The 124,740-nt window shown below is 52.6% G+C and overlaps 3 protein-coding genes across 3 annotated transcripts; 1 reads left to right on the forward strand and 2 right to left on the reverse strand.

Moving 5' to 3' along the window:
- Positions 1-14,735: 14,735 nt before the first annotated feature.
- LOC100723623 (annexin A8) lies at positions 14,736-26,671 on the reverse strand. Its single transcript, XM_003466070.5, has 12 exons — positions 26,551-26,671; positions 23,809-23,899; positions 22,721-22,815; positions 21,907-22,020; positions 21,321-21,411; positions 20,591-20,670; positions 20,170-20,229; positions 19,690-19,783; positions 19,412-19,507; positions 17,673-17,731; positions 16,581-16,703; positions 14,736-14,940 (listed from the first exon to the last, which is right to left on the reverse strand). The coding sequence occupies exons 1-12, from the start codon at positions 26,569-26,571 to the stop codon at positions 14,881-14,883; spliced, it is 984 nt and encodes a 327-aa protein (XP_003466118.1). The 5' UTR covers positions 26,572-26,671; the 3' UTR covers positions 14,736-14,880.
- Positions 26,672-33,669: 6,998 nt separating this feature from the next.
- On the reverse strand, positions 33,670-61,686 carry Antxrl (ANTXR like). Its single transcript, XM_063233517.1, has 18 exons — positions 61,262-61,686; positions 58,688-58,759; positions 58,086-58,157; positions 54,868-54,949; positions 54,738-54,771; positions 53,318-53,397; positions 53,176-53,244; positions 52,834-52,914; positions 52,689-52,749; positions 48,610-48,708; positions 46,587-46,656; positions 45,995-46,085; positions 44,749-44,856; positions 43,839-43,874; positions 43,515-43,553; positions 42,489-42,608; positions 42,231-42,311; positions 33,670-34,104 (listed from the first exon to the last, which is right to left on the reverse strand). The coding sequence occupies exons 1-18, from the start codon at positions 61,483-61,485 to the stop codon at positions 33,670-33,672; spliced, it is 1,854 nt and encodes a 617-aa protein (XP_063089587.1). The 5' UTR covers positions 61,486-61,686.
- A 14,779-nt stretch (positions 61,687-76,465) lies between these two features.
- Positions 76,466-114,997, forward strand: LOC134472307 (anthrax toxin receptor-like). Its single transcript, XM_063233629.1, has 17 exons — positions 76,466-76,881; positions 84,574-84,642; positions 85,826-85,897; positions 93,715-93,796; positions 93,894-93,927; positions 94,840-94,919; positions 94,999-95,067; positions 95,385-95,465; positions 95,552-95,609; positions 101,026-101,121; positions 109,749-109,818; positions 110,358-110,439; positions 111,495-111,797; positions 111,947-111,988; positions 112,909-113,052; positions 114,059-114,136; positions 114,669-114,997. Exons 1-17 carry the CDS (start codon positions 76,649-76,651, stop codon positions 114,891-114,893), a joined length of 1,818 nt encoding a protein of 605 aa, XP_063089699.1. The 5' UTR covers positions 76,466-76,648; the 3' UTR covers positions 114,894-114,997.
- The last annotated feature ends 9,743 nt before the right edge of the window (positions 114,998-124,740 follow it).

Raw genomic sequence — 124,740 nt, forward strand, 5'->3', positions numbered from 1 at the left:
GGCTTTATCAGCTTCATTCAGGCAAAAATGTAAATGTGCTATTAGGAAAGGCCACATGGCTTGGCATTAGGACGTGAGACCTGAAGCTTCTGGATGGTTCTGGGATTCATATTCACCTCCAAAATTCTAGGACTACTGAGACATCTCTGAGGGACCACACTTGTCCCAGAGATCAGTTTCCTCATCAGATGATCTGCTTAGGTAAGGTGTCTTTCCACTGGTGCGTCAACACCAACAGAAGAGAGGAGCCTTTGAAAGCTGGATCTGGAGAATTCAGAGGTCTCAAGAGGGCTGAAAGGAAACGGTTCACACAGCAGCGTCTGCCACGGATGCAGGCCGCACGAGAGGCGGCATGCATGCTCCGTGGTTCGTTATCTTCTAACCTCTCGTGTTTCTAACCCTTGAGAGGAGACTGGTCAAATATGATGAGCCCAGGTCGCAGGGTGTCCTCTGTATCAGGGTCGATGGGCCAGCAAGTGGCCCCAGGGTGGTGCATGGTTCCCTGGCTGATGTCATACTGTTTGGGTGCATAGACTTTACACAGAGCTGACCTCTCTGCCCGACTTCTGATTAGGGAAACCTGAATTATGGGACATAAAAACAGGTTCAAAACTTTAAAATTTCCTGAAATAAAAGAAGACTTTATAGCATGAAAGGCAAATTGATATTAAGGGGCCAGTACTGATAGTGATCCTAATCAAATGAATGTTTAACTTTAAGAAAATTACGCTTAGGGGTATCCACTGGAAAACTGATCCTTGAAACTCCAAGTCAAAACATCAGTCATCATCGTCATCCTTCAAGACGGTCTCAGAGAAATCTAAACCAAGAGGAGCACCTGAAGAGAGTGAAGAGGCAGAAAACCTTGCTCTTGAACAGCAAGAAAAATCCTGGCAAAAGTCAAAAACAACTTTTCAGAGCTCTGGAAATTAACTGAAGACTCTCCATCCAAGTAGCATTTATTCACGGGAAAGAGCTGGCTCTCAGTAAGAATATTAAGTGTGGTTTTCTTTTAACTTGCCTAATTCCCATCCTTTCCTCCCAAACTCCATGGTGTACTTGAAAACAAAGCTCTCACAATGATGGTAGCCGTGAGAGCCAACAGCCTGGCAGCCCCTGGAGGGGAAAAGTGGGTTGGAGGCCCCGTCCATCCCATGCCCAGGGAACGGTCACTGTTTGATCTGTTTGACAGCTTCCTGGCAAACTATCCTCAAGGATTATTTATTTGGTATGTTTCAGACTTTAGTTTTCAGAACTTTACCCTGAGGACAGTTGTCCTCAGTCAGCATGGGTCTGGGGGTGTACGCAGTCGTAGGATGCTTGCTGTACCCCCAGCATCACGAAACAAAATAAACAAGCACGCACACACATGCACGCACAACCAATCAGCAGAAATTACTGAACACTGCAGCTGCCTGAAAACACAGTCCTCACCGAGGCTAACAAAAAGCCAACCAAAACATTTCAAAGGTGAAACCGGGGGATGAGCTTGTCATGAGGGCTTTGGAAAAGTTCTAGTATGTTCCTGGGACTCTAGAAGGCTGCATACATGGGCAAGGTATTTGCTCGAGCAAGGAAAATGAAAACATGGCACCAACACACCAACAGTTTCTCAGAAAGGTAGGGAAACTTGGTGGTGCAAAATATCTGTGTAATTATTAGTGGATTGCTAGACTGGGGGAAGGTTTCTGTGGCTGCCTGTGGCAAAGAACTAGATACATAATCTTTAGTTAATCGAATAGACAGATGTGAGTAACAAGTTCAGGAAAGCCACTAAGCTAACAATGGAACACAGCAGCAGCGGTGTCAGCCACGGCAGTGTCAGCCGTAATAACAACACACCCTAGAGGAGAAACATATCTCATTGTCAGGGATGCCACACTGTTTTATATAAACTGTCAATTGCTCAACAAAAAGCATCTGAGAAGAGAGAGAAATGGCCCATTTACAGGAAAAAGACCATTCAAGAAGGATTATCTCGAGGAAACCCAGGCATCTAACTTACTGTCAAAGATTTCGTGTTAGCACTTCTGCCCATGCTCAGAGAACTAAAGGGAAACATGCCTTAAAGAAATAAAAGTTTGGCAGTGATGTCGTGCTAAATAGATGAGATCAATAATAAGATAGAAAGTGTAAAAAAGAGAAACAAATCCTCACTAGAAGGGCTCAAAGCAGGCGTTGTTGGAGAGGGAAGATTCCGTTGAGTTGCACAGGGATCCATGGAACTCAGCAACAGAAAGAAAAAAAATGAAGAAAAATTAACAGAGCTCCAGGGACCCTTGGAACACCATCTAGCTTGCTAATGCATGCACACTTGAGAATTCTAGAAGGAGAAAACAGGAGTGGGTAAAAGAATATTTGAAGAAATAATTATCATAAAATCTCAAAATTTGCTGTAAGCTGTTACACATCTGGGAAGCTCAGTGACCACTAGGTAGGATAGAAGCACCAACACAGCCCCATATCTACCTAGATATCTGAGTCAAAACTGTCAAAAGCCAAAGGCAAAGTGACAATCTTAAAAGCAGCACAGCCAGGCCTGGTGTTTTATGTCTATGACTCTAACACTCAGGCTGAGGCAGGAGGATCACCGTGATTTCAAGGCCAGACCTGGTGGACTACACAGTGAGTTCAAAAGTAGCCTAGACTGTGTAGCAAGATCCTGTCTCAAACAAAGCAAAGCAAAGCAAGACAAAATAAGAATCAAACAAGAAAGAGAAAAATAACTCATCATATTGAAGCATGCTTTGATACGATTAACAGCTGACTTCTTATAAAAAGTCATGGATTACAGAATGCAATAGGTGAATATCTTCAAAATACAGGAAGAAAGAGACTGTCAGTCAAGTGTTCTGTACCTAGCAAAACTATCCTTGTAAAACACAGGAAAAATTCCCAGGCAAACAACAACAACAAAAACAACAAAAAATGTATGAGAGACTTCATCTTTAGAAGCCCTTCACTACAAGAAATAGTGTGAAGTACCCTTTAGGCTAAAATGAAAAAAATTTTTAAAAATTGTAACTCACATTCATATAAAGAAATCACAAGCAAACAAAAGTAATTCTATAGGTAAATGTAAAGACAGCATATTGCTGGAATTCTTTTCTTATCCTATCTGATTTTGAAAGATAACTACATAAATGAATAATTATGGAACTGTGGTGATGGGATTGTGGTGCACACAGCTGCAATTTTTTGATAATATTGGTACAAAGGCAGGGGGAAAGGAGGTGAGCCATATTGGAACAAAATTTCTGTGTTGGTGGAATCGATTTAAATTGATATTATTTGGTTGTTTTAAGTTAAAATGTTTATTGTAACCCTCAAAACAAGAGGAAGTAACAAAATACATAATAAAAGAATAATAGAATTAAAAGGTTATGTTGGAAGATATTTAATTCAAAAGAAGCCAGGGATGAAGTAACGGAAGAACAAAAAAGGTAATATATATAGAATAATAAAATGGGAGATGTGGATATTAAAATATTCATAATTATGTTAAACACAAATAGAGAAACATCACGACCAAAAGGCAGAGGTTACTTAGTCACAGAGCACTTGCGTGGCAGGCCCAAGACTCTGGGTTCAGTCCCAGCACCAAATAAATAAATAAAATAAAAAAGCAGAGGCAATCAGAATTGACACGAAGGGTGTCATTCAACTATATTGCATCTGCAAAAGAGGGACTCTAAATTCAGCTCAGATGCAAATAAGTTGAAAGTCAAATGATAGAAAATGATAAATCATGAAATTAGCAACTGAAAAAGCACTCAACAGGACAAAATATCAACAAAGTGGACTTAGAGACAAATATTGCTACAAGCAAAATAGACATTTTATAATTAAAAATTCAGTCTATCAGGAAGCCAAGATGACTAAAAGCATATGCACATCTGACAACAAAACTTCACAATAAAGGAAGAAAAATGGTCAGAAATGAGAGAAATAGCTCAACAATCATAATTGGAGACATTTTTATCCTACTCTGGATAAGAATTAGGCAGAAGATCAACGAGGATTTGGAAATGACAATGAAGTGACTAGACCCAGCAGTCACACGTCAAATAATCAGCCCCAAATAGTAGAGTGACATTCTTCTCATGTACATGTGGACCATTCTCAGTAACTGACCTTACTGTGTGTCATGGTTGATGTAGTGGCCCCCAGGCCTCATGCACTTATGCACTTGTGATTGGTTCATTGGCCAGCACTTGGATTGGGGGTGTGAGCGCTGCACTCGCCTAGGGGGGAGCCAGGATATGACGAAAGGGCAGGAAGAAGGTGTGTCTCTGTCTTGCTGGTTTCCGCCTTGCTGTTTGCAGCTGCCATAACTGCGGCCCCGCCATGCCACCCTGCCTTGGAGCCAACTGAGTCCGGACTGAAACCTCCAAGAAACTGTAAGAAAGAAACCTTTCCTTCCCTAACTTTGGGCGTCAGGTATTTTGTCTCAGCGCTGAGTAAAGGTTAGCTAAGACACCGTGAAAGGAACCTCTGCTCTAATTCCTAGAACCACGTTACTGTGGCTGACAAGACACTGCAGATGTGACTGAAGGTGTGAATCTTGAGATGGGGAGACTGCCCATCTTGAGATGCTGGGAGACTGTAGCACGCATGTTTGCATCACCGAAAGCTCTCAGAGGCTCTGCATCGCTCTCCTGCATTGTAGGGGTGGGTTCAACTGAAATGCACAAATGCCTTAAAAGTAGAGACCTTTTCCTGGCTGGGCTAGAGAAGTGAAACAGAAGTAGGAGACAATGACAGTGCCAAAAGCCCTGGATTCACCACTCCCGGCTTTGAGGATGAGGAAGGGGGCTGTGAACAGAGGATTGTTCTAGAAGCTGGCAACAGCCCAGCTGACAGCAAAGAAATGGGAACTCAGTTTGCAAGTACAAGGAACATAATTCTGCCAACACCCTGAATGAACCAAGGAGCTCTCCAGAGCTTCCACAGAGGAAGGCGGCTCCACGGGCACCTGTTTTCTGCCGTGGGATTTGTGTCAGACACCTGACTAACCAAGCTAATGACAGTAAATTTGTAGTGTTTAAGCAGTTAGTTGGTGGTAGTTTATTACGTTAGCAATGGAAAATTAAAACGTACCAAACAAGTCTCAGGTTGAAATTCTCCAGCTATGGCGGAATGAAGTTTGAGATCAGTAACAGAAATAAATCTAGAAAATCTACAAATATGTAGAAATCAAATCCACTCCTAAGTAGTCCATAAATGAAAGAAGAAATCACAGAAAACTTAACAGGTTCTCTGAGACGAGTGTGAATGAAATCACAACTATCAAAACTTGTGAGATGTGCCAAAGGAATATGTAGAGGAAATACGCAGCTGTAAATATCAAATCAGTAACCAAACCTTTTATCTTAAGAAACTAGAGAAAGGAGAATAAGCCAAACAATGCAAAAGAAGAACACAAAAAAGAAAGCTAAAATAAATGTAGAGTAGAAATGCACTAAAGAAAGAGGAGCCCATGGGGCTGGGGATTTAGCTCAGCGGCATAAGCACCTGCCTTGCAAGCAGGTGGTCGTGAGTTCGATCCCCAGTACCGATAAAAAGGAAAAAAGAAAGAGCCCAAATAGTCACCTTGGCAAAAAGGTAAAAAGTTAAGAAACTTAGTCCTACTAAGCAAGAAAAGAAAAATAAGGAATACTCAAATTACTGACGTGTCAGCAATCAAAGAGGAGACATCACTACCAAATTTATATCAATAATGTGTTCTAAGGGAATACAATAAATAATTATATGACAGCAAGTTTTTAAATTGTGAACTGGAAAAGATTCCTAGAAAGACACAAATTACCAAGAGAACCTCAAGAACACATGTAAAATTTTAATGGAGCTATAATAAAGAGATCGAATTAGTAATTATGAAGTTGTTAAGAAATGTTCGGGACCAGATGGCTTCACTGGTTAATTCCACAGAGGAATTAGAGACCTTTTCCTGGCTGGGCAAGAGAAGTGAAATGGAAGCAGGAGGAGACAATTACAGGGCAAAAAGCCCTGGATTCACCACTCCCGGCTTTGAAGATGCTTCTAACGTTTGAAGCGTAATTGTCATAGTCTTCAAAATCTCTTCCAAGGACAGAAACACAGGAACAACTTCCATCTTGTTCTATGTTGATTATTGTGATACTAGAATCAAAGACCTCAGAAGAAAACAACATATGGATAGCTCTAATAAGTATTCATTCAAAAATCCTCAACAAAATACGAGCATACCTGCTATGGCTCGTGTCTGGATGTCCCCTCAAACCCTCACGTGGTGATGGACAGAGTGTTTTCCGAGGTGGCTGGACCCAGCGTGTGTGTGATTGTTTCATGGTGCATTGCGAGGGTTAAGGGTGCTGGAATTAGGATGGGTGATTACTAAGTCAGCCCACTGATTGGTCTGGCATCTACCCCCAGCCCTAGATAAGGTATAAAAGGAGGTAGACAACAGTCACTAAGGTCGCTTGGACTTATGCTTTGTTGTCTTTTGCCTGCCTGTGTGACCATGAACTGCTTCTTCTCTTGCCTCTCCTCTGTCTTGGAGCCAGACAACGGGGGACTGAACCTCCACCTACCGTGGGCCAAATAAATGCTTTCTCCTTTAACATTGGCGGTTGGATATTTTATCTCAGCAATGAGGAAAGTAAGACAAAACCAAATCCATGCGCACGTGAAAATGATTGCAAATAATGACCAAGTGTAATTTGCTTTAGAAATGTAAAAGGAGAGTTATGTAAGAAAATTAATCAAAGCCAGATGCCACACGTTAAATAGATCAGAGAACCAAAACCACACAATATTGATAGATGAAGAAAAGGCATTTCACAGAATCAACATCCTTTCATGATAACAACACTCATCAAACGAGAGATAGAGGAGGACTTTGAAAACCTGATGAGAGAGATCTACAAAAACCCACAGCTGACATCATATTTGAGGGTGAAGGACTCTGTTTTCTCCTAAGGTTTCTGTGACTTTCCATTTCTCATCAGGCCTTCTCTGCCTGGCGAAGTCTGGCAACCACGGGTCTGTTTTCCTTTTTAATAATTTTGTCACTTGAAGAATGGCCTAGCGGGAGAATCACGTCATATGACTGTTCATTTAGTGTCCTACAGACCCATCCAATTCCATTCTCATGTCAGTGGTCAGCTCCTTTTTATTCTGATCACCATCACGGATTATCAGTTTGCTTTACTCTTCTCTGACAGAGGGACGTGTTGACTGTCTTTCTGTTTTTGTCTTTTGTAAGAAAACAGAAAATCTTCCAGATGTAGGACCTGGTGGAGAGTTCCTAGACCTGACACTAAAAACATGATCCACGAAGGGGAAAAAAATGGACAAATTTTCATCAAAATAAAAAACTATCTCTGCAAAAGAGTCTACCACAAGGATGGAGGGCCCGCTCCGACAGGAGGAAATGTTTGTAAAGCCTGCGTCTGTCGACGGACACTACACACTCCAGATCCAGAGTTATGCAAATGAGTCTTAAAACTCAATGGCAAAAGGTAATCCAATTAGAACCCGGCAATAGATGACAAAACGTTTCATGGTGCAGACAACTAAGCACCGGAAGAGAGATTTCGCATCACTAGGCCCCGGGGAAATGCAAATTAAGATCACTAGGCCAATCACAAGTGCTTATTAGAGCCCTGGAAATAAAAAAGGCACTAGAAAACCAAATGCTGGCAAGGCTGTGGAGAAACAGGGTTTCCCCTACCTCGGGGGAATGCGAAACGGGAAGTAGATGACCCTTGTTTCAAGGGAGCAGAAAACCAGTAACAAACAACTAAGTGGACAGCCACTGTGTGAGCCAGCCACCACGTCCTGGGCAAAGCAGACTCCACATCCACACAGGAGCCTGCACGCGGACGCTTAGCGCGGCTTTAACTGCACTGTTTCTAATGGTGGATAATTTACATAGAAGAAAATGGACAAATCTTCCATGCTACATTAAATGTGGTTTTGCAAATTCATGTACTCCTATAACCTGTTCTTCGTTACACTATTTAGAGCCCCAGAAAGTTCCTTGGGCCCCAACCCCGAGGAATGAGGTGAAATCACACCCCAGACCTTCCTCGGCTTCTGTCTTGTCTTACTGAGTTCTCCTTTTAATGTGTGTTTGGGTCATGTCCTGTTTCTGTTTTTATAAAGAAAACATTAATTAACATTGCTGTATTAGTTGTTTTGTTAAATAAGAGTTTTTACTTCGCTTGGGTAAAGACCCAGGAATGGAATAATTAGATCATATAGCAGTGTCGATGTTTGCATTGGTAAGATGTTTATAAGTTAATTTTACTGCCTTACCAGGAGTATGTGGGATGGATCTATTTGAAGTTTATAAATTGCACACATATTTTTATGGACTTACTGGTCACTTGGAGTTATTCTTATAAAATATTTGCTCAGGTCCTTCATCTGTATTTTAAATTGGGATTCTTATTATTCAGCTGTAGACTTCTTAAATAACTTCTTCCTTGTGTTTCTCTTTGATTATTAATTTTCTTACAGATGAATTTTTAAATTGTGGTGAGGTCCAGTTTATCAGTTTCTCTGTCGCAGTGGCTATTTCCTGAGTTTTGTCTAAGAAGTCTTCCTAATTGAAGGTAGTCTGTGTCTTCCTGGCAGACGGTAGTCTGTGTCTGGCTTGTGTCCAGCTTGGTGGCCTGGGCAACGACCCAGGCGAGGGATTGCTAGTGACCCACAAGGGCAGGTATAGTGAAACTGGCCAGAGAAATGGCCATCCAGGCTGGGAGAACACTGTCACCCTAGACAGCACATGTGCAGGAGAACACGGGGCTCCCACTCAGGACAAAGGAGGGTAGGGTTGTCCCTCCATGGCCGCTCTGCCTTTCCTGGCTGACCAGTAGGGTCAGCTCTCCATCATCCTGCCTTCTTCTTGGTCAGAGTCAGCCACCAGAGGGCGCTGTGGGAGCAGGTTGCAGGCCGGCCAGGGGACTCCACGCTGAGCAGGTGGCTGCCCACCCGAGGGTGCCCTGCCTGGCTCTCTGGGTGAGGGGAGGCATTGTCAGCCATGTGCGGTCCCATGGGAGGTAGGGAGGGGTGGCTTCACTCAGACTTAGCGAGGGGCCCCCTCCGTGTGTTAGAAACCTGGGGTTGAGGCCATCAGGGAAACAAAGGCAGCCCAGGAAGTGGAGGTGACAATAACTCCTCCCCCCATCTGATTAGCCCAGGGGAGTCTGGGAGCATGGCTGGCTCTGGCACCTGGGATGGGCCAGCTAGCCCAGGTTGGGCCGATATCCCACCAGGTCAGGGGCAGAGATGCAGTGACTAAGTCCCGTTTCATTTAGATCCAGCTCATGACTCGGGCTGTGGAAAGGCTGGGAGCAGGAGCCCCATCAGTGAAGACAAGATGCCGTGGTGGGGAGGTGGCAGCTTACTCATGGCCAAATTGTTCGCTGTAGCAGCAAGGTATTCTGGGAGAGGCCACTGAGTCCTGGACAGGATGATGTGGGTCTGGGGAAGAGCTGACAGGTGCACTTAACCAAGGGTAGCCAGTCAAAATGGAGCCCAAAGACGCCCTTGCGAGAGGCTGTTGGGAGCCTGGCTCCACAGCAGGCAGGCCCTGAAAACCAAGATGGCGTGGAGGATGTCCTGAGGGCCAGGACTGGGCAGCAGGGGAAGCTAGCCATGGCCACTGGGGCATTGCATTGGGTCTACTTTGGCCCAGTCTCATGTGGGAGTTTGGACATCTCTGGCCTTAGGTGTGCAGAGAAATTACAGCTCAGGCCAGGACTCTTGGAGGAGTTAGATATGGAGGAGAGTACACAGACCAGCTTCAGAAAGGCTCCTGGGACCAGGCCAGCCACAGAGCCTCCTCCCTGGGAATTATCTCAGGTCCATGAAGCACAGGGCTGCATGGCCGGGGAAACGGTTGTGTGTTGTGCACAGTACAGAGTGGTCATGACCTTGGCGCTGGGCTTCGCTGGCCATGCTCATCACTGTCCACTCTGCGGCCAGGGATCTTCCTAAAACCCGCCTCCCTACCCGTCCCCTGGGGAGGGTTCCTGTGTCCCTGGGAGCCCTTTGAGTTTCTCAGCCTGAGGGCCCAGCCCCCTCACCTGGCCACCCGCACCTTCCTCTCTGGACTCCGCCTCCGCTGGCTCTCACCGGACACTTCTTCCGCAGCCCGGTGCAGACCGCATACCTTCTGTTGCCTGTGCTCCTCCCTGGCCCTGGAATGTTCCCCCTGGACCTATTTATGAGATAAGCCCTGAGTCATCTTGCAGCTGCTCAAACTCCCCCTCCCCAGGCTACCATGTGCAGCCAGCCTCAGCCAGGTAGCGGGCAGAGTGCTTGACCATGGTCACAGGGCCCACTGCCATCCCCAAACCTGTGCCCCCTACTGCCTGCCCAGAGGATCCTGACAGTGCCTGTGTGATCACCCAGCAGGCAGGTGCGCCTTCCCCACCCCAGGACACACAGTAAAAAGGCCAAGCCCCGCATTCCAGCCTTGCCCTGCCAACACTGTGAAACGGGCCTGTGCGTGAGTCCCTGGCCTGGGCCTCAGGCCCCGCTGGGCTCATGGCAGGGTGGCAGGCTCTCATCAGTGGGCTCCAACAGGAGTGCAGGGGCAGAGCCGGGAGCAGGGCCTGGGGCCTCAGAGCTCCTATAGGAGCTGACAGCAGCCACCACCCTCCCCTTAGGTCCCTCTCAGGATGGTTGTCACCAAGGCTGGATGGGGGTGCCTTCCCCAAGGAGCCCAGAGAGTCTGCTCAGAATCTGAGACCTAAGAAGACAGTGCAGGTTCACAGTTTTGCGGGATCTTCTGTCCCCAGATTCTGTCTCCTCGTTGATGTTGTTCAGTGAAAACTGTCCACTGAATGACCACCAAATGTTTAAAAGTGAATAAAACAAAAGGCTTGCCTTCCTGGGGTTCACAGCTTCTCTGGGGGAGACTTAGAAACAGACAGAATGTCAGCTGGGCCCTGATTCTATATAGCAAGTGTTGCTAGTTGCTGTCAAAATGTCCGAGAAGGGCCATTGGTAGCTCATAGAAATCCAGGCAGGGGAAAATCGTGCCTCTGCTCATGGACAGACTCAGGATTCAGCCTCTGAGACCCGCTCTGCCCTGGCTTGGCTGCTGGGCTAGTCGTGGAAGTAAAGGAGCCCAACCCCTGAGATCTGAGAGCAGAGCTCCTTATGTACGGTCTCCACCATCATGGCCACCACCTCGGCCACCACCACGGTTCCATTGCAGTCTGGGAAGTGGAATCTTGTACTTCTTCCCTGAGGGTCAGTGGGTAGAAGATGACTAAGGAAAGCCCTGGGCTTCTGGCTAATGTGGTCCAACAGAACTCGGGCTGAAGGCAGGCAGGGTGACCAGGCTTTGCTGGGGGACAGCAGGGACAAAGAACAGATCCTGTACCCAGGTAGGGGATTCTGGTTGAAGCAACCAAGCAGAGCTTTCTGGAAATGCGTTTGACAAGGCAGGCACAGATGGCCTCACAGGAGGCACAGGACCCTGGCAGCGTGCAGCCACCCCGAGACTCTGTTATGCCTCCTGTTGAGGTCACTCTGAGCAGACCCAAAATGCCTTTATGAACAAAAAAGCCCCAAACATGACTTAGAAACATATCGCAGGAATGTGACTTTCCATGAGAACACTGGAAAAGTTGTTCCAGCATGGGTGCCCAGGGCTGCTGAGGGTGTTTCCCGTGTCCTACTGGGTCCCCTTCCTGCCCCAGCCCCCACAAGTCACCTGAGAACACACTCAGCTGGGGTCACCTCTAAAGAGGCCCCGTAACCCCCCGTCAGGGTCCTGTTTCTGTCCATCCCTGTGCTCTCTCTGGGGCAGGAGTGTCCGTTCTGTCCCCTCAGGAGCGGTGACCAAGCCTTGCCTGTCCCCAGCCAGTCCCCATGCTGGACAGGATGCTGTCTCCTGGGCAGTCTTGTTGGTTGCAGCCATGCTCTGGGCTCCTATTTGGCCACATGAGGCCCCTTTGGGGTGAGCCGCAAGCGAATCCCGTGCCCCCAAACCAGCGGGCTCCAGATGGCAGGGCAGGGGAGCCCCTTCTGCCTTCCCAAAGCACTGGCAGAGGCAGCTCTGACTCAGCACTGAGGAAGTCCAGGGTAGAACATGAACTAAAAAAGAAAAGCAAACAGAGCCCTGCCCCGGGCCGCTACCAAGGAGCCATACTCCGGCGGGTGTGAAACTTGCGGTTCCCGGGCTGGGGAGGTCACGGGTGGGGCCCTCGGCAGGGCTCTGGAAGGGAGAGCTGGGCTGTCTTCCCCTCTGGTGTGGGCGCACAGGCCAGGCCCTGTGAGGACACACAGGGACAGGGCCTCCTGGGAGAGCCGCGGAGCCCCAGACTTCCCAGGGTCGCCAGGAGCAGGCAGAGGCCATCAGAGCCCCCAGCATCCGTGCAGTTTTTTCCATGGCTGCTTGAGCAGACTAAGAAATCCTGGCACAGACTGGCCGTCTTGCACATCCCCTGCCTCTGCTGATGATCCCCACCCAAAAGCTTGAGACCTGGCCCCTGAGACAGCAGCCATGAGGGTGCAGGGTCTCACTGCCCCGGCACCTCTGGTGCTCGGTTAAAACACAGAGCCCTCCAGTTCTTCAGATGGGGGAGAAATATAACTCCTGACATGTGAGACGCGAGATGTGCAGGTTTCTATCCTCTGAATCAAAGAATGAGTTCCAAGTGACAGAGGAGATTAAGAGTAGGAAAGGTTTGTTGAAAGGCAGCTCCTGAGATGGAAGGGGCCCCAAGTGGGTTGCCACCGTCAGGGGTTATTTATTTCCTTATTTACTGAGGCAGGGTCTCGCTCTGTAGCTCAGGCTGACTTTGAACATACTTCGTAGCCCAGGCTGGCCTTGAACTCTCAGTGATCCTCCTGCCTCAGCCTCCTGAGTGCTGGGATTACAGGTGTGCACCACCGTGACCGGCTGTTGGGTAATTTATACAGCAAAATCACAATGTGGAGCAAACTATAGCCAACGTACAGGATGACACATGTGTAGCTGCTCAGCTAATGTTGATCCAGTGAGGAAGCAGGTGCGTAGCGGGCCTGTGTGGCTTATCTAAAACAGGAATGCTTTGGGGAAAGGGATGCGCTGGTCCCCCAGCTGGGTGTCTGACGCCTCCCTGGACTTCATGGACTGGGTGGTACAATTATAATATAGTCCCGGGTTTCTGTTTGCCCCTTAGGGAAGTCTGTGAGTCTGGCCACCTCACGATTTTATCTTGAGACCGTACCTTCTTCAGATGCAATCTCAGCCATAGATTCCACATCTTTAATTTTCCTAGCTATTTTTTTTTTGTTTATTGGTACCAGGGATCAAACTCTTGACTGTGTGCTTGCAAGGCAGGTGCTTATGCCACCGAGCTAAATCCACAGCCCCTCCTGCCTGTTTCTAGCTAATTCAACTGCCTGTAATAGTTTGACCCTTCTCTCACTGATGGGTCCAACCCTGCGTTCCCTACCTTGATGCTTGGGTGGCTTGTGATGTCTTAGGTACAGGGAACAGGGAAGCAGTTGCCTTGTGACTCAAAGAGAGGGAGAGAGGGATGAGGAGAAGGGGAAGGGGAGAGAAAGGCACAGGAAGAATGAGAGAGAGAGGGGGAGAGAGAGATTGAGAGAGGGAAGGAGGGAGAGAGAGGTGTCAGGGTACCATGGAGCCAGGCAGGCCGAGCCAGGGCCCTTACCCATCTGTGTGAGCTCAGAGCCCACCCTGTGTGGCCCCCAACCTCTCATTCCAGGATGTGCTCTTTCCCCTCGGGGTCACCCTCTGAAGCTGTGCACTGGGTCCTGATCAGAGGCCGAGGCCACGGGCCCTGAGAAGGCTCCAGGAGGGGCAGGAGGACTAAACCAAGTCTCAGAGGAATCCACGGCTGGCTGTGTTGCTGCTGGGAAAGCGGATGTGCTGGGCCCTGGCTGGCAGATCCTAGTGGGCACAGTGGGCGTGAACTGTGTGAATCGGCTCTGGGGAAAGACTGGGCCGCCCGAGGAGGCTGTGGGTCCCCGTTGTTGGAGGCAGCCGGGTGCACCCCACGCACCCCAAGAACAAACCAACTACCTCTCGGGTGACGGATGCAGGCTATGTGCCACCGAGGGCAGTCACGGTGCAGTAGGGAGGAACAGGTGATTTTTAAAAGCCCCTTCCAAGCCAGAGGCATCAGCGTCTAGAGTATAAAACCAGAAGCCAGTAGAGACATAGGTGTCCACAGGAGTCGCCCAGGGCAGTGGTGGGAGGCCTCATGGCTCCCGAAACTCTGCTTCCAGCCAGTGAAACTGACCTTGCTGTGCTCCCTGCCTAAACATGCAGATGTTTATCTTTCTGAAAGCCCTCACAACAGCTGGGCAGATGGGGTCAGGTCTCTGCAGGCCTCCGGGCTTGGTGGCCTTGGGTCAGAATGAGTCACACTCGGGGTGTGGGACTGAACCTGAAAAAGCAGATAAAAGTGGTTTCTGAAGGACAGAGCAGTCCTTGGGTCAGGACCCTGGCTGGTGGCTGATAAGGACACACATAACTGGGACGCTAGTTCCCTGCTCCCGGGGGATCCCTGGTGGAGTGCACGGGGCAGGGCCAGGGATAACCAGTGCCTGGGAAATGCTGTGACCCGTCAGGCTCAGCACGGCTCTGGCTAGGAGGAAGAGGTGACCCAGGAGCAGGCTGGCGCACTGGTCCAGCAAGCGCTTTGCTGTTTGTCCTTGTGCGCACACCAGAAGTGACCTTGGGGAGAAGGCGGAAGGAGGAGCCGGAGCCACTGTCATCCTCTGGGTCAAGCGTGTTGGGGGAAAGCACGGGGAGACAGAAGACTGGAAGCCAGCTGAGGTCCCCCTGCCCCACCCATGGCCAAGGTCGTGCGGCGGGCCGGGGCCCTGCTTCTTGGCCTTGATTCTCATCCTTCAGGGACTTCATGCGTCGCTGCCCACCAGGTTCAGCAGGGCGGTCTTGTAGTCACCACTGGTGTCATCCTGAGGGAGGAGGCAGCAGAGGGTTAGAAGGCGGGGTCGGGCCTGGCTGGGCTCTCAGAGCAGCTGCTGTTATTATTACCGAAGGGTGTGCTCCCCGGGTAGGGTCTGTTCCTTTAAGGGGTCCGGGCTATGTCACCCCTCTTCCCTGTCCTTCATTTTGGGGGGTTCCCCTGTGTCACCTTCAGAGCCCCCCACCAACGGGGCTCGCCCACTCTCTCCGGCTAATTCTCCATGATGCACTGCTTATCCAGTGGCTGCTGATGCAGCTCCGGCCCGAGGCTGCAGATTTGGGTAGGGATGGGGCTGGGGTGATTTCTGCTTTGCTCTGGAGCAGTTTAGATCCCATGGAAGTGATCTCTTCCTTGACAATTTGGGAACATTTTCTGGTTGTTTTAAACTTCTCCTTTTTGGGGGAAACCACTTTTATCTGCTTTTTCAAATACATGCACTGTACATGGAGTTTCCGATCAATTCTGCATGAGAGTTTTTAGCATTGGCAGCTCGGTTGGAAATCAGTTTTGCTCTGATGACACTCTGGAAAACACACTCAGAAGAAAAGGAGATGGCCAACTGAATCACACCAGCAGCTGAATTTTCTTAAGTGACATGAGGCACAAATCCGAGAGGATGGGCTTCAGGCCTTGCTGGATAAACAGCCGGACTTCAGTTCCGCAGTCCCAGGCCTTCAGGGTCCCTCTCTGCCCCGGGTCTCAGTGTTAGACAGGCAGAAGGGGTTGCTTTTACTAATGGTGCTTTGATCTTCAGGCGTGTGGCCAGAGCCCTCTCTAACTGGAACCTGGGAAGTCACAGAGACCTCTCTGGTGCCGTGGGTCACCACGCATAGTTGACAGACTTCAGCTTGGACAGTCTGTGGTGACCCAGCAGGGGTCGGTCGGCCTGTGCCCAGCCCTCCTGTCTCTGGCCGGGACCTCTAACCCTCACCAAGAGCCATTCCAGCGCTTGCCACATCACTGCCTTCCTGGTACTCTGCCCTGAGACGGCTTGGAACAGAACTGTCTTTGTGAACATGTGGATTCTAGCCTCCGGGACTTATTTGTCTTGGTTTGACTTCTGCTAATGAAGTTGTCAAGGTCTCAATTTGCATTAATCACCAGATGAAACGCTTGTCTCCAGGGTATAGCGGTGCAACGATCATTAGCTGTCTGAAGACTCTGGAGCTTTCCCTAAGTGGGAGCTGTGAGGGAACTCACTGGCGCCCATCCAATTTATGTCCTTAAAATGGACCGCCAGGGCTACTTACGTCTAGAGGGGCCCCTGAGTCCTACCCAACCCCATTGATTGCTACCTAGTTATTCCCATTGGCACCTTCCATGTGGCTGCTTCTGCATGGCTTTGGCGCATTTACAAAGAGGCAGGCATAACCCGGACGCAGAGACAGCTGTCTGGGCAGACACAGGGCATCCAAAATGCTCTGGTCACCACGAGCTCCTCATGTGTCCATCCTTCTCCCTGGCTCACAGGCTCCTTGCTATGGGCTGCAGGCACCCCAGGGTAACCAGTGTGATATCCCAATCACCACTGGGAGAGGACAGGTATTTGCGACCTCGATCACAGCATCCAGGTCTCCCAGCAAAGCCTACACCCCCCGCCCCAGGTGTTGGGCTGGAACTCTGGCTCACCATGATCATGCTGCTGAGGGTCTTGCCGTACATCTTATTGAACTGATACTTGATGAGGTTTAAGTCGATCTCACACCTGGAGACGATGATCCTTATGAGTGTCCCATCGCAGGTGCCTGCTCCCTGGATGAGACAGAGGCAACAAGTGTCCATTCTCACCGCTCCTGCCCAACCCTGAGGGCTGGACAAGGCTGTGGAGTTGGGTTCTGGGGTTTGGGGAGAGAAGGAGAAGGAGAGGCAGAGTGGGCCAGGGAAGCGCCAGAGGGAAGCTGGCGCAGTGCAGGGCGGTGTGTTTGGTTTGCCCCACAGGGTCTGATACAGAAAGCTCGCTGGCTGAGGGAAAGGCTTCTGCATTGTCACCTCACTGGCCTCACAGTTCACAGGCGGAACCCCCTGCAGCCAGCCTCTTGCCTGCGAGAATCGAACTTCCTCGGTTATTTCTGGGCAGGAGTGGCCTTCTAGAAGGCTGGGATTTCTGGAGCTACCTTTCCTTCAAGCAGGATCAGTAACCATACATCAGAAAAGCTGGCCCTGGATGCGGGCGGGGAAGCTAATTCTTTCTCCTGTCTGGTTCCAGAAACCAGTACTGCCATCCACAGTGTGGAGTTGGGGTAGGCTTTTGGGCAATAGGCACATGGAGGTTGGCACCCTGGGCCCTTGAGGAGCACCGTGGTGCCCTTCCTCTGAGCTTGACCCAGGCAAGGTTGGCTCGGTTCCTGGCAGTTGCTGCCTAGAACCCCTGGGACCACATCTGCCGTGGCCTGGGAACTTTTCTACTGGCCTGGGTTCAAGTCACAGCTCCGCCTCATTGCAGCAGGGTGACCTCAAATTCACGCCTGCCTTTCAGCACCTGTGAGGGGCGGTGATGCAGGATCGTTGCCCAGGTTTGGGGAGCCAACCTCGAGCGTGCAGCTGCTCAGCTTCACCTTCAGGGAGGCGGCTCCCTTCCCTGGCCTCAGCTTCCCCTCCGAGCCATAGCAATTGGAATAAGGAAAAACAACCGCCAGGTGGAAGCTAGTGGCGCTTGGCCGGCCGTGCAGTCGGTGCCAGGTCAGGGATACAGCAAGGGAGGCAGGACCAAACTCCAGTCACCTTCATGGCGTAGTACAGCCTCTCCGCAAAGTAGCTGTGTAGGTTCTGGGTGCATTTCACTGGCAAACAAGAAAGCTCTGTTACTGTCTGGCGGTTGTAGGCAGCGTCTCCCACACTTCTATTTATTTACACCTTGCCCCACGTCCTAAGAGCTGGTATTGTGCAAGGCTTGGCTTATTTCTTTGTGCCCCACCTCCTTCCAAAATAGAGGCTTTGTATTAGGTAGGGCAAGGTAGAGCAGGCAGCCTGGGGCACCACGCATGGCTCTAAGGCCCAGAGAGAGCAGGCAAAAGGGGACATGTGAAATCAGAGTGTACTTGTGGGGCTCTTGGGGGTCCCTCTCAGGACAGCACAGGCCCCGGACAGCCCTGGGATCTCACCCCAGGGACCAGTCCTCTAACAACCCAGCCTCTCTGCTGCAGGGTGGCACACGGGATGGTGGTCATGGGCCTCAGGGTGCCCCTTCAGCAGGAGCCTTGCATTCTGAATTCCCAAGTTGCAAGCGAGGCTTCAGCCCGGTAACTAAAGGGCAATGGCTCCTGGTCCGAAGCCTGGGCCAAGTGGGTGCTTGGCCATATTCGATCTACCACGGGTGCTCTGCTGAGATCTGGCATCTCACAGAGAGGTGGCATTTCCACCAGGGCCGCAGGGCATGTGTCCAACTCCTGCCCGGGCAACTACGTTACCCTACCCTGACCATCTGTTATGGTGGGGGTGGGGTGGGAGTGAATGAGGCTTCAGGGAGAAGCGGACAGGAAGTGCCCAGTGCAGCGGGGCCAGCACACTTCCTGTTCCCTGCCGGAAGGTGCTATAGCAGGTTTATCTCTAAGACCTGGGGCTGGCTTCGGAGGCTGAGGCCAAGCCTCAACGCTTTAACAGAGACTGGGTTTTACTACAGCAGTCGAAGCTGGCCACGGAGTCTCAGATGTCTATGTCCACTCAAGAGTCAGGGACACGGGGTCAGCACATGTAGGCAGCCCAGGATGGAGGTGAGCTCCCTGCCCAGGAGCATTGTTTGGTCTCAGCCCCTTAGGTGAGTGTACGGGAGGCCCGCTGGCCTGGCTCGGGTCTGGGCTCCCTTTCCATTAGGATCTCAGCTCCGGACCAGGCCTTCTCCCTGGACCTGGCCTCCTGCTATGGGGAAGGGTCTCCGGGTTCCCAGTGCCAGACCACCGAGCTCTTGGTTGGGACTCTACTCACGCACATCAATTGTCCAGTTGGCAGCTAAGGCTGGGCCTGACTCCAGTGCAGAGAGGTGGCTTTTTCAGTGCCACCAGGACCCGATGCTCCTTGTGCGTGTATGCAGACACACACCCTTGTACTCACTCACACACACGCTGTCACGCATGCACACTCTCCCACAGTCCCACACAGACGCACGTATGTACTGTCACAGATGTATACACGGTGTCTCTCAAAATTCACACACCTACACACACCCAAACATACTCATGCCCTCACACATACTCGTGCATGCATTTACACTCTCACATACACACTCATGCACACACTAACATGCACCTCTGAACACGCTATCTCTCAAACACACACCACACACATGCATGCATACTTATTCACACACATTTACATTTGCACACACACAGTCCCTCCCTCACATGCTCACACCCACACACATACCCTTACACGGCACTGGGCATATGTGGGCAGCGCAGGGATTGCTGTGTCTGTGCAGGGGACACTGAGACGCTGGGCCCTGCACACACGCGTGTGCCCCTTACCCACAGTGAGCATGGCTTCCTCCAGCGAGCCGTGGGTCTCGCTCTTGATGCTCTCCTCGATGGTCTTGTTGGCGATTTTCTCGTACTCTTCAAACACTGAGGAGGAGGGCACACGCAGGGGACGTGTGGGTGCCAGGCTGCCCATCAGCTTGGCCCCTTACAGCCTCTTGGGGGCCAGGAGCTGCCTGGCTCTCTCCCCACATGACCTGAGGTTGGGCTCGCAGAGAGAGCCCCAGATCAGGGCAGCCCCTGCTCCCCAGCAATGCCACCCTCCGTACCTCTCATGAGGTGAGGGGCACTGCGCGTGCACAGGATGGTGATGAATTTCATCTCGTCGGTCCCGGTGATCTTCTCGCCCGCTGCATAGAGGTCCTGGCATTGGGACACCCCAGAAAGCCGGGAAAGGTGACTGAGGAGGTGAAGACCAAACCCCAGGCCAGCATTCTTTCCGGGTGTCTCTGTGACAGGGAGCTCAGTCTTTTGATCTCCTTTTACGTGAAAAACTCTGAGCCTCCTGTCCACACGGGAGCTACTTTGGGAAACCCACTCCCCACCTCCGGGCAGCACAGAGTGCTGCCGGCACAGGGCTCTGGCTGTGTCCACCTAACGCAAGTCCTGCTGGACAGCCTTAACCCCCACAAGTCCCTGTCCTTACTTCTCCCGGGTCTCCCCAGTGTTCCCCCCACTTCCCCAATGCTAGGGGACAGAGGTGCCATTGGTCTCTGAGTCCTGGTGGCCAGGGCAGGGTGCAGACTCACCTGTGCATCTTGCAGGGCCAGTCCTGGGTCCACGTAGCCGCTCACATCATCTCTGCTGCCCTGAGAACAGAAAAGGCCAGGTGGCTCTGGAAAGGTCTCGAGGGCTCAGAGGCAGCTTTGCACAGTGGTCCTCCCTGAGCCTTGGGGCTCTCATCTGTGCAGTGGAGCAGGTTCACTGCTTCCTGAGGGGATTCACTGAGTGAACAGGCAGGGAGCCCGGTGCTGGCCATATGAAGCCTCTGCGCCGTGACCAAGGGCCTCCTCCAATTCTGAGGGGCTCTGCCTCCTGTCTGAGCCAGGAGAGGGGCTGGGGCTCTGTAGTGAGGACCCTCATCAATGGCTGGGATGCACCCAGCCTCTGCCAGGGCTCTGTTCATGGGCCAGTTCTGGGGTGGGGCTGTTTGGGTCCTGGGCTGGGTACCTGCAGCAGGCACACGAGGATCCGCTCCAGGTAGCCGCTGGTGTCTGCTTGGATGTCTTCCTCTAGGCTGGACCCATAGTCTGCAGGGAGACAGGACCTGGGGTATGACAGATGCCCTGGGCCATCCCGGCCAGGTGCCATTTTCCTGCTAGCCCCGTGTCCCTCACTTACCCCATGGCAATTTCTAGGAAAGGCCAGTCTTTTGCATAGAGCATGGACACAGATCTTTGTGTCCAGGTGGCACAGTTCTGTCACCTGGGTGATCATTCACAGCAGCAGTGATCTGGGTGCCCAGACAAGCTCCAAGCACAGGGATGGGCTGGACCAGAGGCAAGTGTGCTACAGGTCCCCAGCCTAGAGGGCCGGCTGACCTCTGCTTTCTTTGTGACCTGCACACTATACAGAACAACTGGACAGCTGGCCACACCCACGACCATGCATCCTGACAGGTGGTTCTCTGGGTCCTCTGGGTGAGCTAGGAAAGAGCCACCCTGTCCGCTGGGAACATCCTCTTGGGGCCACAGCACTGTCCCTCAGCAGCCTGTGGGCTGGGTCCCTCAGGGACTGGGTCCACATCGTGTCCAGTCTCACTTTACAGCTTAGCGTGCAGGTGCCTGGCACCTTTGTACAGAAGGCCCCAGAGGCTGGCCTTGTGGGGGACACCTGGCTTTTGCTCCCTGCTCGCTCCCAAAGCTCCTGCCTTCTCCAGCCCCTCCTGCAGACCCCTTACCCTCCGTGTAGGCCTTCATTATTTCTTGCAGCTGCCATTTGGTCCGAGAGGCCAGGATCTCAATGATGACCCCTTCTTCAGTCCCTAAGCCCTGGGGACAGAGAGCAAAGTGGCTGCAGGCTCTGTTCTCCAGCTCTTCCCTCAGTATGCCTGAGCCCCAGGAAGCACCAGTCCTGAGGCTGTGACTGGGGAGCCCCACATTTGTCTGCAGGGATGGATAAGGAGGACAGGCTGTGCCTCGACTTCCCCTTCTCAGTTGGTGGTCTTGGACCCGTGTCTCCCTGGCCCAGCAGAGCATCCTCATGTGTAACTGGGAATAATAAGCCATGCCACCCACAGGAGGGATTAGCGGTCGCAGATGGAAACCCTGGCACCACCCATAAAGTAAGCTTCCCATCAACGCATGTGGTCCACGCTGCTGGGTATACCCTGTGCCCTCTAATCTGCAAAAGCGGTGCGGAGCAGAGGCGACCCAGAAGGCCGGGCGTGGGGCCGCAGGGCTGGAGAGGACAGGCCATCCCTGGGCCGCAAGCTCGCTGGCCCCAGCGGGCCCAGTCGGCCCCAGCACAGGCGGCTCGGGAGTTACCTTCATGGCATCGTGCAGCTCCTTGGCCTCGTACCTGTATGGCGGGTACATGAGGGCCACGATTAGTCTCTCGAACTTGCCACTCAGCTCTGACTTCAGTGACTCGGTGAGATCCTGGGGTGGGGAACAGGGAGAGGCGAGTGTGCACAGGGCCCTCCGGAGACCAGGCCACTGGGCGGCATTGGGCCCCGAGTCCCGGCTGGATTCCCACTGGGCGCTGCTTCCATGGTGGGCAGCTCAGGACTGAGCCTTGGGCCCTCAGAGAAGAGGAGGAAAGAGGAAGGAGAGGAAAGGGAGGACAGAAGGGGGGCGGGGGAGGACGGGGAGATGCCGTCTTGCATGTGTCTCTGTCTGAGGGAACACATCTCTGCAGGATGCCGGCCTTGGCCGACCTGGACCCTGGACTGAACAGCAGAAAGATCGAGGACCTCGTCCACCTGGGTTTCCATCCCGGCCCGGTTGCTGACAGGGGCTGGGACCTGGCCAGCTTGCTCAGCCTCTCCTGGCCTGTCCGCCTCCCCAGACACTGGTGTGGGTTAGTGCGTAGCCCTGAGTTTCGGGAGGGGTCTATGGACAGAGGTAGGCTGAGGTGGCTGGGTGAGCAGAGCCCAGGGGGCAGGGCACAGTGCCAGGCCTCGCAGAGACGGAGAAGGGAGAGGAGGTGGCCAGGGCTGGGGAGCCACAAACAGCTCTGCCGGATAAAACACAGCCACCAGCTAGACTTGAGCCTCGGGGTGGGGGGGACAGAGACTCCTCTAAGTGGTGCACACAGCGCCCCTGAGGGCCTGCTCTCAGGACCCAGCATGGCCCCTACCTTGCCGAACTGAGCCTTGAAGGACTTGGCGATCTGCTGCCGCTGAGCGTTGCTCCTCTTGGTGAGCACGTCGATGATGGCCTCCTCGTTGGTCCCTGCGAGACACATGGTGTGAGAGGCCCTCTACTTCCGGGGGGACCAGAGAGGACTGGGGACATGCCACCTGGACGGTTCCAAATGCCCCAGTGATTTTCAGGGTGTAAAGAAGACCCTTAGAAAATCTATCTCAGTTAGATCTGGGGGAACACACCTATAAGCCTAGCGCAGTGGGAGGCTGAGGAAGGAGGGTTTCAAGTGTGAGCTCAGCCTGGGCACTTAGCCATTCAGTGAGACACTGACTAAGATAGAAATACATAAGAAGGACTTGGAAGGCAGGCCTGTGTGAAGGCCCTGGGCTCAGTCCCTGAACTCAGGGACAGATTCTATCTCTTTGTTCCTCACTTAGATGATACTGGGGTGCAGCCCAGACCTAGCCTCAGAGGAGGGGCACCGGAGGACCAGGTGGTCTGGACCTCACCCCTGGGCCTTTTAAGCTTGGCCAGGTAAGCTCCCTTGTGTTGGTGGTGGCTGGAGAGGGTCATGACTGAGTCAGGAGACAGCCCTGGGCTTGTGGTCCAGCTCGGGTCTGCATGGCCCACTCCTGGTCCTGCTGGGCACAGGCCGGGCCAGGAAGGAAGCTGGCCCTGCTGCTGGCCAGCATGGGGCCAGGCTGAAGCTGCAGAACCTGTGTGGCCGGCTCCACCAGCTACAGACCCGGCCACATGCCCGAGACTCAGGTCCAGTGCATGCCCGTGGACAGACGAGGGCGCAGAGAAAATGTGTTTACACACAGCAGAGCGCTACCCTGCCACAAAGGGGGATCCGCTTGAGTCGTTTCTAGAAAAGGGGGCACTGTGAGACCACAATGCTCAGGTAAATAAGTCGCACACATGCAAATGTGATCCTTATGTGCTGTAAATGTACACTAATAAAAATAAAAATTAAAGGAAGAGATCCACGGTGGCACACAGGGCCGGTCTGCAAATGAGAAAGCTGTCGCCTGGTGCCTGCTTTCAGGGGCTGTGAGCAGAGCAGTGCCCCCCACTCACCGATTCCCTTCATGGCGGTGTAGAGGATCTCGGCGTCCGGGTCGGGGTTGAAGTGGGCGCTGCCCTTCACCGTGACGCCCTCCTGTTCAACCTGCAAGAGAGAGAGAGTTGACCTGCTCAGAGTGTGTGTGTGGGGGTGCAGCCTGCGGGGTGGGTGGGCTCCTTTTGGGGGCTGAGACCAGCTTGGCTAGCTTGGCCAGTACAAAGTCCTCCAGATCCTAGGTCTCCAGGCTGGAGTGGCCAGGGCCAGATCGCATGAGGTGAAACCCGCCAGGCTGCCCCCGGCTGTGCCCTCTGAGGTGTGTGGTTGGCCCCGCCATGGTTGGCTCCCTCTGCCCCATCTTGGGTCGCAGTAAAAAGGAAAAATCCTCCCAGAGCTGTAGCTGCCTGGCGAGCATGCGGATAGGCCGTTTGGTTTGTGGTCCAAGGATGGTTTGAAGCCAGCCTCCCTGTCCCACGAGTGGGGACTTCCAGGAACACAAGGGTCAGTGTCAGCTGGGCACCCCCACTTCTCAAGAGTCTGCAGGGGCACAGGTTTGTGGGGACAAAGAGCTGTGTACAGTGGACCTCACTGGGCAGCAACATGTGGCCAACATGTTGGGCGTGGACCTGCAAGTCTCCATCGAGGCCGTGCCTGGGGGCCCTGAGCCCTGTGCCGAGGCCTGTGGCCCCTCCGGTGTGTGTTTCTGGGAGGGGCAGGAGGAGTCCAAGGGAGACTCAGATTCTCCGGTGGAAAGTCCAGCTGTGCTGAGTCTGGTCTTCACGTACCTGTGTACCTGCTCCTTCCATCACTCGGTCACCCGGAAACTTCTAGGTTTATTCTTACATCCTTCCTTTCTTTTTCTTTTTTTTTTTGAGACAGGGTCTCATTATGTAGTTCAGACTGGTGTGGAACTCACAGCAATCCTCCTGCCTCAGCCTCCCAAGTGCTTCTCACCTTCCTTTCCCTTCTCCGACCTTTTGCCTTCTCTCTCTTTCATCCATCTGTCCATTCACACGTTCACCCATCTGCCTCCTTCCTTTCCTTTATTTTTCCCTCCTTCCTTTCTACACTTCCTTCTAAGAATCCACTCTTCCATCTAAGACCCTTTATTTTTCCCTCCTTCCTTTCTACACTTCCTTCTAAGAATCCACTCTTCCATCTAAGACCCACATAAAATCCTGAAACCACAGAGCAGATTCTCCTCCCTGGGATATCTGTGGGAATCTTTCCATTAAGCAAGAGTTTCTGTATCGTTGATGGAATTTCAAAGATCTGCTAACAGACCTTCCCCTCTCCTTTCTGAGCATCGTGTTCTATAGCAGAAACTGTTAGAAATAACCTCGGTGGAAATTCCTTCCAGACAGCCAGCGTGGTCCATATGCTGCCCCGCGGCGTGCAGCAAGTGTACACTGCGTCCTTCCCGATAAAGTCCCATGTGTGCTGCTCTTCCTAGGTGCCCACTGGAGTGCTGCCTGTGCCTGCGCTTGGGAAGTGACACAGCTCTCGGTGTGGACTTCACCCACATCCCGACTCACGCCGTGCCGTGCCCTGCCCTGCCCACCTCCCTGGCCTGCTGGTGACTCAGCCCTTCCCAGACTGGGGCTCTTGGAATGCTCGGGCGGAGTCAGTCTCACCCGCAGGCATGCAGGTTGTCTGGGAACTGGGTGCCTCTGGGCTCTGAGTGCCTAGCTCTGTGCCCTGCCCTTGGAGAGCAGGCGAGGGATCCAGGCACCCAGGAGGGGTGGGGGGAAGGCTCAGGCTGTACCTGCTCCTCTCCTGGCTGGCTGACCTCACCACGCCCAGATGCCTTAGCCTGGCTTCCCCAAACAAGCTTTTAGAAAAAGGGGGTGATTGTCTAGGAATAGGAATCTGGACTCCACTTGGCCTGGGGCCCCAGAGACTGCTTTTCCAGCGTGGTGGGTGAGGTCAGATAGGGCCTCTTCACTGGAGAGGTGACTCAGGCCTGTGTGCAGAGGGGCGCCACACCTTTGCCTCTCCGGGTCTGGGTCGCTCTGTTCCCCACAAGAGGCCACACCCCAAAGCTAGGCTGCTCCTGCCACTCTTTTGTGCCTCTGTTTCTGGCCCTGGTTTGTGCCCAGGGGACAAGTGATCCGCACTGATAGCCCGGCCAGCCGCACAGGGCACCCATGGTGTCCCCAGCACAGGGAGGCCCAGACCTGCAGAGTCAAGGTTTGCCCAGACCCCAGAGCTCACTGTGTGGCAGAACCATTGGAGGGCCCCCGGGCCGGGCCCCCCTGCTGACTTTCCCCCTCCACAGTCTGACTAATGGGCCACATTGCTCCCCGGTGGCTGCCCAACCTTCCTGTCCTGCAGCATGGGCACCTGTGGGTCCCCACCAGTCGCTGCTGGTCCAAATTTCTCCCCATCTCAGGCCTTCAGGGCTCCCCGAGGATGTGAGGGTTCAATCCTGACCCTTGGCCCATGTGCAAGGCCCCTTAGGAGCCCGCCTGCCTCTCAGGCCCATCTTGTGCCCCTCAGTGCCCTTGAGCCATGTTGGCTGCTCCACTCCACAGCCGTTCGGCCTCATCCAGAGTAGTCTGTCAGGGGCCTTGGAAATGCACAGAAATGCGCCCTCACCACGGCAGACGCCCTCTGACCCCCTCCCCCAGCTCCCCTGCATTGGGAGGCCGCTTCCCCATGTGATTCCATCCCTGAAGGCCTGGATGGCTTTTTCTGGGTCTCCCCCAGGGCTTGGCCTCCTGGGTGCCCACCCCGTCTCCCCGCTCACCCCCACTCACCCAAGCTTTCCACCAGGCCATTTCGGTCACCTCACGGCCACCCTTCCCAGGAAGACCCAGTGATACTGGTGGCCACTGCTCTGGGGACTGGGCGCGTCCTGCTCTGCCGCAGGCTGTCAGTCTGGCAGGAGTGGGTGTGGAGGTGTAAGCGGGCCAGGCCCCACCCCAGCTCCCCTCCCATTCCCTCCCCTCCCCTCTGGGCCCCGCTGGGCTCCTGGCCCCACCCAGGTCCTGCCCAGGCTCATCCAGTCAGTCCCGGGAGTCAGTCACACCCTCAGATTCCCTGCTGCGGGCTGCCATGAGCTGGCCAGCTGGGAACTGAGCAGGGTCTGAAAGCGCTTGGTAAATATGGGTGTAGTTTCCTGCGGGTTTTGCTGGACCTCATTTAAAAAAAAAAAGAGTAAACCCTGTGTCTTTTCCTGCTGCAGTTTTTATTTTTTATTTTAATTTCTATTAGTGGATGTTTGCAGTCCGTAACGGTCACATTCATCTGGGGAGCTGGCGCACCCCCATAGCGGGTCCTAACCCTTTCACTCCCCCCCTTCTCTCCCTCTCCCTCCATCTCTCAGTCTCCTTCCATTTTGCAAATTGTCTGCCTTTTATCTTGCTCTTTGGGCTTCTCAGTTTCTACACAGCCGATGGTGCAATGGGGGCCGAGCACAGGGGGACACAGGGTCTCAGTCCACAGGGGCGTCTCCCTGTCCCGGTGCCTCCCTGTTCCCTGTGTGCTTGTCCCCCTGAGTCTCTGTCACGGCCCGAGGGTGTGGACGTGAGTTCCGTGCGCTGGAGTAGGAGATGTGAGAGCCTTGGAGGAGCAGATCTCCACCTGTCCAGGCTCAGACTTGCGGCTCCCACTCTTGGGGAGCACTCTTTCTCTGAAAAGAATCCTTATCTTTATTTCTCTGGGCTTTGTCCCCCAGAGGCCCCATGTGGTTCCCATGGCCACCCCTTAACCCAGCTACCTCCCATTTACCCCACAGGGTAACCCCAGGCTCAAGGGCCACCCCACCCAAGAAGCCTCCCCAGGGCTCTCCTGGCCCCTGGAGCCCTCAGTGAAACCTTGCAGATGACGATAAGAATCATCCCAGAATGCCAAGCGCTCAGGTTTCCTGGCCCCGGGTCAAGGCTCTTTGCTCTACCCGGGGTTGTATGTTGCTCCTCCCGGAGATGTGGGCTAGAGTGTAAGGGAAGGGGCAGGGCCAGCAGCTGGGACAGGGCACTCAGCCATGGCAGTCTCCAGGGTCCTCTCAGCCGCTGGGAAGGTACCTGTGGCAGGAGACCTGGCTGGGAGACCCCAGTGCCAGGCAGTTTCCAAAAATCAGCCCAAGGTGGCCTGATTCTGGGCCTTGTGGGCTGCGGGATCCATCTGCAGGGAAAAAGGGGTGTGCTGTGAGATGCCACCAGAGGGGGTGACTGGCCACCTCGGGTCTGTGGATTGGTGGACATTTCGTGGGTGCCAGCCTCCCTGGGGCCATGGGGAGCCCCATGGCTGGAGCTGGGGTGCTGTTGCTGGCCTGTCCAGGAGCTCTGTTGCTCCCCATGTGTGGGCATCGAGGCACGCCCACAGGGCCAGGGTGTTTGGTACCAGTGACTCTGGGGAGTGTGTCCTCTCCAGGAGGTTCTGGGCCACATCTGGTTCTCAGGGTGGTGGACATGAGTCCCCTGCAGGAGTAGCCATGCCCCAGTGGGAAAGACAGCCCTGAGGCTGAACCAGGGTCCAAGGCCCAGGGTAGGGAAGACACCAGCCCTGGCCCGGCCCTTTGTGATCCACAGAACCCCAAACATGGTAAGGCCTTGGGAGCGGGCTGGCCGCATGTGGCCTCCTCCCAGCCAGGCCTCCTCTGCTATGACCCCCGTGGCTCTTTAGGGTGACTTGAGTTTGTTTTCAAGCCTCCCCGAACAAGACCACCTTGGGACCGGGGACCCCTGAGCTTGGTCTCCCACCCCAGTGTCATCTACCAAGTTCCACATCCCCTCACTCTCTGGCCTGGTATGTCTGCCTCACCTGCCCTGCATCCCCAGCCCCTGTACCCACATTCTGCCTTGTGCCTGTTCCCCCTTCCTGATGGCCTTTCCTCTCTCCTGAGTGGGCACTGGGGCACCCCACAACACTGCTCATGGCTCTCCAGTTCTGTCTAGAGTGACCCTCTTCCCCCAGGGTACCCAGGCGGCCATGGCTGCTGGATGTCACTTAGCCAGGCCAGGGGGGCCTGATGGAGCCTCTGGACCCTAGGAGTGGCCTCTGGCCTGGGGTCCCACGGAGCCTGGGGACAGTCTAAGCACCCTGGCTGGGTCCTCGAGGAAGAGTTCGTACTGTGTGCATCCCACCCCCAGTAAGTCCCGGGAGGACCTCAAGAGGCAGGGAGCATGGTGGAAACTGGCCCAGTGCCTGGAGTGCGGAGGACCCAGTATGCCTGAGCTCCCAAGAGTCGCAGATCCCACTTCAAGTGCTCCTCACACCTCATAGAGTTCCGGGCTGTGTGCAGACATTGACCAGGGTACTGGGTGCTGGCTTCCTGGCCCCAGCTGTGCAAGGAGCAGAGGCTAGCAGCCCAGCCTGGCAAGCTGAGGACAGGGGTGAAGTGGGGGAGCAGGCGTCTGACCTGATCTGGGAGCTTCGTGCAGGGAGGCAGCTCTCAGGGTCCCTGCGGAGTCCTCAGAGATCACCAGGGAGGCAGCAGGGGGCGGGGAGGGGTTTGCATGCACAGCTGTGGCCTGTGTCCAGCATGAGTCACGTACAGTGGGTGCCCTGGTCATTCCACTCCCATAGCCGGCAGGCAGAGGGGCGAGATGCGCCACAGCAGAGGAAGAGAAGGCTGCGGATGGGGGTGCCCGGAGGGGCTTGTGTGGGCAAAGCAGGTTTCCCATCAGCCCCAGCACGCCGAGGAGGGCCTGGGGTTTCCTCCTGGGGCTGGCCCACAGGGTGGGATGCTCAGGGTTCCACGGGACAGGCCTGGAGGACAGTCCCCAAGTTCCCTGGGGCTCTGGGGCCAGTGCTCAGCCCGAGGCCCGTTCTGCCAGTCTTGTGGTTGATGAGACCAGACCGGGGACCGGAAGTGGCAGGGAGGTGCAGGAGATGTCCAGCTTGATGGTCACTCAGAGTGACCTGGTACACCAGATCTGCATAAAGACGCAGGTCCCCACACAGCACTTGTGACCCCTGGGACAGACCCAGGACTCGAAGTGCCCCCTAAAGAGGGCTTGTTCCCAGCCCTTTTCCCTTCCCTTAACATCTGCTTGCAGTAAATTTTCAATTTAACGCCTTTTCCCAAGTTGGCTTTGGGCCTCTGTAACTTGGCCTTTTAGGTCACTCATCCTGTCCTGTGTTTTTAGCCCTCTTTGATCTGTTTTAAGCCCCTGCCACCCTCTTAAATAAAGGGCCCTGTTAGATCTCGTGTGAGCTCTGCTGCCTTCCTCTGGGCCTCCTTATTTCTTGTGTCTTGATGCTCCTTACTGAGATCCTAGGTTTCCCCTCCCAGGGCCTCTTTAGTTTGGGTTTCTGTCAAATCCCGGAGCTGGGGCCGGGCAGGCCTCTCACAGACAGTTTGCGCTTGGCTCTGCAGAACCCACCAGCGCCCATCAGTCACAGACGGGAAGAGGTGGCAGCTTCGGTCAGTTTTCTGCACCAGCCTAGTGCAGAGCTGGGCAGGGAGCCATGGGGCCTCTTGGGTGCTGGGCCCTGGGCGGGGCCTGGAGTTTCCGGCTCTGCTTGGTGAGTTGGCAGTTAGCTGCCTGCAGCCCCAGCTCAGGAGGCGCCGCTCCCAAATCTAACATTCCGAGGGCTGATCCTCCTCTCCTCTCCCCACCTGACATGAAGCATCAGAGCCCTTCTGGCACAAGGTCTGATCTCCTATAGTCAACGTTCTAGCAGTCAATTAATGACCTGGCTTCCCTCACATTTTCTCCCTTAAGATGCTTCTAAGAATTTTCGGGCACTCAGAAGACTTAGTTTCTTGCTTTTAGCTGAACTCTGTCTTGAAATGCCTTGGCACACAGACTTTGATTGAAGGCATTGGGCGTTAACCATGCCGAGTGGTATACTTTCCGCCCACTAGCTTTCACAGAAAAGCCAAGCAGGCTGCTGAACCGTGAGTCTGACGTCTACCTTGTGTGTGGGACACAAAGGAGAGGGGCCGGGACAGGTGCCCTGTTAAGAGGGATGGCCCAGTGCCCGGCTCTGTGGGTGGCATCGGAGGAAAAGCGGACACACGGGTGGAGGGAGGTTAAAACAAGGGTGAATGGACAGCAGGGTGGCTGGCATCAGCGCTGGTGAGTGTGTTGAGGGTGTTTAGGCAGGGGTGAGGAGCAGGACCTTGCCACGCCCAGATGCTTGGCGTTGGCCCTGCAGAGGGCTGGGCACTGCCCTGTGGGCTGCCCTGCTGTCCAGGAGAAGCTGTGTCTTCCGTGGGAGCCATGGGGTTGGAAATGTGCGGTGGGCTTGGGGATGTATGACAGGCCCCTCCCCGGCAACTCCTGACCGCCCGGGTTTTAAATAAACACCTCCAGGTTCAGCAAGGGGTGGGTAGCTCCAGTAGTTTGCAAGGTGATGTGACGGGTATGGGGACACGTGATGGAAACAAAACCAGCTAAATAACAAGACGGAAGTCTGTACTTTAAATCCAGTTTGAGTGGAGCCCTAGTAACAAATATAAGCTTGGAGCGCCACCTTCTGGGCCAATTTACCATCACACTGGCTCCCCCTCTTTATCGGCTCTTGGCTATCAGATGCCCGAGGCCCTGCTGGGCAGGAAGGACTTTCCTACCCCCGGGGCACCTCCCAGGCCATCTTCTCTGTGGGCCATCGCTGCATTCCTGTGATGCCCCATCTACCCACGGCGAGCTGGGAAACTGCTCCCTTGAGTTTGACTCCCGGGTCAGATTGGGCTCCCAAGGTGAACCTCTTCTGGCCTGGAGCCCCAGAGCCCCAGAGCCTCTGCGGATCACAAGGCTGGAGCCACCACCCAGGTGACCAGGATGCTGGCCCACACCACCCTGGCTCTTCACGGTTAGAGGAAATGACACTTCTCCACAGTCCTGTCACCAGCTGATGGGTGGCTGGGCTGCTGGGTCCTGAGCCGCCGTCCCATGCCGCAACCCCACTGTGTGGCAGCAGCTGCTCAGGAGTTCGGGAGTGGGGGAGCAGGCAGTGTGTCCACGACCTCACCCAGTGAGACGGGCCCTGCCGGAGGTGAATTAAATTAAATGAGGCCATGAGGGGGCTGTACCCCATCCAGGATGGCTGGGATCCTCAAAGAAGAGATGGGGACAGACACAGGCAGCGGGAGGACCGTGGGCAGAGGTAATGGGAAAGTGGCCACCTGCCCTCAGGCCTCCTGGGCACTCAGAGCCCCTGGACTGTGCCCACTTCATACCACGGATAGGATCTGAGGTGTCTCTAGGACCTGTGTGTGTAAGGCTGGGCCCCCAGCTTGGCACTGTTGGGGATTGGTGGGAACTTCTGTGGGGCAGACTCAGGAGAGGCTATAGGTGGTTGGGGACACGGCCTGGAATGGGATGGGGACCCTGAGCCCTCCTCCCCCTTCCCAGCCACCAGGAGTAGAGAGTTCGCTCCACCTCATTCTCCCCACCACGACGTGTGGCCTTACCTCAGACCCTAAAGCGACTGGACCACTCAGCCACAGACTGAAGCCACCAAGCCTCAAACCTCAAACACAAATCTTTTTTCTCTTTAGGTTGATGATTTCAGGTATTTTTTGTTACAGTAGCGGAAAGCAAACATACCTTGATTTTGGATTTCTAGCCTCCAGATCTGTAAGAAAACCTCATTGTCTGGGCTCAGTCTTCCCATCCTAAGGGGCACAGGCCAGTTGGAGGAGGAGGACAGCAGGCAGGAGGCAAGACCTGGGGAGAAACTGTGCAGGGGTGGGGCAGGCAGAGCTAAGGGCCTTTGCCTGCCCTCACAGCTCAGCTTCCAAGGGGACAGGAGAAGGCGAGGTGGTGCCAGAAAGGCACAGAATGAAGGAGGCGGGTGGCAGGGCCACTCACTGGACTTGGATAGTCAGGATTCTCAGCATGCAGAGGACAACTCTGGAGGAGCCTGCCCCGCCCACGGCCACACCCGCCAAGGTTTCACGAGGCCCCGAGCACAGCCACGGGCAGCCCCTTTGTAGGAGAGGGCTCTGTGGTTGGACGCTGGGTGGGCACTGCCTCGGTTCAGCTCTGAAGTCCGGCAGCAGCCTGTGTGCTGCCCTGGGGCTGCGGCTCAGAGGCAGACCACTGGTCTGGCATGTGGGAGGCCCTGGGTTTCAGGCCCGGCCTCTTTGATTTTTGGGGGTGTGCCCTGATGGGGACTTGAGACCCCAGTCCTTTCCTGAGAGGGGCTGCTTATTCTCTGAACCTCCTACCGCTGCTCTGGGGCCGAGTCTCTTAGGGAGCCAGACCAGACCAGCCTGTCCAGCCCCAGGTCACAGCCCCTCCTCCAATCCCCACGCTGTGACTCTGTTTCTGTGGAGTGCAGGGAGAGACAGATGTGCTGCCGGAGGGCAGAGGCCAGGAAGGGTGGGAGACACCCAGCTCCCATCCTGGCAGAAGGCGGGACCCAGGCATGGGACCCAGACCGTGGCAGCTCTGGATGGCGCAGGACAGAGAAGCTGGAGAAGGGGGAGAAAGAGCCACTCCCAGAATGAATGAAAGGTTGGAAAGGGACCCAGAGAAAACGACCCTCCATATGTGACACAAGTCTCTCCAGCCAGCCCAGTCAGTTTGCAAACGTGGGGACAGTGTGGTCATCGCTGCCCATCGTGTTAAACCCACACTGAGTCAAGTCCAAAGCCTGGCCTTTCTCTGCGTGTGCAAACTGCACAGAAATTTACCTGTCAAGCTGGAGGTAGCTGGGGGGCAGATGGGAGGTGCTCAGGATGGATTAGGGACAACTGGGCAGCCTGGCCCCTTGGTGGTGACAGTGTGGGTGGGAACAAGCCTCTTTCCTGCCTGGCACCACAGCACACCAGGGTGCGTGTCCTGGCAGAGGCAGCTGGGGTACATTTCAGATTGGAGCATCTCTAGGTGGGTACCACTTGTTGCTTGGCAATGAAACCCAGCGCCTTTTGAGGATGAACCAGGACAGAAAGCGTTACGTTCAATTCAGTATCAAAGATCTTAGTCATAGATTTTTTTGGATCTGGAAGGGGAGCGGTAGGATTTCGAGGGACTGAAGGATTCCGCAGATTTCCGGGTGAGGGGTGAGAGCAGCGGGAGGACCCTGGAGGTGCAGTCGGAACACTTGGCCGGGAGCTGGCACCGAGCGTAGATGTTGCGTGGGACATTCTCCTGGTTGGGCACCAGGTACATATTGGGGGTGTACGGGACCTCTGGGGCGGGGAAACAGTTCCCGCTGGGTTGCAGGTAGATCCTCGGGTTGTACGATGCCCGTGGGACAGGGTAGCCCTCCCTGTTGGGTTGGTGGCAGGTCCTGGAGCTATAGGCTGGCTGTGTGGGCTGGCAGCACTTCCTGTTGGATTGGAGGCAGATCTTCTGGCCACAGGAGCCCTGCGCGCAGGGGGCGCTTAACAGGGTGATGTCGGTGCACCTTCCCTGTAAGGAAGAGAAGAGGGGTACGGTCACCAAGGCACCCATGGGAGTCGGGCCCGAGGCTGTGGGTGCCAGCGGGGAGGTCAGGACCCATCGGGACGGGCGCTGTGGGCCTTCCTTGTTGAGACTGCATGTGACTCAAATCAAACCGCAATCCAAGTGGAGTCACTTGTGTCAAGCACGTATCAAAATGACAATTAAAGGAGAGAAAGCTGAATTTACGAAGGACAGGATCTCGCACGTGGTTGTCCCAGAAGCACAACTGCAAAAGTCTCTGCCAGACCACAGCCGTGAAGCTTTCACATCGGTGGGTGGTGGGTTTACAAATGCATGCTCTGCAGCACCCAGTAGACGCAGGTGTCCAAAGGCGCATCCCTTATCCCAAAAACCACTCATACAAAGATACCCATCCACCACCCGTGCTCCCAAAGCCGCCCTTTGTCACTGATCCCGGAATGCCCTTGTGACCAAGGAGTATTGCTTCAAAATAAGGACACAATCCCTGTCTTCCCTTATTAGCTTCCCTCTGCTTGGCTCTTTAAATCCACCCGTAGAGGGCCCCGCCGTGCACGCTCCCGTTACCAGGCTCTCCGTCTCCCCAGTAAACTGGTCATCACGGGGAATCCCTGCCGGTGACTTAGTTTGCTGTATTGGTGTTAGAAATGGAGCCACCTGTAGAGGACATCAGCGAATTGGGGGACCACCTCGGGCCCGCATTTCCCGCCTTTTTGCCCAATGCATCTTCTCCTAGCTGGAGCCCCTCTCACTTTGCTTGGGAGTCCCCACTGCGTTCATCGGGGATCTGCTTGGCGTGAGGCTTCCTTAGTGAAAGAACCTCACATCCCTCTGGGCCTGTCACTTTTCTGGGAGCCTTTTCTGGAGGGAGGCTAAGTGTCTTTCTGGTTTCCAAGGACTCATCTTCTGTCTGTGCGGATGGCAAGTGTTTTCTGGAAAATTCCTGGTTTTTCATGCCTGATGAAATATTTCATTTTAGCTGCACGCTTAGTTTAACATGGTTGTGAATTCTCCTGTTCTGCTTTCACTTTTTTTTTACATGTATCTATAAGTAGTTTGACTCTTTTATTCTGATTGTTTCTGAACGTTTTTCAAGAGCAAAAGTGAACACCTAAGTATTGCACATTGTGTAGCTGCTTAAAAGCCAACAAGGCATTCAATCTTGGAGGAAGTGGGGGACTCTGACTTCCAAAGGAAAGATTCTCCTTTGTAAGGATAAACGGGTCGAGACTAGGCAAGGTTGACATTAAAACACCTGACAGTCACAACAGTTTCTGTGCAACTGGGGAAAATTGGTCACAGGCTGTACAAAAGTCCTCAAACAGACAGCAAATGAATTTGGGCCAAGTACACTAATCCAAGCAAAGCGCTGGGCTCAAACCCTTAAAACTAACTACCAGGGCTTGAAGGATTTTCATTTGTTCTTGAAAGATTCACTCTCTGTACTGGAGCTGGCTTTGACACAGTCTTGTCCGGTGCACACTTTTACACTAACTGCCTGGGAGGCAACAGCGCTTGGCCGGGCAAACCCTGAAGATGGAGAGTCTCCTCCCCAGTCCAGATCTGTCTGCTGTCTCTGCACTCTCTCGCTCAGGCAGAAAGAGGACCATCTCAGTCCCCACCCCAGGAGAGGTGCCAGTTGCCATCGTACGGGGCACCTTGTGTCTCAGAGACTCCTACTGCGGGGCTTCACGCTGAGAAGTGCAGAAGGGAAATAGTATCTAGAGAGAAAGATCAGCTCTAGAATTCTCCTGTGGGCCCGGGACAGCCCCAGGAAGGTGGCGGCTCTCCTGATGTCCCCATCAGCTGAGCAGCCAGAATGTCTCCGGCCATCCTGACCCGGAAGAGGGCATCTGCTACCAGATGGGCCTGGACTGGATCGGGAGACAGGACCTGGGGACGCCTGGTCATGTGGCTTTGCTGGTGCACCTGACTGTCCCTTATCTCCGCATGGTGTGACCCTGCATTCTTAGTAACTTCATGCAATGTTGATACCTTGGGAAGTTTGGAAGTTTGACTAGGAGACTCAGCAGGGGGCCAGCCAGGGTGCTCAGTTTGTAAACATCCTCAGCCTGTGCCAGCGGAGTGCTACTCCCACCCCAGGGTGGTGGCCTGCTTCCAGTATAAGGGGGGAACAGTATAAGGGGGGAAAAGAGGCTTGTTCTTCCTTGCCCGTTTTTGCTCTTGTTCCGTCATCCTGCCTCGCAGCCAGCTGATGATGGACTGAAACCTCCACAAACTGTGAGCTAAATAAACCTTTTTCTCCTTCATTTCAGGTGTTGGGTTTATTGGCTCAGGGACAGAGACAAAGTAACCAACACTTCAGGGGATGCTTTTTATCCTTTTTTTTGAGAGACGGAAAACGTGGAGCTAGGCGAGGTCAAGCCACCCAGCGTGGCCAAGTCAGGTTCTGCTGTGGTTGCTCTGGAAACCGCCCCAGGGGCTCCTCTGCACCCACCACTACTGTCCCCAAAATAGATTCCTGGCCTTTCACATACATCAGATACAAAAAGCCTCCTTATATCAGAAAGGGCCTCGGATCTGCTCGCAGGGCTGCATCTTCCTGGGCGTGTTCATCCATCCATGCATCTATTCGCCCATTCGTTTGTCAGAGAGCTTTTGTCTATGAGCCCAGACATAAGACTGCTGTTTCAACAAAGCTTGTTCCCATCAACATTCCAAACTGCACGGCTGGTGGGTGTCTGTCTCCCTCCTCCACGTCCCTGTGACCAGGAGCGCTGTCGAGAACAACTTGACCCCTGGATTGACAAAGACCGTGTTTGACTCCTGTCTTTTGCTTCACGGAGTTCAAGCTGCCCCAGGGCATTTGCACCGGTGGCTTCTTCTGCTTGGAAGGAGCTCCTCTGACTTGCTCTCCACTCACTGATGCTTACCAATTTGTGTTCAGAGTAAATGTCAGTCTGCTCTGGCCAACCAGAAATTTGCCGGCATGCTGATGACTCTTAATTCTCTGGACATTCGTTTGTCACCTCCTGACATTCCCCAAAGAAAATGTAAACCCATCGTGACGGTGGGGCTTTCTTCTGGTTCAGTGTGTCCCCAGTGCCTGACGTGGAATAATCTTTGCTGAATTAATGGGGACAGTGGGGCCTGTGACTGTTTTCCTTTGTGAGATCCTTTGGGCTGTGATGCTTACCTAGATCTCTGTGCTGAAATAATCCACTGGTGTTTTATTTCCCTTGCTATCAGTAGTACTATTTATCTATGTGATGTCTGAAACTATTTGGGATTTATTCTATTACATCGCGAGGTGAAGCTTTAGTCCCCGGTAGCTTGTTAAATTTTGCAAAATCAAACTTTACACAACCATTAAGCACGCAGTAAACACACAGAAGTCCACCCGAGAGTGCCCGCGTGCCTGCTCTGGGCACCGGAGGGGACTCCTGTAACAGCACAGCCTGCTGGTTCCAGGCGGAGGCTGCTTGATTTGATTTGGGGGTGTGGTTTTATGAATTATTTGAGTTGTTTGAATTGTTTGAGCTTCAGGTCTTGACCTGGGATTAGGCAAAATTTCCTTCACTACTTTTTCTTTATGAAAATTCCTTAAGTTTATTATTTGGGGGTGAACTTTGGAATCATTTTGGTCAAATTCCTTAAAATGTTTGATTACAGTTTTCACTAAAGTAGTATGGATTTCTCTGGGAAAAAGTGACATTGTGGCTTTTATATTTTCAAACTTTCTCTTACCATGATGAGTAAAGCTTTGTGGTCTTTTCATTGTGGGTGGGTATATTTTTGTGGCAGAGGCATTTGGGTTTTTATCATTTCTGGGAACAGAATGGAAACTACCTTGCTTATTTCCAGATCTTTCTTTTTTTGGTACCGGGTAGCGAACTCAGGACTGCCCACTTGCAAAGCAGGCGCTTATGCTGCTGAGCTAAATCCCCAGCCCTAGATCTGTCTGCTTATTTACTCTAATGTGCACTCAGAGATCTAAGCCAGCAAACAGGGATTTCTGACATCTCTCAACCAATCCCTGGTGAGAGGACATTTCTCACAGTGATCAGCAGGAATTTGGCCACTTGCTTTTGCTGCCAGTGCTGGGAGCTCTGTTCCTGTCTCTATTTCCTGATTGTTGCATGGGGATGCGTTGGGGGCAGGGGCAGAGTTAGAGGGCCGCCTGCTGCCATGGAAACCTTTAGCTAGTACCCGAGACTTTCCTTGATGGCACTGGCTTGCAGGACAGTTAATTAGGGCTCCTGAGCAGTGGAGAGCCACAGTTTGGCTCTATCACAGGTGCTCCCTTCATGAGGAGAAGAATCCAGGAGGTCCTTGCTCCTCAATGCATCCTGCGGCCCATCTATCGCCAAGCTGCAACGGCTCTCAGAACGACTGTTTCCCGGTAAATAATAGACACAGTTCGAAGTTAGCAGGTTGCCTAGTAGTATGAAAGTCAAGATGGACTATGCACGATTGTTTTGCATGTAGCACATTTTGGGCAGAAAGGTGGACTTTCCGGATGTTTTCACAGATCTCATTCTGACAGCGTGATGCCGGGGACACTGCTTCCCCTGGGTCAGTTCACTGCACAGCGACAAGCCTGCCACTCCACGACCATCACTAACATCAGAGGCTGACTTTCCAGCGCTGCAAAGTGCAGCGTGGTGGTTGCCTTGCACAACGGAGGGGGAGCCTGGAGCCGGGCTGTGGGAAGTGTGCCCTGTGGTCCCCTGGCCTGTGGCTGTGGGCGGCTTACCCTGCTCTGCAGAGAACCTAGATTCCTTTCAACATTATTTGTTGGGTTGATGAAAAGCATCTATTTGTAGGAAGCACTCAGAACAGAGTTTATGTAAGAGGAAGCTGCGACCCCTGGTGGCTGCTGTGAGAATGGAATGTCCTCTCGATCCCAGACGGCCCCAGGAGGCCGCAGAGGGAGGAGGTCCTTGCAAAGGCTGTGCCTTTGCTGCAGGAATCATATTCAGGGAGAGAGAGTGAGCTTCACCTTGTTAGCCTGATTTCCCGCCTGGTCTAAGAGGCACTGGGCTGCGTTGGGGTAGGTGAGAGAACTCCGACCTTGATGTGATGGGGAGTTTGATTGAAGCTTAAGGAACTGGACTGAGAGCTGCTCCTTCTCTTCTGTGTCCAGAAAAGGCACAGTGAGAAACCTTCCTTTGGGGAGCTGCCAGCCATGGGGCAGAGAGACGCATGCATTTAACAAAAGTTGCAATCAAACAAAACGGCCTGCTTTGGCTGCAGAAGCAGAGAGGTTTGGGTTGTTGTGGCTTGGCATAACTGACGCCATCTTGAGCCTTGCATTTAACTGGTGCTCTGTCTTTAACTCAGGAAAATGGAAAATTACTCAGGGTATAAGAACCATGAGAAAAACAGAATGAGCTGTACCCACAGGAGAAAAATTAACCTGTTCAACAAAAGAAGCAGGATACAGGTGTCAACCAAAAATTAATGAAAGATTCAAGCTGAATTGTTTCCAACAGGATGTCTTTTGTGATTCTCTCTTTTAAAAACTCTATAACTTTCCAGATCGGGGTCTCTTGTTTGGACCCTGAACCAGGGACTCTGTAGATGAATGGTCCTGAGCTTGGTTAATTAAATTCCAAATTTATCAGTTTGATTGCTTGGATTCCTGTATTGTTGTTCACGAACCCCCCCTCAGGGTAAACTGAGCCTTTTTAGAATTTCCTAAGTTACAATGTGCTAAATCTTAAAAATGCTACAAATCATACTTTTGAGAACACTGCGACTTTTAGGACCCTGTTGAAGTCACCCAGGTTGTTCAGATTGGCCTTCCGTTGATTACGTTTAGTCTACTTCCCTTCCAGACCCACCGTGTCCCAAATCCTCAGGAAAACTCAAAGTCCGCAAGTTGGCTCAGTGAGAAAGCAGAGTAGAAACCTGACCCGAAGGTGGAGGACAGGGTGAGAGACGCTATGCTGGACTTGGGAGGGTTGCGGTAGCTCCCCCGTCTAGAGACAGCGCAGTCATTGACAGTCCAAAGCTGTGCAGACCTCCTTCCCAGAAGCCCCTATGGCTTCTCCCTCCCTAAAGTCTGTGCCAAAGCTCAGGCATGTAAGGGTTTACTCAACCCCTGCACTCTCACAAAATAAATCAGCTCGCCTCAGCCCCAGAGCCCTTGCCCATCAGAGCCTCTATCAGGCAGAACCTGCCCTTTGTCCTCAGAGAGCGCCACAGCCTGCTCTGTGGTGACTCCCTCTGTGCCCCATTCAACCCTTTTCCTATCTAATTGTCTCCTCTCTTTTAATATTCTGCGCTGCTCTAGATTGAGGACAAAGTCCCCACTCAATCAGTTTGCATTTCTGATCTCAGCGTCAGGGACCTGCTTGCACCCGTCGATAGTGTGAGGGGCAGCAGCTCCTCTAAGTCCAAGGCTGGGTCCATGTGAACAGGCTCATTAGCTCCAAAGCTCATCCTCACCCCCAGGCCAGTGGCCACCCCACTCCAGGAGGAGGAGGAGGAGGAGGAGGTTAGAGGGGTCCCTGCCAGTCCTATCAGGACCCTAATGCTGGGTGAGGCTCTGAGCAGAGATTGGGGAAAGAGGTGTGGACCGCACAGGTGACCTGCAGAGATGCAGCAGCAGCAAAGTCTGTCCTGGCAGGATGCTTGGCTGATGGTGCCACCCTGTGCCGGGGTGAGTTACTGGGTTGGCACTGTTTCCCAGACAGGCTTCCAGCGGACTGCACCAGACAGGAGCCTCACGTGCCCCGCTGGGTGTAAAGGCCGCTTCTGTTCTATAGCACCAGGCAAACCCTGGGAGGGGGACTCTGGCTGAGCTAGCTGAGCAGGCCGGGCTGGTGTTGGGGTGCTGTGCACTCCACAGGGGGCTCCTGGGAGCAGTTCTTTTTAAGGTCTTAGGGAACAGGAGATGCACCTTGGACTTGGGTGCGTGGCCCAAACCTTAGGAAACCCACAGTAAGGCCTCCAGGACTACGGCAGGGAGGGAGGTCAGAGGAGATGGTGACGCAGGAGGAAGAGGGCGGCCAGGGTCCCTCTCCAGGTTCAGGAGAGACCTGGGTTGATTGCACATAGCCCTGGGTGCTGGCCCTGACTACCTGGGGTAACTTCCTGTCCCCTTTTGAGCCTCTGCTCTGGTGACACAGGGCTCCTCTCCATGGGACTGCAATGTGAGCCTACGGAGATGGTAGTGTGGGCCTGGCAGAGCTGGGCCACTGTTAGAGCTCTCTATAGTCACTGGGCCCCTGGCCACAGGCCTCCGTGTCAACACTGTCTTCAGATCCGGGCCTCCCCTTCTGGGTTCCTTTCCAGGGTCCACTCCCTGCTCTCCTGCCTCCTCTGCCTGGGGGGAGGCATTTTCACGCCAGAGTCTCTGCACCAAGCAGCCCTGTGCCGATCCGGGGGCCTGGAGTGCCTAGCTGCTTCTCCTGAGCAGCACTGCGGTGTCCAGCCAGCACAGAGCCGCTAGATAGCCACATGCCTGACCACTGAGACGGAGTCGCCAGATTCAGGGAGCAAGACCACTGCAGCTTCACACGGGCCCTGGGCACTGAACACTCTCTCCCCCAAGCCCAGTCTATGCAGGAGGCCGGGCTGTGGACCCGAGACCACCCAGAAGCGGGGTTCCGAGACCTGGGCCTGAGCAGGCAGTGCTGAGGCTGACCCTGCAGGGACCTGGGCTGTGGGGAGGTGAGAGCCAGGCTCAAGTCCAAGACCCGAAGTCTCCCACCCGGACTGTGTCATGCAAGATCTCTGGGCTTCTGTCCCCTCCGTAAACACACTCAGCTACAATGCAGTTCATCGAGGATTACACAGGGGCAATCTTAGGCTTGCAGCTGGCCCGCAGGAGGACGTGGTGAGTACCAGCCCTCGGTGTTAGGAAATTCCAAGGAAGGAACCCTAAGGATGTGGCCTCTCCCATGGTTGCCAGACAATGACATATCTGGTAAATGGTTCCACACTGGTCCTCCAGTCCTCCTGTGCCAGGTCACCAACATAGCGCTGATGTGGGTGCCAAGACCAGACACCATCTGGGGAGCTATAGCACCCTGTCCATATCCTGGGGTCTCCCTCAGCATGGGCCTGGCTCAGCCCAGAGCCGCAGTCCCAGGAACAAAGCAGTGGCCATTCTGCCCAGGGGAGTTTTCCAGTGTGCCACTCACCGGGGCTCTGGGCTGGTTCCACGTCATCGGCATTTGTTGGCAGCCTGGGTAGACGCAGGTGCAGCAGGAATCCAGGTTGTCCTGCAACACAGATGTGGAACTCAGGAAGCACAGAGTATGGACATGGCCAGGCTTCCGGCTGTCCACTGACACCAAAGACACAGTACCACAGGGCCCCGTCCCCTCCCAGGCCAAGGGTCCTGAGCTGCTGTCTCTAGAGCCACAGCCCGGGTCATAGCCCCTTCCAGGCCTTCTTACCTCTGCAGTTCTGGCCCCGCACCCACAGCAAGAGACTATCACTGTGGGGCTTGTGTTCACAGGCGGCTGGGGAGGGGGTTGTGCGGGAGGGGGAGGAGGCCGCTTATCCTCTTCTTGATCCTAGAAGTGAAAAAGACCTGTCTGTGGGCTCTGGGGGCAGGGACCTGGGGCTCTGCCCTGGCACCTGCACTAGGGATCAGCTAAGGTTTTGGGGTGACACAAAGGGCACTGAGCAGCACCCGAGTGACGGGAGGGCCCCACATGAAAGGACAGTCAAACTCCCCTGGTCTCCAACTGCCCCAAGCCCACAGCAGGGCCTTAGTCTCCCGAGGCTGCCCTGGCTGGCAGAAGCCTGGCTGGGTCTGCAGGGATCAGGGCACTGGCCACTGACTGTCCCCTCCCCCTGGCAGATGCACCTCCTCAGGCCACAATGCAGACAGCACAGGTCCCAGGCAGCACCCTGCTTCCCACTACCCCCAGCTGGTCCCCTGGCCCAGGCACTCAGCACTTCTGGTCCAGCCCAGCTGAGCCCCAGGCTGCCTCCCACCCCATCCCTGTGCTCCCCTGGGGGTGCCCTCACAGCCCAGCCCCCAGACACCTCCATCCTCAGCCCTGCAGTCCTGAGGCTGCACCCAGCCAGCCCTGCCCTGCAGGAGGTGGGCATGAAGACGAATCCAAAGATGCTCAGCAGGCAGCCAGGGCGCACACGGGGCCAGTGTGCCCTTCCCAAAGCCCTGAGCCCTCAGATCCCAGAGGCACCTTTGGGATCACACAGCCAGGCAGGTCAGTAGGGACGGAGACTACCGGAACAGGCCCCAAGGTGCTGGGTCTGTGACAAAGACTAGGGCAGCAGGACATGGAGCCGGGGCTGCTGCCCGGGGACGTCACGGAGTCCCCTGCCCTGTCCTCCTGGCCCTCTGCCCCAGGTGGGGTGAGGGATCCTGGGCACGGGCTTTCTGGAGCCTCATGTGATAGTCAATATCCCCCATGGGCCTGGGACAACACTGGGGTGCAAAGTGGGCTCACCTTTTCCTTCCGGCATGTGTTTGGTGGCTCCTTCTCTGGCTGGAACATAGAGAGACATAGTAAGGGCTAAGAATGTGGGTGTCGCTGTGGTGTCACTGAGGGCTCCCAGATGGCCTGTGCCGATGACCTGGTCCCAGGGCCAGCAGGTGCTGGCGCTTGGAGGTGCTCTCTGGGGATGTCATGGAGTCTTCTACCCTCCTGACCCTCCGCCCCCTTCTTTGCTCAGGTGAATGTGGCACCCTAGTCACAGGCTTTCAGTGCCCCTCTGGAAGGACAGCGCAGTCCTGGGTGTGTGACTACGTCAGGGCCCAGACATCCACTTACTTCAGGCACAGGCTGAGGAGGTGACCGCTTTCGTTGCTGGAATGGAAGACAGACACAGCAGGGGGTGCTGGGGCGGGCTCTGCCTGGGCCCTGTAGCCCAGGGGACCCTGGTCTAGGGCACCAGCAGGACACGGCCTCGGGGTGTCCATTGGCTACCCTGTCCCTGTGCCACTGTGTCCAACAGCCCATCTGACCCAAACGGAGGTTTGGGTCAGATGGGCTGTTGGACACACTGGCACACAGTTGTCGCCAGCCAACCCTCCTGCACTGCAGGACACTCCTGTCCTCTGCCCTCACTGCTGTCCCTGCTGGCCACTTCCCTGGGCAGAGCTGGGCACCTGCTCTGTGGGTGGACGTCCCCTCTCCTCCAGCTCCATGCTCCTTCCTCCGCCCCTGCTGCCCAGTGCTTCGGCTCTCCCTCCCCGGGTACCAGTCTTGTTCTGCACTGCGGCTCCACTGTGCCCGGGCCCTGGCTATGTCCCTGCCTGTGCCTAAGCAAAGGTGGCTCCCATGGGAGGATGGCAGCTGCCCTTCCTCTCCCACCTGGCCCAGCATGGCTGTGCACTCCATGCTCAGTGACAAGAAGTGGTGTTGCTGCATGGAGATGCACAGGTCCCTGTGGCTTTGATGGCACAGCCACCCCAGGCCACGCCTCCCTGGTCAGCACCGCCCTGCATCGGGGCCATCAGCGCTTGTGGGGACCCTGTCCCCGACCCCATACAGACTCCTGGGTATGCGTCCTCCTGAGGACTGCAGATGTCCTGGTGAGCACTCTCGGGGAGTCCTCTCTCCTGGACGATGGGCTGGGGAGAGCCCCGCTTAGGAGAGCCGCTTGCGGGAGGCGGAAGGCAGCTCACGGCCATGTCCTGAGGGCTCCCGTGTGCAGGGCCGGGCAGCAGGGAGCCCTCACCCTCCGCTTCCACAGCCACCAGCAGCAGCAGCACAGCAGCAGCAGCAGCGGAATCAGCAGCAGCAGTGGCAGGTATTTCAGGTAGGACTTGATGCTGGTCGACAGTTTCTGTGGGAAAGGGTGAGGCCAATGGCACCAAGGCCCAGCCCCGGGCACGGCCGGGGACGTCTTCCCGAGGGCCCACCTTGTTTCCTGCTCTCCAAAGATCGTTCCTAGCCTGCCGGAAATGAGGGACACAGTACAGTGAGGCAGGGACCGGGGCTGGTCCCCAGGCTGCAGGCCACACCTCGCCCAGCTCAGGTCTCTGGGCTCCGCCAGGACAAGGACGCCCGGCGCCTGTCTCACTCCGGCTCTCAGACCTAGCACAGCGCGTCCTGAGGACTCAGAAAACTACAGGTGTGATGTGGGGAGGTGGGGCTGCTGGGAATCCTGGGGAGGACAAGAGACCCAGGTTCCCCCAGGCCTTTCTGTCCCCCTCCTGTGTCTGTGTCCTGGGCTCATCCCGCCCTCTCTGAGCCTCAGTGGGTCCCTTCACACAGGGTAGGGAGCCCCCTTCTGCCCGGGCACTTGGGGGCTCCGGCCCTATGCACATGGGTGAAGGGATGGGGCTGTCCCTTGGTTGTCAGAGTGAAGGGACACTGGCTGTCTGTCCAGCCTCCCTAGTCACACGCTGGGTCTAAGGGGGCTGCAGAGGGGACTGGGCTGAGAGCACGGGCAGCAGAGAGGGGACGGGGTGGCCGTGGGCTGGCAGAGCCCGGATGTGCTCCTGTGCCCTCTCCTGGCTGTGCTGTCCTCCCACAGCTGTCCCGGGTGGCCCTGAGGAGGCTGTGCAGGGACAGACTAGCCAGAGGGGCTGCTGGGAGCTGTGGAATGAAGAGGGTAGGGAGGGTGCAGATGATGGGGCGGGTGACAGGGCTGTCACCGTGTGGGCTTCAGGCAGGGTCCCGAGTGGCTTTGGATCCACATTCGCATCTGGGGCCCTGATTTAGTGACACACACTCCTACCCAGTTGGTGGAGCCCAATTTCTGTGCCTACAACACGTATGTGCCAGGGCTGGGTGCCCTGGACCCCTGGTAGAGCTCTAGACAGCAGCTTTTTCCGCCTCTGGTAGCCCGGGAGAACCCACTTGGGGCCCCAGGTCAGTGTGCTGTGTTGCTCTCTGTGCTGCTGGGACCCTCTGCCTCAACCTCCCCAGGTGGGTTTGTGTCCATCTCGGGGCTCTCCGCAGGCTGGGCACGGCCCTACCCTGGTGTTCATACAGTCGGTGCTGGAGATGTTGGATTTGCTCCCGATGAAGCTGGCGCCGCTGTTGAGGCTGAGTTCCACAGACAGCTCCCTGGATGGGGACAGAGACAGGGCGGATAGCGCCGCAGCCCAGGGCCCCCTCTCACCACCCCAGCTCCTGCAGCTCCCAGGGGGAGGGTGGGTGCGTTCTGAGGTCTCCTCCAGGCCACTGCAAGGTCAGCTCGCAGGGGTACGGCTCGGGCAGTGAGCGTCCTCGTGGCTCATGGTGCCATCCTGGCCACAGCTGAATGGCAGAGAGGTCTGCAGGGCGTCACTGTCCTCGCTTCTGTCACTCACTAGGTGATCCCAGCCAGCAAGGGGACCCAGAGGAAAGGCTCCCGGCCCATCCTCTCCCACGTCCACCCTCAGCAGTGCCTGGGCCTCTGTGTGTCCCTGGCACCTTGGGGGTCACCACGGGGGCAGGTGGGGAGGGCGCCCCAGCCCGGAGCAGGCAGACCTGTGCTGCCTGGATGGAGACACCCAGAGTCAGGACATGAGAGGGTGACAAACACAGGCCACACTGTCCCCAGGATCCAGAACCACGGGCACTCACTGTCCAGCTTGATCGATCCTCGGTCCAGGACACATTATGGTAGTGTCTTCCACACTGGTGGCTCTTTGATCTGAAAAGAATGGCACCCAGGTGTCTGTCCCTGTCCCCTCCGCCCACCCTGGGCCAGCAGAGCCCATGCAGGGCCCATGGCCAGCATCTGCTGTCCGCCTTGCTTTCCAAGACCCTGCTCAGCTCCTGCTCTGCTGGGCTCCGAACAGCACTGGTGCACGGCAGGGAGAGGCAGAGAGGCTCTGAGCTCTGGTCCCCAGTGCAGGGACCAAGGGACCCAGAGCGAAAGGCTGACCAGGAGCAGCACCAGAGGCAGGGGCAGAGGGAGGGCGGGGAGGCGGGAGGCTGGTGCTGAGCCGGGCCACCTGTGCCACCCGTGGGAGCTGGGGCTGCTCTTCGGGAGATGCTGAAATACTGGGGCACTGAGAAAGGTGCCAGGCCTGGAACCAGACTGCACAGGCACTGTGGGGAATGGGAACCCTAAGAGCAGGACTTGGGAGCCTAAGTCCCCACGGGAGTCCTGCTCTCCTTGCACTCGGGGGCCAGCTCGGTTAAGTCAGGGCTCCTGGAGCAGCAGGGTTTCAGCTGAGGCCCACCAGAGCAGCAGCAGCCAGGGGCCATGCGAGGGAGCAGGATCTGGGCTGTGTGAGTGGTCAGTGCCAAGGCCCTGGGGCAGGAACAGAGGGGCTTGTAGAGGAAGGAAGGGCGGGAACCAGGAGGCGGGTGGTGAGGGGAGGACTGGGTTTTCCTCCTGGTGCAGAGGATCTTTGAGGGCAGATACTGGACACCATGTGGACATCGGTGTCATGGGACTGGCTGGCAGCTGCCTGTGGGGTGAGCTGGGAGGATCCAGGCTGACTGGGGATTTGACCACAGGGACCAGTAGGGGGCGTCACTGAGCAGGGCAGCCTGTGGAGGGGATGTGGGCCTCAGGTGGCTTCCCTGTTTTCCTCTCTCCCTCCTTCCTTCCTTCCCTTTTCTTGTCTATCATAGACGGTGAAGTTAGGTAGAAATATTCCAGGCGGTCAGAGAGGGCCAGGCCTTCCAGGGACTCGGTACAAAAGACAAAAACACACCCAGCGGTTGCTGGGGGGGCATCTGTTACAGGCCTCGGATAAGGACAGGATGGCCAGGCCCACACGCCCCCCAGGGGAGACGGTAATTGTTACCCCCCGTCCAGTAAAGTCTAGATAGACTTCTGTCAGTCTGATGGGTGACCAAGACCTCCTGATCCATCCCTTCCTAAAAAGTCCTTGGTTCTTTCCACGTATGCTTGCTACATATGTAACCTGCTTCCCCACTGGCTCAATTTGACCTAAGCATTTATACTCACAATCCTATTGGCTGATCAGAGATTTAACCCATGTTGTACCCACCTCATGATTTGCAGTGTAAAACCTCCTTTGAAGAGTGGCCTCGTTGGAACCCCCTCTAGGACCCCTCCTTTCTCTCAGGAGCTGTCTCTCCCAGTAAACTTTTTCCTATTGCTAACTTTGGTGTTCCTTAAAATCCGTTCTTTGATTTTAGGGAGCACACTTGGCATATCTCGCACTCAGCTGTCGGGAGTTAGTGCTTTCTGTGCACCCTGCCTTCCTTCTCCCTCTCTCCCTCTCTTCCCTGCACCGGTGGAAACCTCCCCGTCCCACCTGAGCCTGAATCCTCCTCACACTGAGCCACGCCCCTGCTGCCCGAGACGCCCATTCTGTGTGGCCTGCGGCTTCCAGGTGCCCTGTGTGCCCTCTGCCAGCCTGAGCGGATGGCTCCCCAGCAGGCTCCCTTTGTACCCAGCATGCTCAGGGCCCAGGCGGCTGCTGCTGCCCGGCTCCTGCTCTCAGGGAAGAGTCTGGAGGACCGGGTGGGACGGATGCTTCGGCAGGAGCTGGAGTTTACCGATGCCCACTTTCCAGGTGGTGACCTACCGCCATTCCCTGGGAATTCTCAGGCTGGCTTTTTGGGCTGAAGGGAAGGAGCCCAAGGGAAGCGTGCGATCCACAGAGGACACGGTGCTACTTACCAAAGATGTTGGTGGGGCTGAACTTGAATCTGCAGATCACCTGGTCTGGGCCTTTCGCATTATGAAACCCTTGTCCAGTGAAGACCACCGTGTAGGGTTCTGCAAGGATGCATTCAGATGCAGAGTGCAGCCATCACCCCCAGGGGGACTCCCAGGGCCCCCGAAAGGCAGCAACTGAGTATCTGTGTGTCCCCGACCAGAGGCAGTGGGACCAGCCCTGCAATGTGTTAGCCCTCCCTCACTATCCCTGCCCACAGACTGAGACAGACACCGAAGTCCCGAGGGCCTCCTCAGCTGGGGCCTCCCGCCCTGAATTCCCAGGGTTGCCCTGGAGATCGCAGGAGCGGGGCCAGCATGAGGGCACAGGAGGCCTCTGTCCTACTGCCCAGTGGGCTCCTCACAGAGGTCCACTCCTCGCTCCACACCCCAGCCTCTTCCTGGCCCACAGGACCACAGCTCACTGTCCTGTGTAACCCCAAGCCTCCTGTTCCACCAGTGTGGTCCTGCCTGCCCTCCAGACCAGGCCACGGTGGATAAGAGGGCAGCGGGGTGGCCCCACAGCACCCGGGCTGGGTTCCTGTGGCCTTCTGGTTGCAATTCCCAGCTCCTTGGCCCAGCCTGGCTCCCTCCCTGGCCCCATGGGCCTGGAGTGGCCCCAGGTCAGCCGGCCCAGGACCCAGCCTACAGCAGCCTCTCCCTCAGACCCTGAACATGGGCTGGCTCTGCGTGCCACTGGAGGACCTGGTCCATTCTGTGTCATCTGGGGCCTGGGCTCCTGCCTGGGCCTCCTCCTGGGTCCCTGTCACTGTGTGTGAGGTGACTCTGCACAGGAAACCAGCAGCTAGCAGGATGCCTCTCTATGTCATGGGCACTGTGTGCAACCGTGGCCCCCACATGGCTGGCTTCCTACAGCCCAGTGGAGGGAGGCAGGGTCAGGCCCCTTCTCCCACAGGTGACACCTTGGCCACTGCAGCTTCGAGATCTGGCCTCCGTGTCCCTCATAGGAGGCACCATGGCTGCAGGTGTGGGCAGACAGAGCGTGCTCACTTCTGGGCTCTCCACCCATTGTCCTGGGGAGGAAGGGAAGATGCCAAACACCTGGGTGCCGTGTGGTGACCAGTGGATAGAAATAGCACTGTGGGGACATTGGGGGATGGAGGGGCAGAGACGGTGTAGCTTCAGGACGTGGGTAGGAGCTGAGGATGACACCTGGTCCTGACCCCTCCACCCTGGACCTCAGCTCTGCACCCCCGAGCCCTTTCAATGCTGGGCAGGGTGGGGGCCACAGTGCTGGGGTACAGGTGGTCAGGGACCCTGCCCTGGGATCTCTCCTGCTTTTGGTGTGAAGCAGCTCAGCTGCACAGACCACTCGGCCTGTGCACGTCTGGGCAGCCAGACAAGCCCAGGTGAGGACATCAGCTGTCACTGCTTCCTCCCAGCTGCAGAGCTGACGTGACAGGCGCCTCCAGACACCAGCTCCGCTGCTGACCTGCTATACTGCTGGGTGTCCTGTGCAGAACTGCCTCACATAGTGACAGGGACTCGGGGGAAGCCGAGGCAGGAGCCTGGGCCCAGGTGACACAGAGTGGACTGGGTCCTCAGGTGGCATGCAGAGGCGGCCCATGTGAGGGTCTGAGGGAGAGGCTGCTGCAGATTGGGCCCAGGGCCGGCTGACCTGGGGCCACTCCAGGGCCATGGGGACAGCAGGGACCCAGGCCTGGGCCAAGAGGCTGCTGTCAGGCCAAGGAGCTAGACCACACAGGAGCGTCCTCAGTGAACCAAGGCAGGGACCCGGCCTGGACTGGGGGCGTCCTTGCCACTCCTAGCCTCGGGACAGGCCCTGCCACTTCCCGGTGGGGGCGAGGTGCACCCTGGCTGTCTCTGGGGATGCTGGGTGAGGCATGGCAGTTTCCTTCTCTCTGGCCCAGTGCTGGATGCTGAATTCATACAACGCTTTTGTCTCATCCCATGAGGTGACGCCTTGCATTTGTCCCCGTTTGGGGACATGAAAACTTTATTTCATACCTCAGATCTGGCCATCCCTCCGGTCTGAACCCTGGCTGGGTGCCTGTGCTGTCCTGTTTAAACGCTGCTCGGGGACCTTCAGCGTTTTCGAAACAGACTTTTTCTATCTTTACAGTTAAACTTTGTGTTGTGGTTGGTTAGCGATAACCGCGTGTGTACACCCACGCTACTATGGCTTGTGTCTGGACGGCCTCCCAAAGCCTCACGCAGCCTAGGTGGGGCTTTTCAGAGGAGGCTGGATGGAGAGTGCCCAATGATTCATGGTACAATGCCTGGATTAAAGTGAGCTGTTAACTAAATCTGTGCAGTATTGGTTTGGCACCGTCCTAATCCTGGCAGCTGGGCACAATATAAGTGACAGAAAGAGGCTTGTCTGACCCTCTTGTTTGCTTTGCTGTCTTTATCCACCTTGAGCTGTTTCCCCACAGCGATGCCCCTCTGCTGTGGAGCCAGCCAGTGATGCCCTGAAGCCTCTGCAATTTATTAAGTAAATAAACCTTTCCTCCTCCAACTTTGGGTGGTGGGTATTTTGTCTCAGCAATAAGAAAAGCCACTAAAATACATCCTGGCACTCAAAGCACATGCTAGTGTACATTCCACACACACCCAGTGCACAGTCAGGCTAAGCATCCTCTTCCACACTGCATCAGATGCACACCACACTCTCAGGGACACTCACACTCATCTGTGCACACTCACACTGCACCACGAGCCCACCACACAGTGAATATCCACTCACACATGGCACCATGCACCTACTGTATTCCCAACACAGGTATCACAAACTATCACACATACCACAGATGCATGTATACCGTCCGATGCCCGAGAATATACACCACACACATCCCACACTCGCCCCGTACTTTCCTTCTATGCAGTCAACATTCCTGCATTCACACATTATTGTGGACAGACCTGGCCCACACACCAAACAGCACACACGTCACACACAGAACAAAAGACTGCACAGACATACATTTGTCCCAGCACGAATAGCTGCAAACCACACACACGCGGCACCATCACACTCCCTACAGAAACATCACACGTCATGAACACACGTGTCACCATCCCCCACATACATTCCACCCTGCTTCATACCACGCACACGTTCACCATCAGTCACGCAGCACAGCCTCTGCAAAACACCTCACATGGTTCATATACACCATGGTTCATGTATATGAACTATATACGTGGTTCATATACACACTCTGCAAACACAGCACCCCACACGCACATGCAGCAAACACCATGCATGCCACCAGCCAGGCATAAACACAGCACACACCATGTACCACACAGAAACTCAGACATGCCACACACCACCAAAGCATGTCACTCCATGCATACTCCTCCCCTCTCACAGTCCCCACGCAACACGTCACGAGCACGGCACAAACACACTGGACAGCCTCCGACCACAAGCCCTGTGGCCGCTCCTCCGCAAACCTCACACACTTCACACACACCACACACATGTCGTATACTCACACCCACACCACACACAGCACACACACGGCACATACACCACACATGCCACCACCAGCCACATTCCACACTCACCACCGTACTCATCTCCCTCAAGGCACACATCACAAGCGACACAACAGCCCACACCACAACACGCAAGCTACGGGTACACACACGGAACGCCGCAGACCCAGAATGCAGGCAGCCCACACACACCACCCTAGTACATATAGGAAGCAAAGGACACACACTTGATATGTGGTCCACACTCACGCTGCACACTAGATACCACACCTACACGCTATCCCCAGCTGCTCCCCTAGTGTACCATGGTGTGCACATCATAAACACGCACCTGGATGCACAATCAACACACACATTTCACACACACACTCCAGTACACACGCACGTTTCTACACACGCACACTGTGAATCCTTGCTTACGCAGCATCCATAGACAATGCATCACACACTGAGGGCAGGCCTTGTGTCGCCCAGGCACGCCACACAAATCACCCATGAGGAAGCGTGTGGTGCCGCAGCCACCCCATGGATGTCTCTGAAAGCCCGGCCCTTACCTCCCACACACAAGGAGGATGGTCTCACTGACGTCACCTCGAGACAGGACTTGGAGACCAGCTGTACAGAGGGGGGAGAAGGGGTCAGAAGCATGCAACTGGGCCCCAGCAGTGCCCCCGCCTGTCCCCAGGCAGCGCAACTCACTGCGTCCACAATGTTCTGCAGACCCTTGAAGCCACTGTCCACCCCAAACATGTGTCCTGCGGAGTCTGCAATTGCCGTCAACTGTAAGGGGAAGGATCAGCTTGACGCCCAGCCAGGGCATCGAGGAGGCCTCCAGCCCCAGGCAAGGACGCAGCATCTTGCTCTCAAGCTTTGGGGACAGTGGAGAGTGGGACACTCAGGGACAGATCCACTCCTGCGTCTGCCCAGGTTCGGGGACAGAGAAGCTCTCCACCTGGCCTGTGGGCCCCTTTACTCACACCCCTTGGTCATCCTTCTGTGGGGACAACCTGTATGCAGCCCCAAGCAGCTGGTCTGCAGTACCTGGTTTTTGTCGTAGTCCAGCACGCCCACGGTGAACACAGTGGCCCCCATGCTCCGAGACCTCTCAGCCTACGAGAAAGCGTGCTTAGGTAACTCACTACAACGTGCGGGGTAAAGCACTGGTAACCATGCCTGGGCTCACCTCCTCCCTTGTCTCCCTAAATGAATCTGCCATCAGCATCCCGTCGGTCAGTACGATAATCACGCTGGCTACCTTCCTGCCTATGGAAGAAGCGAGAGGTAGGAGACCAGGCAGGCCAGGCTCAGGAGTGACCAGCAGGAGACCACGGACTGCCACAGGCTGCCAGGTCCCAGCACAACCCACAGCAGGAAGGTTGGTGCTCTCCAACATTGGCCTCCTGGCACAGGTTCCAGACACCAGCAGCCACCACCCAGAGACCCTAGAGTGAGAAGGCGACCTCTCCAAGGGCCATGTTACAGATGAGGAGAGAGGGGTTCAGGGTCCTTCCTGCTAGTGACCCACACCTTTGCTGTCCCCCAGGCTGTGCATCCTCCACCCAGAGGACAGCGTGATCACGCGCCCACCAAACCCAGCTCGTCCCTGCATGTGGGGAGCAGCAGCCCCTCCTGCGGAGGCACCCCAGAAGGGGTGGTATCAATGCCTGCTGCGGGCACAGCCTATGAGGTCCTGGTTGGGATAGTGGCCCAACTGATCAGGTCTCCTGGGCAGGGTCCTGGGCAGGGAACCCCATTCTTCCCCAGTACCATCTCTACATGGCCCTACCACTCCATCCCAGAGCTGCCAGACCACAGAGTGGAGGAGCATCTGTCCTGGGCTGCACTGCCATGTGCATGGCTGGATACCAAGGCTCAGGAGCAAGTGGGCAAGGTGGGGACAGAGAAGGGGTGACAGACCCCAGGGACAATGAGGGCTTCTCAGTGTGTGTCCACAGGCCGGATGAGTCCTGGACTTTGTCCTTCTATACCTAGGGCCCAAATGCCGGTCCAAGAGCTCAGAGACACCACGTGTCCTTTGTGGATCCATGGGGCCGCCTGCCCCATGAGAACCACGCTGGGACATGTACTCTGTCCACTGCCCGGACCTGGGCTTGGACAACTGTGTTTTTATATTTTGGGTCCTTGATGTTCCTCAAAACCTTATGTGCCAAGGCATGATCCCGAGCTGCTAATGCTAATGGGAATTGGTGGAAAATTTCTGGGGTGCAACCTCGCTGGTGGAAGTAGGTTCTGGGGTGAGCCCTTGAAGGGTGAGTCTTGTGCCTGGCTCCTTCCTTTCCTTTCCTGCCCATTGTGAGATGAGCAGCTTTGCGCTGCACACACCAAACACCGTGATGCTCTGCCTCATCACAGCTCAGGAACAACGGTGCTAGCTGGCCATGGACCCAAGAAGCCTAGGAAACCGTGAGCCAGAATAAAGCTTTTCTACCCTAAGTTGATTTTCTTAGGTATTGTCACAGCAGTGAGGAGCTAACACAAAGAGCACCAGAAGTGGGACTGGGAGGAACCTGGAGTCTGTGCACAGATCTCCCCGAGCCCACCAGCTGTGTGCCCCGCTCTCTGAAGGGGTACAGGCTGCTCACCTCCATAGCGGGCTCTCATGATCTCCTCATTTGCCTGCAAGAGAATGGACACAGGTTGGGAGCAGCCCTGAGGAGATGTGGTCACACTACACTGTGACGTGGCTTTGCCCTGGGCTCCGGCCATCCCTACCTGTTTGAACCCTTCCTGCATGAATGTGTAGCCTCCAGGCACCACCCACTGGAGTCTGTTAAGACCTTCGTGAATTTTCACTCTGAAAACAGGAAGAAGGAAGTTGGCTGTCACAACACCCATAGCTGACCCATAGCTTTGTCCACCGATCACATGGATGGGCGGTTCTGTCCTCTGTGCTGAACTGGACCATTGCCTGGAGGTTTATGCCCTCTGTCCCCAGCCTGCTGAGCCCTCTGGCAGGTGGGGAGACTGACAGCAGATCCCATGGGAACGCCTGACTTTTTCTGGGCTCATCCTGTCTCAGGCACCACACCGAGAGCCTCCACGGGCCCTGGTGAGGGCGGGACCCAAGGCCATGCAGCTTGAGTCCGGAGCCCTAGAAAGACCTGCACGCGCCGTGCTGACCAAAAGTCGAGGATGCCCTGGCTGAGGCTCTCTCCTCCACAGGGAAGGCTGGATCCCCCAGGTCACCGGCTCAGCCTGCTCCATGCTGTCCTCACTGCACAGACCTTGACCTGTCCCCGCCGTGGCCACCAAGGGAAGGAGCCAGACTGCTTTCTGAGCAGCCAGAGCTGAGGACCTCAGGGCTCCTGACACAGAAAGCCCGAGGAGGGGACGTGGCCTCAGGCTGCTGAGGTGGCCAAGCCCTGTGCCCAGGCTGCTGGAACGGGGCTGTCAGAGGCTGTTAGAGAGACAGGGCCGATCGGGGCAGTCAGCGCTGGCTGTGGCTCTGGTGGCAGCACGGGCGCAGGGAGGGGGGCTGGGCTCAGGCTGATGGACTGTGACAAGCTGAGCCCACACAGCCAGGCCACCCAGAGTGGGGACCCTGAGGGCAGCTTCCTCCTGGGGTGGAGACCCCGCTGTGGGCCAAACTGAGAGGGTACTGGGTCTGTCCCTGCCAGGCCTTGCTAACGAGAGGAAGAGGCCCAGGCAGGTCCTGCCCGGCCCCACTGTCCTTCCGCCATTCTGCCAGTTTCCTCCCACAGTGCGCTTCTCTACCCACAGCGCCCACTCAGGGCTCTCCAAGCCCACAGCACAGCACCAGGCCTCTCCTGTGCCCATGGACTCAGCGCCTCCCTGTTTTTTCTGCCAGCTGGACCGAAGGGCAGGGGTGGCCCTGTCTCACACAGTTGGAGACCGCCATGGGGGTGGTATTGGGACAGGGCGCTGGGATGGCACAGTTAGTTCCTGGGCACAGTCAGCAGACCCCTTGCAGCAGGATGAGTTCCAATAAGATCTGTCATAAGTGTCTGATAAAACTGCCAAGTGCAAAGGGGCGTGAAGTGAGAAAGCATTGCCAAGAGGGAAAACCGCCAAGTAAGTCCCCTGGCTTCACCTGCTCTTAAGTCAATTTACAGTCATCAATTCTGGAGGTCACACAGCTGGCACCACGTTACCAGCTTCCTACAGTGAGCCTTGTTGCAGACGCACCTCTGACGCATGGGTCAGACACGTTCCTCGGCTACTTCACAGGGACAACGGAGGCCACTTGAGCTGAGCACTTGATTCTCCAGCGGGGCCTCGTGACGCTAGGCTGAGTGTCAGCATCTTGGGCTGTGCCTGTGGGGACCATGGGGCTCCTTTCTGTGTGTGTCTGGGTGGCTCACGGAGGTGTGATCTTGGGGACCGTAAGGTGGCTCCTGGCTCCTTCCTGCATGGTGCTAGTCCTGCCTCGCGTCACGGCCACTGTGAACCTAGCAGCTCTGCTCCACTATGCTGCTCTTGCTGGGGAGCCAGCCCACCATGGACTAAGTTTCCTTAAACCGGAAGCCAAGGTAACCTCTCCTCCTGGACGTCACGGTTGTCAGGTGCTGTGTCCAGCTGAGTGACACAAGGCTGGAGATGTGTGACAGGTGACCGCAGTGGGATCAAAGCCTTGGCAGGGTGCATCTTCATATTCTGTGTGCCCCTTTGCTGCCCTAGCCCTCGAGCCAGATTCTGCCCACCTCTAAACGTGGACATATCGATCGCTTAAGACCATGATTCGAGGTTAACTCACCCTGTGGCTCCTTGGAGCTGCTTCTTCCAGTCCACCCTTGGGCTGTCTCAGCAGCCCCCCCACGGAATGTCTTTCAGCCCTATCGTACTTCGCAAGATGATGACACCAGCTTTAAGCATAACTCTGCTTCTGGGATCTCCCATGAGCTCCCCAAGTGTGAGGCCAGGGTGGGATGATGGCCCCAGGTACATGAAGATTCAGCAGCCTCTAGGACCACGACAATAAGGTGATTCATGTGGCTCACAAGAAGCATTTTTGGAACTGAGCTCCCTACATTTTAGCAAATCCCAGCAAATCAACACCTGAGGCTCTCTTTCTTCTCGGAGCTCAGACTGGACCTTGCTCATTCAGTTGCTGGCTTCCTTTGGCTGAACCCGTTACGCTGACCATTTCCACCCCATGCCCTCTGCACCCTAAGAGCTTTGCCTGTGCACCTTGTGTTGCTGGTAATGCTGGCCCAGTCTCCTTGTATTGTCCTCAGGTCAAAAGACCCTGACGTCCAGTGTCCCTGTCCTCGGGCCCCAGGGCCTCCTGAGCCTGCCTCTACTTACATCAGGCTTGTTTTCCTTACTTCCCTTGATTTCTCCCCAGGACCCTGCACAGGGGCTCCCCCACAACTCCAGGCTCAGAACTCCCACCTCTCCTCTGTGCCCCCCCCCCCGAGGCACTGCACAGCCAGTCAGCAGCTCCCCAGCAGGCCTCTGGGTTTCTGGATCTCAGGGCACATTGGGTCATCTCCCCCTGATGCTGGTTTCCCAGGCCTCCCTGTTGGGGCCCACTGAGGGGGTAATGCTGCCCTGCACAAAGCCCCCAGTCCTTTCCTGGCCCCCAGCCCCTGATCTCCCTGTCCCTTGTCCCTGGGCAGAGAGTGACCTGTCACCGCAGGCCCCACACAGGCCAGGGTGCCTGGAGGAGCCTCATCTGCTTTTCCAGCCCCCTGGACCTCACAGGTCCCCCTGCCAGCTCAGGGAGAAACTGAGGTCTGGTGGACGCCGGACAGAGATAGGAACTTCTGGATGACAGGCTCTGTGGGTCCCAGTGCAACCAGGGTTCGAGGGGCCAGGCAACAGGCTGGAGGTCAGTGTGGGTCCCTCAGGGTCCGACCAGCCCACCTCGTGCACTGACGGCATCCCACTGAGCTGGCTGGGAAGCCTTCAGATCCCCGCAGCACCCTGTGACCAGATCCCAGCCCCCCTGGGGTCACAGCCCTGCCTACCTGTCTTCTGTGAGCGGCATGATAACTTCCGCATCTCGGGAGAAGACGATGAAGGATATGCGCAGGTTGGGGCTGGGAGGAAGGGGGGCAGTGAGAGACCCATCGACAGCCTGGGCTCCCTCCTACCCTCCGAGGTGCGGCAGCCTGCGGGGACGTGGGCCCAGGGAGAGTCCCAGGTGCCTCTGCCTCTGCACCCCGACACACACAGAAACACACACAGACTCGGTGCATGCACGTGAACACTCACCTACACACACTCACCCTCATGCAACCCACACACTCTCAGGTACTCACATTACACACACTCACACTCACACTGGTCATACACGCACATCACACACATCGGCCCTGAAGGACACAGGCTGTCCACACTCCTCCAGGGGGCCTCCCTCCCACCCGCTCGCTCCCTCTGCTGTGTCACAGCATCTGTCTGTCCCAGTCTGGGGTCTTGCGGGGCAGGCAGGGTCCTTGCAGGTGCCCAGGCTCCTGGGCAGAGCAGCTACACCACTGAGACCCAGGCAACTGTGAGCTCTGTCCCCTTTCCTGCTCCCACCCGAGGGACCGGCCGAGTCTAATGGAGCCCGCGGCTCGGAGAAGAGTACTTTTTAAATCTTGCCACCACATTTTCCACAAACAAATAAATGTTAATCCAGTTGTTGTCTATGCTGCCGGACCTGGAGACAAAGGAGACACAAGTCAGGGGACCAGAGCCTCTCCCAGCACAGCCTCTGGCTTTGCCGCCTCGCTGCAAGATCTCCACGAGCCACGCCCACCGCAACGCCTCTGATCACCTCCAATCACCCTGGAGGCAACTGTCCCGGGGTCCCCAGTGGACAGATGGTAGACAACCAGGCTGTCTGCTGGGACTCAAGGGCCTTCCCAGCACAGGAAGTGCAGGATGTTGGAAAGGTCCCTGATCTGCCCAGGTCCCCACTTCCCAGCTTCCTGTGGGTGAGAGGGGACCTTGGCACCGTGGCCATCAGAAGCCCTTTGAGAGCCTGTGGTTCTCCTGTGGGACTCCTGGGTTCTAGCTGCGCGATCTGCTCTTGGGGTGGGGGAGCCAGCACGGCTTTGTCACCAGCTGGCAGAACCAGCCCATGCAGGCCCATGGGGCCATTCCAGCAGGCATGTCCCTGGGAGTGGGCAGGCTGGCCGTTGCTGCCCTGGTGTCAGCACTGTGGACCACTGCAGCAGCTGCAGGCTCCTCCGGCCCCCACTCCCATGTTCTGTTCTGTTGTTTTCTTCTCTGTCCCCAGATGGAGAGTGAGCAGCAGGAGGAGGTCAAGGCCTTGTGACTTCCCAGCCAGTGGGGATCAGCCTTGGAAAAGGTCTCTGGGGCCCTACAGCTCTGCAAGGGAAGCATCACGGGGCAGGGGAGAGCCGTGCCTGGTGGGAAGGACAGGTGACGTTCAGGACTCCTTGGTGAGTGTGTCAGAGGCCCCTGCCAGGAGGCCACCCTTCTCCTCTCCAGAGATCATGGTGCCTATAAAGGGGACCCCTTGAAGGTCACAGGAATGTGTGGTGACTGCTGTCCCCCAGTTACTGTATAGCTGAGCAATGAGCCCCTTCAGAGAGGGATGGGGTGCGCTAGTCCCCAAGCTTGACCCTCCTGCCTGAGGTGGGAAGCAGGTGCAGAGGACACCTTCTTAGACCCCAGCTGCAGAATCCAGCAGGTGCAAATGGCAAGTGGCAGGTCCGGAGTAGAAAGGGAGGAACCCGGGAGACAAGCCTCCGTGCAGGAGCCCGGCCAGCCTGGGTGCAGGGCTGAGCTGCTCCCCTTCCTCCCTCAGAAGGTCCAGAGCCTGAGCTCAGGTGCCAGCCCCAGCCAAGGGTGCCAGAAAGACCTGGCCCGTCTCCCAGCCTGGAAGACGCCCTGCCTGCCCCTCTGTGGAGGTGGGAGCCGAGGAGTGGGGCTGGGGAGAGAAACGGGGAGCCCTCGGCTCAGGAGCACCTTTCCTTGGGTCTTTCCATCTCCTCTACGTCCTTCAACCTTAGGCGGAAGGGAAGGGGAGAATCCTTCCACTCTGCTCTTTTGCTGCGTAAGAGTTTTACTGAACTTCCCCAAATCACGAGGCATCCTCCACCCTCCGCGTCACCCTGGCGAGACGGGGGCACAGAACTTTCTCCTGCATTCAGAGGCCTATGGTGCTCAGCTCACAGCAAGTGCCCAGCTGACGTCAATCCACTCCCCCACTGGAGCCCACAGCCCTCACCATCTACCCCAGAGCTGGACTGGACCCTGTGGGCCTCACAGCAGGGCCCAGGGGAGGAAACAGGGACACACAACAGGGTGGCAGCAGAGAGGGGCCCTGGGATCGTGGCCACTCTCTGGCAGGACTGCACCAACGAGGCGCCAGCCCACCAGCCACTCTCCTCACCCTGGATGCCCACAGGGAGTCCCCACCCCTGCTGTGCTAAGGATCCATGGGTCACTGCCTGCCCAGGGCATCTCAAAGTGACTGGGCTGGAAGCAAGGAGACTTTTCCCTAGGAGACAGGGGGCTCCTGGTCGCTGATTTTGCTCAGGAACTGGGGCCAGGGCTCCTGTCCTCCACCCTCAGTGCCCACGGAGAAGGAGGGAATCAGGGCAGCCAACCTGACACTATGGAAAGAGCCCAGGCCAAGGAGCCCAGATGTTGTCACCCCCAGTGTCCTCCAAGCACCTTGGCCACCTAGGAGCCCACCATACACCAGGACATCACACAGAGACCCCTGGGCTGCTGTGCATTGGAGTGGATGCGATGCTGCAGGAGGAGGGCTGGGGACCAGTGAGGGCGTCCTCCTGCTGAAAGCTGCACCAGGCTCCCCGTGGGTCCCCCGAGCCAGCCAGCAGGAGGGGTTGAGATAGAACCTGGTCGCCTTCCCAAGACCAAGACCTCCCTGCCTCCCTCCCTGATAGCTGGTGGGTGCCCCAGGGACAGCCCAGCTTCCCCAGGGCCACGCAGAGCCCCCATCAGCCCTGAGGGTGCAGGGACTGTGCCAGGGCTGCAGGGTGACAGGAAAAACAAGGCCTAGAGCAAAGGGCACTGAGCAGGGTCCCCGCCGAGCGCCCCCCAGAGGCCACAGGTGGTCTCTCCCACAGAACCCTGGCGGCCTGCCTGTCCTCTTGCAGAGACCTAGTCTCCTGAGGCTTTGTCTGCCTGCAGTGCTTTTGGAGGTCAGATGGAAGGCACTCACTTGTCCAGAACGAAGTAGAGGTCAAAGGCGCCCCAGCAATCACTCGCCCTCTGACTGGCCTGCCAGCTTTGCTGGGCTTCTAGGTCTAGGGGATGGGAGGCGCTTCTGATGCCCTGGCCAATGAGTGAGCTGGGCTTTGGGGTGCTCCCTGTGCTGAGCAGGGGCAGGTGCAGGAGCAGCAGGAGCGGGAGGAAGAGCGCAGAGCACGGGCGGTGCCTCCCCATTTTCTTGGATGTCTCTGGGGCGTCTTTGCTGGTGGGACCGTGTGCCAGGGTCCAGGTGGGCTGAGTACCAGCCACCTCGGGCCTCCTGCTCAGCCACCTTGCCTGTGCCCAGGGACTGAGCCCCCTGGCGCCCTGTCACCAATGCCCAGTGTGCCCACACCAGTTCCCTCTCAGAGCAGGGGGACTGGGATACAGCAGCCCTGGGTATCCTGCCACTTACTGCCCCCAAAGCCCTTCCCCCACCCTGGGGCAGAGTACCCTGCAGCTGTGATGGGCAGGAAGGTTGACATGGTGACTTTGTGACCTGGGGCTCTGCCCAGGGACCCGCATGTTGACAGCATCAAGTGGAGGTCACAGGGTCTTCAGAGGGGCTGTGGGATGAGGCCTCCCTGTCTCTTCCCAGCCCACAAGAGGGGTCCTCAGGGGCCTCCTAAGGGACAAGGTGCTGGCTGGGATTAGGATGTCACAGTGGGTGGGGAGCCCCAGGGACTGGGAGGCTGGGAGGGAGATGTGGGGTGGCCATTGTGAATGCCCTGTAGCCAGGCAGGCAGAGGCACCAGGATTGGGGGAGCAGCCCCTTACCCAGCACTGTAACAGACCACCCAAGCTCCGTGACCTGAAATGATTCTTTATTGTGCCTCGGGCTCCACCGTCAAACGTCATGAAGGCTCGTGAGGTGGCTCAGGAAGGGGCGTTCCAGGAAGGCTGGCGGGGGTGTCATTTGAGGGGCTGGGCATGGAATTCTCTGGAGGATTCCTCACCCTGGCATGTGGCATCCTGGCTGGCGGACCCCAAAGCTGGGCTCCACCGAGACCATTCAGGTAGTCTCTGCACCTGACCTCTCCAGGTGACTGGGGCTTCCTCAGAGCATGGCGGCATCCGGGGAGGAGAGGTGACCGTTTTCCATGGCGGCTCAGAGCCTCTTGAGAGGAGGGTGTTTGCAGAAGTCCTTTATGACATCAGCTCAGAAGTCACACAGCGTCGCTTCCACTGTCCTGGGTCAGAGCTGCACGTCGGCCCAGGTTCCGAGGGAGGACACAGACGTGGTGGGCAGAGAGCCAGGCCCTCTGTGACCCACTGGGGGCCAGTGCGTGAGTGGAGGGCAGGGAAAGCAGGGTGGGGATGCGGGGCCTTCAGAGGACTGAGGAGCAGCAGACCGAAGGCCAGGGATCTTCACATGCTGCATCGGGTTTGTTTTCCTTGGCTTTATGTGTATGAAAGTGTTTTACGATGACAAACTTTCCCTAACAAGGCCCACATGCATCATAGTATGTGTAACCTGATCTTTCCCTGTAGCGCCCGCTGTGGGTTCGTGGCTTTTCCTTTGGGAGCTGTCTTGAATAGTTGTCCTTTAGGGTAGATGCAGCCCAGGGCCCTCCCACGACACAACGACCATCATTGTCACAGCTTTGCATTGTCTCCCATGATTGGACGTCTCCCGGTGCACACGGCCTTAATCTGCTTCTTCCTAGATCCTGGTAGGGCTGGCCGTGACACAGGCCATTCCTCTTCCCTCCTTGGGAGGAACTCTTTGGTTATGTGCCCTTCTCTGATAGACAGGCTCATCATCTGCTCCATACTGCTTCATTAGTCTTGTGCATTTTGGGTACTAAGTCTTTGGTCCCTTCTTGTGTGAGTCTTGTATCTTTGTTTCATTAGATTTTCTTTTTTTAAAATTTTATTTAAAGACAAAACAGAACAGAAAACAGGTAGAAATAGTACATACTTTCAAAGAAAAAAATAAACAGGAATAAATCACTAGTTGATGTTTACATATTGTCCTCTTACAAATAATTGTTCAAGATACAAACGTGGAACATATAAATGGGAATTCAACCAGGGAGACTGCAAATAATTCTGCTCAACTATCTAATAAAAACTTAGTACTATGGTTATGAATCCTATACACTTGAACATACATGCATTTATCCGTATCTTCATTTATGTTGAGATTAAACAAAACAAAGCAGACTGAAATCACTCTGAAAAGATTAATAATATTGCTAGATTTCACATCATGATACTCTGGAATCAGCATTGAGTACTGTAGTGCCTTTTTTTCCTTCAAAGTGTTTGTTCATTTCATCACGTGTCATCAGATCAGTTCTCATAAACTGTTTATAGGTTTTACGCAAGCATGAGTCTTAACATGTATTTCTATCCTTTCTGTATTAGAGGGAGAAACAGAACAAAGCAGGACAGAACTAAACATATTCTTAGAGACACATAAAACTAAAAGGACATATAAAACTGCTGTATAAGGAGTTCTACCATGGTCACTGTGCTGTTTCTTGTTATCATCATCAGAATTGGCTATATCTTCAAATAAAGTATAATCGAATATATCAGTTCATAGCAGTATTAATAGAAATACAACTTTGTAGATAGTGTAGAACTACAGAACAGGTAGTATTCAAACCAGAATGGGTATTGTAGTGAATCACTGTCATTTTCAGTATAGTTGTTTATATTCTCTGACTTGATACTATCAACTTTAACACTTTTGAATAAAATGTCAATAACAAACAGCAATCAAATCAGATTTAATTAAGATCAGTCATAATATAACAGTATAAGTTATACAGGGATCCAGAATAAGTTAATAGGAAGTTAAAGATGATTTCTGCGCTATGTCCTGATATTTTTGGGACAGCCGTCTGTGCCCTCAGATCTAGTGCTTGTATACAAACTGGGCGGATTAAGTTCTATCTAAGCAGAGTGGTGCGCGTAATACGGGTTTTAATTCCTGACACACTATTAGCAATATCTTCTGCTGTCTTTTTAAAGACTCTCCCTCCCCTTTCACTCCCCAGGGTGTACTGTGCATTTTTAAGTCTCCCTAACACTCACAGTTTTATATTGGGGGGCACCCTGCTATTTACCTAAGTGTTTCTGAACTTTCTCCCTCCTGTACTTGATCTCTAGTTGTATTTCTTTACCTACTAAAGCCTGTCTTTCCAACCTATCCATAAATACTGGTCCAGTTGCCCCTATTACTCTCTGGTTCCCTGTCACTTAGAGTTCTGTTTTCTCATATTTGATTTTTAGTCCATATACTCTTCTTCAGGTTAATTATATTTCCTATGAAGGGCATCTCGGTGGACCCCACCTCTTGATCCACTCTGCCTGCGATTCTCTCTTTTTCCCCTTAAATTAGTGTATCTAGGCCATCTATATTAGAAATTATACTCAACCTTCTCTGCCTCATTTCTGTTGTGCTTTTTCCGTCATTAGTTGTCTGTTTGTCCTCTTCATTTCACTTTTTGCTCCATTCATTGGGGCCTCTCTTGCCATTGTTCCTGAAATCCTGGTACTTTTCTCTCTCTCTTTAGAATGTCCTGCAGTATTCTCTGTAGAGTTAGATTGGTGGTTGTGATTTCCCCCAGTTCCTCTTTATCTTGGAAGCATTTTGTTTCTCCATTAATTTCTAGAGACAGTTTAGCAGGGTATATCAATCTGGGAGGAGGTTATTCTCTTTCAGGGCTTGGAATATAAACCCCATGCTCTTCTCAATTTGATGGTTTGTGCCGAGAAGTCTGCTGTAATTCTGATGGGTGTTCCCTTGTAAGTGATCTGTTTCTTGTCTCTGACAGCTTTTAATATTCTGTTGTTGTACTGGATTTCTGGGATCTTGATTATTATATGCCTGGGTGTGGCTCTGTTTTGGTTAAAGGTGGCTGGAGTTCTGTATGCCTCATACATCTGAATATCTTTTCCTTTTCCTATTTTTGGGAAGTTTTCCTTAATTATTTCTGTGAATAGCCTTTGTAGTTCCTTTGTTTGTACCTCTGCTTCCTCATTCACATTCTCTATTATTAAGTTATAGATCCTCTTGTTGTCTTCTAGCCTTTGTATTGTTACTGCTCGTTTCCTTGTTATTTTAAAGAAATTTTTCCTTTCATGATCCCACATTACAAACCTGTCTTCCAGTTTGGATAATATATCCTTAGTTTCTTTCAAGCAGTTTTTCCAGCTTTCAATGGAGTTTTTAATTTCCTGGTAATCTCTTTGAACCTGCTTCATGTATTCTATGTTTTCTCTATTTTCTCCATCAAACAATTCTCCCCTTTTTGTGTTCCTCCATTCTTCCATCTGTTTTTTCTTGGGAGGTGCTTAGCATTTCTTTTATTATTCTATTTATATCTTGCTTTACTTGATTAAATACTTCTACTTTGAACTCATCTATGAGGTCTCGAATTTATCGCTTTATGTCCACTGGTGCCGTGTCTGATATTGTATGTTTGCTGTCCTCAACCTCCTTTGCATTTACCTTTCCTGGATTAATGTTCTCAGGAATGGGGGCTAAGGACCCTTTCTTGTTGCTTCTTCTCATATTTTTTGTTCCTTCCATACAGATGTATATAGGAAGCCCCAGTTTCTTTCTTTGTCTGACCTGGTGCACCCACCCACTGCCATGTATTACAAAGGTACAGACCGGGGCAGCCTTTGCTGGGCCCTCCCCTCTGAGTTGGTCAACCTGCTGAGGGCTTCACTGCATTAGGGTGCACCGCCAGGCACAGGGACTTGGTTTGGGCTAGCCTACTGGGTCTCAGTCCGGGGCATGACCCAGGTCAAGTTCTCCCCACCAATCCCGCTTGAGAAGGGAGTAGCTGACTGAAGTCACTACAGCTCCTTGTTCTCGCCAGTCTGCCCAGTCCCCAAATGTCATCTGTTGAAGCCCCTTTTTCTGTGGAATGGTTTTATTCCTGGCACTCACTGCAGGTCGATGCAGGTTCCCCACCAGCTCAGCTCTCTGTTCAGTTTGCACCGAGCTTTTAGCTGTTCCAATAGTAGCACCAGGACTGTATGTTTAATTGGTTTCTCTCAGCTTAATCTGTTCCTGGGTCGGGAGGATCCATCTCACTCTGTTTGGGACTCCCCACACTGAATTAATTTTGGAATTTGACTATCTCAGGGAGCCTCTGTAGCCTGCTGTTATTTATCCACCCCCATTAGATTTTCTTAAAACACAAGTCTTTTAGTGCAGAATGTGGCTGGGATTAGTGTCCCCCAAAGGCCTGTGACCTAAAGAGTGGCACCATGGGGAGATGTGGACCTCTAGGGGTGGGGCCCGGTGGGAGGTCTCTATTTCACTGGGGGCAGGTCCTCAAAGATGCTTTGGGGACACCCATCTCTTCTACTTTTCCTACTGGCTCCTGGTGTCAGTTGCCCCTCCAGATACTAGCATGAACCTTCTTTCCAAAGGCCCAGAGAGATGGGGTCACCTGATCCTGAATGAGAACTTCCAGAACCAAGAGCCACAATAAAAATTTTGTCTTTGTCAGTTCATTGCCTTGAGTATTTTGTTGCAGTAACAACAAAGTGACTGATACACAGGTGAGTTGTCCTTTTCCGTCCTTACCCCATTCCACCCTGTGTTGGTAAGTGACATCCTGGACACCCTCCAATTTTCCGTGGTCACCAGAGTTGTCCTAATTTGGCATGGGCTGGCATTTTAGAACTGATAGAAGTGAGACCCAGCGGAGGTAGCAGGCAGGGGAAGGGGCCTGGCGAAGACCTGGGGTATTTTCTGTGCCCTGGAAAGAGGCAGCTCTGTTGCTACTGGGCTGAGTCCTGAAGGAGGATCTGCAGCTGCTGACTCCTTGGGTGATGCAGGCTGGAGGTGAAGCCTGGAGGCTTGGTGTAGCCTTGACACTAGTTGGGCAGTGATGTCAGGGCTCTGGGTGACAGAGCAGATGTACTATGGCCTCCAACAGCTGGGGACTAATGGATAAGATCCCCAGCTATACGGTGGGCTACAGCATCCAGCCAGGGCTGAGTCAGCTGTGGCTGGGTGCTGGGGTCTGCAGAGCTGAGTTCCTGGGGAGGCCCCAGCTTTGCTAACACAGAGGTGGGAGAGCTTGATCCTGGACGCGGAATTCCTTGGTCTTGGGCCCCCTCTCCACCCGGCTCAGCTCCCCCATCAGTCTCCAAAGCTTCAGAGCCCTAAGGGGAGGTGCAGAGACTTCACCTGGAGACAGACACAGCTCCAGAAGCCAAGGTCCGGCCACCTCTAGAGCTACAGGACCAAGGTCAGAGCCATCCATCCACCTGTGCCCGCCCTTCTCCCGAGGCTGATGGAGCACCCAGTGGGAGAGGTCTCTGCCTGACAGAGCCAAGGAGGGTGTGGGTAGTGGGAGCCACGTCACTTCTCCCGTCTCCCACACCCAATACCCCCGTCTCCCCTCTTTCTACTTATCATAAGAACTCTGCGGCTAGAACGAGCCCTGCGGCTAGAACGAGCCCTCTGAGGGGCTTTGGTTTCTTTCCCCAGACTCCAGCACTGAACCAGCACGGCCCTGCCCACCCGTGCCTCACGTGCGGGCAGCAGATGAGGATACTGTGTGTGGTACAGATTCGGAGACTCCAGGGAGATGCAGAGTGACAAGAATGTCCCTGTGCAGTTGGGCTCCGTGCTCGTGTCGTTGTCCTGCCAGTTTGAAGCCAGGACCACCTGCTCACTGAGCTGGACTTTCCTTCCTGGGATACCTCAGCTGTCCATGTAGAGCAGGGAAGCAGGAGCAGAAGATTCAGGACCTCCAGGACCACAGAGGCCTGATGGAGAGTCACATCCGGGTGTTAGAAGTCTCTGGTCCCTTGGGGCTCGGGACCTGAGCTGCTGGGGCTGTGGCCTGATTATCTTGTACCCTGAATGTGCTTTCAAAGTCTGTTTCTTGGGTCAGAGTGACCAACGCTTTAAGTCACCATAGGATCTCAGAGGATACAGGTGGGCAGACCAGGTGTTGTCACTGAGGCGCCTTTCCCAGGAGGCCAGGGGTCTCTTTGGAGCTCTAGAATCCCAGAGCCCTCGGCCTCCCTGACACAGCTGGGGGACTCCCTCTGGGCATGCCTGGACTCCACGGTGGCCTCCCCTGTGTCCAGGTGTCAGGTCTGAGTGCCTTTTTTCTTCTGCACTTGGCGACTCCCTTTGGGGTCTGCTTGTGAGCTTGCCCAGCTGGCCCATCCTGACTCTGCAGGACTGCTCCCATGACCCCAAGGTGCTCAGAACACAGCTTCCCTGGAGTCCTGGCCTGAGCTGCAGAAGAGGAACTGCCTTAGTCCCCCGTCTGCCCTGACCCTTGTTTTCTGACAGCATCCTGCTTTTCCGAGGATGCAGGCGGTAGTGGTCAGGGTCCCAGGGATACTAGGGAGGAGCCAGAGTGACACCACAGCAGAGCTGCCAGCCGGGCGAGAGCTGGGGCCTGGGCCTCCCCCTGCTGCCCTGCCCTTGTGTTCTCACGGACAGCACGGTGGGAGGTTGCAGTGGCCAGCGTGACCCAGATGTCCTTGACCTGCCCTCCTGAACTATGGCCTCCTCCAACAAGGTCCTGGCTTCAAAGTACCTCTGCTTTATTCCTCAGATTTAATCAGTTTCTTTGCTACATTTTTTTTACATGCTATGCTCTCAAGACCATCTTTTAACTTTTATTGAAAGTTGTTGGGAGTTGACGCATGTATTTAACTTATCTTAGTTAATTAAGTTTTCTCATACAAGAAAAAATGGGTATTTAACTTCCAGAGTTCACTGAATACAATGGTAGAAGTTCTGTACAGTTTTGCACAAATGACCTTACTTCATTCTTTCTGGCTGAGTAATATTCCACCGTGTGCATACACCATCTTTTCTTTACCTGTGCATCCCTCCAGAGCATCTAGGTGAGACAGAGGAGAAGCCCTTCTTCCTGTTTCCAGAGAAGGGGCCACGGTTCCCCCAACAGTTGTTACATTCCTCCCCTCACCTCCCTTCTCTCTTCTTGGTTCCCCAGAGAGGGACCAGACAGCTTGCCTCTGTGTCCCCTCTCCACCCCTGAAGCTGCTCTGTGGCCTCTCTGACACGATGAACAACTCAGCTGTCAGCCCAGTGCCCCCAACTCTCTGCCTCTGTAGCAGCAGCTGGAAACCACCCATGGGCGACAGGGACCAAGGAGGGACCTGAGCTGATCATGAACATCTGCAGCCTCTTGAATCCCCATCAGCTGCTGTTAACACAGGCAGCCCTGCTGAGGGTCCCCAGGGTTAGCCCAGCCATCTTCAGGAGCTGTGACACCTGTCAAGCAGCTCACCGTGACTGCTGCTCTGTCCTGGTCACCTGTCTGGAAGAGGTCTGCCCTGACCACGGTGACTCTGACGGAATCCACAGTAGAATGGAATTTGGACCAATCAGCAGGGCTGAATATGGACCAATCGTAAGCTCACATGTGGGTCACCCCAGGCCTGCTGCTGCTGCACAAGCAGCTCTCCCAGACCCCTCCACGTGGTCTCTGTGTGTGGTGTGGTGGCGTAGCCTAGACCTTGTGCTCATGCGTCCTCACTCTGGTGTTCTTGTGAATTTCGATTTATTTCTTGCACTACAAGGGTCCTATAAACCTGATCGGAATTCTCATTTGGAGCAGAGTGGCTAGTTGGACACAGAGCTGCAAACATTAAGCGGGTGTTACTCTTGTGGAGCTCAAGACGGGCAGCAGGGGTGGCATCTGTAGCTGGCAGAGATCGGTAGCTGGCAGAGCCGACTCGCATTGGCTGGTGGCAGCCGACGGTGGCCAAAACCTCTGGGGGTGATTGGGAACTCCTGCCAGAGACCAGCGATCGGCAGTGACATCTGACTATGCTCGCATTGTTGGCATCCATCGGCAGCATCCGTCAGTGGTAGAGACCAGAGACCAGCAGCGTCAACCAGTTAGTGTTAACCAGCAGTGGCCGGTGGCATCTGGGCACTGCCACCCAAACTATGCTTTGAACAAGACTCACCATTCATGTGCCCTATGAATTGGGCACATGAATGCTCTAATTAATTAATTAGCTAACTAATTAACTAGTGACATTTGGGGACCATGAAAGGAAATGTCCTTCCTGAGGGTCCCCAGCAAGAGGACAAATATAATAATCATTCCCGAGCTGCTCCGTGGAGGATAAGCAGCTGCTTCAGGTCTGGCCACAGCTGGTGAGGTCCTGCCCTGCCCATCGCCAGGCCTTGGGGCCTCCCCTCCGGAGAGACACGGGGCCCTGCCTTGTGCCTCCTTCTTCCCCTCTGAAGCTGGCTCCTCTCTTTGCCTCCTTTGCCTTGATCTCAGAGGTGTCCTCTCTCCTGCTTCAGGTTAAGGGCTCTCCACACTGCAGAAGGCTCTCCCTCCGGCGCCCAGTTACGCCCCTGCAATTTACCAGGCTCACAAATTCCCGACGTGGAATTGTGCCTTCTGGGGAGTTGACCTGCTCCTTCCACAGGAGACTTGAAAGTAGCCCAGATTTGGCTGAAAGGAATCAGAAACTGCCGTAGAGTGAAACAATCTGGCTTCGGGTGGACCCCAGACCACCCAGTGGGGCAGGTTGAAGCCATCAGCCCTGTGCAGGCATCAGGATGGGGGAGGTCAGGTTGAGACCGTGATCAGTGTTTGCCCTCACGGCTGTCACGCGCAGTAGGGCGGGTAGGGCTGCAATGGACCTGGCTTGATCACCCCAGTTAACTAAGGGTCAGAGAGTGCACCTCTGTACCCTCAAGGAAGTACTTGGTACATGTGCTGCAGGGTGCTGGGCTTGGCTGATTCAGGGGAGCACTGGTTCTTCTCCCAGTGGAAATGGTTCTCTGTTGACACGGGGTGAATTCACCAGGTTCCTGGTGTGGCACCCTTCCTGTGGGGGTCTCTGTGTTGCTAGTGTGTCTGGGCGGGTGGTTTGTGACTGTCACTCTGGGTCGTGCCCTTGTGTGGGAAAACACTGACCCTGAGTTTTATTTGCTGTGCTGACCGTTACAATCTGGCCTGCTGCTCTGTTTCTTGTCCCCTTCTCTGGTGTTGTTCCCTTTCTTAGAGGTCTTTTATTTATTTTTATTGGGGATCAAACTTGTGTCCTCACACTTACCAGGCAGACGCTTATGCCACTGAGCTAAATCCCCAGCCCTCTTAGAGGTCCTGAGTGCGTGTCATATGAAACAAAAAGCTTTCACGTTTGGTTAGTTCTCTAGCTTTTTGCCCCAGGCTGTGCACCAGGGGCAGTAGCCAGCTTAGCAAGATGAGAGCTTTTCGGCGCCCACCTCCTCTGTCCAGCAAGCGCTTGCACCTCATTATGAGAGCCAGAGAGCGTGCTCAAGGACTTGCTGCTGATATGCCTTTTAACTCAGCTGAGACAATTTGAGGAGGATTAAAGATGACTTTGTTGATGTTTTGCAACACAATTTGGCCACGGTGTACAACACCCGCTGAGTTTAAGAAGCAAGAGTTTAATTCCTTCACGGTTTCAGCCCATAACCAGCTGGTTCCAAGGCATCGTGACATCAGGGTGTGGCAAACAAAGCCGCTTAGTTCATGGTGGCTGGGATGCAGTGCAAGGGAACTGTGGGAGAGAGGGGTGAGCCAGGGAACCTGTGCCGTACCAGGGCCACACCTTTGTGACCCTCCTAGACACGCCTGGGAGCCCACTTTGCTAAACTACTAGCTTTCTTACTCTCCCTGAGTTGACAGACCGGAACAGTGGTCGCAGGGACGCTTGCTGGACTTGGTGTGACTGTGAGTTCTAAATGCACCGGGGCCTTGGATCCCGACACAGACACCCTAACAGACCACTCTTCTGTGGGCCGTTTCCACATGCTCTCCATGCCCAGTGTAGGGTCCTGCTGCGCCTACTGTGGGCGGGGCCACCGTCTTGGTCTCCAGGTGAGAGCTCCCTTGGAGATCGAGGCCCCTTGTCAGGCATGAGCTGCTCTAGAAGTAAAAGGGCATCCTTGGCTAAAGGGAGGGAGATGAATGCAGTACCAGGCTCATTTATTCAATACTCTTGATCTTCCCCGGAGAGCCTGGCACACCTAAATCCATCTACCCGTCTACCTGTGATGGTGGGGGATAGTAGGCTGTAACATCACTGTATGACTGAACAAGACAATCGACCTTCCAGATCCAGATGTAGAGGGGTTCACAGATGGGAGCAGGTGATCACAGAGAGCGTGGTGGACACTGAAGGGGCCAAAGCCCTCCCAGCACGTACCTCTACCCCAAAATGCAGTCTATTGCCCTAGGGAGATCCCTACAGCTGGAAAAGATGAGAGAAATCTATAATTTCTAAATATGGGTTTGTAGTGTAGCAGGTCCCTGCAGTCATTTGGAAAGAGGGAGGGTTGCTAACAGCATAAAACCTCCTACACCTCAAGGAGCTGGTCCCGCTCCTCCTGGACGCACCCCCTCAGGAGGTGGCTGCTCCCCACTGTAGGGGACAGCTCTTTAATCAGTCAGGGGAATAAGCTGGCAAATAAAGCATCCAAAAGGGGGGCCCAGTTGCTGGAGCCAGAAGGTTACTGGTCACAGTAATATTGATCACTCTAGAGCAGAGTGTCCCTCATTCTCCAGGGAAAAGAGGGTTCAGACTAAGGAGCAGCTCTGTGTGCCTATGAGTTGGCAGATGGTCAAAAGAGGCTGGGCTCTCCCTGAAGCTAAGGAGCCCACGGAAAGAGGCTGAGGGGGCCCGTGTGACCATCCTGAGCAAGACTCTTTGTGTTATCTGTACCTAATTGCTTCACACAGGAGGATCTTGGGAAGGTGATCAAGTGGGCAACTGTGGCCCGAGGACTGTGCCTTAGGAATAATCCTCAGCCCCATTCCCTGCCTGCCTCTCTAGCTTACCCTGCCTGACACGGAGGGACACACTGAATGGGAGACTCACTGACAGATTCCCTCAGAGGACACAAAGCTGGAGTGCAAACACCTCCTTGTGTTCAGTGACACTTTTCCAGAGTGAGTTGAGACTTTTCCTACTCTAAGAGAACAAGCAGCTGATATCTCCAAGTGGCTACTAAAAAAAATAGTCTTGAGGTTTGACTCCCAGATCACGCCATTGTAGCCAAGGTCACCCAAGGATTGGCAGATGGCTTAGGCAGTAGGCCTTCATTACAGAGCTCACAGCAGCCAGTCTTTACAAACAGGCGAGCCAATGAACTAGAAGGTTAGAGCAACCTTAGTTAAACTCTGCCTAGAAACCCAAGCATCATGGGTTAAGATTCTGTCATCTTCTGCAGACACCTAGGATGCATGGCACCTTTGAAATGGCGTGTGCCAGGCTGTTCCTCATTCACGATCACTGTACGTCATTAACTTAATTCTGGAGGACAGTGCAGGAGTGTTCTGATTCACCAGGGAGACCAGCTCTTTCTCAGTCCCTGGAGGGAAGCAACCTCTGCATGTCAGCTGTCTGAGCGGTGGAAGGTTCTTCTTCAGCTGATGGTTACTGCTGCCTTACTGGAGAGAGAGCCGAGCTGGGTGCACTTCTCCCAAATTCATCCTATTCTCCACTCCAGATCTGCAGGCCTCGGGAAGGTTCCTACAGCCCCGTGCACCACCAGGAGGTCTCAAGTTCCTATTCAAGCAAAGTAGCTCAGAAGGGCATGACAAGCAGTGACCTGGCTGTGGTGCCTGTTGGTGGTTTGTTCTCTGTTATTAAACGTGCCACCCTATTGTCCTTTACCAAGCTGAGCCCTCAGTGTACCCAGGGCAATGTCTCTTCCCTCTTGCTGGGGTCAGGAAGTAACTCAGCTTGCTCTTTCCTTGAGAGTTTCTGTGCATTTCACAGAAGGCCATGGGCTCCGGACCTGACTTGGAACAGGGTGCTGCCAACCCAGTGGGGAACCGTGTGGCCTAGCCTGCTCTGTGGGTACTGGCTTCTGGGGTGAGTGCCTGGCTGCAGCTGTTCTGTCTGCTTTGCCCAACATTGTTATGTTTCACAGAAAGCGGGGAGCGCCTGGGCTGGGAGCAGTTTGGCTCTTACCCTAAATTTCCCTTTCTGGTTTTCACCTGTTCACTGTCACCTTCCAGTTGTATTCCAGGAGCTAGGGGGACAAGTGGAAGAGAAGAATGTGGGTGTCCCACAATGCTCTCTGAGGATCTGTCCCCAGGGCCCTAAAGACCTTCTGCCGGGCCCCACCTCCTTGACCAGTGATGGCGAACCTTTTAGTTTTCAGTGATAACGAACAGCAAGCTGTGGCATGCATGTGTGGCACAGTGTGCCTCTACTGTCCTGGACAGTCCACCTGGAGCCCAAGCCTCTGAGTCAGAGGCCTTTGAGGGATACTTACTCAAATCAGCATTCTTCCCTAAAAGTAGGACCTGTATTTTCTGAAAAACCAGTACAATGGAGAAACAATGCTCAGACTGGACGAAGTATTTGCAGCAATTGAGAAAGGATTAGTATCCAAAATATGGAAGGTTAATGAGCTAATGCCAAACAAGGTAAAGGTCTTAGTCACTTTCTTTTGTGAGTATGAATACTGACACCTACAATGTAAAGGAGGCGTTTGTTCAGGCTCACACATACAGTCCACAGTAGGCTGGCTTCAAGGCAGAGGAGGCATGAGGATAGGGTTTGGCATAGAAGAAAGCTGCTCATGTCATGGCGGCTGGGGAGTAGAGAGAGAAGCAAAGAACTGGGGATACTTATCCTTCCTTGTCCCCCTTCAGTGACGCACCTCTTCCTGCCCAACCCACCTCCTGGTAGTAATTTAGCGATAGCATCCCTGTCATCAGTCACCTTCCCCAGACCCCATCTATGAGTGCATCAGGCCCCCGGGGGACATCCTTGATCTAAACCATAACAACAAGCATTCCAATCAGGGAAAGGCCACCCAGCACAGAAAACTAACTCTTCACAAGGGGAAGAAACAGGATGATCAGGGTCATGATTAGTTCCACCAGGACCTAGGAAGAGGCAAATTGAGGCCACCATCCAATGTCCAATCGCTAGGAGAAACAGTACTAGGCCATTAAAAATCATGCAGCACACGAAGTGTGAGACCCTAATGTGTTGTACTGGATTGTACCAACCCTAAAGGACCTTTATCCAAGACATTCTATCATGTTAAAGACCTTCACAAAAGAAAAACAATTCTACAAACCTAAGCTGGGTATCACCTGTAAATTTTAGGACATATATTGAGATTCTTTTTGGACTTATCAGGGAAAGGTTTTTCATCATAAAGCATTTTTATGCACATAAAACTAAGGAAAATAAAACTGATAAAGGTACATCTATGAATGTGCCTTTGTCCTCTTGAAGACACTGTCTGTGAGGAGTCCTCCCCATAGCCCCTGTTGCCGTGTCTCCAAGCACTGGCCTGCAGCAGGTCACAGAAGGCCGAGCCCAGGCCACTCCTCTGAGATTTAGGCCTTTGTCCTGTCTCAGAACTTGGGCAGGGCAGTGGCGGCTCTGACCAGCACAGTGGAGGTGACATGGTGTGACTTCTGAGCTGATGTCATAAAGAGCCCTTGTTTTTACCTTGTCTTTGCACAAGTCTTCCCTTGGGGCTCCGAAGTGGCCACCACCCCTGATACTGTCATACTCCGAGTCACCTGGAGGGGGTCAGGTGCAGGGCCTGCATGAACAGTCCCAGTGGAGCCCAGCTGTGGGGTCCTGCAGCCTGGGTGCCCCACATCAGGTGATGAAGCCTCCAGAGAACTGTGTGAAACCCTGCCATTCAAGTCCCATCCTGCTCCCCAGCCTTCCCAGGGTGCCCATTATGGGGCTTCTGCACTCTGCTTCCTGAGGGTCTGGCCATGGAGTTTGGGACACAATAAAATGGTCCTGGTTTCAGATCACTGAGGTTGGGTGGCCTGTAATGGGACAGGGATAAGAGTGTCACAGGGGATCTGGGCACAGGGCACAGGGCACAGGGCACAGTCTCCACCTTGTCCAGCTCTGCATTGCCTGGTTAGTACCAGGGTGGACACAGTGGCCCTCCTCACTGCCTCCAAGTCTCTGAAGGAGATGTCACCCACAGCGACATCCTGATCTCAGCCAGCACTGCTGCCCTTTGTTGGTTAGCAGGCTCCTGAGGGCTGGGGAGAGGGACAGGAAGGCCGCATATCATACCATGACACACAGATCCTATGACCTCCCACTTGATGCTGTCAACATGCGAGTCCCTGGGCAGAGCTGCAGGTCACAAAGTCACCATGCCAACTTTTCTGTCCATCATAACCCCAGAGTGTTGCTCAGAGGTGGGGAAAGGGCTGGTGGGCAGGTAGTGGCGGACTCAGAGCAGCCGTGTCCCCAGGTCCTGTGCTGAGCTCAGGGACTTGGGAGATTGCAGGGGGCACGGGTGAGAGCATTAAAGCAGAGGCAGCCGAGCAGCAGGCCTCTGGGCTCCGGACAGGGTCAGTAGTGCCAGAGGGCACATGGGACAGCCAGGAGAATGGAGCAGTGCTGTCGCCGTCCGCCGGGCTCTTTGCTCTTCCTGCTGCTCCTTGCACTGCTCTCGAGAGCTGGGAGCTCCTTCAACCCCAGCATCAACTGGAAGTCTTTGCACTCGGCTTTCCTGAATTCTGAGTACTCCCAGAAATCCGATGTCGAGTTGTGGAACAAGGTGGATGAGCAGGTGCTACAGTACTGCGATGGTGTCTTTGATCTCTACTACATTATGGATGCGTGAGTGGCCTTCTTGCCTTGGCCCTGTGTGGCTTAGGGTGCGAGCCTCTGGCAGCAGGAAAGCAGGCCGGGGTGCTGAGAGAGCCCAGAACTCAGGCTCAGTGTGCCCTGCATCCCCAAAGGGCAAAGCCCAGCAAGGCCCCGCCTCCTCACCCAGCAGGAGCTGTCCATGGTCCATCCACCGGGGAGCTGAGACCCTGACGCTCTGTCCCATCCCCAAAGCCCTGAACACACGAGACTTTGCGGGGATATTCAGTCATAGTCCACAGACACCCGCAGTCGGGTCTTGAACGTTCTCAGAGGCCCGTGTGGTAGAGACTTGATCCCCTGTGTGATGCATTTGGCAGGCAGGACGTGGTGACTCCTTAACGCGCTCATGCGGTGTGAAATTTGTGTATCTCGCAGCTGGGTGATTTGCATCACCTGTGGTACACGTGTGATTGTCCCATCTGGTCACTTCTCTCATCCGGTGGGAGCGTCCCATGTCACCCGAGGGGAAGTCATACATGTACCACCACAAGACAAGGGGGTGTAGATGTGTTTGAATGTGTAATTTTTACATGTGTGTTAACTTTCCAGTTTTCTGTGTACTGTTGATTTCTAGTTTCCTTCCAAATTAGAAAAGGTGTTTAGTATGGTTTAAATACATGCGGTTTGTTTGGGTCCTTGCATGTGATCTTTCCTTGAGAATGTTGCATATAAACTTGAGAAAAATGGGTTTCCTGCCCGTGTCTGATGGACCGTGCTTTGCGTGCCCATCAGGCGCAGCTGGAATATATTGATATTTAAGTCTTTTATTTCCTGTTTCCTCACATTCTGTCTGCTTCCCTCTAGGACTGAAGGTTGGATACGAAGTTTCCAGCTGCTGATGTCACTGAGGCTATCTTCTTCATCAATTCTGTGATACATTTTTCTGAGTTTTGGTGCTTTTCTATACTGGTTTATCACGTCGGTGGCCCGACCTCTTCATCTGTATTTCATGTTCTTCTTCGTCCCTCCTGTCTGTTCTTAACTAAATTACATTAGTTTAATATTATTTAATCACCCAGATTCTCTCCACTTTCTATCCGAATGGAGTATCTGTCTTTCCCATTTGTGCCTTTAGGAATGAAGTCTCTCATAACCAGTACACACTTGGGTAACCTTTTGCTTTTTTAAAATTTTATTTATTTCCTATTGGTACGTGTTTGCAGTGCATGGCGATTACATTTATTGTGGAGAGTGGTTCACGTACATAACTTAAGTCTTTATTCAACTGCTAACTCTTCCATCCCTCCCCAATCCTTGCAAATCTTGATCCCCTCCCCACTTGCAAACAATTTCCTTTATTCTTATTTTCTATCTTTTGTTTTGCTCTTTATGTCTTGAATCTCTCACATCAGAGAAACACCGTGCTGTGTTAAGCTTGTGTGTCTGATGGGTGTCACTTAATATTATAGTCCTAAGGTAAATCCACTAACCTCGGAATGCCTCAAAGTTATCCTTCTTGATGGCAGAGTAGTGCTCCATTGTATATAAATACCACATTTTCTTTAGTCACTCATCTGTTGGTGGTCATATAAGCCGTTTCCAAAGTTTAGCTTGTACGGATTCTGCTGCTGTAAGTGTGAACATGCATACATCACTGTAATATGGTGACTTTAACTCTTTGGGAAAGAAAGGAATAGCTGGGACAAATGGACTTTCTAGTTTCATCGTTTCAGTGTTCTTGAAAAATCTCTATATTGATTCCCCTTTTGGGGGTAGTCAATGATCTGTTTCTTCTTTTATAAAACTTTGTAACTTAGTGGTACATTTTAGATGCAGGCAATGCTGACTTTCACCACAGCGAGTCTGTACCTTGCTTTTTCTTTCTTCTGACTCCTCTCCCCTCCCTTCAACTCTTCTCTCCCTCCTTATTTGCAAAAGTTTGTTTACATTTTTCTTCTATTCTTTTGCTTCTTGTGTTTTCTTTCCTTCCTCCCTCTCCGGGCTGGTTTCGTCTCCACCAACAATGTAGAAGGCCTCCTTTTCCTCACAGCCTCACCAACATTTGTCACTATTTGATTTCCCTTTTATTTTAAAGAGAGTAAAACCAAACAAAATGAAACAGGACAGAGCCAGTCAAAACAAGACAGCGAACACAATGCAGGACTTCAAACCAAGATAATAGGAAATCAACAATGGCGACCGTGAGGTCTCTCGTTATCTTCAAAGTAGGCGCCTAAACTATCAGACATAATGAAACCAAACAAAGCAAAACAGAATACAGTCCATCAAAACAAAGCACTGAAAGTGGTACAGGGCTTCACAACAAGATAACCGGAAATCAGCACTGGCTAGCTCCTTCCCTTTGGGGACTTTCCTCCCCTTGTAATTTTCCTGTCGCGGATCCCAGGAAGCCCTCAGTGTTCTACTGTAGGAGACACAGTGGAACGCATCCATACGAGTCTGATCCACTTCACCCATGAGCAGGATCCCCAGTGGCATCCATTTACCAACAAGAACCTCAAAATTACCCTTCTGTGTAGCTGAGTAGCTTCCCATGTATAGAAGGACTGTCTCTCTCTTGTCTATTCTGCGGTTGATGGACAAGCTACCTTTGCTTTTTTGCAGGTTCCCTGTCACATGGAGCATTGTCTTCGCTCCTTTGACTTTGAGTCTATGAATTTCCTTTTGAGTTAATGTTTCTCGCATACGGCATATGGGTGGGCCTTGTTCCTTGGCCCACTCTGCCTCTTTATTGGTGAACTGAGGCCAGCTGCATGAACGGTGTGGCTACGCACTGCCGGTCTCTGCTCTCTCTTTGCCTGTCCTCCTCCCCTCCTCCACTCAGTGGCCTGCCCTGTGCTGCCCTCTCCCTCTGTCGCTGCTTCTGGAATCACTGCCATCTGTACCTCTCTAGAACGTCCTTCGGTATTTTTGTAGGGATTGGTGGATTGGTGGTCATGAACTCCCCCAGTTCCTCTTTGTCATGGAAGCACCTTGTTTCTCCATTAATTGTGAGAGAGTTTTGCAGGATTCATCAATCTGGGCTGGAAGTTGTTTTCTTTCAGGATTTGAAATACTTCACTCCGAGTGCTTCTTGACTTGATGGTTTGTGTGGAGAAGTCTGTCATGATTCTTATGGGTTTTCCTTTATAGGTGATCTGTTTGATTTCTCTAGCAGCTTTTAATATTCTGTTCTTGTTCTGAATTTCTGAGATCTTGATTACTGCATGTCTGTGTGTAGATTTTGTTGTTATGGCTATTTGGAGTTCTGTATGCCTCACTTACCTGACTGTCAGGTCCTGTTTCCATCCTTGGGGAGCTTTCTGCTATGACTTCTGTAAAGAGCCTTTCTATGGCATTTGTGTTGACCTCTGCTTTTTTGCTGACACTTATCAACCTTAAATTATTTTTCTTTGTGTTGCCTTGCAGCCATTGAATTGTTATTTCTTGGCTTCTTGTTATTTTTAAGCGATCCTTCCTTTTGTGATCACTAGCTGCAATCCTGTCTTCAGGATCTGAAAGTCTGTCTTCAGTTTCTTTGAGGTGGGTTGCCAGGTCTCGGTGGAGCTGTTAATTGCTTGCTTAGCTCTCTGAGTCCGTTTCATGCATCTCGGTTCTTCCCTGTGTTGCTCATCAAGGCTCCCCTCATTTTCCTATGCTCCTCTATTTTTTAATCCATGTCTTCTTCAGATAGATATATTATTTCTGATCTGATTTCTTTCACAGCCTCATGAAGTCATTCCTTTATCTCAATTGCTATCGTCTCAGAAATTTCCATTTTGTGTGATCTCCATTCTGCTCCATGTCTGCGTCACCTGGGCTACTTCTGGGTGGGTTGGAGACCAATGACTGTGTCTTGTTCCTTTATCATGACACGCCCCTGGTTTTCACTGGATTAGCCAGCTGAGGGGTCCAAGGTGTCCCCTGCATTGGCTACGCATTCACGGTGGAGGGTCAGGCACCCGGGCTTCTCCTAGGTTCCCTGGGAGGTGGTGGGCACGGGGTGGGCCTCTCCAGACACACACGGTTTCTCCAAAGAGTGCTTAGCTGATTCTCCTGACCCACGCTGGCTACAGGCACCTGATAGTGGCCGTGGGCTCGTGAGGGTTAGCCGGCTGCTGCTTCTCCTGGCCTGTGCTGGCTACCTGAGGGAGGGTCTCAATGGTGACTTATTTGATTTCCTGATGGCCATTCTTTCTAGAGTAAGATAAAGTCTAAGCTGTTTTGTTTTTCTCAAATGGCCAGCAGTGTCAGACCCTCCCAATCTATGTTTTGGAATGTGATAGTTTAGTCAATTTACTTTCAAAGTTATTACTGATAAAGAACCCCTTAACTTTGTTTTTTTTTTGCACTGACTTCTCACTGAAGAAGGAACTCCTTAACTATGACATTTTATGTTTTTCCACTGTAGATTTTCTAGCTTTTTTCCTCTGCCTTTTCTCCATTTATGTCTTCAATTTTATTTGATTTATTTTTCTGTAACGATGTATTTTGCTTCTTTTTCTCATTTTCCTGTTTATAGATTGATTTATATGCATTTATTTTATGATTATAGGTATCATCCAAAAACTGTAACAATCTAATGTGAATTGCAGCTAACTTACCTTCAACTGCATATAACAAACTACTTCTGAACCGCTCTCTCTCCCCGTCTCTGTTGTCAGTGCCACAAATTATATATTCACATCACTGTGTCCCAAAATGTAGGCATACGTTTATTTTGTACACTGATGTCTCAAATGCTGTAGGAAACTTACAAAGGGAAGTATAAACTGAGACTGCAACACTGTCTTTAGACTTGCTCACCTGTTTACTTTTTAGCAGAAATCACTCTGTGTTCGTGTGGCTTTGTGTTACTGTCTGGTGTCTTCCCTTTCAACCTGAGCAGTTGGGCTGGACTTAGCTTTTCCTGCAGGCAAGGTCAGTGGCAGTGAACATCTTAGACTTTTTTTACTTGCAAATGTCTGAGTTTCTCCCTCATTATGGAAAGACACTGGGGCAGTATGTTGCTTTGTAGTTAACAAATATTTTTTTCTCTAAGCTCCTTGCATGAAATCATGTAAAATTGTTCCCCATTGTTTGTGGGATACCTGTTCCCGGATTCCTATGGAGAGTAAAGAATGCAGACGCTTAAAATCTTATATTATTTTACATGTGTTTTTTGCATATAAATTATGCACATTCATCGTTACCCTTTACATATCTTAAATTTTTTTTTTATCTTTTCATGTATAACACCTAAAACTGTCGCCAGCCAGTTAAGGGTTCATTTGCTCGAGTGAGAGAGGAATCATGAATCAGCAAAGTGCACCTCTGCTAGTGGCCCTGGGCTTTGAGTGCTTCTGGCGCTCATCCCTGAGTGTCACCGCTGCTGGCTCTGGCTCCACTGCTGACACCATGCAATGTGGATACCGCTGATCAGCACTCTCATCCCTGGCCTCTGCCACTGCTGGTCAACCTCAGGCTATTGCTGGCTGCCATCTGCTGACTCTCTCGGTCCCTGATTTCTGCCACCACCAGCTGACACCTGTTAAATGTTGAACACAGCTGTTTGACTCTGATCAATTCTGCTGTTAGCTGGTCTTCACTGGCTTTTCATCTCTGGAACGCTTTGGATCTAACTGAAGTATTTATCTCTTTTTTAACACAACCACTCACAGGCAGACTTACAGGACTTTGGGACCCTCTACTACCCAGAGGATAAGTCATGTATAGATTTACAGAATCATGAAAGCAAGGCTTTATTGGAACAGGGTCTGTGCTGCAGTCAGAGAGGGGCCAGCAGTGTCTAAGAAGGAACCTTCCTGAGCCACCCTGAGTAGTGAGTTCAGTGCTGCTTATTTAACAGCCCCAGGCCTGTGACTCGTGTAAATCCTTCTGATTGGTCCAGTTCAAGCTTCTCTATTAGTCCAAATTGGTCTAACTCAAGCCTTCCAATTCAGGGCCTGCTGGTTGGTCCAAATTCAATTTTATGGTATAATTTGAATTCATGGCAGACATCGCCCCAGAGCGTGAGCTGGTCATCAGGGACAACTTCAGTTGCCGGGGCTACATTTCTCTAGCATATTGGGAGAAGGCTGCTTCACCTCTGCAAAAAACTAGGGCCAAACCTGCGGAGCTGTGTTAATCACAGCTCCCTGCGGGTTGTGGATATTGGAATGTTAAACACACATGTAGGTCCTCCTTTCTCTGCCACGTTAGGGCCAGTTTCTCAGCCACTTCTTCAGAAAGGCAGCAGTGTCTGGGGCAGCACCTCCCATGGAGACAGACAGAGCATGGCAGTAAAGTGACCTGGGGAGACCCTGAGGCAAGCCATCCCAGTCTGTTGCCAGAGGATAGAGGGGAACCTGCTGCAATGCTCCTGTCTCAGCCTGCCAAGTGCCTGGCTGGAACATACAATTTAAAAAATATTGTCAGTCTATCTTTGGTTGAATGGGGAGAGGCCGTCGCCATAGAGACCAAGCAACTGGTTGGTTCATAGCCAGTGAGATTTCTTATAGCTGAGGAGCCCCTTCCGCCTTGCCCTGATGACGCTCCCTGTTCCCACTTAACAATGTGTCTTGGTGTGCGTTTCTTTGCAATATGGTCATTGCACATCACGGAGGATGGCTTTGTAGCAAGTGTCGTTCATGAAACCTGGGGCATGTGTGGCTGCTATTTTTCTGTGTTATCTGCTTCTGGGCGTCTTCCACTTTCTACACGGGCCCACTTGGTGGCGTTCTGTAAGCCCAGCCTACCTCGATCACGCCTTTCGTTTTTGTATTTCTTTGAAACTCAGCATTTAAGTTGCACCAGATTCAAGTTTGCTGATTATTCTTGCTCCTCATTCAGAGTCACAGCTGGACATCGCCACCCAATAAATGGGTGTGCGTGCTGAGAAATATGCAATTCCATCAGGCGGAGGCCTCCTGCCCCTCACCGTCCATCCAGGGATGGGGTGGGAGAGAATGGAGCAGGATGGGGCAGTGTGGACGGGAAGAGCCTGCAGCTGCCCCTGTGTCCGCTGTGCTAGCACCAGGGCAGCAGTGGTGGGCCTGTCCTTTTCCCCTGGCACTGCTTACTGGAAAAGTCCTCCTGGGTTTGCAGAGGCTGGGACTATAGACTGGGGACAAAGGTGTCACACAATCTGTGGTGCTGGTCACCCTTGCTGAGACCCAGGTTCCCATAGGAAGTGCCTCCATGGTGCTGAGAAATGTGGGGACTGGCAAGTATCTGTGGGGACCATGAGGAAGGGTGCGAGGCAGACACAGCCTGCAAAGGGTCCTCCACTCCAGGGGGACCACGGGCCAAACCTGGTCACCTCTGCACCTGGTGGTGGCACTAAAGGTTTTTGATGGCTGTCGTGCAAGTTCCCATCCACCCACAGGCAGCTGAGAAAGACAGAAGGCAAATCGGGTCCCAGGCAGGACCAGAGGTCACAGGGGCCTTTCCAACCATGCTCTCGTCCTCCACTTCCTGTCCACTCAGCCCCCACCTGAGATGGGCAGTCGCCAGCCACAGATCAGCCACCATGTGTCCCTTGTGAGGGGAGGTTCCTCAACCCCAGCAGATGACTGGGGTGGTCACCTTGTGCTCACTGGAGCCCTGACAGTCACCCCTGCAGGGACCGGCAGGGTTGGGTATGGAGCAGCCTGGTAAGCAGCTTTAGGAGGCGGGCAAGGCGGAGGCTGGGCACACCTGAAGGAAACACCGTAGGCCCTGAGTCCACCTCCTCCTTTTCAGATCACAGACCATGTCAGACTGGACGATGCTGTGGTCGTGTTGGGAAGACATGGTGGAGAAATACGTAAAGTACAATTATTCACTCTGCAGGCTCCCTGCATGTCCCTTAGACTGGGTGGGGTCCCTCGGGTGGGGCACACAGCCCAGTGTGCCTGGGAGGAAAAGGGACGAGTGCACTGTCCCCTGGGTCTCAGCATGTGGTTGCCCTGCCTGGGAGCCTGGGCACCTGCAGGGACCCCACCTGCCCTCCAGGACTCCCCCACCCTGCTGGGGAGGAAGTCAGGACAGAGCAACTTGGCAACCCACACCTGGACACGGGGTGCTCAGGGACAGAGGACAGGGACAGCAAATGTGCAGCGAGGCTGGAGGGGAGGCCAGGACCCCTAGAGGGAGGGCATCCCAAGCAGCTTCCCAGGGTGAGGGGACTGAACTTGACCTTGAAGGATGGAGAGGAGTTGGGGTCACAGCACCCCTCAGGGTGAGCTCGACGGGGTGGGGTGGCGTGTTCAGGCCAGGGAATGAGGGAAACTCAGAAGAGGGCAGGAGACAAATCCTCACAGGTTGCTGGGACCAAGGCCTCAGGCTTCACTGTGCCAGGAGGGGGGATGGGTGGAGCCCTGTCCTGTGGGCCACAGGCAGCCCTGGAAGGTTCCTGGGCAGGAGCCACGTGGTCAGGGCTGTGCTCCAGGAGGAAAACCCTGGCAGCTGTGGGTGAACGGAGCCGGGAGCCAGAGGGGGAGCAGCGGGCAGCTCAGCCAGGGAGGCTGCAGCCCATTGACCACGGGCAGCCAAGAGGTCCTGAATGGAGGGTGGTCAGTGGTCAGTGGTCAGTGGTCAGCGACAGGAAGGGGAGGTGTGAATGGCGCCCAGAGGGGAGGGGTTTCCTGAGCTGGATTGAGGGAGGGAGGAGGAAATGGGGGAGAAGGGGAAAGAGCGAGGACAGAAAGAAGGGGACCGTAGGAGGCGGGCCAGGTGGAGGGAGGCCCCGTGAGGAGCGTGCAAGGTCTGTCTCCGTGGTCAGCATGTGTGTGTGTATTTGCGTACAGGCATTGGAGTCTATGTGTGTCGGGGTGCTGGAGCAGAGGCATCCCAAATCTCTCAGGCCTCCCTGACTCCCTCTGCACCCTCCCTGGCTGCAGCATCCCTCACTGAGGTCTGAGCCCACTTCTGAAAGGGCCACAGGCACGGAGGGGTGGGCGCAGGGCCCCTGCATCCTGGGTTGAGTGCTTCTCACCACCCTGTTTTCTCCCAGCGGCAATACGCGCATGTCCTTCATCATGTACTCCTCCACGGCAACCGTCAAAATGAAGCTCACCTCAGACAGGTAGGCGCAGCTGTGACCCCAGGGGGCTGGGGCCCGGTCACAGGGCGCTGTGGGAGGGCTCCACAGCTAGCTCCGTGGGATGCCATCAGTGCAGGGGGTGGGCTGGTCGGGACTCCAAGGGACCCAGGCTGACCTCTGGCCTGTTGCCTGGCCCCTCGCACCCTGGCTGCTCTGGGACCCACAGAGCCTGTCATCCAGAAGTCCCCATCTCTGCCCCATGTCCACCAGACCTGAGTTCCTTCCTGTGCTGCCTGGGGGGACCTGTGGGGTCCAGGGGGCTGGTGGAGCAGACGAGGCTCCCCCAGGCATCCTGGTCTGTGTGGGGCCTGCGGTGACAGGTCGCACTCTCTGTCCAGGGACAAGGGACAGGGAGTGCAGGGTGGTGGAGGCCACTACTGGGCCACAAGCAGGGCTGCTCTCAGCTGTGTCCTGATCCTGGCTGGTCTGAGTGCCAGAGGGAAGGTCTGAGAAGCAAGCATTCAGGAGGAGGTGGCCCACTGTGCCCAGAGACCCAGAGGGGTGCTGGCAGCCACTGACCGCCTTGGGTGAAGGGTAGCATTGGATGCTTTGTGTAAGAAGGAGCAGCAAGGGGCAAGGGGGTGGGCTTTAGGACTGGGTGGGTCCTGGAATGAGGGGAGCTGCTGTGGGGGTCTGGAGAGAAGCCAGGGCGCAGTGAAGCAGAACAGGCCAGCTCCGAGGGTGGGAGGGTGGGAGGTTGGGGACTCCTGGGTCCGGGCAGAGGTTACCCCTGGGTCGAGCTGGCAGGAGAAGCAGGGAGGGGCTGGCTCCATGGGCACAGGGGAGGCCTGGGCTGCTGTGTGCTGTGCTGGGGGTCGGGAGAGACCTGTATGGACACGGGGTTGGAGACTGTGTTGGGGCGGTGGGCTAAGCTGGGCACAGGGCAGGAGCTGGGCTGGGCCTCTCCGGAAAGGGCTGCCCATGGCTTCTCCCCCCAAGCAGGGCCAGGAGGGGCAGATCTTGGGCACTCATAGCTCCATGGCAGGGTCTCTGCTCCAGGAGGAAGCTGCCCTTAGGGTCCCTGCTCTGGGCAGCCTTTCTGTGTGGGCTCAGCCTGTCACAGTCCATCAGCCTGAGCCCAGCTCCGCTTCATGCCCCGGTGCTGCCACCAGAGCCACAGCCAGGGCTGCCTGCCCCAATCGGCCCTGTCTCTCTAACAGCCTCTGACAGCCCTGTTCCAGCAGCCTGGGCACAGGGCTTGGCCGCCTCAGCAGCCTGAGGCCACGTCCCCTCCTCAGGCTTTCTGTGTCAGGAGCTCTGAGGTCCTTGACTTGTGCTGCTCAGGAAGCAGCCCAGCTCCTTCCCTTGGTGGCCACAGTGGGGGCAGGTCAGACCGTGCTGTGGGGACAGCGCAGGGCAGGCTGAGCTGATGACTTGAGGGACCAGGCCTTTCCTGCTGGAGGACAGAGCCTCAGCCAGGGCATCCTCGGCTTCTGGTCAGCATGTGAGTCCTCCTGGGGCCCTGTTCTCAAACTGTACGGCCTTGGGTCCCCTCCTCACCAGGAATTTCCCACAGGGCCTATGGTGGGGACCCCAGGAAAGTGTTGTTTGAGACAGTGCAAGCTCAGAAAACAGCAGATTTTCCCATGGGGCTGCCATCAGCCTCCCACCTGCAGAGGGCCTGTCAGGCTGGGGACAGAGGAGGACATAAACTTCCTGTCGGGGAACCAGTACATGGAACAGTACCAGGCTGCTTGCCCGGAATCCTCCGGTCTGTGTGGCCTATGTTTGTGATAATGAACTGTTCCATTTGCAGCGGGGAATTTGAACATTGAGTCATAGCTTGCTACTTGACTGCTCTGTAGCTTGCCCGATTTGGAATGTGGAAAATGTGTCCTCAGCCGTCTGCTGCGTGGCTGTCTGTGTGCCAGGCAGAACTGATGAGTGCGTTTCTGGGGGATTTGCACCCTTCTTAGCGAAGACAGTTTGCTTGGCCTTTGTGTTTTCGGGGTTCCTCTCGCCTCCCAGAACCTGTTCCTGACCAGGTCGCACTGTGCACTGTGCACCCTTCTTTCCTGGTCAGCTAGTCCAGCTCGGGAACTCTGCCTCCCGCTTTTTGTCTCTGCTTTTTCACTCATGCATTTATTCATATTTTGGGTTTATCATAAGGGAAGCTGGGCGGTACCTAACGCTCTGTTTCTGTCTTATTTCCCTTAGCTTTACGGTCTAAGATCCATCCGTTTTCCTACAAATGACACGCATTCCTTCATTTTTATGGCCGAAACAACGCCAGTGTGTGGTGTGTGTGTGTGTGTGTGATCTTCGCTTTGTGCATCTGTTGCTGGCCACCTGTTTCTGTGGTTTAGGGATTGTGCACCGCACTAGTGTAAACACGGGTGTGCCTGTATCACTATGGTATGATGACTTTAACTCACTTAGGATTCTATGGAGTAGAGAATAGCTGGGGCAGGTGGAATTTCTATTTTTAGTTTTTAAAGGAATCTCCATATTGATTTCCACAGTGAGTCCATTCCCACCAGCAGAGTACAAGGGTTTTTTTTTTTCTCCTCATCTTCATGAACTTTGGGGTTCATGTTCCCTGCAGTTTTGATGATGGCCGCCCTAACCGGGGTAAGATAGATCCCAGAGATCTTTTAAAAGTTTCGCTTATAACTAAAAACACTGAAGTGTTTTTCATGGACTCATGGCCATTGGTACTTCCTTTGAGAAGTGTCTTTCCACCTGTCCATTTTCTGATTGGCCATTCATTTTTAGTGGTCTGTTTATTGACTTTATATATTCTAGATATGAGTCCACTATCAGAAGAATAGCTGGAAAAATGTCTTTCCATTTTGTCAATTGCCTCTTCGTTCTGTTGATTGTTTCCTGTGCTATGAAAGAATATTTCAAATGAACATAATCTCACTTGTTGATTCCTGATTTCTTATAATCCTTTGGATTTCCGTGATTTCTGTATAATTTTATGATTCGCATTTCTAATTGCATTGATGTGGATCTTCTTTGGCTAAGAGTTTACTAGTCTTATTCTGTTGACAAACCAACATTTGATTCATTGATCCTTTTTATATGTTTTCAAAATCAGAATTTCATTGATTTTCATTTTGATCTTTGTAGTTTCTTTCCTTCTCCAAATTTCAATGTGGATTGTTCTTGAGATGCGCCTTTAGGTCATTTACGTATTTATTTATTGACATTAGGGTTTTTAAGTGTGGCACTCAACAGCCGTAAGCTTCTGAGACCTGCTTTCACTGTCCTTTTGTATTTTGTAAGCATTTCATTTGATTCTAGGCATTCATAATTTCTCACCTGATACCTTCTATGATCATTCAAGAATGCATTACTTAGTCTTCTTATGTTTGTATATTTTCTGTGGTTTGTTTTGATACTGATTTCCAGCTTCGATCCATGATGCTCTGATAGATGCAAGAGATTATTTCAACTATTTTGTATTGATTGAGACACGAGGTGTGGCCTAAAATATAGTGTATTTTGAAAAATTTACAGTGGGAGGTTGAGAAAAATATGAATTCTGTTATTGTTGGGTGAAACACTCTATAGCTATGTGTTAAGTCTATTTGTCCTAGGGTGAATTCATTTCTGGTAGTTCACTGCTGATTGTTTTGTCACGTTGACCTACTTGTGAGTGTGGACTATTGAAATTCTCTACTTACGATTGTAGTGATAGCTGTCTTTTTAGGTCAAGTGGTTGTCTGATTTTTTGTTTTACAAAATCAGGTGTGCTGATATATATTTTAAAGTAACTATTTTTTGCTGGCAATTCTTCCCTTTACCAACAGGTAGGGACGTCTTTGTCTTTTGTGATTAACTTTGGTTAGAAGCTAAGTTGGTCAGAAGTGTGTGTGAGCGTGTGTGTGTGGTGTTTTGACACAGCGTCTCACCGAATAGTTCAGCCTGCTCACTATGTACATGGGCTGATCTTGAACTGGCAGTGATCCTCCTGTCTCTGCCTCCCAAGTGCAGGGATTACAGGCCTTTGGTACAAGGCCTGGCAGGCTGTGTCCATTGGTTGGAATGTTACGACCACTTCCACGGGGGTTGTTACCCAAAGGTGTGTACTAATCTCTGTCACTGCATTTATATATATATATGTATTTTTTTTTTTTTTTTTTTTTTTTTTTGCCTTTTTCCTTTTTATCGGTACCGGGGATCGAACTCACGACTGCCTGCTTGCAAGGCAGGTGCTTATGCCGCTGAGCTAAATCCCCAGCCCCTAGATTCATTTATTTTTAATAAGTCTTTATAAAATCAATTATCATACATACAGATTAGCAGACAGACACTCAGGTAAAAAAAACATACAAGACACACAGGACAATTACACTAAACCAAGATAACTTTCAGATACTTTGTCCATGCTGGGTTATAATCACCCCTCTCTCCCGCCGCCTCCACTTTCTGTCTTTTGTTTGTACTATCATTCTGATAGGTTATTTGGCATTTTTCTCTGACACCTGTTAGTGTTCTCTCTTGCTCTGTTTTTCTGGGATTTTAATTAAGATTTCTGAGGTTATGAACGCCTCACTTACTGTTGTGTTCATGCCCGGATTTAGAGAATTTTCTGCAATGATTTCAGTGGTCCGCTTTTCATACTGTTGGGTTCTGTCTCTGCCACTTCCTTGCTTCCTACGGTCCTCGGGTTTGGGTTTGTTCTCGTGGAGCTATCTGGGAGCCCCTGCGTCACCTGCTGCTGCTCTTGGGTCTCCCGCACCTTTGGCTTCAAGTCCTGATACTCTGTCTTCCGACAGATCCTGCCTGCTGCCCACACTTTCCACTGGTTTTCATTTCTGGCATTTCACTTGATTCCTTTTCATACTCTCTAACTGTTTACTAATGTGGTCATTCATGTCCTGCGTCGACTTCCGTGCGTCCGTCATTCAGCTGCTTCGTGAGTTTTAAGTTCATCCCTCATTTTATTAATTGAACTATTTAGCTGCTTATTTACGTCTTCTTTAAGCTCATTGAACATCTTAGTAAGTCATTCTTCTGCTTCTTTGTCTCATCATTGATTTCTTCAACCACTTCAGGCATCATTTTTTTGAGTTCTTTGTCAGGAAGTTCTCCTACTTGTGAGATTATGACCCGTGAGATTTTGGGGTGTTATGAAGTTTGGAGGCGCCTCATTGCCTTGTTTTTTCACGAGTCTCGTGTTTTTGTGTTGAATGCTATATGAGCTGAGATAGAAAGCTCTGCCCTGCACTAGGCATCTGTGTAGTAAGCGCGTCCCTGCCTGTGAGCTGCTCCTAGACTGACTAGTCTCAGTGTGGGGACATCTCCGCTCTCTATTTAAAGTGCTGGTTTCCCATCATTGTTCTGTGAGGGAAGAACAATTGCCAGCGATCACACCACCCATAGATCCAGTTCTGTATCCACACTTAATTTAAACTTGTTTAAAAAGTTTTCAACTCTTTGAATAACCCGGGGAGGTAAAGCATAGTAGTGATAAAGAGTAGGAAGAGATCAGGAGAGGAAGAGGGGGAAACAAAACGAAATGAGGTGACACAGCAGGAAAACAAAACAGAGGAAGGAAAAATGGGGTTTGATGGCGTTATTTTGTGCCTGAACAGGAGCGGGAGGGAGAGGAGCTTGAGAAGTTCTATAAGGGGCAGAGAGAAGGGAGAGAAGAGAAATCAGTAGGTGGAGAGTCTGAGAGGCTTATCACACGTCCTCGCCTGCAAAACCCAGTATGGGAAGACTCAGGAAGTGACCGTTGGGAAGGGAGACTTTGCTGGGTGAGCGTAGATCACTGTGAATTACCCAGGAACCTGTACCCCTGCACAGCTGTGTGAGTCCCACACCTACACCTTGGAAGGGAAGGAACCTGAGAGGGCAAACAGGTGGCCATGTCCACCTCACGCGCTGGCTGTGGGCGAGGTTGGAGAGCCAAGCTCCGCCAAGCCCAGACCCCCTGTCTCTAGCCCCCTGTGTTTTGGAACAGCTCATTTTCTCAGTCCCCGTGGTGGGGCATTTACTCTGCTTCCTCTGCTGAATTCCAGCCCAGGACCTCTGCTATCCAGGCTCTCGCAGATTCTCCTTCATGTTCTCCTCACACCGTCCCTGAGCCCCTGGCTCCTTTCTCTCTGCTTGCTTAGCTCTCTGGTTTCCTGCAGGACCCGAAAAGAAATGACGATTCCTCAGTCAGGGGCAGGCTGTTTCTCCACTCTGGAGCCCAGGTCCTAATTGCCTCATCTTGTAATCCACAAATGAGCCCCCCAGAGCCCCCAACCTCGAGTCCAAAAATGGGGCAACACATGTTTTTTTTTTTTTTTTTTTTAAAGCAGCACTGATTTATTTCATCCTGGGTCCAGCAACACAGTGCACTTGGAGTTTGCAAAAGCTGCGTGTCTCCCTCAAAACTTTGCCCACCTTTTGTAGAAAGCACAGTTTACAAAGTAAGGGGTTATGGGCGTGGATCAGGAAATCTGCTAAGGAATGAGGAATACCTTTGTTTCCCTTAGTAGAGGACAGAGAAGTCTAGCAGGAATTAACAATCCTTTGTCAACTTATTTTAGCACTCAATTTTAGACAACATCTGTTATTTGTAGAGGGCAGAAATGGTTAACATATCAATTAGGTCCGGTTCCCAAGGATTTACAATTCTTTACAGAGGGGAGCATTGATTAACATATCAATTAAGTCACCCTGAAAGAAAAAAACAGGTACAGAACAGTACTGCAGTGTTACAGGTACTTTGGTCATATAACTTAGGCATAACACAAACATAACGAAGCTCTTTTTGCTAGTGTACAGCACCTCACACCTCTGACTGTACTTTTTGGTATCTGTCAGTGCCCAGATCCGATCCAGAGAGCAGGAATCAAGAGGCTCTGCCTGCAGTGTGGGCAGCGGTGTCCGGCCTGAGAGCTAAGCAGTACTTGTCCCTCTGTCTTTCCTTTTTGCATTGAGCAGGGTAACCGGGTCTCTGGGCCCGGGCTGGGCTCCCCACTCATGGTCATGGTCGAGGGCTCTCTTTGCTGTTAGATTCCAGGCTGTGTCCTGGAAACCATGGAGATCCCTGGGGCTGGGGTCAGTGGTGTCTGGGATGAATTGTCCATGGACAGCCCCACTCCGGTTTTCTTTTCTGGAAAGTTTTGTGCATTGCATGGGTGACTCATTCTCTGGAATTGGCTGGGCTCTCCCTAGTGACTGGGGTCTGCTTGTTATTACTATCACAGATTCTCAGCTGCATCCTGGCTGGGAAAATGCATGGCTCCACCATGCTGTGAACAGTAACACAAGGGCGTTCACACAAGGTTAAACTTGTGTCTTAGTTACTTTTTACTCGTTGCTGACACAAAATACCTGAAGCCCAAGTTGGGAAAGGAAAGGTTTGTTTCTTACAGTTTTTGGAGGTTTCAGTTCATACTCAGTTGGCTCCAAGACTGGGCCGCAGTTCATATCGGCTACAAACAGCAAGCCAGAACCAGCAAAAAGCAAGACACACCTTCTTCCTGCCATTACATCACATTCTGGCTCCACCCCTTTATGGGTGGAGCACTGACACCATCAATCCAAGCACTAGCCAATGAACCAATCACAAATACACAATGCAAACTCATGAGGCCTGGGGGCCACAGACATAAACCATGACAACTTGGCTTCACTGCTTACTCTAGCTTTCTCCTTTCTGTGCTTCCCCCAGCTGCTGAACTCAAGGTGTGTCCTGGTATCCGGCAAGTCTTCCGAGTCGGAAGCTATACACTGTCTGACATCAGTGGATACTGCAGACCTCTCTGGGGGTGACGTTTCCTCAGACATCACAATCAGATGATTTGCCTGGCACTCTTCCTCACCTTCAACTGTTTTTCAATTTTATTCAGATTTCGGATCTTTGATGAACTTCGCCGAGTTCAACGGACTCGTGTGAAAGGAGAAATGTACTTGCAGGAAGGAATCAAGCAGGTGTGGACACCCACAGCCGCCCCTCAGTGCTAGCTCATAGTTGAGTTTCACTGCACTGCCTCACTCCTCTCCTCTGTGTGTCTCCCCTTCCTCGTAGGCAAATTCTCAGATCGCAAGAAACAACTTCGGAGGTAAACACCTGCCTTCCTCCTCAGGGAGGCTGCAGGGAGCCGGCCGCACCCTGGGGAGCTCTGCGAGCAGACCCTACGGCTCCCCACGCCAGCTGTGGGAGCCCAGTGCCTCCCAGTCCCATCTCAATCCTGGGCATGGACACAGTGCCTGCCTCAGCATGGCTCTCACAGGACAGGAGGCTCTGTGGGTCCACCCAGGAGGCTTGGTCACTCTAGGCTGCTGGACCTGCACTGGGCTCTGTATGCAGAAGGAGAAAGTCCGGGGCCTGAGCAGCCCGAGGACCAGCGTGAGGAGCATGCGCTGTCCAGGGCACAGACCGTCTTCTCTTTCTCTGTTCCCATCTTTTGTTGATCCTCTGCTCCTGGCCCTGCATCTCAGACCATTCAAACAGCTGCGTGGCCCAGGACAGACATCCCACTGCACTGTGGGCTGGCAGCACTGGGCAGGAGTGGATATAGATGGCACTGGAAGAGGAATGGGGTCCTCTGTCCAGCAACTGGGGCACTGTCCTGAACAGGACACCTTACACTGTGCCTGCAGCAGGCACGAAAGCCATCCTCCTCCCAGAGCTCTTCTGCAAGTGGGCTGGGTTTTGTGGGTGTGTGGCTGGGCTTCCTTTAGGGTGGAAGGTGTAAGTTCTGGGGGCTCAGTGAGGGTTTAGGCATTCAGTAGGAAGGACCCTGAACACCAGTCTTCTCATCTGTAAAATGGGTCTGGGTGAGGTCCTCTTATCATTCTGGGATCTCTGTGAGGTGGTTATTGGGGTCTGGGCTCATGTCCCAGGAACCTGAAATTCGAGGAGAACCCAGACTGTCTGCTGTGGGCAGTACTGGTGTGAAAGACTGTGGTGATCCTGGGTCCTTCTGCTGGTCACTTCTGTACTTTGCTTACCAGTCCCTCTTCTGTTGCAGTCAAGAAGGTAGCTAGCCTAATCATTACTGTGGTGAGTAGACCACTGGATCCGATCTCACTTAAACAGACTTTGATGGAGGTGAGTGGGTCTGTCTTAGTTTCCGCTGTTCCACTGCGTGCCTTTTGATGGGTTAGGCTCACCCTGTTCCCTTCCTTAGGCTGCCAGGGCTCGGACAATGGGATCGTACGTATACTGCATCGGTGTCGACCGAGCTGACGAAGACCAGGTGACTAAGGTCCACTCTGTAGCCTTGCTGGGGACAGGTTTCCAATATGGTTTCCTGGGACTTAAGAAGACATAGGTAAAAAGGAAAACCAGGTGGACACACAAGCAAGATCAAGAGGTTTCAGTACACAGCACCCCACAGGGCAGATGGCAGTGCTTTCTGTATCATGAGCCTGGGCTGCCAGTATCCATTCTTGAGTGCCTGGTCCTCCACTCTCCCTGGGTCCCCAGGGCAAGGTGCTGTGTCTCAACTCTGGTGCCCTGGTGCATTCTTGAGTCCCTACCCACTGTACTGTAATGTGCTCCTCTTTCTTATAGGTGAAAGCAATTGCAGATAGTCCAGAGAATGCATTCTACGTAAAAGGGTCAGCCTTAGACCTGCATCCTGTAGTTGACGAGGTGCGTGAGTGGGCAGGGAGTGAGCCAGGGCAGTGGTGTCTCTCCAGGGTCCGAGACTCACGCTCTTGCTCTTTCTCCTGACTCAGATTGGAACAAAGGCCTGTCTGGAACTCAGGGTTCTGAAGCCTTCTCCTTTGTGCCTCGGTGAGAGCTGGGGTGTAGGGAGTTACGAACACAAGTGTGTTGTGAGTTGTCTGTGGGTGAGTGGTATAGGTGATGCGTAAAGTGTGGTGTGAGTATTGGGGTATGTTTGTTCTGTGTTGGTGTTTTGTGTGCCCTGGCAGAGGTGTAAGTACTTGATCTATGATTTGTGTGTCTTGTGTGCATACGTTTGTATCTTATATAGTATGTTATGTTTGTTGTGTGTGGTACATATTGATCTTGATGTATGAGCTACATGTGGTACATGTGTAATATGCATGGTGTTTTTGGTTTCTGTGTATGTTGTTAGTACCCTGGGGAGTATATGGTATGTGGTAGGGGTCTAATATGTAAGTGCTATGGATCGGTGTGTGTATGTGTGTGTTTGAAGCATGTCTTTAGGGAGTATGGGGCATGGTACACTGATGTGGGTGTACAGTGTCTGCCTCACTTTTCTCTCAGTGATGAGGCAAAATATCCAACATCCAAAAGTAAGAAAGGAAAGGTTTATTTAACTCACAGTTTGCAGAAGTTTTAGTCTGTAATTAGCTGGCCCCAAGGCATGGTGGCATGGCACACGGGCAACTGTGCAAGCAGCCAAAAGACAGCAAAAACAAGAAAAGGAGACACACAAGCCTCTTCTCCTCCCTTATATTGTAAGCAGGCTACCACCCTCTAGGGTGGGTGGAGCACTCACACTATCTCTGTGCCCTCCTCTTGCACAGGATAAGGATGTTTAAAAACTGGGGACCTAGGCTCATTTAGTTGATGCAATGTATCAGCTATTACAGTCCACCCCTTGTCAATTTGGCAATAAGACACATTTCTTTAAACCAGTTTCCAGGTACAAAGACATGTTTATTCCTATCATTTCACAACTTGAACAGACTTAAAAATCCTTAAAAACCAGTATTAAGTCTATCAACATTTTATTATATTATAACCATAACATTGTGCCCCTGGGTCTCCACAAACTTAGGTACATTCCTTTATGTAAAAGGCATTTTAATCCATCTGCAAGAGTTGCCAAAGTCCTAACTGTTTCAACATTGCTGAAAAGGGCAAGTCTCAAGTCTCTTTCAAGATGCAAGATAAACTCTTAGCTGCAAGCCCCTGTACAAATAGAAAGTTAAGCACTTCCAACTTTCAACTGCACAGGATAAACATTTAGATTCCAAAAAGTTACAAACAGAGATAAGATTGGGACCAAAGCAAGTCCAAAATCCAGCAATACGAACATTGTCTTGGTTTCTTTTCTCTTGTTATTGAGACAAAATACCTGATGACCAACATGAAGGAAGAAACAGTTTATTTCTTGCAGCTTTTGGAGGTTTCCATCCATCCTCAGCTGGCTCTAAGGCAGGGTGGTTGTGGCTGAGGGGCAGTTGTTCATGGTGACTGCAAGCTGCAAGAGTGAACAGGGGAAAGAGAGCAAAGCACACCCCCTTCCCGACCTTACACTATGCCAGCTCCACCCCTGGATGGGTGCAGCATTCACACTGCCAATCCCAGTGCTAGACAATGAACCAATCACGAACGCTAGATTCAGCTGCCTCCAGGATTGCATGAGGCTTGGAGGGCCATCTAGAAACAAATCATAACAAACATTAAGTCCTGTAGTTCCCTGCGTACCATTTGAGACAATCTGAGATAAATAATGAGGTCCACAGGGCTTGAGTGGCTCTGCCTGTGCGGTCCATCAAGTGGTTGTAGCTTCCATAGCTTCTCTCTTAGGCCCACTTTGCTCCTCCTTGCAGCTTTTTTTTAGATGATACATGTATCTATATTTTCCAAACTTCTGGAGTCTCCACTGCATCTTTGGATTCACCCTCAGCTTCACACATTGCCCTCCCAGGCTTCTGGAATCCAGGTGGAAGGCTTAATCCCACAACCTTTGCATTCTGCACGCAGCTAAAACCAGCACCACGTGGATGATGGTCTTCTGCCAGCTGGAGCAATAGCCAGGTTTTCCTCTCTCTTGGCTGTAGAGGTTGAGTGCCTGGATTGCTCAGCACTCTGAATCCAATTTTGAGGAACAAATTTTCTGTGCCACCACCATTCTGGAGCATGGTGCTCTGCAGCTTTCTCCTCAAAGGAAAGTCAATTTTGCAGTTTTGAGGCTGCAGAGGGTGCAGATTTGCTGTTTCTTGTGATGCTCTCAGGTCACCTTTTATAGTTTTATATTCCTTCTTAGTAATTGAGAGCTCTTTGGCTCTATCTTTGTAGTGCACAGCTTTACTGAAGCTTTCTTGCTGACCAAATTCACAACATTTTAAATCATCCTGCTGGGCTCTTTACTCTTGATTCACAACATATATCTTTCTGAAAGCTCCCAACAATATCCATGCTGCCATCTCAACATTTGACTGCCTTGAAATTTCTTCTGCCAGTTTAATCATGGTCAGATAGAGTTAAAGCAATGACCGACCCCAGGTCTCTGGTAACAAATTCCGTAGTAGTTAGTTTTCTTTAATTGATGGGACAGAATACCTGGCACTCAAAGTGACAGGAGGAAATGTTTGTTTAACTTACAGTTTGTGGAAGCTTCAGTCCATAATCAGGTAGATCCAAGGCAGAGTGGCATGGCACTCAGAGCAACAGTTCAAGGCACCAGAAAATAGCAAAGCAACAAGATCAAAAGGGGATAAACAAGATTCTTTTCTTCTCTTATATTGTAAACAGGCTACCACTACTTAGGGCAGGTGTAACACTCACATCATCTGCAAGCCCTCTTCTTCCCCGAGATGAGGATGTTTACAAAGTGAGGATCCTGGTTCTTTGCAGAGTCATTTAACTTTCTAAACTTCTCAAGTTGACAGTGTGTCAACCATTACAGTGTCTATGGGTGTGTATGGGTCTTAGGGGGTATATGTTGTGTTTTTAGGGTAGTATGTGTGAAAAGAATGTGATACATGTTCTGTGTTGTGGGTGTCTTCAGGAAATATGAGATGTATTTATATATGGTAAGGGCACAAGAGCATGTGCAGTGTGCGGATTGTGGGTATGCTGCGTGTGTATTTGAAATTGTGTGGCTTGTGTATGTAATGGAATAAGTCATGAGTTTGCAATCTGGATGATTCTGCCTTGTATATGTATAATGTACATTCACTGGGAGGCAAATAGAGAGAATGGTCGCCTGTGTGTATGTGTGTGTGTGTACGTAATTACTGTCATTTTATCCCATAATAAAAATTTCATTGTAAAGTTGGAAAACAATACAGTATCTTAAAGATTCTCAAGGAACCCCTAACAAAATGTGGAGTCAAAGGAGGTGAGGTTGCTGAAGAAATTATCACCATTACAAAGAAATTATCACCATTACTTTGCTCTAGGACAAGAAGAAAAAAGCCTTGAGGGCATATCAGGATTCAGCAAGAACTCATTCTTCAAACAGTGCCTAGTCCTTGCATTTGAGAGACAAGCTGCTGGGCCTCCTGTGAAATTTGTTCTGTAGGATTCGGTTCATCATGCTTGGTTACCCAGGCATGTAGAGGCTGTTATGGCCACGGTGCAAGTGGACGGGATGCCTGCTTAAGCTGTCAGCAGGCGTTGGCATTAGCTATAAGATGCTGGTTTTGCAGGCAGGCAAAATGCAAGAATGGGGTCAGAGTGATTTCCACTCAGATTTCAAAGGAAGGCCTGGAGGCCAGGCAGAGTGTGACAGGTCGTGAAGTCCCAGAGACCCTGACAGAGTGATAGAGTTGTGGGTGTGCTGCTGACACTGCAGTGGAGACCCCAGGAGACCAGAGATGTCAGGAACATGTAATGTCTTCCAAGGAGAGCCACAGGCGGTACACACAGTCAGCCCAAGAGAGAGGCTGCGTGAACCACAGGCAGAAAGGCCACAGGGACGGAGCTGTCAACTTCTTGTGGAACTCACATCAGGTCACTGTGTGACCCTGCTACTGGACAGGGGACTCCGTACTTGATTTTCACATTGGGGTTTTTGCCGCATACTGTGGTCTGGCTATTCTCTCCGTTCTTCCTCCTGGGAATGGAAATATTTATTCAGTGTCATTGTCCCTTAGGAGTGAGGGACTTATTTCTAGTTCCTACAGGAGTTCAGTAATTCCCTTGAGTCCCAGAGCACTTTTTACCTTGGCTTTTGAGCAACGCGAGCACTGTTGATGTTTTTAGTTGTTTACAGGATAATTGTATCATGTTAGGCAGATGCATGGCCTTGTCCTTGTGTTTATGTGGAGATTCGGTATGGTTTGAGGAGGTATAAGTAGATATTGGTGCTCGAATTGGAGCATTTCGTCTTGCATTGTTCAGAGAAGGGAGCTGACCGAGGACATCAAGGGTAACTCAGGCTCACTCCAGAGTGGACAAGCTGATTTGGGATTTAAAATACCTGTGGAGCTCGTTCATCCACAAGGCCATCATGGCACATGCTTCGCCATCCGCCCCGGGATCAGGCAAAGAGGACACAACCACAACGACAAAAGTGTGCACAGTGACAACCAGGGCACACCTCACTTGAGTGGGGAAATGTCATTGCCTGTCCCCAAGGCTGGAAGTCACAAGGATACCCTCAGTCCAGCCCAGGTCCCTGCCTCAGTGTACCGAGGACCCTAATTGTGGTCTAAGGGAAAGGCTGGGGTGCAGGCAGTTGGGGACCCTCCCCTGGGGTGTCTCCTGCTTCTGGTGTGAAGCAGACCGCGGTGCAGCCCAATCAGCTTGTGCATGTCCCTGATGTGTCCCCGACACACAGGCCTTTATGTCTGGGCAGCCAGACAAGTCCAGGTGAGGACAGCAGCTGTCACTGCTTCCTCCCAGCTGCAGAGCTGAGGTGACAGGTGCCTCCCGACACCAGCTCCGCTGCTGACCTGCCACACCACTGGGTGTTCTGTGCAGAGCTGCCTCACACAGTGACAGGGACTTGAGGGGAAGCCAAGGCAGGAGCCTGGGCCCCAGGAGACATAGAATGGGCCAGGTCCTCAGGCTGGCATCAAGTGGGCCGAGGCAGAGGCTGCTGTTGATCAAAGTCCTGGGCCAGCTGACCTGGGGCCAATCCAGACCTGGGCCAGGAAGCTGCTGTCAGGTTAAGGAGTTGGGATATAGAGCCAGAAGACCTGGGTCAGGACCCTACTCCTAGGACTCAGTGGGACTCATGGAATTCTGGATGAAGAGCTTGTGGCTGAGTTGGTCTCTGGAAGCTGGGTGCCTTCAGTGAACTCGTTGGCCAGGGGTGGTGGGAGGAGGGTTCTCGCATGTGCCAGGCTGGCCCAGCTACATCCACAGGGAAGTTTGATGACGTCAGATGTGGGTTTGGCCTGGGGGACTCTGTTGAGACACAGTTGCCACCTAGAAGGAATGGCTCCTTGGAGTTGCCCTGGAGGCAGCTGCTGTGAGTGCTGGGCTCAGAGTGAAGGTAGCACCCAGCTCCTCCCTCACACCTTAAACATTGTCTTTGTAGAAAACAAGCAAATACTTCTGAAAGGCTACGGCTTCCATAATGCAAAGAGCCTGAACGACATCATTTGCAGATTCAGGTCTGGCACCATGATGGTTGGTAAGGAGCCCTTTAACCCCGCTGACACCACCTTCCACTCCACCCCTGCCCTCAGTCAAGTTCTCTGGTTCCTGTGGATGCTGTGAGTTCAAGACAGCACAGACAAGGAGAGGACAGGGCGGAGCCCACCTCTCCCTTGGTCTGCAAACTAAGGAAGTGTTAGACCTCCAGCTCTCTAGGAGCTTGGTGGAGCAGGCTTCTCCCCTCAGCAGGGCTGGGAGTGAGGCTGGGCTGTCCACCCGCAGCATCTAGTCAACCCCATCCTCACTGCCTGTCTCTGAGAATGAGGACCAGCTGTGCGACAGTGCTGGTGGGATGGGGCAGCAGCCCCATGTGGCGAACCTGGTCGGGCACAGGGAACCACCAGGGAAGGTGTACTTACTGCCCCATTTTTATAAATTAACATGAGGTGTTTTGCTGTGGCAACCAAATCTTCAGGTTGGCTTTAAACTCCTCTCCCATCAGCCAGGCTGTGCTGGGCCCTCTGCCCACCAAACCCAGGATCACTGCTTAGTCAGCAGGGTGCCCTGGTCCCACTCTACCCTGCACAGTGGCGCTGCTGTGAGGTCCACGGTGTGGCTTTCCTCACTTCCCTTTGCTGGCGGGAACACAAACTAGCGCAGCCACCACTGAAATGGGTATGGAGAGACCTTAGTGATCTCCTGTGTTGCCTGTGAAAATAGAAATGAGCTTCTCTGGTCATTTAATAAAGAAGTGGCTTTTGCTTATAGACCCAGAACCAGCCTCAAGTCATAGAAAGCCCCTAAAAGTGAGATAAACAGTGTGAGTCATGTGGGGGTATAATACAGTCCCAAAGAGCTTCTTGGCTTTTCCAGTTATTACAGAGGTCTGAGGAACAGCCTCAGAAATGGATTTGAAGAGTGTGAGAGGATTCATGCCTATCATCATGTACTAAACTAAAGTCTAAATGGGTCAAAGATCTAAATATTGAAACAGAAACACTAACTCTGTTGGAAGACAAAGTAGGTAGAAATCTTGAAGACATGGAGGTAGGTAGAGAATTCATGAACCGCATGGGAAATGCTTCACAGAATCAATAACTGGGATCACATCTTATTACAAAGTTTCTGCATGTCAAAAGAAATCTCCAGCATAGTCAAAAGAAAACCCACAAATTGGGAAAAAATCTTTGTGAACTGTCCCTCAGACAAAGGACTTCTGTCTAGAACACAGAAAGAATTAAAAAAAAATCATACCCCCAAAATTCAAAGACCCAATCCAAAAATGGGCATCTGAGATGAATATGCACTTCTCAGATGAAGAAATACAAATGACAAATAAATACATGAAAAAATGTTCATTATCATTAGCCATTAGAGAAATGCAAATTAAAACCACACTGGGATTCCATCTCACTCCTGAAAGAATGGCCAGGATCAAGAAAACCACCAACAACAAATGCTGGAGAGGCTGTGGGGAAAAAGGAACTCTCCTACACTGTGGCGGGAGTGTAGACTGGGGCAACCACTGTGGAGGTCAGTCTGGAGATTTCTCAGAAAGCTGGCATTGGAAGTCTCATTTGACCCAGCTATTCTACTTCTGAGCATATTCCCAGAAAAACCTGAAAACATCATAAGTCAGTGATATATATGCACCCATGTTTATAGCAGCACAATTTGTAATAGCAAACCTTGGAAACAACCTAAGTGTCCATCACCTGAAGAGTGGATAAAAAGATGTGGTATTTTTATACAACGAAGTACTATTCAGCTATAAAGAATGATCACATTGAGATATTTATAAGTAAATGGATGCAACTTGAGATCATACTCATAAGTGAAATAAATCAGACTTACATGTGTAAATACCAGACAGTCTCCCTAGTGTAAGATATTATGGTAATCATAGTTTCACATTATATTGCTTTGAAATCTTACAGTGATTTCTTTCATTGGTTTGATGGATTTTATTCTGCTTTGTTTGATTTTATTATGTGTGACGGTATGAATGGCTATTTTGAGGAAAACAAGACATTATGACAGCCATTGCTGATTTACTGTCATCCCGCTTTGAAGTCCTATCGTGCTTTTGTTCTTCTGTTTTGATTGGTTCTATCCTGTTGTGTCTTATTAGATTTTATTATGTGTGATGATATAAATAAATTTTTAAGGAAATGAGATATTATAGTAGCTATTGTTCATTTCCTGTTATTTGGTTTTGAAGTCTTGTAATGCTTTCATTCTCTTGAATGTTTTTATACTATTTTGCTATGTTTGACACTATTGTATGTGAAGGTATGCTCAACTATTTCAAAGAAAAGAGACATTATGTTAGCTACTGTTAATATCCAGTTGTCTTGTTGTGAAGTGCTGTGCTGCTTGCATTGTTCGGTTCTAATTTGCTTTGTTCTGTTCTCTGTTATTTTATTCTCTTTAAAATAAAAGAGTGTGGGAGGATGGTGGAAGAAATAGAAAACTGGAACAGGCTGAAAATTTTGATATAGGCTCATATAATAGAGATTTTAGTTTTAATGTAGCAGCTTGGGGAGTTCAGAAAGGTGCTAATAGTCTGGTTGATTGGCTGAAATGTGCTTCAGAAGATGTCCTTCTGGGAGGAGCTGGAGATGCCTGTTATCCCTTGGTTTGCTGCTGGTGAGGGTGTTCAAGGCCTCAGGGAACTGGGAATGCTTGAGTGGATTTGCCATATCGAGCGCCTTCACCCTGGGAAGTCCACAATATGTACCCTTCACGAATCATCTTAAGAAACAGGTTTGCGGAGGGAGCGTTGGCATCCTTGCAAAGTTCCTCGATGCTCTTCTCTCATGTGGCAGTGGGGAATCACAGCCATTCAACAGGAAACTTAAGGGCAAGGGGTGTCCCAGCATGGCAGGGGCTAAGTGGAGCCCTGGGCAGCCAGAGGTGAGGTGGGGATGCTTCCCATAAAGGACAACGGAAGCAAAGCAATTGTCAAAATGGTCTGTCACACACGAATCTAGGGTGCTGGTTCATTCATCATGGCGTTCCCAGAATTGAAGTAGGTAGGGTATCTACTACATTTTACTGGATTTATGTAATTTAAGGGCAAATGAACAAAAATCTATCTTAAATGATAACAACAGGAGTCATGAGCCTCAACAAGCTCCTGGATGAGGCAGTTTCCACAACCTAACCCTTTGAGCCAAGGGGAGGCCATGTTCCCCAGAGGTAGCAGCCTGGGGCACTACCAAAATTCAAGTTGTCAATCTGCTTCCCATTCTTTCCCAGAATGATCTGTAGCCTTTTATCTGGGTAACCCTAAATTGAGGAAAGGAAATGATTAGACATTTGGGGGCTACTGGAAAATAGTTCTGAACTAACAGATTCCAGGAGGTCCCAAATATCACTGTGGTCATCCAGTGAGGGTAGGAGCCCACGGAGGCCTGGTGACCAGTGGAGTTTGAGTCAAGAGCTGACTCACTGTGGGTCCAGGAGATTCCCCAAATCCATCCTGCTATGGGGTGTGTAATTGGGATAGATATACTTGGCATTTGATCTAGGCCCATGTAATGTTGGTTCCCTCACCTGTGGTGTGAGCGTTATTATGGTGGGAAGGGCCAAGTGGGAGCCAGCAGAATTGCCACTGTCTAGGAAAACAGTGAATCATAAGCATATCTGCAGGGATTGCAGATTACTACCACTGAGTACTTGAAAGATGCAGGGGGAAGCCCCCCAACACAGCCCCATTTAACTTTCCTATTTGGGCTGTGCAGAAGCAGACGGATCTTGGAGAATGATGGTGGATTATCATATGCTTGATTGAGTGGTGATTCCCATGGCAGCTCTTACCAGAGATCATTTCTTTGCTCAAGCAGATTAAATTACTGGTGCCTGGTATGCAGCTATTGAGTTAGCAAAGGTCCTTGCTCCTTAATATCCATAAGGTTCACCAGAATATTCTTTCAGTTGATAAGGTCAGCAGTGCGCCCCAGGGGTCTATAAACTCTCCAGCCCTGGGGCACAAATTAGTTTTCAGAGATCACAATCACAGTTCTCTTTCACAAGGTGTCACACTGGTCATTACACTGATCACATGCTAGTAGGACAAACTGAACAAAGACCCCTCTGGACTTGTTGGTAAAGTATTTGCATGTCAGAAGACAGAAAACAAATGTAAGTAATATGCAAGAGACTTCTAGCTCAGTGAGATCTCTTAGAGTCCAATGGCATGAGGCATACAGAGACGTCCTTTCTAAAGCGAAGGAGAAGTGGTTGCATCTGTCCCCTCCTACAATCAAGAAAGAGGCACAGTGACTCTTAAGCCATTTACCAAGTGGCCCCAAAAGTTGCAAGTTTTGAGTTGGGCCCAGAACAAGGGAAGGCACAGCAACAGATCCAGGGAGCTCTGCAGGCTATAGTGCCACCCAGGCCGTATGATCTGGCAGATCCAATGGGACTTGAAGTATCAGTGGCAGAGAGGGGTGCTCCTTGGAGTCTGTCAGATACCGATAGGTGGAATGCAGCAGACTCATTAGGAATTTGGAGCATGCTCCACCGTCACCTACAGAAAACTAACTAAATTAATTCCTGCTTGAGAAACAGCACCTGGCCTTCTACTGAGCCTTGGTGCAAACTGAACACTTGGCCATGGGACACCAGGTCACCATGTGAGCTGAGCTGGCCATTATAAACTGGGTGTCATCTGACCCACCCAGACAGAAAGTTAAACATTTATGGCAATGGTTCATCATGAAAAGAAAGTAGTTCAGGCATATGTGCTCAGGCCCAAGCAGGCCCAAGTTATGTAAGAAGTGACCCCAAAGTCATGGTTCCTCCTCCCACTGCACTGCTTTCTGCTCCATGGCTTCATGGGATGTACTATATTGTCAGGAGGAGAAGACCAGCCTGGTTTACAGATGGTTTTGCACCCTATTCAGGCACTACCTGAAAGTGGACAGCTGTAGCTACTACACCCCCTTTCTAGGACCCCTGAAAGACAATGGTGAAGGAAAATCTTCACTGGTGGGCAGAACTGTGGTCAGTGCACCTGAATGTATGTTTTGCTTGGAAGAAAAATTGGCCAGATGTGGATCTATAAACCAGTTCATGGGCTTAGCCAGTGATCTGGCTGGCTGGTCAGTGACTTGGAAGGACATGAGGGGAAAACTGGTGACAAAGACATTTGGGGGAGAGGTATATGGGTTCACCCCTCCATATGGGTGAACGATGTGAAGATATTTGTGTATCACGTAAATGCCCACCAAAAGATGACCTCAGCAGGAGAGGACCTTAATAATGCGGTGGATAGGATGGTGCGTTCTGTGGGTAGTAATCAATCTCTTTCCTCATGTTGTTGTTCCAATAGCTTGTAAAAAAATGATCATGATGGCAGGGATAGAGATAGTGTATGGACTCAGCCTCATAGACGCCCACTCACCAAGGGTGATCTAATGGCTGCAGCCACTAGTGAATGTCCAATCTGCCAGTAGCAGAGACCAACAGAATCCGAGGTACGGCCCCTTCCCTGGGGCGATCAGCCTGCCATCGACTGACAGGCTGATTATACTGGGCCACTTCCAGAATGGGAAGGAAGTACTTTGTCCTTACTGTCATAGACACTTACCTGGATTTGCCTCCCTGCATGCAATGCTTCTACCAAAACTATCATCCTTAGATTTCCAGGATGCTTCAGCCAGGTGTCCTTGCAGCCGTGCTTCTGAACAGGAAATGTGAGGCAGTGGGCTCATGCTCATGGAATTTCCTGGTCTTACCACGTCCCTCACCATCCTGGAGCAGCTGGATTGGCAGAGCACTAGAGTGGCTTTTTGTAATGCCCGTACCAGCTAGGTGGCACTACATTGCAGGGCTGAGGCACGGTTCCTCAGAAAGGTGTATATGCTTGGAATCAGCATCCACTGTATGGTTCTGTGTCACCCAGGCTTCATGATTCCAGAAATCAAGGGGAAAGTTACCACTCACCATTACCCTTCTAATAATTTTCTTCCTGTTCTGTGACTTTATGCTCTGCCGGCCCAGAAGTCTTAGCTCCAGAGGGGGAAAGTCTTGTATCGGGAGGCAGAATAATTACTCAATTGCACTGAAAGTTCAGATTTTTCCCCTGCCAGCTTGGTTTCATGCTTCTGAGTCAACAAACTGAAAAAGGAATCATGGTATTGGTGGGGCGATTGATCCAGACGGCTAAAGGGAAATCGGACCATTACTCCACCAGGGAGGTAAGGCAGACTGTGCTTGGAGTGTCCCTTAGGAAGTCTCCCAGCATCTCCAGGCCTTGTTATGAAGGTCAGTGGGAAACTATAAGCACCCAGACCGGGCAGGATATAACCTCAATCTCAGGAGTGAAGGTAGGGGTCACCCCACGAGGTAAAGATTCAAAATCTGGGGAGGCCTTTAATGAAGGCCAAGAGAACTGAGAATAGGTGGTTGAAGAAGGTGGTTACAAATACCAGCCATGACTGTGACCAGTTACAGATATAAGAATTGTAACTGTCACGAGCATTTATTTCCTCTTTTGCTAAAAGATCTGTGCTATATACACATATTTTAAGCAGATCGTCATCTTCTTTGTAACATAATATTGGCTAATATTGATACTTATGAATTATAAATATATATTATAATATTTAAGTTTAAGTTTCAGGATGTCAGAAGCATAACTCTCCCCTCCCTCAAATTCTGCCTCCTATTCTTGGGAGGAAATGAGTATATTTCTGTTTGTATGCAGAACAGGTACATGTACACATATCATGTTAGGCACAATTATGAGCTTGCTACTGTATTTAGAGATTAAGCACAATTTAAGGAGCTGCATCTGGTTTTGAAGCTGACAAGGAGTGGACTGCCATTGTTCAGTGTGATGTGCCAGCTTGAATGTGTTGACAACCACCTAGCAGATCAGCAAAGCACAGTTATGGATGCATCTGTGGATGATTGACAAGTGAGCCAGACCACTAAGAGAAGAAGGCCCACCCACTTGTGGCTGGTGCCAACCATTGGATGTGTAGCCCAGATGGAATAAAGAGGAAAAGAAAGAAGTGCTCACATTTTTGGAAAAGCTCCATTCTTGACCATCATCCTGGACATGGGTGTCCAGTTTCTTTAACTTCCAATGTAGTCACACCAGTGACTCCACAGTGGACTTCCAGGTCTTCACCCTAGGACTGAACTGCATCCTTGATCTCTTTCATTCTGTGGCCTCCATCTTCTTGGGCTAAACACATTTTGGATCCTCTGGTGTCCAGTACCTCTGATCCCACAACAAGCTATTGTAGACTGTCTTGGTTACTTTTCTGTCATTGCTGAGACAAAATACCCAGTGCCTGAAATTAAGGAGGGAAAGGTTTATTTCGCTCACAGTTTGTGGAGGTTTCAGTCCATAACCAGCTGGCTCCAAGGCAGGGTGGCTCATGGCTTCAGAAGACAGCAAGAACAACAAGAGCAAAAAGAGAAGAGTACGAGAGATGACTCTGTCTGTCCCTTGTGTTATACATAGGCCACCCACAACCCCAGCACTGGACCATGACTCAATCTGTAGAAGCCCACACAGGATCAGAGGAGGAAGAGTCCATGTTACGGTTTGTGGCTAGTTACGCTCTGAAACCTCCACAAACTGTGAGCCAAATACACCTTTCCCTCCTAATTTCGGGCATTGTGTGATTATGCATATATTTCCTATTGATTCTGTCCTATGGAACCCTAATACAGCATATACCCGAAGGAATCAAACTCACCTACATATTCACGTTACGTGGCACAGTTCACAATGACTAGCACACGGAACCATCCTAGGTGCCCATTGGTACATAAATGGATACAGAAATTGAAAGTGTGTACAGAACAGAGTATTACTGAGCCAAAGAAAACAAAACTATGTCATTTACAGGAGAGCGGATGAAAATGAAATCGTGAAGCCAGAGTCAAATAAGTATCATGTTTTTCCTAATTTCTGGAATCTGAAAAAGATGACATGAAAAAAGAGGGCACGAAGGAGGGGAGGAGGCAGAGAGGGAGGACGGGTATAAAGGGGAAAGATGAGGCATGCAAAGGCAGGCCATGGACGATGGACGTGTCTCAGGTGCCACCTGGTGGCCAGAGGGTCAGTGATGTCCTGGAGGCCGACCTAGTTCAGTTACTGAGAGGCCACGAGGGGCTATTTTCACCCGACAATGCCCTGCACGGGGGACTCACGCGAAAAAAGCCAAATGCCATCAATGATTTCTTTCACCCCCACCCCACACCCAGTTCCCCAGCCAGTCCTGAAACACACACAAAATCTAATCTGTGCGGCCCCCGAAAGATTTCTTGCAGCTGGGATAAAACCCAAAGCCCTCCCTGGCCCATCCCACCCAGTGCACCTGGCTCACTCTCCAGCCTTTGGTAGTTTGGCCGCAGGGCTTGATGACTGCCTTTCCCACGTCCCTCTGCCCAGCGACCATTCCCTGGCGGCTCCTCCTCTGCTTGGTCTAATCTGAGACTTGGAGTTCGGAGGAAGATAGCGTGCCTGGCGATGCTTGAGAAGCATACGCGGTTGGTCAGGACTGTAATTCAAGTTGGTTCCACATACTCCCCAAAATGACCACAGCAGTGGGATGACAGTACTGCTCCTGGGACAGCAGCAGGTCACAAAGCAGATGGCCTTGTGCATGGACATCATCCGGTATATTTTTCTTTCAGATAAGCGTGCACTCTGGAGGAACATGACTACCATAATTTGTCCTCAACCAGAGCAACTAAAAGCTGGACTGTGAGTGCCCGTGGTTCTGGGTCCTGGGACAGTGTAGCCTGTGTTTGTCACCCTCTCATGTCCTGACTCTGGGTGTTCCCATCCAGGCAGCACAGGTCTGCCTGCTCCGGGCTGGGGCGCCCTCCCCACCTGCTCCTGTGATGACGCCAAGGTGCCGGGGACACACAGAGGCCCGGGCACTGCTGAGGGTGGATGTGGAAGAGGCTGGGCCGGGAGCCTTTCCTCTGGGTTCCCTTGCTGGCTGGGATCACACAGCGAGGACAGAAGCGAGGACAGTGACGCCCTGCAGACCTCTCTGCCATTCAGCTGTGGCCAGGATGGGCCACGGGGGCCGCTCACTGCCCAAGCCGCACCCCTGCGAGCTGACCTTGCAGTGGTTTGGGGCAGCAACTCTTATGACCCATGTGGCTTTCCTCTGGTCTCTCCCCCTTGAACACCTTTCTTTTCCTGCGTGCTGAGGCACCTGCCGTTAGGGATGTCTGCAGGCACCAGTGCTGGGTCTTAGGCTGGGTCTCTTGTCTGTCCATTCGGTGCCTTAGGAACGTCGAGTTGGAACTCAGCCTGAACAGTAGGAGGGACTTTCTGGTCCACAGCATCAAGGTGCCGGTTGTCCAGGACTGTGTGAGTGCTGGGTGCCACGCACTTTGGCCAGGGAGAGCCCTGCCCTGGGCACACGGGCTCCTGGAGAGGCTGGGCAGAGGGTCCCATGCAGTCAGACCTCTGCCCCACCCTGGGGTCTAGGAAGCTGGGTTCTGCATGTGGGTTTCCAGGCATAGGAATCCAGTTCCACTGGCTAGGGAAGGGGCTCGTGTCACTATATCAGTGCTCCAGATGTGAAAGTGGTCCCAGAGCCACTCAGGACCCCGCCTGAAGCCCACACGGGGACAGCCCTGTCATTGGCCTCTTCTTCTGCCCTCTCCCTGCCCCTCTCCTCCCTCAGATCCCATCAGCCCCTCTGTGGCTGATGGAGCCACAGAGCCTTCCTCCTTCTTGCCTTTGGGATGCTGTCCATATGTGATCTGCTCAGTGCAGCACAGCCGGACACCCCGGGAGGGAAGTGCTGCTCCCAGAGCTGGCTTCTCCTGGCCACTGTCACCAGCCCTCACCTGCCTGGAGGAGGAAGCCAGGCTCAGCCCGTGAGGACCCACAGTGACAGTCTCCAAGCACTTGCCTTGGTCTCCAGGGCAGCAGCCGACCTCAGGGCCACCCAGGACAGCTGTGGGAGGACAGCACCGCCAGGAGAGGACACAGGAGCACATCTGGGCTCCTCCAGCCCACGGCCACCCCGTCCCCTCCCTGCTGCCCGTGCTCTCAGCCCAGTCCCCTCTGCAGCCTCCTTAGACCCAGCGTGTGACTAGGGAGGCTGGGCAGACAGCCCCTTCACTCTGACAACCAGGGGACAGCCCCATCCCTTCAACCATGTGCATAGGGCCGGAGCCCCCAAGTGCCCCGGCAGAAGGGGGCTCCCTACCCTGTGTGAAGGGACCCACTGAGGCTCAGAGAGGGCGGGATGAGCCCAGGACAGACCTGGGAGGGGGACCACGAGTCCTGGGGGAACCCAGGGTCCTCAGCAGTTCCCCCAAATAACACCTTCAGCTTTCTGGGTCCTGAGGCACCTGCCGTTAGGGCTGCCTGCTGGCACCAGTGCTGGCACACGGACACTGCTTTCTCCACAGCCATTCCTACCCGAGTCCTATGTCACCAGCACAACCCTGCCCAAGACCACGACCCCAGTCACGAGACAGAGACCCCGGACCACCACCAGCACCAAGCGGACTTCTCCACCCCGGGCCACAAAGCCAGCAACAGAGCCAACAACGGAGCTGGCACCGGTGCCAGTACCAGTGCCAGTACCGGAGTCGGTACCACTGCCAGCACTGCTGGTATCAGATGAAACCCTCCTGCTCCTCACGGAGGTGCTGGGCCTGCTGCTCATCCCAGTGCTGCTCTGGTGGTGCTGGTGGCTGTGCTGCAGGAAGGTGAGTCTCTCTGTTCCAGCCCGAGGCCATTTCCCGGCTGCCTTGACCCAACAGACCCCAGCCGGGCTGGGATCCCACAGGAGAGGCCACCCCAGGACCCTGGACCGGGCCAGCTCCCTCACAGGAAGCTGGGGCTTTTTATGTTCCAGGTTGAGGAAGAGCCACCTCCACCTCCACCCAAGCCAAAAAAAGTGAGTCCTGCCTTGCGTCCTGCTGTTGTCCCAGGCCCGTGGGGGACACTGTGCTTCATGTGAGGCACCAAAGCCTGTGCCCCAGATGCCCCACCCCACCGGGTGAAGCAGACGGGGCAAGGGCAGGGCAGGGGACTCCGTGAAGTCCCCGGGCAGCAGCCCTGGCTCCATGTCCTGCTGCCCTAGTCTTTGTCACAGACCCAGCACCTTGGGGCCTGTTCCGGTAGTCTCCGTCCCTACTGACCTGCCTGGCTGTGTGATCCCAAAGGTGCCTCTGGGATCTGAGGGCTCAGGGCTTTGGGAAGGGCACACTGGCCCCGTGTGTGCCCTGGCTGCCTGATGAGCATCTTTGGATTTGTCTTCATGCCCACCTCCTGCAGGGCAGGGCTGGCTGGGTGCAACCTCAGGGCTGCAGGGCTGAGGATGGAGGTGTCTGGGGGCTGGGCTGTGAGGGCGCCCCCAGGGGAGCACAGGGATGGGGTGGGAGGCAGCCTGGGGCTCAGCTGGGCTGGACCAGAAGTGCTGAGTGCCTGGGCCAGGGGACCAGCTGGGGGTAGTGGGAAGCAGGGTGCTGCCTGGGACCTGTGCTGTCTGCATCGTGGCCTGAGGAGGTGGCATCTGCCAGGGGGAGGGGACAGTCGGTGGCCAGTGCCCTGATCCCTGCAGACCCAGCCAGGCTTCTGCCAGCCAGGGCAGCCTCGGGAGACCAAGGCCCTGCTGTGGGCTTGGGGCAGTTGGAGACCAGGGGAGTTTGACTGTCCTTTCATGTGGGGCCCTCCCGTCACTGGGGTGCTGCTCAGTGCCCTTTGTGTCACCCTAAAACCGTAGATGACTCCATGTTCAGGTACCAGGGAAGAGCCCAATTTCCCTGCCCCCTGGGGCTGCAGACAGGGATGTGGGTGGGTGCATTTCTCTTGTAGAAGCAGAAAGTCAAGAAACCTGGTGGTCAGCCTCCTCCTCCACCACCTCCTCCGCCACCCTCGGTGTCCCCTGTCACCGTGTGCCCCATTGTAATCGTGTGCTGCTGTGCGTGCCGCGGCGTGTGTGTGAACAGAGGCCTGGAGGTGAGGGGCTGGGCCTGTGACCTGGACTGGGGCTGTGGGGAACAGGGGCTCTGGAGACCAGCAGGGCTGTGGCTGAGTGAGCTGTGCGGGGATCTGGTGGTATCCAGGACAGCTCAAGATGTTCTACCTTGGCCAGGGAGGGCAGCACCCAGCAGGGCTCCCCCTCCCTCCAACCCAGCCTGTCCCAGCCCAGGGATCTGTGGCTTCCTCCTGGGAGCACCATGCCTCTGCCCCCACCGCCTTGCTGAGGAGCCAGCTCTGCCCCACCACCTGCTGGGGACAGTGAGAAGCCAATCCTCCCCTGGGGAGAGGAGGGCACCACTGCCAGTGGTGGGTTCTGGCTGCTGGGACATCCCCACCCACCCAGGGGCCCAGAAGGACAGCAGTTCCTCAGGTAGCCAGAGTGCCCCCACCCTGGGCCAGGCTCCTGCTGTCCCCTCTCTGCCTTCTTGTCCTTTCCCTTGGTTTCAAGCACCAGCCCCTGCAGAGAACTTGGACCTCCACTGCCCTCCGCATGCCCAGCTGCCCTTTCCTGGGGCTCTTGTACAGCCTCAGGCCACGCTATCCCCTTGACGCCTCTGTTTTCCACTCATGTGCCTGTGATTTCCAATGCCAGCTGCTGGCTTCTTTGTGGCCCAAACCCCGAGATGGCTCCAAGGTAGGCAGCATAGTGGAGGAGCATCGCAGAGGGGAAACAGTTCATGGCAGCCTGAAGGCAGCAGAAACAGAAGCAGCAAACGACTATCTTTCTGTCCTTTATCCATCCTTGATCCATCCAGGGTACACACTCCGAGGGGGGTGATACTCATATGAAGGGTGGGCCTGCCCACTATCCACACCCAAAACTATGCCAAACCCATCAGGAGACTGACTTAGTGATCACCCACCCCTCACCCCAGCGTCACACACCCTAGATCCAGCCACCTCTGAAGAAGCCCCACTTCTGACCACGTGAGGCTTTGGGGGACGTCTAGACACAAGCCATAATATCCTGTGTGCTTTTTAGGGTACCGTGACCATGTGCAACTTCAGTCACCCCCGCTGCCACCAAGTGCCTCTGATCTGGTCTCAGCCCAGTGACAAGGTGAGGAGAACACAGGGACGCTCCTGGTAGGCACAGTGGCCACTGTTCTCAGACCCCTGTCCTCTGGGGCTGTGGCTCAGAACCCAGGTGGGCCGTGTGCTAAGGGATGTGCCGGTCCATCTCTGTCCCTGCGTGGGACCCAGAGGAATCCTCTGGTTACGAGTGATGCCGACGGCTGGCATTCCCTGAGACCTCTTGTGGGCCAGTGCTGTGCTATACTGGTTCCTGATGAATCCTCCAAGCAGCTGTGTGAAGTTTCAGGTACTTTCCCAGCTTATGTCAGAGGCAGAAACCTGCAGAGTTTCGGGGACTTATCCCTGGTCACAAACCTGTGAACCTGCACCCCTGTGAGCACCCTTGTCAGCCCCCAGCCTGGCTGTTTTCAGATGTCTTCATTGGCTTTGGGAGCAGTGGTGGCTGCAGGGCAGTACCAGGGAAGGGTCTTACCCAGGCCCTGCCGCCAGCCGGCCACCTGCAGCCTCTGCCTGGGTCCAGGGCACTCGGCCAACTCCTGCCTCTGTCCTCCCTCCAGGGAAGCTGCACCAACTTTGACTTCCTGAAGATGCTCTGTGCCGAGGGATCCTGGGACCCCAGGATCGGCCTTCAGTCCAGCCAGGACAATCTCCCCCTGGCCTACTGCTCCCAGTGCCACCACCACACAGCCAGGAGTGGCAGGCCCCCCTCCAGGATGCTGCCCTTGCTCCCCAACTCTGCCCACATGGCCTGCAGGCCCACGCTCTCTCTCCCAGCCCCATAGCCCTCCCCAGGCCCCGTGTGCATGGATGAGAGGTTTCGCTGCTGGACTGGATGCGGGCGTGGAGCCATGGATTCTAATAAATCATAGTTGGATTTTGTTGCTGAGCAGCACGGGCCCGTCCCTGGGAGACGCTCCCCTGTTTGAGAGGTGATTATTCTGCACCCCCAGGTCATGCACCCTGCTGCCCTGTGGCTGCGGTGCATGGGGTCCCCATTGCCAGCAGGCTGTCTTCATCCATCCCTGAGGGCTGGGAAACACCGGTGCTAATGTCAGTTCCTCCGTGAAAACCACAGTTCCTAGTTTAACGGCAAACGAAGTACTTGAGTTTGTGCTCTTCAGTCACTTGCTCTAAGGCACATGCAGGGTGAAGAGGCCCAGCTGGGTTTGTCATCAGTGTGGACATCGGTGACCACATTGCCTCCACGTCTGCAGGGGAAGGCTATGGTGGAGTGGCTCGCGGTGGACATGCAGGGGTCATTTGCAGCATTTCGGTCAATCCAACAACTCTGACCTTGAAAGCAGTTAGTGTGGTAGGCCTGGGAATCAGCCCCGCCCACTCGTGCCTCAGTTTCCATCAGCGGATGAGGGTGCTGGCTGTGTTACAGACTTCTGAGGCTCCGGGGAGATGTAGGTGACAGGGGTGTCCCCACTCAGCCAGGCTCCATGCATGACATCATCACCCTGCTGATTTGAACCCTGCCCCTTCCACAGTCACCTGCCTCCCTGCCATGGACCATGCTGGGCCCTGGTAGCCTGCTGCTTGGCTGGTCACTCTGCCACTTCTCCGGAAGCCCAGAGGGGGTCTAGCATGATCATCTCTGCGGTTAATGGGTGTGGTGGAGGGGCGTGGTTTCCTCCTCTGTAACCTCTGCTCCACCGTGGGATTTAGGCTCACCCAACAGGCAGGAAGGGCGCTCCTGGCAGCTACCCAGATCCCAGCACCCTCCACCCAGAGTCCCCAGAGTGAGAATGCACCTCTCCCAGAGCCATTGTACAGATGAAAAAAGAGGGGTTCATGGTCCTTCCTCCCAGTGACCCGAACCCTCGCTGCCCCCCAGGCTGCACATCTGCCACCCAGAGGACAGCACAGTCACCCGTTCACTAAATCCGGCTCATTCCTGGGCATGGGCAGCGGTAGCCCCTCCTACAGAGGTGCCAGGCAAGGGTGTCTTCGCTTCCTGCTCCTGAGCAGAGTCCTGGACAGAGGACCCCATTCCCCCTCCAGTGCCATCTCTGTCCAGCCCCACCACTCCTGCCCAGTGCTGCCAGCCCACAGTGCAGTGGGATGTCTGTCCTGGGCCACGCAGCTGTTTGCGTGGTCTGAGATGCAGGCCCAGGAGCACGGGGGCAATGGGAGATGGGGACAGAGAAAGGGAAGACGGTCTGTGCCCTCGACAGCGTGTGCTCCTCACGCTGGCCCTCAGGCTGCTTAGGCCCTGGATTTCCTCCTTCTGCACACAGAGCCCAGTGCAGGTCCAAGCAGCCCAGAGTGACCAAGCCTCCTGCGTGGACCCACGGAGCCTCCTGTCCTGTAAGAGCCATGCTGAGGTGGGCACTGTGCCCATGCACAGGATCAGGATGGGACCAGGGGGCACTGGGCTGGGGAGCCATGGGGTCTGCATGCAGAGCTCCCTGGGGTGCAGCCAGCTCCCTGCAGCCACCCCAAGGAGAAAGGCATGTGCTCACCTCCAAAGTTGTTTCCCGAGAGACCTGAGCATTTGCCTGTGAGGAGAGAGCAGTGAGTGGGGGTTGTGCTCTAAGGTGGGGCCAGCAAGGGCACTGGGCTCCCCACCTCTCTGTGCCTCCTGCAGGTAGAGCTGCCTCTCCTCTGTGTTAATGCTTTCTAGTGTGATAATGGTAGACTGTTTTTGTGACAGACAGACAGAGGTAAGGATGGATGGATGGACGGATGGAGGACAGAGAATGGCTTGGGAGCCATCAAGTGGACCTAGATAGACCGTGAAAGAATCTCCGAAGTGAAAGAGAAAGGAGTAGAGATATTCCTTGAAGAATTGGTAACCCAACACGTCCTCAGATTTCATGAATCAGACTCTTCTGCAGTTCCAGTCCACCCGCGCAGGAGAAGGCTAAGGAGCCCAGAGCGAGACACTGTAATCAGAGGCTTGAAAGCGAGACACAGGGAGGCCATCTGCAAAGCAAGAATGAGCGCTCTTCAATTGTGTGGGGAGGAGGAGTCCCCGTGGAGACTGTGCGGCCAGGAGATGGTGCCATTGTCTCCACATCCCCGGCTTCTCCATCCATCCATTCACCTAAAGCTGGTTGAAAACACCTACAAATTGCACACGCCCTGTTCATAAATAGACATTTTTCTTGCCATCATTTCCTAAATACAGTGAAAAGCTATTTCCACAGATCCTGGCAGACAGCAGAGGACAGGAAAGGGGAGGCAGGAAGATCTGTGCTGTGGCCCCTCGATTCAGCCCGTTCGTTGCTTTCCAGGAGACAGGGGCAGACTCACCTACCTGCTCCTCATCTAAATTTTGCTGACACCACTTCAGGGCAGAGGTGGGCTGTCTTCTCTGTTTTCAGAGCACAGTGACTCTGGCTTCTGTGTTCTAGCAGCTACCATGGTCTCGATGTCCGGGGAGGGATGCAACCTCTGTCCCCTGCAGCAGGGTGACACCATCCTGAGCCCTGAGGTGGAGGGTGGTCATGAGCTCATGTGCTCCTCTCGCCAGCTCCAGCCTTGGGGTGCTGCCTGGACCCATCCCCCTGCCCCTCTGTGCACACCTGCTCAAGGCTCCCACCTGCCTTCTCCAGGCTGCCTAGGATGCTTCCTCTATGCACTGCCCCCTGGCCGCATCCTTCCCCTTCCAACTGACCCTCCCATGGCCACCAGTCTTTTAGGAAACATAGATGTGGCCCACTCCTCCTCTGGTAGAAGCCTTTCTCTCAGGGACCCCCAACTGGATTCCCCATCTTGTCTCCCCTCTCCTCACACTCTGGTCCCGCTCAGACCATCCCAGGTTGGAGTCCAGGAAACTGCACAGGTAGCCCCCTTAATGGCCCTCAGGAATGACCAGGAGAGAATTCTGGCACACAGAATTCGCTCACTTCCTTCAGCTTGCTCCAAGGAGAAAGCGGACTGTACAGGCTCAGGTGATCACTGGATACCAACCATCACTGCCTTTCTGGGTGTTTGGTTCCCCTCTAGCAACCAGAAGGTCACAATGTTGTGGAAACAGACCAAACATGGGAAGCAGCAGCATCAAGGAGGTTTAGGAGGCAGTTTATTATACCAGCGGGCTGGACTGGGATCTCTCCTAAAGAGCCAGAGCCCTGCGCGATGGAGTTTCCCATGGGGAGCTCGAGGGGGAGGTACAGAGGGCAGATTTAGCATTATCAGTGGAGAGTTGGGTGACTTCATGGGTCACCAAGGGAGTTTAAATATTTCAGGTTATGTTGCAAGGCCATCAGCCACAGAAAACATGGATTATACAAAGGGAGAAAAGTCCTATTACACTGTAAGGCCGTCGGTTGGACAAGCTTATGCAAAGAGAGGAAAGTGTTATCAGGCTTGTCCAGACATGGACATGCCCACTTGGTCTTAGCAGGCACCCTTGGCAGGTTTATTTAAAGTTTTAATTTCCCTCTCAGTGGAGGTCAGATTCTCCTACCTCAGAGCACACTGGTCCTGCCTCTCTTCTGACAAATGCTCACATCTTCCTATGGTGGCCTATGGGACAGACACAAATGGGCCCCCCTGGGCCAAGGCAGGAAGACGACCCATGGGTCGTGAAGTCATAGATATCAAATGCACCGTCGCAGTACTGCAGATCATCCTCATCCTCACTCCCGTGCTGCCTGGCCTGCCTGACCTGTGGGTCTCCATCGCTGTGGAAATTGGCAGAGGCTGAGTAATAAGGGTGGCATTGGGGTCTGGCCTAGATCCACAATCCTCCAAATGAGACAAGTGGTATGATTTTAGGGCTCCAGGGGGATCAAAACCCTCTGCAGAGTTCTTGACTCTGGGCTAAGACAAAGGGCTTCTCTGGGCTGCCCTTATTTATCAGGTTTTCAAACAGAGAGAGGAAACTGAGGAAAGCACAGGAAATGAGCAGGACCTTGGGAGTCACTTCAAAGACTTCCCCAAGTGGTGAATTATGCCAATTTAGGAGAGTCATCTCATCTTCATGACATGGTGGGAGGGAGACTGCAGGAGTGGGATTCCTTCAGCTGCAGTTTCTATTTACTTCATTGTTATCGGATCCCAGTGTCCTCAGTGGTGGCCTTATCTTGCCCTCTGAGGTATCTCTGGCCTCTACAGGCCTCAGCCAGGACTTGTGATTCATAGAGGTTCACTTACTATGAATCAGCTCCCATCGCCAGGCAATGGGCCTAGGCCTAGGACAGACTCACAGATACACATAGAAAGCCAATTAGCAAAATTTAAATCCTGCTCAGAGTTGCTTCACAGTGGTCTCCAACCTGACCACTCTCCAGTCTGAGCCAGGGTATAAGAAGCTCTGGGCTTTGGTAAGTGGTATAGGCAGCATCAGCCAGAGCAGGAGGTAGAGCCCAGAGCAGGGTACACAGGGACACTGCCTCCCCATTTCATTGAGTGTCCCTGTGACCCTGCCCCAGGTCCCAGGTAGACCAAGCACCAACAACCTTGGGCCTCCTGTTCGGCCACCTCACCTGTACTCAGGACCACGGCACCTGGAGCCCTGTCACCAGTGTCCTGTGTGTCCACACAATTCCCTCTTGGAGCCCAGGGATGTGTGACACTGCTGTTCTGGGTGTCCTGCCACTGACTAGATGTACCCGGGACCCTTTCTCCACCCCAATAACAGACTACCAGGGGGTTATGATGGACAGGAAGGTTGGCATGGTGACCGTGTACCCTGCAGCTCAACCTAGGGACCTGTATGTTGATGGCGTCAACTGGGTGGGGGGGTGTCATAGGGATTTTGAAGGGGATGTGGGATGAGGACTCCTGGTCCCTCATGGGTCCTCAGGGGTCACCTAGGAACCAGGCATGCTGCTAACAGGGCAGCAGTGCTCTCTGAGATCAGGATGTCATTGTGGATCACGTGGGAGGGGGCTCCCGGCACTGGGAGCCAGGGAGGGAGATATGGGGAGGCGTCTCACTTTTCTTGTTGCTGATATGAAGTCCTCAATCCCCAAAGTCAAGGAGGGAAAATTCATTTAGTTCACAGTTTGTGGAGGTTTCAGTACATAATTGATTGGCTCTAAGGCAGCGGGGGCATCACAGTGGAGGCATAGTTCCTGGTGAGCAGAATATAGCAAAGCAACAAGTAGCAGTCACAGCTCTTTCTATTATGTCTTCTCCAGGCTACTCAGGGCAAGTAGCACTCACACTGTTAATGCTAATGCCTTTGATCCTAGCGTTACACCATAAATCAATCCCAGCATCACACAGTCTAGATCCAGTGTCTTTTGAAAAAGCTATGACTGCACGAGGTTTTGAGGGAACATCTAGACACAAGCCATAACATTCTGCCACTGGTACCCAAAGATTCATGCCCATATCTTTATGCAGAAGGCATTCAGTCCATGCCTAAGAGTAAAGTCCCAACAGTTTCAGTTTGCTGAAAAGCCCCTATCTAAAGCCCACAACTCTTCCATTATGCATTAAACTTAAACCACCACCATTTGGGTGATATCAAGGTCTGTTGCCCAGATGGAGGAGTCATCAGGCTTCCTTCCGTCTTGGCTTTAGGGTTTGAGTGCCTATGAACCAAATCCTGAGGAACAACTTCCACCACTAACATTCTGGAACATGGTGCTTTGGGGCTCTCTTCTCAAAGCAAAGTCTTATACTTTTGCAACTCTGCGAAGGCTGGAGTCCTGTGGATTCTTGTGGTGTCCTTAGACCATTTTTTTTCTGTTTTCTTTTCAAGTAGCTGGCATTTGCTTGCTAATCTTTTCATCTTCCAGTTCTCCCTCTATTCCATCTTTACAGGATGCAACTTTACTGGGGCTTCCTTTCTGGCCAAACTCACAATGTTTTGAGTCATTCTGTGGGGCTGTTTGCTCTGCTGGGCCATCAGCCAGAGATTTATGATGTACATTATCTCACCATCAATCTAACTAAAATTCCTCATCAGTAGCCATGCCTCTCCCACAACATTGAACTGCCTTAAAATTTCTTCTGTAAAGTTAATTAGTCTGCCAGGAAAAGTCTCTGGACACAAGTTAAATGCAGACAAACTTTCTGCCAAGCCATAACACACACCATCTGGGGAACCACCAACAACCAATGCAGTCCTTCTTCCCAGCAGAAATGTCTTTGAGCATGGACTGGCAGAATTGCTGTCTTCTGACCTTCTGACGTTTGACCAGAATCTCCCAGCCCCAGGCATTCCAGATCTACTTTGGCAGCTGGCATCCTTGAACTTTTCCAAACTCTTTCCTTTCCCACAAGCCAGTTTGAAGGCTCTTAAGCCACTCGGTCAGGTAACAGTCACAGCAATGACCCCACTGCTCTGGTACCAACTTCTGTCTTAGTTACTTCTTTTGTGGCTGGGACAAAATACTCCATATCCAAAGTTAAGAGAGGAAAGATTTATTAAGGTCACAGTTTGTAGAGGTCTCAGTCCACAATTGGTTGGCTCTAAGGCAGGGTGGCATAGCACAGGAGGCACAGTTCATGGTGGACAGAGGTAGCAAAGCACTAAGGGATGACCACAGCTCTTTCTATCATATCCAGGGAACATAGGGAAGGTGACATCTGCAGCCTTAATGCTAGTTCCTTCGATCCTAGCATTGTACCATCAGTCAATCCCAGCATCACACACCCAGCATCAAAATCCTAGATCCCACCACCTCTGAAAAAGCCCCACCTATGACCACATGAGGCTTTGGGGGACATCTAGACACAAACCACAACAGAGGCCATTGTGAGTGCCCTGCAGGGAGCCAGACAGTGGTGGAGTTGGATGAGGTAGAGGCCATGGGCTGTGAGAGGAGAACAGTCCCTAATCCCTGATCTCCAGTGGGCCATCCAAGCTCTGTGCCTGGAAGAAAGGATTATTTTATTATGCCTTCTGGCTCCATGATCAGACATCAGGAGGGAAAAGTGAAGAGATCACAAGATGGAGAATCCTAGGAAAGCTGGGGAATGGTGTCACTGGGTAGTTGGGTATGGAATTCTCTAGAAGCTTCCTCATCCTGGCATGTGGTACCAGGGTAGAGGACCCCAAAACTGTGCAGGAGTCCAGATTTGTGCCTTGACCAGACTGCATTCCTTCATTGAAGACCTTGAAGCTTAGGAGCCAAAAGCCCTAAAGCACTGACAGGCAGGGACCAGAGCCCTCCATGGGAAGCAGCCCCATGCAAGCATTGCACAGTTTCAAGTAGTTTTCAAAACACAAAACACAAAACACAAAACACAAAACACCCCTTATCCAAAGCTGTGCCTTTATCCTTTTTAGGTTACAAACATTGAAACATGGGCATTAGATTTCTTTTCTGTTTTTTAAAACAATTTTATTTAAGGAGAAAAAGAAAAAAAAAACAGAAAAAGGGTACAAGTTATACAGAATTTCAGAAAAAATAAACAGTGGGAAATCACTGTTAATATATTACATATTGTCATCTTAGAAATGGTTGTTCAAGTTACAAAATTAAAGCATATAAAGCAGACATTCAAACAGTGAGACTGCAAACAGTTCTGTTCAATGATCCAACAAAACTCAGTAATATGGTTATCTATCTTATACTCTTAAATATACATGCAGTTATATCCTTTGGAGCACTTTCTTTTCCTCTATTTTTTACAATGACAATTACACATTTTGGGTTTTATTATTCCCACAGTTCTTATTACTTTTTTTGAAGAGAATAAAACCAAATGTGACATAACAAAACAGAGTCAGTCACATCAAAAGGATGGACATAATACATAATGTAAAAACAGAATACAAGGTGATCAACAATGGTTACCATAATGCTTCTTGCTATCTTAAAAAGAATTGCCTATATCATCAGTTATAATAAAATTGAACAAAACAGTAAAGAACAAAACCAATAAAAGAAAAACATTGGAGACATTACAGGACTTCAAAAGAAGATAATAGTCAAACCAGAATGGGCATCATAGTGGATCTTATTGTCTTCACAGCTGTGGCCTATACTCTCAAACTTGGTACTATCAAGCAAGACAGAATAGAAGAAAATCAGTCAAAACAAGATGGTGAGAGCAATACAGGGTTTCAAATCAAGTTAATAGGAAATCAAAGTGGGTTACTATAATATATCCTATTTTTATTTATTTTTCCCTTAATTAAAAAGATAAAAATAAAAAAGTAAATAATAAAAAAAGGAGATTGAGATAAGAGAGGGCATAACAACAAAAAAGTTCAGGTCAAAACATAGCCATTTAAGCAAAATAGTGTTTCACCATAAGAAATCCCGACATAAAAGTAGTTACCATAGTGTCTCTTTCCTTGAAATCTTTGAGTGTTACTTCATATACTGTAGCATCAAACATATCAAGACAATGTAAAACCATTCAAGAGAATGACAGTATTACAGGGTATTTAGAACCAACTAACAGAAAATGAACAATGGTTTCTGTATAATCTGCTTGTCTATAAAAGTTTTTTGTTTATATTATCAAATATAATAAAATCCAATAAGATACAACATGTTAAGACTGATGGAGACAGAAGAACAAAAGCTTGATAGGACTTCGAAACAAGATGATATTAAATCAGCACTAGCTATTATGATGTCTTGTTTTCTTCAAAATAGCTGTTCCTACCATCCAACCTTCTCTGCCTCATTTCTGTTGAGCTCTTTTTCTGTCATTAGTTGTCAGTTTGTCTTCTTCATTTCGCTTTCTGCTCCATTCATTGTGGCCTCTCTGCCACTGTTTCTGGAATCTTGGTATTTCTCTTTTAGAATTTCCTGCAGTATTCTCTGTAGAGTTGAATTGGTGGTTGCAAATTCCCCTAGTTCCTCTTTATCCTGGAAGCACCTTGTTTTTCCATCAATTTCCAGGGATAGTTGTGCAGGGTATATCAATCTTGGCTGGAGATTATTATCTTTCAAAGCTTGAATTATTTCCCCCCATGCTCTTCGTGATTTGATGGTTTGTGCCGAGAAGTCTGCTGTAATTCTGATGGGTGTTCCCTTGTAAGTGATCTGTTTCTTGTCTCTGATGGCTTTTAATATTCTGTTCTTATATTGGATTTCTGGAATTTTGATTATTATTGCCTCAGTGTAGTTCTGTTTGGGTTGTAGGTGGCTGGGGTCCTGTATGCCTCATACATCTGAGTATCTTTACCTTTTGCTAAATTAGGGAAATTCTCCTGGATTATTTCTGTGAATAGCCTTTGTAGTTCATTTGTTTGAGTCCCTACTTCTTCCTTTATGTTCTTAATTCTTAAGTTATAGATTCTCTTATCATCTTCTAGCCTTTGTATTATTGCTGTTTGTTTCCTTATTATTTTTAAGAAGTTTTTGATTTCATGCTCCCACATTACAAATCTGTCCTCCAGTTCAGATAATCTATCCTTAGTTTCTTTCAAGCTGTTATGCCAGCTTTCAATAGAGTTTTTAGTTTCCTGGTAATCTCTTTGAACCTGCTTCATGTACTTATGTTTGCTCTATTTTCTCCATCAAACAATTCTCCCTTTTTTTCTGTTCTTCCATTCCACCACCTGTTTTTTCTTGGGTGGTACTTAGCATTTCTCTAACGATTCGACTTGTATCTTGCTTTACTTGGTTAAATACTGCACTTTTGAACTCATCTATGAGGTCCCGGAGATACTGCTTTATGTCTATTGGTGCCATGTCTGATATTGCATGTTTTTTCTCCTCATTCTCCTTTGCATTTACCTGTCCTGGATCAGTAATC

The sequence above is a fragment of the Cavia porcellus genome, unplaced genomic scaffold, assembly GCF_034190915.1.
Source record: "Cavia porcellus strain 051 isolate PalLab524CR breed Dunkin Hartley unplaced genomic scaffold, mCavPor4.1 scaffold_23, whole genome shotgun sequence".
Taxonomy (NCBI): domain Eukaryota; kingdom Metazoa; phylum Chordata; class Mammalia; order Rodentia; family Caviidae; genus Cavia; species Cavia porcellus.

Coding starts and splice junctions, on each gene's coding strand:
- LOC134472307 (XM_063233629.1), top strand. CDS start 76,649: ATGGAGCAGTGCTGTCGCCGTCCGCCGGGCTCTTTGCTCTTCCTGCTG. Junction 95,068..95,384: donor ACCGAGCTGACGAAGACCAG/GTGACTAAGGTC, acceptor TCTTTCTTATAG/GTGAAAGCAATTGCAGATAG. Junction 114,137..114,668: donor GGTCTCAGCCCAGTGACAAG/GTGAGGAGAACA, acceptor TCCTCCCTCCAG/GGAAGCTGCACCAACTTTGA.
- LOC100723623 (XM_003466070.5), bottom strand. CDS start 26,571: ATGGCCTGGTGGAAAGCTTGG. Junction 22,021..22,720: donor TCAAGGCTCAGTTCGGCAAG/GTAGGGGCCATG, acceptor TCCCCACCCCAG/GATCTCACCGAGTCACTGAA. Junction 14,941..16,580: donor CCCTCAGCAGCATGATCATG/GTGAGCCAGAGT, acceptor CTCCTCCCTCAG/GATGACACCAGTGGTGACTA.
- Antxrl (XM_063233517.1), bottom strand. CDS start 61,485: ATGGGGAGGCACCGCCCGTGCTCTGCGCTCTTCCTCCCGCTCCTGCTG. Junction 53,398..54,737: donor CATGAGAGCCCGCTATGGAG/GTGAGCAGCCTG, acceptor CTTCTTCCATAG/GCAGGAAGGTAGCCAGCGTG. Junction 46,086..46,586: donor AGGATCGATCAAGCTGGACA/GTGAGTGCCCGT, acceptor GTCCCCATCCAG/GGAGCTGTCTGTGGAACTCA.